The 144,179-nt window shown below is 38.5% G+C and overlaps 1 protein-coding gene across 1 annotated transcript; it reads left to right on the forward strand.

The window, feature by feature from the left end:
• The first annotated feature begins 3,621 nt into the window (after positions 1-3,621).
• On the forward strand, positions 3,622-99,477 carry LOC130913858 (leucine-rich repeat-containing protein 4C-like). Its single transcript, XM_057832762.1, has 2 exons — positions 3,622-4,525; positions 89,504-99,477. The coding sequence occupies exon 2, from the start codon at positions 89,531-89,533 to the stop codon at positions 91,421-91,423; it is 1,893 nt and encodes a 630-aa protein (XP_057688745.1). The 5' UTR covers positions 3,622-4,525; positions 89,504-89,530; the 3' UTR covers positions 91,424-99,477.
• The last annotated feature ends 44,702 nt before the right edge of the window (positions 99,478-144,179 follow it).

Raw genomic sequence — 144,179 nt, forward strand, 5'->3', positions numbered from 1 at the left:
AGCCAGGCTGGAGTTTGCCAAACCTTACCTGAGAAAACCAAAAACGTTTTGGAAGAATGTTCTCTGGTCAGATGAGAGAAAAGTAGAGCTTTTTGGGAAATGGCATCAACATAGAGTTTACAGAAAAAAAAAACTAGGCCTTCAAAGAAAAGAACACGGTCCCCACAGTCATACATGGTGGAGGTTTCCTGATGTTTTGGGGTTGAATACTGGCTCTGGCACTGGACTGCCTGACTCTGACCATGGCATTATGAAGTCCGAAAGACTTACCGTAATTTTCCGACTATAAGCCGCTACTTTTTTCTTTCATTTTGAATCCTGCGGCTTATAGTCCAGTGTGGCGTATTTGTTGATTTATTTGGGTTAGTAGGTTATACATGCCTCCTCGCATGCATTGCAGAACTACAGATGTAAATAGCGATCAAAAATTCTGTTCTGTGCTAATTATCTATTCAATTACTGTCCCAAGTGTTTCATTAATTGCTAGTTATCATATTTGGTAACACCTTACTTGTCAGCGGCATTATAAGACTGTCATATTTATGATTAGGCACTATCATGGGCATTAGTCAATGCTTATGACAGATGTCATTAAGTGTCATCCGGCAAATTATGTCACTAACTCCATTTATGTCCAGCTCGGATTTTTTACATTCATTCAAAATTGAGATCATTTGCCGGATAACACTAAATTACTTTTTCTTTTATAAGCATTCATTAATGCTCTTCACAGTGTCATATCATAATTATGACGGTCTAATGACAGTCTTATGGTGCCACTGTCAAATAAAGTTTTACCAATACCATAACTAGCAGTGAATGAAACAACTGGAACCGTAACTGAAGAAATAATTTGCATAGAACATGAATTTTGATTAATATATAGAAATGCAATGCATGCTAGGAGGCATGTTGGACCACAACAGTGTTGACAGCGGGTGGCAGCAGAGGTTGACTGTCTCCCCAATGGAGCAGTGGTGGCCAAATGCAGCTTCTTGGAGCAATTAAGCTTTGAAGCCAATTAGTTCAAAGCTTCATGGTGGTTCATTTGGTCTAATGATGGTCGTATGATTCCGCTTTCATATAAAGTGTTACAAGTTAATATCGTTGGTGTAAATATCCCATAATTCAGTGACGACAGCTGCGTCTTATAGTCAGGTGAGCCTTATAGTGCGAAAATTACGGTACATGTTTTCGACTTTACGAGTCTCGTCTGCCATTTTTTCTCCAGTCCAGTTTTTTATTTATTTATTTTTTTTAACCTGTCTTATTCAGCTGCATGACCGGGAGAATGGAATTCTTAGTGTCTGATTGGTCTGAACAGTTTTTTGTATCGCATGAGAGTATGACATACTCCCATTGTGATCATTCAACACGCCTCGTTTATTAGTAGAAAGCAGCGAACAGGAAGGAGTTATGGGGGACAGAAGAAAAGAAGGAGAGAGAGACAAAAGAAGTATAAACAGCAGCGTTTTTTTTTTGTGTGTGTAAACAACACCTTATTCTACCTCACAATATCATATATATTTTTTTTTTTACTTGTTTTATTTATGTGACTGTTCTGCCGTTTGGCTAAATGTTCATTTGATCATAACGTTGACTTTTGTTTTATGATGCATAGTGCAGGTAGTACATATCGCGCAACCAAATGCGATAGAGTGGGGAAAGAGTAGAGCTTAACAGTACAATGACGTATAATAGATGTTTTAATATACAGTGGTACCTCGATATACGATCGCTTCAACAACTGATCTTTTTGATATCCGACGTAAAATTTGACTCGCTATTTGTTTCTACATCCGACTACATGCTTGAAATACGACGTTTTTTGCCAGTGCCGCAGTTTCTTTGCTGTGCCGGAAGACGGGCGCACGGCTGATTTTCTTGTGAGAGAAATCAACACAGGATCCAAAAAGGTTAGTGCTGGTGGAGAAAAAAAAGAAAAGGTGACGCTTACCATTGAAATGAAGATGTAAATGATAGCAAAATATAAGCATGGTGTGTACATCCGTGAACTGTGTCGACAATAGGGTCGTAGAATGTCCATCTCGGCCAGCGGTCCTCCTCTGTTCGCCAGTCTTTATAAGTTAAGTTGACATTACTTATTGTGGTAACATCGCCAAAGAAATCGCCAGCTTCGTCAGGTTTCTAATCTTGCTCACCGTTACGTCAGCGTTCAGGTACAGCAAATAAGTCCGCCACATTAGAACCCGATTCGTTACATTACTACAGGTATTATTAATACTATTATTATATTATTATAATAATATATAATAATAATAATTATATATATTATTACTTTGTTTTGCTCTTTGTAATTGCTATTTGCAATAGTAACAGGAGTATTTATTAAGGATTTAGTGTAGGTTTTTGGGCTGTGGAACGAATATATGGAAATATAATGTATTCTTATGGGAAAATCCTGCTCGACATACGACTATTTCGGCTTACAAACAAGGTCCTGGAACGAATTAACTTTGTATGTAGAGGTACCACTGTAGTTATTTTGAGATCTAGAGGGTATTTAGGGGTATTTAAGGGGTTAATTCCAATTTACGCCGACATTCGGGTCACGTCGCCAGTGTAGGAACAAACTCGTTCGTAACCCGGGGATTACCTGTATATATTGTGTATATTCATTCATCTTCTGAACTGCCTATCCTCACGAGGGGGTGACAGGGGTGCTGAAGTCTATTGAGCTAACAACGGGCAGGAGACAGGGTACACCCTGAACTGGTTGCAGGGCACTTAGAGACAAACAACCAGTGACACACACACTTACACCTACGGACAGTTTGGAGTGGTCAATCAGCCTACCATGCATGTTTTGGGGATGTGGAAGGAAGCAGGAGTACCCAGAGAAAGCCTCGGTTAGGCATGGCGAGAACCTGCAAAATCCACACACGGAGGCCGGAGCCAGGGTGTACATCGCCTCCTGTATGTTGTTTGCTGGCATAGGCTCCAGCATTCCCCTGACCCTTGAAAAGACAAGTGGTGGAGAAGATGGATGGATGGATGGATGGATGGATGGATGGATGGATGGATGGATGGATGGATGGATGGATGGATGGATGGATGGATGGATGGATGGATGGATGGATGGATGGATGGATATACTAGTATATATACATACACACGCACACGCGTACATTTATTATGATGTTGTCTTCATTTAAAGTCTGCTTCTTAGGTACACTTGGCCATGTTTGCATGCGAATGTCAGAGGGATTAATTCATCACGTTAGGCAGTTCAATATTCAGTTGCAACATGTTTATTGAATTAATCCATGGATGGCTTTTGGATGAGTGGACTGGAGAGGAACGCCTGTAGGTGGCAACCATACCTCATGAACTATACGCGCGCACGCGAGTGCGCGTACATTCAAGCATATGCGCGTGGCACACAGGCTTGATGCGTTAATGCCATTGATCCCTGATAATTGACGACCGCTGTGTGATTTAAATGGGCAGATGGACGCACAGGCAAAGTGGTCCAAGTTAAAGTGGTCCCTGGGTGATGCGCACACTTACAGTCTGCTTCACCGGCTCACATGACTCCCCACGCGCGTGTACATAAGCCGTGCACGTGCTTGTTCCCCGAGTGTGCGGGAGGTGGGAGGAAGCCGGTGGCCAAAGCTGCTTCGCTTGCACCGCACGGATGCTGCTGCCGCCACTTCGTACCGGCGGAATTATTACTAATAGCTGCGCTTATACAATCGATACAACGAATTGCTTTGGGTGGTGGGGCGGCACTGTGACGGCGATTCTCCACATTCGATTGGATTGAAAATACAGTTTTGCCATATGCGGTGTAATTTTGATTGTAGTCTACGATAGCCCATTTGCCCTGTCCCACGACGTGTGATGCTTCCAGTGGGATGATTTTTTTTTTTTATTGTAATCAATGGGCGGTCCAAGGTGTTCCCTCACCGGCAATACCTCTAAGTGTTCATTTTCACATGTATCTGTTAAACCTATAAAGTGGGGGTGATTGCAGGAAACCGGCCAAAACCTTACCACAGACGTTCAGGTATACGTGGGTTTGCGCAATTTATGGTTGTCTTTTTTTCCCTCCCTCAACGGAGACACTGCCAGTGGGAGTCAATTTTGGGCTTGACTGGTTTGGGTAACAAGGGCGCCATCACAGACTTGATTCCCCCCACCATCATCAGAAACTCTGCAGGATCTCCCCCCTCTCGGTCCAGATCGGAATATCTTCAGGTCGTGGTCCCGTTTTACAGAGCTGGTACTGGTCCACATACGGGCTCGCCAGCATCCGAGGGAACGGGTGGTGTGCATCGCTGATCCACGCAACACTTTCTTCAATGTTTGGCATTTTTCGCAAGCGAGAGCATTCTGACTTGTGATCGAGTGGAAGACTCGGACTGCAGCAGCCTCACCAAAAAAAGCTTCTCTCACATGGAGATTTGCGCCTCGCCGCCACTGCAAATCTTCCAAAACGGGGACCAGGGCCCTGCTGATTTTTCCTTCAACGCTCCCAGTTTGTATTCACCCGATGAAATGCGTAAGTATTTGATTGCATTCACCCAGATTCAACCCTTGTCCGGTATGATCTGCTCGCGTAGTCTCATTCATCTCACATTGACCGGTTGCAATGCGGAAAACGGGACACTTAAATTTAATACTTGAAATATACTTTTTTAAATGCCTTGCTAGGTTCATTTTCATCCATGTGTGCTTTTTTTTTTTTTTTTTTTTTTTTTTTTTTTTTTTTTTTTGCTATCTGCCGCATCCATTTGTGCGTGCGTATGTATGCATGTGTACATGAATGTACCCCGTTTAGATGCATAGATTATGCTCGATGGAGATAAAATAGGCGAAGGGAGCTATGCAACAAATTGCTGGTTTGAGCGCTTGCTGGATGGAGGCAGTACGGATGTGTGAGACTCCCTGTTGCCAGCAGGACATCATTGCGAGAAGAGACGTACGTCATATGGTAATTCAAATTCTGTTCAGGTATTCTCAGCATACACGTTTGCAGCACAAAAAGAGCGCAGGGATTGGGCCAGCCAGGCATGCAGAAAAGGGGTTCTGGAACTGGAGTATGACATTCTGTAAAAGCTTAAGCTGAAGCGTTATTTCCTTTGAATTTACAGGCACACTACCTCCGTGAGTACAGTATTTGTCCCTTATGTATCCTGTTTTCACCATGCATGCCCTGTCCCTATGTGGTGCTGCAACTCTCTGATTTAAGACCGTCTGTGAGACAAGGTGGATGGATGTTAAAAATATCCAGTAGGAGTATGGTCAATACGTGTAAAAGAAAATGTGAATCTGAAAGGGTACAATTTATCCATTTTTGGAGTGCTAGAAAAAAAAAAGTTGAAAATGCATGTTTGTAGGTTGGTGTAAAGGGGCTGAATTAGGAATAAACTTCCTACAATAAAATGCACTACTTTGTCCTCCAGTGTACACTTCTAAATCCACAGCCGGGACATTAAATTTATGATACAACCAACAATGTGCATTTCACTTCCAGTAGGCCTACACATTTTCAATGTACTGGGAATGCTCAGTTTTCAATGGAGTTTTCATTTCGACACAGGCAGGCTTACCCTAATTAGTAAGCAAATCAGCAGGCGTCATAATCTATCACTTGCCTACACAACACTAAAGTCATAACTACAGTAATTATTTGTATGAAAAACACTTATGCACCATCAATCCAGAACCATGAAATGAAAAAACATAATTATGGCGTTAACGCCATACCTTTTTGGGGCTTGTGATGACATTCTTATGCTGCTGTTATCCCTGCTATATTGATTTTACAATAGGCTTATACTTAAATATAATTTCAGGGCCTAATATATCCAACTATATTCGCGTTCTTTCAATGATATCACCGTTGAGGGAAATTAAGATCATTAAGCCACTGAAGACACATTATCAGGGGAACCAGTGGTGTTTGTATAGTGTTAGACTACAGGTGAAGCCAGCGAGCCATTTCCATTGTGATTGTCGATGACTTCTGAATATCATTCTTTTTCGGGGTCATGAAATACAATGCTTGTCCAGCAACATTACATGGGCTGCACGTAATGTTTTACCATTTAGAACAGGCAAAGGAAAAACTGAATTCCCCAAAATTCAAATTTGAGCTGACTCATTATGCTTTAGAAATGGAGTTTGGAAAGGTCAAACATTAAGCAAGCATGTGGAACATTCTACCACTAAAACAAATTGTTCTGTTCAGAAACAAAACTAAATACAATTTCACATCTTAAACAATAAATCAGAAGGTGTGGTGCCATTTTATCTTTTTTCGTTTGTTAAACAGTAAACATGACATAAATGTACCCAATTATGAACAACATTAACCATTAGATGTTATTCAATTTATGTTAAAAGGCCTCTAAAAACATACAGCTGCATTAAGATGACTTTTTCTTCAATGGTATTAGTGTGTAGAATGTCAAGATTTTGTCATTTATAAGAATATGTTGCTCATACTTGGCTAGCAAGCAGTTCAGGGTGTACACTGCCCATAGCTACCTGGGATAGGCTGCAGCACCCCCACGACCTTTGGAAGAATAAGAGGTTCAGAAGATAAATAATTGAATGAATTTTGCCCAGACACATGCACTGCTGTGCATTTATAATCTTAAAGTCACTTTTACCTCAAATCCGTAAAGCAACACAAGGTAACTCTTCAGTTTTGGTATATTTTAGCGATGCCTGTGGACAAAAGAGGTAATGTTTTGCCTTAAGGAAGACTGCGTTTCCCATGAGGACCAGCACACACCCGCACAGTGTCGTAAAATCATGATCCCTGGTCGCTTTCAGATGGATTAAATGACATTTCTGTTTCTAGCGGCTGTGTAAAGGAGGAATAGTAATAAGGTAATGAATCCATTTGTGGCTAAACAATAGCATATGACGTTAGCAACCGTGCTGTTTAGTGTGGCTAACCGCCCTACCTTCTCGGAACTCGTTAGCTCTGACGAGTTCAGTTGGGGGGGGGGGGGGGTTGGGTCATGCAGGCCAGCGTGTGAAAGCCAGGCCAATGTTTATTCTTGAGTATCCTCTGTATTCCTGGTAGCCTCCCTTTTTTTCTTCCTTGGACAAAACTTTTTGTCTCTTTTGTTGCTCTGCCATCTTTGCTGAATTTGTGCGAAAGTGTTCGCATCGACTTCCGTCTTTATAATTAAAAAGGGAAGTGACATATGCTGTAAAGTAGTCAGCACATTTGTAGTTCTTTTGTGTGGCAGGTATCCTGCCACCCTCCTCAAAGTTAATTAGTGCAGGTAAAAGCAATAGACTCCCTCAAGATAAAAGCGATGTCATTCAACTAGTTGTCAGTCGACATATCATCACAAATATTGTGAAAATATTTTACAAAGGTTGAAAATTTACCTAGTGTTGCCTTGAATGATCGTATACCAAAAAAGTGCCCATATCATGTACAATTTTTACTGTATGATTGTTGTATTAATTATTAATATCCTCTTGTCATTAAAATGAATTCACTGAGTGAATTTTCCAAAAACGTCTTCGATCCATTACTTTTTGAATCGGATTTACAACATAACAAAACAAAAAACAACAACTTGGTCTTTTTAAGGTTACCTTTTTATATATGATGCTCTTAGTTTGTGCAGGTGTACCTATCATGGTTGGTGTGTGTAAGTGATCCATCTTGCATCTGCGTTAGGAAGTGTAGAGCTGTGGTATTCCATAAAAGCTTTCTTAGACATCTCTGCTGGCCCAAACATTTCACTGACCTGCATTTAAAATGTGACTTTTTTCCGTCCAATCAGAATTCAGTAACTGTTTCGCCACAACAATGTGAATCTGTGCAGAAGCTTTAGACTCAGATTCGAAGTCTTCTCTTTGAGATTGCCCATTTATTTCAACTGTTGTCTAACTTCTTGTGTATCCTCCAATCAGCTTCTCTGCGGCCAATCTTGTCCCACAGATATGGCTCATTTTCTAGTCACATTTTTTGTCTATATTTGGTCCTCTGTTTCCTTTTATGATTGTTGGGAAATTGTCCATGCAGATGCTACTGCCCAAGTTCCGTGCCCTGTTGTGTTTTTCACTTAAGTAAATTCTGAGCCCCAATATATATATTTGGATACTTATGTAGGTATTTTTGAATTTTAAGAAAAATTATTTTGTTAATTTTAAGAATAAAATAATTTTAACTTTACACCTGCTTTCCTTCATGGCATCCTTGCTCCCCTGCTATTAGGTCCACCTTGTCTCAATCCTCGTTCGGCAGCCCGCACTCATCACGAGATGTTGTTGAGCTTGCCGTTTTTTCTATTCATTAATTTCTTCATTTAACCAATCTGAACCAATCACATTTTAGTTTGAATGATAATGACTTTATACAAACCTCGCTAAAGGGTGTCAAGGATGTCGATATTTTCCTGTTCTGTCATTGCTTCAGAGTGAGCCGAATGAGATCTTCAAGGCCAGTGGGCATGCCAATTGATGGTGCGTTTAAAATAGGGCGACAGTCGACATAATTGACAATTAATTTCCGAGGCCAACATAAAAAAACAACAAAACATGAGTATAAATTGGGCAGCGAGTGTATCTGTTTCAACAGGGTAAATGATTTGTCCGCCACTTCTCAGAGTGGCAACAGTTACAAATGACCAACAAGTAACAAGTCATGGCGTTTGTCTGAATGATGATTATCTCTAGTGAACAAAATGCATTTTATTTGGATTTGCTGGTTTTTGTCACGTCATTAGTTTAACAATGATTGTGAACTGTTTTGCTATAGTGTAGCAATTTAGAATTGAATACTGTATTGAAAGACACAGTTGAATGCTTGGGTAGAAAGGCAAAACATTATGGCAAATAGTAGCTTGATGGGACACAGTTCTTCTTTTGCTTTCAACATTTCTGGTGACAAGCTGTCATCTTAAACTTAGACATTTATATTGAACGTAACAACAGGTTAAAGCTCTATTTATATTATCCCCAATGATCGTGTCTGTCAGCCATTGTTCCCTGCCATCATTGCCACCCACCTAAGCACAATTTTCAATCTAACATTATAGGCTGAACATTGCAAATTGTAGCTGCAGCAGAAACAGCAGCAAAAAAATGCAGCTGAACAGTCAGCTTTTCATGAAAGTCATGTATTCTTTGTTTGTACCACAGTAAATAGAATAATGATAGAGTTCGGCGAACCCAACCTTTTCCTTTTTCTTTCTTTTTTCACAACACTAAACATGGTGGGATGCTAATCACTGAGCAATTTCAAGGACCACTGGTACTGGGGGGAAAAAATAAGTGTTTCCCCTTAGCTTCTCAAATAACCTGCAAGGTAAATTATGATCCTTAATTATCGGTGCCCTGCAGCGATGGCATTCACACAAAGCAGAGCTGATGTCAATATGGCACTTTAATTTTTGGTGCAAATACTTAATACATGGTAGATATTAAATAAAAGACAGCAGCAAAAAAGACCGTTTGCATTAATGACCACAGCCTTTTTTAGATGAGATTGGAAAAAAGGATTTTGTATGAAATTGAAAATCATTTACATTCTTATTCATTTTGATACAATATATATCACCATTAAAATCAGTGAATAAAACAATTTAAACACTGTTGTGCCATGATGACAGTTCTCATTGTGTCCCATGGTATATTTAGTTCCATGGAAATTCTTTTGTACCCTTCACTTGACTGACACCTTTGAACAATGAGCTCCCTCTGATGCTGTGGAAGCTCTCTGCGGACCACTGCTTTTGCTGTAAGACGTGGCTACAAAAATGTCTGGAAAAACACACTAAAACAGCACATTTTATTTGTGTACAGACATTTGAAACAGTGGCAGGTGTGTGTGACTCCCATTTTAACATAAGTTTAAAAGTGAGTGGTTGACTCTAAACAGCCACATCACCAGCTTTTTGTGGTTGTGCACCCTAGGGCTTGAACCGATTACTGTGTGGTTCTACAGTAGATGTGACGTACAGTTTTGTTTGTGTGTGTGTGTGTGTGTGTGGGGGGGGGTCCTTTGTATGGAAGCATGATCCTTTGGCAGCAAACAGCTGTGTGCTTCTGTAGTTAGTTCGCTGTTGGCTACTTACTCAGTCATAACAACAGTGTTGTTTTTCGTCTTAGTCTTTTGGACGAAAATACTTATTAGTAAAGATGTCCCGATCGATCGGCTGATCGGGTCCAATAATGTCATTTTCAAAGTATGGGAATCAGCAAAAAAATATCAGACATGCCTATTTTTTTTTTTTTTTTTAATTAAATCGTTTTCTAATTGTATTTAACGTTACAGACAAAATGTCTTACACTCATCCAGAGTCTTTAGATTTGGCTTAAAGTAGAGCTATCAAATTTATCGCGTTAACGGTGGTAATAACATTTTAATATTTAACACAATTAACGCATGCGCTGCACTACCCACTCACGCATTGTCGCGTTCAATCTATAATGGCACCGTTTTACGTATACATAGCGGTAAAAGGCAACGTAAAATGAGTAGAGAGAATTTTGGCAGCCTTTGAAGACTTTTTTTTAATTGGGTAAAGCCTACAATCCCTTTCTCAGCAATTAGAAATATTGTGGGAAGCAACGTGTGGAAGAAAGGTAGTGGTTGATCTGTTTCTTAACATCCTATGTTATTTCCCTACGCAGAGAAGATATATCAATTGGTACCACTACTCACAATCATGGTTGCACTTCCCATCATGCATTTGGGCAGAAGTTAAATGGCTACAGTATCATTTACTGAAAGCTCAACAAATCCACTAGATGGCAATATTTAGTCACAATATACGAAGTCACATATATCCCTTAAGAATTAGAAGTCTTTCTATCCGTGGATCCCTCTCACAGAAAGAATGTTAATAATGTAAATGCCATCTTGCGGATTTATTGTCATAATAAACAAATACAGTACTTACAGTGCCTTGCAAAAGTATTCGGCCCCCTTGAACCTTGCAACCTTTCGCCACATTTCAGGCTTCAAACATAAAGATATAAAATTTTAATTTTTTGTCAAGAATCAACAACAAGTGGGACACAATCGTGAAGATGAACAAAATTTATTGGATAATTTAAACTTTTTTTAACAAATAAAAAACTGAAAAGTGGGGCGTGCAATATTATTCGGCCCCTTGCGTTAATACTTTGTAGCGCCACCTTTTGCTCCAGTTACAGCTGCAAGTCGCTTGGGGTATGTTTCTATCAGTTTTGCACATCGAGAGACTGACATTCTTGCCCATTCTTCCTTGCAAAACAGCTCGAGCTCAGTGAGGTTGGATGGAGAGTGTTTGTGAACAGCAGTCTTCAGCTCTTTCCACAGATTCTCGATTGGATTCAGGTCTGGACTTTGACTTGGCCATTCTAACACCTGGATACGTTTATTTTTGATCCATTCCATTGTAGATTTGGCTTTATGTTTTGGATCATTGTCCTGTTGGAAGATAAATCTCCGTCCCAGTCTCAGGTCTTGTGCAGATACCAACAGGTTTTCTTCCAGAATGTTCCTGTATTTGGCTGCATCCATCTTCCCATCAATTTTAACCATCTTCCCTGTCCCTGCTGAAGAAAAGCAGGCCCAAACCATGATGCTGCCACCACCATGTTTGACAGTGGGGATGGTGTGTTCAGGGTGATGAGCTCTGTTACTTTTGGCCAAAAAGTTCAATTTTGGTTTCATCAGACCAGAGCACCTTCTTCCACATGTTTGGTGTGTCTCCCAGGTGGCTTGTGGCAAACTTTAAACAAGACTTTTTATAGATATCTTTGAGAAATGGCTTTCTTCTTGCCACTCTTCCATAAAGGCCAGATTTGTGCAGTGTACGACTGATTATTGTCCTATGGACAGACTCTCCCACCTCAGCTGTAGATCTCTGCAGTTCATCCAGAGTGATCATGGGCCTCTTGGCTGCATCTCTGATCAGTTTTCTCCTTGTTTGAGAAGAAAGTTTGGAAGGACGGCTGGGTCTTGGTAGATTTGCAGTGGTCTGATGCTCCTTCCATTTCAATATGATGGCTTGCACAGTGCTCCTTGAGATGTTTAAAGCTTGGGAAATCTTTTTGTATCCAAATCCGGCTTTAAACTTCTCCACAACAGTATCTCGGACCTGCCTGGTGTGTTCCTTGGTTTTCATAATGCTCTCTGCACTTTAAACAGAACCCTGAGACTATCACAGAGCAGGTGCATTTATACGGAGACTTGATTACACACAGGTGGATTCTATTTATCATCATCGGTCATTTAGGACAACATTGGATCATTCAGAGATCCTCACTGAACTTCTGGAGTGAGTTTGCTGCACTGAAAGTAAAGGGGCCGAATAATATTGCACGCCCCACTTTTCAGTTTTTTATTTGTTAAAAAAGTTTAAATTATCCAATAAATGTTGTTCCACTTCACGATTGTGTCCCACTTGTTGTTGATTCTTGACAAAAAAATTAAATTTCATATCTTTATGTTTGAAGCCTGAAATGTGGCGAAAGGTTGCAAGATTCAAGGGGGCCGAATACTTTTGCAAGGCACTGTATGTACTGTATGTTGAATGTATATATATGTCCGAGTTTTATTCATTTTTTTTTTTTTAATCCGTTGCCAAAATGTATTGTATATGATCGGGAAAAATTATCGGGAATGATTGGAATTGAATCAGGAGCAAAAAAAAGCAATCGGATTGGGAAATATCGGGATCGGCAGGTACTCAAACTAAAACGATCGGGATCGGATCGGGAGCAAAAAAACATGATCGGAAAAACCCTACTTATTAGTCTCAGTCATATTTTAGTCATTTCAGAATTTGTTCATATTCGTTTAGTTTTAGTCAACAAAAACTCATTTTGTCTAGTTTTAGTCGACAATTCTCAAAATGTTTTCGTCTATAAACTTTAAAGTTTTAGTCTATGAATAAATACTGTACATAAATAAAAGGTTTCTAAAAATTTCGAATTAACATGACAGATACGCACATAACTGTAGAGTCTACAAGGACATCACCATTTTCATGACGATAATACACACTCAGCAGGAAAACAGCACATTATTTGCAATTGATTAAACTCACCTGGACGCCACGAACTGTATGTAAAATGTTTTCCAAGAGAAGACACCGAGTCGCCGCGCCAAATGTTAATGCGAACGCAATGCTAACGCTACAAGTTAGTTTAGTGTGTGATCATCACTCGGCACAAACCTTTAAAGGCTAAAGCAACATGGCATATCTAAGATAAGAAAACAAAACTTACCAAGCAGCACAGGCAAGCCCGTCGACAGGGGTGGGCAACCGGGTATGTTATCCCGGGCCTCAGGACCATAGCGGCCCCTGAATGACTCTTAATTTATTTTACTTTACATTCACATATTTCTCTTTTATTTAAATCGTCTGATTAAATATTTTGTTCTACTCAACTTTGTTAGATTTTGTGTTGGTTCCCTCCTAGTGTGTCCCTGTGATTGTCCATTGATTTCACCTGTTGTAATTGCTCCTAGTGTATCCTCCAACTGCATCCTCCTGTGTTACCCAGCTGTTCCTCGTTGTCTCGTTAACCCTTGTCTGCGTGTGTGTATATCCCGCGTTTGTGTGACAGAATGTGCGACAGAATGGCATTCTGTCACGGAAAACGCGGGCAGGCAGGTGGTGTGGACCTGCCGAATGGCATCCTGTCATGGAAAACGCGGGCAGGCAGGTGGTGTGGCCCCAAATGCAGGGAAACGAAAATGCAGCAGGGCAAGTGGTGGTGAACTCAAAAAACCTTTTAATAATAACTAACAAAAACACAAAGTACAACCAAAAGGAATGGGGATCAAAAAGGCAATGGCCAAACAAAACTTACTTAATCGGAGGGACTGATACACTAGGGCTTGGACAGGAGTTGACATCGACACTGACAATGACGCAACATGGAGTGAAAAGAAACTGGGAGATTATATACACACACGCAGACAAGGGGTAACGAGACAACGAGGAACAACTGGGTGACACAGGAGGATGCTGGTTGGAGGTTACACTAGGAACAGGCACAACAGGTGAAATCAATGGCCAATCACAGGGACACACTAGGAGGCAACCAAAACAAATTCAGGAAAATGAAAAAACTGGATTACATTGATGTTATAAATGACTTTGCTGTCAAAAAATCTAGGCGCATCACTGTTTGAGGGCTTGATAACCCCCAGGGATGTAGAGGGGGGCAGGCACAGGATGTAGTTATACCGTTTTGTTGCTTAGCAGGCAGGTATAGCACTCTCAGTTGTATTGTATTGTTGCCTACATGGGACAATAGAGGGAACATTTTTTGTTTATATTGTGTCACATCACATTACGGTTTGTTAAATTTAACTGTCCATCTCAAATTAAATGCTTTAAAAATTTACACTGTCATTGCTTGCAAAGCATTAAAAGTGCTCTGCGTATGTCGTCGTGACAAGCTGGTGGCAGGGGTGGGGTAAGGGGGCCTTATAATGATCTCTTGTCCCCGGGCCCCTGCAAGACTGTTGACAGCCCTGAGCACCTGACACGTTTCACAAAAGGAGCAATGGAATTGGCACACGCCAGTGTGTGGGGAAAAGGTGTGTGTGTGTGTGTGTGTGTGTGTGTGGGGGGGGGTACAGCCAGCAAATGAGTGACATGACCAAACACCGCCAAATTCATTCTAACTACACATATAATAAGAAAATATCACACACTATGAATTTATGACGGCAACTAAGGCGAATTTGTATCTAGTTCTCGTGTCGTCAGACAACAACAGGCATCCAGCGGCTTATGTTTTAGTCTCCCAAGACACGTTTTCAGCGCGTCATATTGACGCCGTCAATGAAAAAATTGTTCGTTGATTAAATATTTTCGTTATTGTCATCGTCGACAAAAACAACACTGCATAGCACCAAATGAAGGACGTTTTCCAACTTCAAGACGTTTACGCAACTGTCACAGTTTAGCAAATGCTACCATATGGTAAAGGATTTTGATTGAAGCAAATTTGAGACTTTTTAAAGCTCTATGTTGAAAATTGATTTAACCTTAAGTGCAACGTGTATATATATACTCTATTAAGGGCGGGACTTCAACGCCTTAATTTTGATTCATTAATTACAATGAGAAAGGCAAATTAAAAAAAAAAAAAAAAAAAGAATACAATCGCAGTTTGGGAGTTTACATTCCAAGCAACACTGTCACTGTTTGCACAGGTTCTGGTCTACTAATTACAAATTATGCCTCTTAACATGGAGTCAAGCTTATTTGGAAAATAAATAACAGAGGTTCAAGACGTTTATTACACTCAGGGTTGAGGTCAACTGCAACATTAAACACGCATAACAAGGAAAACTAGGCCTGCAAGCAGGACTGATCGGGCCCTCGCAATCCAGCGCAACTCGGACGTCACGCAGCTCGGACAGTGTGCAGATCAGGGTGGTGGCAGATCGTCCTCTCTAATCATCTCATTAGAACCTAACACTCGAAAGTTGCCTCTTTACATTCACACACCTAAGAGATAAAAACCCCTATTGGACAGAGTACTACAAAAAAGGAGCGAATAAAGGGTCGTCACGGCAACAGACAGAGACATGTGAACATAGACCGTAAAATAAGTATTTCAAAAGGTCTTGAAACTATAATGACCAACCTGAAAAGAACTGGACATATATTAGAAAAATGAGTGACTTTCTATTGCCACTAGTTGGCGCTGTAGGGTTGATGTAAATGACCCCTACAGGACCCTTCAGAGTATGACTCAACAAGCACGAGATGTTTGGCGCAGATATGTTGTAGAAGTTATGACTGTTCAAAACTTGTGGTGAGACGAAATGGCTTCAGTCATTTTCACTTCTCCTGTTGGACTCTTCTACTTCAACCAAACCTCAGTATTTTTCATCAGGCACCTGAACACATGTCTTACGGCTCCCCTGATGCAGGTTTCAGGTGAATATATTTTTTTTCCTTGGAGGAGGAGCCTGTTTAGTAAAAAAAGGCATTTCCTGTTCCCAATAGGGGGCGCTCGGCCTAATGGGTACTGTTTCAATGCACTCGTGTTGAGAGTGGGAACCCGCACATACATGCCAGATATGAAAAAAATTGAACGTTGTGTCAAGGAGCTATTAGTGTTTTACTGAATTTGTCATTTTGCCGAAAAAATGGCCGATTTAGGTCCCCGCCCAGGTCAGACCCGTGAATGAAAACGCACCATTTTGATAATTTTAGATCTCCTATGTCTCCTGAATAGTCTCACCAATTTTGAAGATGATCCAACTAACTCCCTCTGTGACAAGGTCTCAAATGTGCACCCTGTTAATTGATAAAAAATTCACATTCGATCAAAATACCCAATTTCCTGTTGGGTTTGGAATATGGGTCCAAGAGACTTTTTGGAGCAGTTTTGCACAAGGTATCGACTCCCCAAATTTCATTGCTCTACGTTAAAAAAACCTAATAGGAAACGCCTTTTTGAAAAATTCAAGGGGGCGCAATTGAGCCCTTTTGTTACATTTTTTTTTGTAACATCGCAAGATTATCGAAATCCATGCAAAGCCGCATGTATGTGCAAAATTTGGTGAGTTTTTGTGCATGTTCAGGCCTCCAAATGTAAACTGTACTACAAATGGATAAAAATTTCACATTCGATCCAAAATACCTGATTTTCTGTTGGATTTGGAAAATGGGTGCAAGAGACTTTTTGGAGCAGTTTTGCATAAGGTAGGGACTCCCCAAATTTCATTGCTCTATGTTGAAAAAACCCAACCCAATTTTTAAAACTCCTTTCTGTTGCCAGTAGTTGGCACTGTAGAGTTGATTCAAATGACCTCTACAAGACCCTTCAGGGTATGACTCTCAACAAGCACGGGAAGTTTGGCGCAGGTATGTTGTATATGTGCCGAGTTATGACTGTTCAAAGTTTTTTGCGAGACAAATTGTTGACGGTCATTTTCACTTTCCTGTTTGGACCCCTCCGCTTCAACGAAACCTCAATATTTTTCATCAGGCATCTGAAAACAGGTCTTAAGGCTCCCCTGATGCAGGTGTGAGGTCAACAGATTTTTTTCCCTTGGAGGAGGAACCTGTCTCGTGAAAAAAGGCATTTCCTGTTCTCACTAAGGGGCGCTAGGCCTTATGGGTAATATTTCAATGCACTCGTGTTAAGGGTGGGATACCGCACATACATGCCAGATATGAAAAAGATTGAACGTTGTGTCAAGGAACTATTAGTCATTTACTGAATTTGTCATTTTGCTGCAAAAATGGCCAAATTTGGCACCACGCACAGGTCAGACCCGTGAATGAAAACGCACCATTTTAAAAAGTTAAGATCTCATATGTCTCCTGAACAGTCTCACCAATTTTGAAGATGATCCAACTAACTCCCTCGGCGAAAAGGTCTCAAATGTGCACCCTGTAAATCGATACAAATTTCATATTCAATCCAAAATAACCGATTTCCTGTTGGGTTTGGAATATGGGTGTAAATGCTTTTTTGGAGTGGTTTTGGACAAGGTATAGACTCCCCAAATTTCATAGCTCTACGCTGACAGACCCTAATGTTATAGGCCCATTTTAAAATTTCAAGGGGGCGCCACTGAGCCATTTTGTTACGTTTTTTTGCAACGTTGCAAAATTATCGAAATTTACAATTTTCCACATGTATGTGCAAATTTTGGTGACTTTTCGTGCATGTTCAGGCCTCCAAATTGGCCATTTTCATTTGCCCTGACAAAAAAATAAAAATAAATAAATAAATAATAATAATCCTTTGCAAAACAATAGGGCCTTCGCACGCTTAGTGCTCGGGCCCTAATTACACATTCTGAGGATTAAAATAAAATATATACTTTTTTTCTGAATGTGCCTGCTAGTTTAAAGCTTACATACAATGGAATACGTCATTCAACATCTAATGAATATTAGCATCGATTTGCCTCATTTAATTCTCAAAGAATATATATTAATGGACACAAATGACACAAAATTTATTGTAATAGACAATTAATATAACAACACTCACTCGCACATGCACTTTGTACTTTGTACATTTCCAAAAACAAGTTATATAAAACATCTCCACAAGTCTAACAATACCGGTGTTTCTCTTCAAAGAGCTGCCCCCCTGTGGCCATTGTGCGCATACAATCAAGGATGTTCATTTTATAAATTAACTGCAATGTTGAAGTAATTCCTTATTTTTCACTTATTGTTTTCTTTTTTCTGGAATTACATATAGATCCTGAAAAGACCCTCAATTGTGATCCAGGTTTTTTTCCCTAAAACATTCTTCCATCGTACAATAATTCATTAAAAAAAATGTTCAGGGATATTTTCCGTTTATTTTTTTATTGTTTTGTATATAAATCTGAGTAAATCTATTTATTAGAGGTTAACAATATTCACACCTGTTGCCCGGCACGGCCAGACTGTTCTCCCTGTATTTTTCAAACACTGTGAGAATAGTCTGGGACCCAGCCCATTAACGGCCTCTCGAGCAAGAACACAATCAAACGTCCAATCAGATTCGTTTATTTGTGTGACGACTCTTCCGCGTCGGAAGTCCTCTTCACAACAACACAGGTGGCGAACAGGAGAGCTGAGAATATGTTTCAATCCAAGGTAAAATTAGTTTTAAATGACCAAAATCACATCGATACAAGTCATTGACAACAGTCTGTCTCGCGCTAGCCATGTTGAATAAACTCCGCTCTACTCGTATGTTTAATTCCGCGCGCAAGTTCCTCGTCGCTTTACTAACATAACGTCCGCCCGTCGCTGATTGGTCTGTTTGCTGTGGCTTGCTCCGCCCTGGAAATATCCGCTGAATGGTGGCCAGACTCAATGGCTGGAACAGCGGTGAGTCTGGTGTACCAGGCTATCACATCTGTGTATATTTGATTCACTCCTTCACTAAGATCTAACGAAAAACAAAACAAAAAAAAGGATTGTGATATATATTATTGTGCAATTTAAATGTTATTAATCGGGAACAATTAATTTCAAAGTCACTAGTCCAACCCTAACCCTGTGGGTTACGACGTACCCAATGTACACGATTTCGACCTTACGATGCTGAAGTCTCATCCGCCATTCTGTCTCCAGTCGTGTTTTTTTTTTCGGTCCTGTAAACAGTACCTATACTTACCATGCCTCCTCGTCGCTGCTGCCCTGCAGTTCCTGACAGCGTCAGGTCCCACCCGCTATCATATGTCCGCCCTAGAAGCGCCCTTTTCGGCTTGAGAGCGTCATGACGGGACTTTCCACTTTCTTGTTCTCATGCTGCTTCTGCTGCTGCTGCTGCTACTTCTCCCCCAGCGCCAACTCCTCTTGCGAGTCTTGCGGTTTTTTGAGTTTGGACAGCGGGCTCGCGTTAAGAGAAGCGACCTTAGTGGGCATGAGATCCCCCCTCTCTCACCTCCCTACTCTTTCCACATCACCCTTTTTTCTCAGCAAAGCGACTCACTCGCGAGCAAAGCCCAAAGATATATATATATTTTTAAAAGCCCGCATAGTCATTCAAGATAACAGCATTTAACACAACGTACCTCACAGTATCTTATTTTTTACTTGATCTTATTAATATGATGTATATTACATGTTTTTCGGCAGTTACTTTGTATTTGGAGGTACTTTAAGGGTAATTAATATACGCGGAAATTGGGGTTACATTGCCAGCCTTGGAACGGAACTCGTTCGTAACCCAGGAACTACCTGTATATATTATGTGGACACCTGCATTTTATAGTCTGGTGTCGATTATATGGGAACAAATGCTGTTTTCTAGTGAAATTTGGTGGGTGAGGCCTATAATTAGGTGGACCTTATAGTCCAGAAATTACAGCAAAAGTGTAATATTCATTCATTCACTCATCATTCATGCCGAATATTCTCACTAGATTCACAGGGATACTGGCGCTCATCTCATAGAATATATGTATAAATGTATGGACAGTATAAACATATATCATCAGATGAGCTGTTTGTGGAACACTGTGTTGCTCTTTAGCCCCTTAAGTGGATGGAATCCATAATTGAGCTGAAATATGCTTTCATACAAGAGGACTAAATTTCAACCTGTCTAAAACCCCAACATTCATTTACTAATTGCTCAGCTGCATCTCACAGTTGATGGAGGAGGTGTCAGCAATTCTCTCTCTTTTTCTCTCTCTCTTTTGTAGGCTTTGCGTTCTAACATTGTACCTTGTAACGTTGTACTTTTTTCCCCCCATCATCAGTTGATAATGTCAAGTTAGCCTTTATCCGTTTTCTGTGATTCTAGGATTGGTCATGGGAATGGTCATAATTCATACCTGCAGCTGTCTTTAGATAAAGTGTAAAGACCGGTTCGTTCCTTTCGAAAATGCATTTTAAAGTTATAAAGCACAGTGTGTGTGAAGCTCTATACTATGTGTCCGGTTGACATGAGTAAGTGGAGCGGAGAGGACGCTATTTAAGATTAGCTTTACTTGACGACTGCTCGATGATCGACAGTTCCTTGAAATCATCCTTGTGTGCCTCCAAACAATATCCTGTTTTATTAAGTCGAGATACTCCAGTGTCAATAACTTGTGTAAAAAATACTGTAAATCCAGTGTATTCAAGATTGGAGAGATTTAGATCTAATGTTATGCATTAAAATAGCATATGCCCTTTTACAGCAGAGAGGGAATCATTGAGCAAATCCTACTCTGTGCTATCCACCAGCGTATATTTTCAAATCAACTCATGACTCAAAAAGGTGGCTCTCTCTACTGTATGTTTGTTCACAAAAAGGTGTGTCTAATGTATTGACTGTGTTAATGTCATAATGACACTTTGTTACTTTGTAGCCCTCTTACTCTTGATTTTTCTTTCCCAGAATATTGCTCGTAAGGGCCTGTGATAATAAGGCTACGCTCAGGCTTTTAGGTACACTGCTGCCTGTGCCTCTTTAGCTCTGAACCACTTTCTACTAATGCTTCATGAAATATAGTGTCCCTGGGAAATTATCTGCAACTACACATTAGGCATGAAAAATCAAGTCAACTATTTAAGCATGCAGTTTTCAGAAATGTAATTTCAAGCATTTACCATACACTAATCTGAACAATGCAAAATGACAACAAATGATGTTGTGATGCCAATTACAGCATGACATGTATGCAAAGGTCAGTTGTAAACAAAGAATGAAGCAGCCCAGTTAATGTTTTATTGGCTTAATATTGTGATTCATCAATATTTTACAATTCCATCTAGTCATGTTAAGTTTTAAATACAACATAGCATTTGTAAGGTGGCCTCTACTTCGTTACATCTATCATTAGTTGACAAAAAGGTTTAAAATTTTAGAGTAGAGGTTTGGTTTAATTTTTTTTTTTAACTAGTTGCATTACGGGCAATTTCCCACTATTTGACATCTTAAATTATGCAGTAAAATATACTGATTATTTAACATGCACCAGCATAAAACCGATTAAAATACCATGAAAAACAGAAAATATGCACTGAAAATACACTTTATTCTTAGAACGCATTACTCATAGAGTTATAGTATTCTTGGAAATGAAACCTGGTTCTTGACTATTTTAAGGTGGTATACAAATCTCTTGGATATGGATTCAAAAGACAAGTTATAGCTGAAGAGGCTCCGAGCTTTGAAAGCATTCAAGCAGCTTGTTTGGATAGTGTTCACCAAGATTTTCTCCCTAGAAATGTGCCAATTGTTTGGACTGCATTCAAAATGCAAGCAGTGAAGTGTGTTTTTTATTCAGCAGGAGATGTTTGGAAAGTTTTGTCAATTATTTTCCTTCCATTCCATCATATTTCATATTAAATTTCGACGACTAAAACATGCAGTTTGCTAGCTTCCTATGCATAAAACTTGAAAATGTTTCTTCTCAGGATGCTACAATTTATAGAAAAGCTCTGTCACGTGATTTGAATTTTAACCCCTCAAGTGAGTTGTGTGTTTCATTAGCCCAGGCGAATAAAATATTTCTACATAATTAATAGCAAAAGTACAGGGGATGATTTTTTTTTTTTGTTATTGAAAAATGGTCACATACGAGAAAGCATACAAACAGCATACTGTAAAAATTAGAGCTGTCCCGATCGATGATGTAAATGTGTCGACGACCACAACATCACGTCGACAGCTAATGAAGGGTTAAGAAAGTATATGCGTGGAAAGTTAAAAATGCACCATAGTGGCCAAAACATTGATTTTTTTTTCCCCAACAAAACAAAGGAGGGTACACTGTTGTGTCCCGTCCCTTCTATGCCAAGCTTGCATACCAGGCTGCACGTCGCCGGCCGTGAATAAACACATAAAGCGCCGTCACCCATTTGTAATTTTGGAAGACGACAGGAGTCAACAAGCTGGCAGATCATAAGTCAATCTAACTAACTTACGACATTTTTTATTGAAGTTGCTAAGCCTGTCACGATATGCAATAAGTTCATTTATCGTACTGTAAATAAAAATGAGCATGGTAATTTTCACGGCTGCGTTTTATGACCGTGTGCGAGCGTACGTGCATACATTTGTGCGTGTGTGTACGCGTGCGTGTACACGTGCGTGTTGATGGCATATTAGACTCCAGTTCCTTCCACAGATTCCTACATTGAGACTAATAGGGCAAAAGACACCCTACTAAATACTTCAGCCTGCTATATAGCATTGGCAGTCTTCTCCAAAACCCAACTTGTGTTTAAAAGGTGACACTTCAAACATGAAAAATTGCTGGTTATCAGCATTTGCAAACGAAGAAAATGAAGAAAAAAAAAATATATATATATATACTGTATAGTACTGACACCACATGCAATGACGAAAAGTGCATTTTTTTGCAGAGTGTAAAGCTTACTGTTAGCGGTTTAGTGAACGTACTTCCGGTGACCATTGCAAAATAAAAGCACGTCATTTTCAACATAATAAATAATGGTTTCTGGAGTTAATCTCACATACAGTACTTCGGAATTCGGATTCTACACTAACAATAGCTTTAAAATGATACCCTTTATGAAAAATCTGATTGGCAATGAATAAATATTATAATTATTATCGGCAAGGCAAGGCAAATTTATTTATTTAGCACAATTCAACACAAGGCAATTCAAAGTGCTTTACATCACATAAAGATCATAAAAATCACATTAAATCAATAGAACGTAAAAACAAAGACTATCGAAACAGGAAATAAAATTATACATAGAATAAATAAAAACACTACTACTACTACTACTACTACTAATACTAATACTAATACTAATAATAATAATAATTGAAATCAGCAATGGAGATAAAGCACAAGAGGAATAGAAAGTAAATAGCTTTAAATAGATAGACAGTTATGGATATGCTGTGCCAAATAAAAGCGTTTTTATCCCTGATTTATAGGAGCTAACAGTTTGAGCATACTTCAGACCTTCAGGTAACTTGTTCCAGAGGTGAGGAGCATAATAACTAAATGCTGCCTCACCGTGCTTGGTTCTTGTTCTTGGAACATACAGGAGACCGGTTCCAGACGACCTTAGGGGTCTAGATGTTTCACAGGAATCTAACAAATCAAGCATGTATTTGTATATATATTTTCTATATTTATTATATATGTATTATAATACTATTATGTATAGTAGTATACTATAATCCTAATGCTATATTTTTTTAAGAATTGTTTTTAAATCATCTTGGAAAGGAAAAGTCAGTGTTCTGAATCTGTTTACATTCCATTCTTTTGCACCAGTTAATGCTATCAGCATTTGGCCACATTGTCTATATGTGATTTATTATCGCTATTTACATGTTTATTTGTACTTTAATGTAGAATTCAAGTGTTCCAAAATGGTTTTGTGAATTAATGAGTGTCAACAAAAACTAAATCGCCAGATTAGTTAAAAATATATGTATACATGTATATACGTATATTAGACTAATCGTTTGAAAAAAGTCTGCTGACTAATCGAGAGAAAAACAGTAGTTTGGGACAGCCCTAGTAGAAATATACAAAAGAATAAAAAAGGATGACCATGCTGCATTAAATTAAAAACATATTTTTCAGTTTTGAGACACCTTTTTGTGAGTAGTCTCTAGTTAATATTAAGTATTTCTCAAAATCACTCAAAAAAAAAAATTTTTTTTTTTTAATCATTACATTTTTTTTTTTTTTTTTTTGTGAATGAAGTATTTGGCCAAAAGTATGAGCAACTTTATCAAGAAATAAGATTTCCTATTTCAATCAATTCAATGAGTAAAATAAGAATGTTTTTGTTGTTGTTTTGTTTTGTGTAGTTACATACAAACAAAATACATCAACTCTCGTGCAAAACCCTACCAAATTCTGGAGGACTGTTGCAAGAAGGTCTGTACACATTATCTCCACTTTTAGTATGAGCTGTAGTACTTTAAGTCTTCTTCATAACTCAGCATACATAGTGATACGTTCGAATGAAAAGTGACCCACCTTCATGTCACCAGAAATCCCAGGTTGAACCTAAAATTACCCCACTAATCCTCAAATCCTTCTGCACGATACAAACCGCAGGCTAGGGGAAGATCTGAGAGAGGAAGAAACAAACAAACCAGAACTAAAAGGTTGCACATGACAAGAGACAAGTGGCAGGCGGGTAGATGACTGGCCAGGAAACAAAAGGGAATATGGCAGGACAAACCAAGACTTAAAAACCACACAGATAGTAAGCATTAGCAACAGGTCACGATAGAAGTTATCAAACAGAATTAACAAAGAGAGAATTATGAAAAATGTAAGGCCACTGAAAAAAAGCAACTGACTCCCAAATAAAAACACCAAATACAGTGGTACTTTGACATACGATCGCATTGACATCTGATCCCTTCGATATCTGACGTAAAATTTGAGTCCCCATTTGTCTCGACATATGTCGAGGTGCTGGAAATACGACGATTTATGACAGCGTCGCAATTTTCTTGTTTTCCCGCATGACGGATGCACGGTGGATTTTTCAACATGGGTCCAAAGAAGTTAAAAAGAAATTAAGAAGGAAATGATAATTTGATAATATAAAAAATATGAGCGTGGTGTGCGTGTAAGTGAACTGGCTAGACAACACTTTTCAATGGTCCCCCTACCCCCGCCCACAACAACAACATGAAAAGCGAAAGTAAAAACACTCTACCGCACCTCTCTCTCGTCAGTCACATGGTGTATTCAGGAACAGCATGCAAAACACAGCTGCCACATTAGAACCTGATTCGTTACATTCATTTGTTTTTATTATTACTTGTATCATATTATTCAAATTCCATTTTATATTTATAATGCATTTGTTTTGCTATGTGTAATTGCTATTAGTAATTTATATCTGCGGTATGTATGAGGTATTTAGTGTAGGTTTTTGGGCTGTGGAACGTATTAATCGAATTATAATGTATTTTTATTGGAAAATCCCGCTCGACATACAATCATTTCAATTTATAAACCAAGTCCTGGAACGAGTTCAATTCGTATGAAGAGGTACCACTGTATATACAGTGGGGAGAAGAAGTATTTGATACACTAAACCCATTGGCAGTGTATCAAATACTTTTTCTCCCCACTGTAGTATAACCCATATAGAAATTAATCAGGCTGACCCTGGTAATACACCACCGTGCCGTCTACAGTGCGACAACGTTGCCGGCGCGTCTACGCACCACTGATGCTCGCCCCAAATTTCCATAGGACGCGTTTCACAAGCAGAGCGTCTGTTGAGCGGCTCGATCGGTTCACGTGAGGATTGCAAGATCACGCGAGAGTAGCGGGTATTTAAAGATAATAATACAACAACCATTTGCCTTTCAGACCCCGCGTATTGGTCAGCTTTTTTTCTGAAAGAAAGAAGAAAAAAGAAGTCCTGTGCTAAAGAGAAAAACAATCCCACTGACAAAGATTTTAACATGTATTTTACAAATGAAATGCCTCAATGAATCTTTTTTTTTTTTTCTTATGAACGGTTTTCAAAAGCTTTATTGGTGGATTTTTCTCAAGTTAAAGCGCCACGCAGAAGTGATTAAATTTAATTACTTATTATTTTGAAAAATCGACCGGATCCACCGTATAATTACACCAGTGACTTCCTGTCAGCCCATTCCTACCTAGTAGTTTTGACGCAGGAGGGTCGTGTCTCGCATCAAATAATAAACTGTGCCGTTCTTTTCGAGTGCGACGTGTTGAACCGCTTCTAGGACGCATCTAAAACGCGGCTGCACTGTGCCTGGTGTGCAATGGCTCATTGACTCTAACGGCCGCGTTTTACTGCGTTGACGCGGCGGCAATGTTGTCGTGCCGTAGACGTGCCTGGTGTATTACCAGAGTAAGAAGTGTTGGGGTTACTCTTTAACCAGCTGTTTTACGGGCCAACCATATAAACCTCCTCAGGCAAAAACTACACATTGGTATACAGTCCAAGTACAAACACAAATGAAAGTGCCTGTTATGTACTTCCTTAATCTAAGTACACTACATGTAAGGCCGAGACTTACAGTGGATACAGTATCTGGAACAACACTTCTTTATTCAGTGTGCTTCTCATCATAAGTGCCCCCGACACATCACAGTGATTCCTTTTATACTGCAATACCACACCCACAGGAAGTGCACACTATGGCAACAGCAGTGTGACATAAATATATTACAGTGTACCCCCCCCCCCCCAAAAAAAAAAAAAAAAAAAAAAAACTATGGAATGAAATAAGCCACAACTCTTTCACGATAGTTTCACTTCAAACTTCACAATCAAGACCAACCTACATCAAAGTCACCCTGTTTATTTTCATTTGATGTGTCAAATTTGAACCCGGTTGAGGTGAAAGCGAGTCATTGGAAGGGCTTTTCCTCAAAGCCCCAGCAAATCTCATTGTCTGCTTATCAGTCTCAAGTTTACTCTGCCTTACTGAGATATTCCCTGAGAGAATTTGGGATAATAGCTGAAGTGATGACTGTCATGATGAGACTTTTTTTTTTACTCTCTCAATATTCCATGGCACTCTTCCTTCTCACTTGCTAGTATTGCAGTTCTCACATAACCATTACACGTTCTATTTTCGAGAAAGTTCATTTGAACAAATCAAACAATGTGCTACTGTATTCGCCTTGCATGCCCTGCAACATGGCCATTCATGTTGCAACTTATTACAATGAAAAGAGTAACAAAATCAGTGTTAGAATTTGTGTTCACTGAGATATTATGGTTGTTTGAGACTGTAGCTGCTGGAGTGCAGACTGTTGTTTTATTTGGCAGAAATGGAACTTGAGTAACTGGCCCCCAGTCAAACACTACTGAACCAAAAAGAGAATCTTCTATGGTTGACAAGATTCCCTCAATAGTGTGAGCCTCTGCATTGCCTCTCCTACATTTCACTCCTTTTATGACAACATCTTTTTTTTTTCCAACTAGTGTTTTCTGTGACGGAACAAGGCTGTTAGAACATATTGTTCCCTTGTTGCCATGTACTAATACATTATTGGTGAACCTCGTTGCAATGTGCCACGAGAGGATATTGTCACTCAATTTCAGGGAAAAACACAAATAAGTCATCCTGTGAACTCCTCCGTTTTATCTTGTATCATCAATAATAGAAAACATTTTTTTTCCCTTTTACAGTGAATGTGTTAGGCGATATTATGTATGTTATGCTGATAGTGTTTGTAAGGAGCGACTTTTTTTTTTTATTTTACTCACTGGGGTTTTTGTTGTAGGTATATCATTTTGTCCAGAGGCGTAGCAAGGGTCCCTGGGGGCCCCAGGCAACAAGCAACATGGGGCCCTTTGAGCGTGTGCAAGTAAGGGGGACAGTTGGACTTGGAGCAATAGCATATTTAATAAAAGTATAATAACGCCTCAGTCTCATAGAGTGCTTTTTAGGACACTCAGAGTGGCCGGCTTCTACTACATTAAGACATAAAACTACAGTAACATAGTACACTCACTGCTTTCTTGCTTCCTTTTCTCCTCTTCTGCTTTTTTTTTTTTTTTCTCTTTTCATTTCCAGACGGATAACTTCTCTTTATTTTGCCAATTAAAAAAAGGCCCGATCGCCACCCACTCTCGATCTGAGTCACGTGACACACATACATATTTGCGCAGTAAAATGAACACGAAGGTCGGGGGGGTTCGAGTGCGCGCTGCGTGCGGTCATCTTGGCCATAAAAGTGGCGAAAACTAAGCACTTTACACTCATGGATGTACAACATCATTTTAAGATGCTAAACTAACACCTTCCCTCTTAAAGCAAATATGCAATGCGAATATAATGTAAAGAACGGTCTCCTCGACGCAGCAAGAACGAGTGAGATCAACCAGCCGACGTAACAGGAAAAACACGAAACAGTCGCGCTGATAACGGCTCTAACTTATCATAAGAACTTTATGGCATGAAGAGGAAATACTTACATTCATTCATGGACGCACAGATTAATCCTCAGGTGGGGTGGCCGTCCTCTGCTCAAAATGCGCACCTTACACTTACGCCTATTCTCGTTCTCAGAATATGCAGCGCTTGTGACGTAGGACAATAACAGGACTGGTTGCTATGGGAACGTACGCAGCGGCATACTGCATACCCAAGGAACCTTGCTGAAAGGAGTATTAAAATTGCTAATAAAATCGTTTAGGATTATTTTAGATTCATATATGTTATATTTTTCTTATAGAGTATTCAACGGGGATTACGATAGACCCATTAATAGACTTTCTTGGAAAAATCACCATTTCTTTAAGTAGTCACATGAATAATGAGCTGGCCTGTGAAAACGTATGCAAAATAGTACACTGAGGTATATTCAGAAAGCTCATGTAGAAGCACTTCTAGATCAAACCTTCAGGGTAGCTTAGCTTACTGGCCATGGGTCAATATTCCACCTTTAAAGTCTCCTAAATAACTATTAGCTTGATAAGTAACCCAGTCTTGCTTCTAGTGCTGTGTCATCAGTAGGTACATGGGAATGCAGTATTAAAAGTATTTTGTAACACCATTTACAATCAGACATTGTTAAAACTGAATGAACTTGCATAAAAACATGGATGCTAATTGGGACTGATACCAGAATTGAAAATCTGCCAAATGATTCCATAGTGTTGAATCACTCCCAATACTTGTAGCTACGACAGTGCGGTGAAGCTGAGTATGCTAAATCTTTGTGTGCCAAATCTGTTGGCCCTCTTGGGGCCCCTGCTGGCTGGGGGCCCTAGGCAAATGCCTGCGTATGCCTAATGGGACGCGACGCCTCTGATTTTGTCATTTTAAACTCAATGATGCAGTTTATCATTTAATGTTAAGAACATTAAAAGTCAATACTTTTTATCCCCAATCAGCACAATTTCAAAATTGAAGTGAACAGCATGTGCTTTGAAATACGGATTAGTGTTTGGATTAATAACTGCTGACACTCTCCAAACATAGCAGTATTGCTATTTTAAGGAAGACGGTGGAGTCAAAGTGGCTTGCACGACAGCATTTAAAGAAATGAGCATGAATCTTCTTTTTTTTTTTTTCTTATAATATTTGCGTGGGCTGTTGTTTGTGCAGGCTAGAATATAATCAGTCCAGGATTTATCTCTGAATACCTTGAAATCAACTAACGGTATTCCAATTTTTGGTGTTCACAATGATATGCATGACTAAACACTAACATTGCTCTATTACGGCAACCTAATGCTTAGGATGTCAGCCCCACAGTTCTGAGGTTTGGGTTCTGAATGTTGGTTCCTCTCATGTGTAGAGTTGATATGCTATTTTTGTGTTTGCATAGGTTTTCTCTACAGTGGCATTCTCAAATGTGAATTATTCTAAACGATCCATAGCCATGATGAATTTGTATTTTTATCTACCCCATGTGACTGTGACCAATATAGGTGTACCCCACTCCAGCTCACCCACGCGCTAATGAGGACAAATGCTATAGAAAATGAAATCATGTAAAGTTGTAAAACATTATATCTCATGCTAGATTTTTCTCAATTTTTTCCCCCCTCGTTACATATACATTACATCAGATTTCTTATGCCTTCCAAATGGCAGCCGTAAATCCTCCAGTCTTAATTATTTCTCGCACTGCCTACATTCGTTACACTCAGTAAACATTGTGCATTTCACCCTAATGGCTCCATGGATACACTGCTTAAGTTGAATTTTGAAAGCCCATCTAAATAACACCTGCTGTTTGGACTTTAATTATCCAAGCAGGGAATAAGGATGCAAACTGAGGGGGAGTCCCTGATCTTTATGTCATTTACACCTTGGTAATGAAAAGGATCATCATTACTGTCCTGTTAAGAACAGTAACTCTGCTTGACTAACCTACTTTGGTTACCACTTGCAGTGTAGTCTTTCATCTTCTCACCAATAGGCAATGTCCGCTGACTGAACTCATGAATTACTGTTCAAAATACACTTGGGGTACAAACACATTGTTGCTGAAGTCTATAGTTCATAATACTATGCCATAATGTTAATTAGAGTAGCATCTCAGTCACTACCATGAATGGTTATGCTCCCTTTGCACTTTGTTTTAAAAACTGTATTAGTAGTCTTGGCGTCTTCAGATTCTGCAAATTAGCAATTTGAAGTGTATTATTGTTCAATGCTAGGTACTACAATCCTTTTAATACATTTCTATAGGCAGAGCTTTTGAGCCAACAGTGCTGATTTTAAAATTAACATTAGTATTTGCATGTACCTATGCGAGAATGAGGGAGAAATGCCCCCACCCAAAAACAAAAAACAAAACAACATCAATCAACTTCAGCAAATAAATAAATAAATAAAGAAGCAATACCAGAAGGTGGGCCATGATGAAGCTTACATCACACGTTTTGTGACACTCATCTAGTGATTATTTGTTCACTATGTTGTTAATCATATTCTCGCTATGCAAAGAGATGCTTCTGGTTATAGTACAAGTATATCATATTGGAACAAAGCCTTCAATGTTAGCACTTCAGCTCCAGGCCAGTGTTGCTGTTGCATCCTGTTTGTCTTGTAATTTGCCAATTAGATTTTTGTTTTCTGTTCTGAGAAAGAGAGAGAATTAAGGTTGTCACACAGAAGGCTGTGTTTTTTAATTAATAAATATGGCGGTGGAAGATTCAGAAAGAAAAAAAAAAGAGTAAAGCAGGCGAGGGAGACTACCCTAGATATACTAAAATAACCGCTGTGACAAAAGTTGTCAGATTCACACATTTTTTATGGCCAATTGGTTCCAACACCAACATTCTGCTCTGCCGATCTGTGATTGGCTAAATAAAGCAGAGAAAATGTTGCAGCAGAGCACAGCTGATGACGGACTGTGTGTGTCGACTCTTGATTACGGCGAGAGCCTGGCGTTCCATCTATTTCATATTCATGAACCAAATGGTGCACGTTGTAATATTCATGAACAAATTAGACGTTCAAAACACCAGTGTGAGTAGGTCTATATGCAGAATATGGTGGGTTACAAGTAGTTTCTTGAAACCCAATTTTCCTGGCTAAATAGCCATCTATTTTATATATTGCTTGTAATCATCCATTTTGCAGGTGAGCTGGAGTATATCCCAGCTGATTTTATGTACAAGACAGGGCTTGGCTGAAAATGTGTCTTTAAACGTAAACCTTTTCATTTAATCTTATTTATTCTGACTGCCGTCTGTTTTGTAATGAGCTACTGAGGCCAAACACATATGATCTTATTTACAGTAACATTCAGGGCTTTATATAAGTGACTGGCTTATATCTGGTGCCTCAGGCAGTATAGATTTGTACTTACTTGTAGGTGGGTTTGATCGCATTTAAGCAATTTCATGGATGGGCCCATCCATGCAGCTCTGTCACTGTTGGAGTGTTTACAGCCAACTTAAGTCGCTGCCAATCAAAGTGTCTCCTCTCATTCCCTTTAAATGTGTTACTCTCATAGTCTCGCATTGAGACATTTGTGTGGAAGACGACAATGCATAATAGCAGTGATTTGTGTGTGAGTGGAGCATTTTCATTACTTTAGCCATTGTGTGGCCATAGAAAATGTTAACAAGTACACAATATTGCCCGGTGGCTTTTGTCATTAGAATTCAGAATCCACCTGTCTGTGTCCTAATCAAACTCACAATCTTTCAGCCACCAATTGTTTATACTCCACTTTGGGCAGTCTAATAACACACTGCAACAATCTGCCAAAACAGCAAGCTTTGCGCTTTAGTATTTCTGCCCAGCAGAAAATGTGCCTTCTAGAGGCCCGATATTACATTCAGACCAAATACCTAAAGTTGCGTGATACTATTAGAGGACATTGAGGGGATCCTTAGACACAATATCGGTTGGCTGTCCTGAGACGATTGCACTTAAATTTAAATATTTTCAACTACAGTTAAAGGGCAAATCAGCAGATGTTCACGTGTAACTTCACACCGAACAAGTAATTTACAGAGTCAAGCCTTTATGGACAAACTGCAAGTAACTGTATCCCAAAAATTGTTCAATTCACATTTGGCCTTAACGTATAGCCAAGCTACAGCTTTCCTCAACTAGGAAAGGATAGGATACACTGGATTAGATGCCAGTCATTCACAGTGCATATAGAGACAACCTTCTCACTTGTATTCACACTGTCACTGGGTGTGAAATGACCCCACCACAATATACTGTGTGTGATTCTGGTTTATTTTAAGGTTTTCAGGTTTCTTTTGTATGCATTCGCCCCTTTTCCAGTGAAAGAAACTCTTCCCTTTTTAAAATGAATTTTTAGCATTTGTATACATGACAAACTTGCTTTGACTCGTGTATCTTAGCTATATGAAGGCACTGTGTGGGTTGCTGGGTAAATGCAGTATGTAAACTGATTTGATTGAATGAATTACATTTGTACTTCACATTGGTGTTATATTTAGTTCTAGGAAACTCTTAATGAAATAGCCATCCACTAAGAGTGTAAAAGTCTAAGCCCCTTTCACACATGCCGAAAACTCCCCATCCTTTCATATTTCATAGTGTTTTTGAGATTTTCATTGTCCATTTTCTTGAGAGTTTGTGCAAGGCCATTTCAGCTGAACATGGATAAAAACATGTTGTGTAGTCCATCTGTGGTCCTTGTCAATGAAGACATGATGGTTGCACCTGGTTTTCTATAGCACCTTAGAAACAGTTAGCCCATTTTTGTAGAGCTGCAAAAATATAAAAAATACTCTTCTTTAAAATAATCTTTTTACTTATTTGTTGTAATGTACTTGTCGTGCAACAGGAGTTGACTGGTTTTCCTAGAAGCATGTTTTTCATTCATCTTTAAAAGCTGCCAGGGGAGACAAAAAACAAAAATGTGTCCAATCCAGCTGAGTCCTGTTTTTAAAGCACTCCTTAGATCTCACCAGATAACATATTTACCTTTTGAGTGCTGCAAGAAGGTCCCATGAGCCACAAACAGTATACATGTATGCCTCTGCGTTGTGATCATACATGATTTTTGCCGATGTCAACATGTATATTCGAGGTCAACAGAGACAGGATGAAATATGAAAATACAAAATGAATTACACTAGTAAAGGCAAATTATAGTCACAATTAATCAACAATGAAATTAATATTCATCTCATTTACATTCAGAAAAGCTTGTCTACAGTACTTGACAGAATGCAGTGCACTTGGTCAATCACTATAATGGCGTGGATTTATAGACCATTTCACCCATAAGATGATAAAAGTGTTTTATACTCTTGTGGTCCTCATCGGTTAATCCCTTATTCAAATAGATCACAGTTCCTCTTGACTAAAATATGACACCATTGATGTGTATTTCTTTGAAAAGGAACAAAATGATTGTGTCTCCCCTGAGTGATGTAAAACTCCAAGGAAACACAAGTACAATATTATACCAAAAAATGTAATTAAAAAAAAAACAAAAACAAAATGACATTATTATCAAATTAATGTAGCCAATAGTGAGTGTTCATGTAGCCATTTTGGCATTTAATGTTGTACTGCAGTAGTTTGCGTTTCACAGAGGCAATCAATTCTAGCATGCCTGCCTGGCTGCAGCTAAGACTTGCTCAGGCTAATCAATACGGGTTAGCTTGAGATCAGTAATTTGCAAGGTTTTTCATTGAATGATGACAGTTCTTTGCACCAACCCTTTTTTTGAATACTCAAGGAGATAGTACCTTTTCATGTAGGCACCGTCTAACTGTTTGCATTACTATAACACACTTAATATAATCAATCAGGGAATAGTATCATTTCTCGTATTTACTGTTTGACTGTTTTTATTACTCTAACACACCCAATATGAAATAAATAGCACTTATATTATAATTTAAGGAAAACAAGCAGAATGTAGGGCATAAGAGATAACACCTTCTTATCACGGAAGCCCGGCGCGTGAGTCATACAACTGACTGAGCAAGATTGATGCACCAACTCTCACAATCAGTTCTCCCAGACAGTCCAGAAAAAATGGCGGGACGCTCTGTCCCAACACAAGCAACACCGGAGAACACTCGATATCCAACTGATAACACGACTGACAATACTCCAAGAGCCATTTCGACGCTGAGATGGCAAAATCCACAACTCTCATTGCCCGGACAACAGTAACTCCCGAATCCTCCTGTCCAATCCACAAACAAACAATAATCCTAAACACACCCTTCTTCCTGCCCACAGCCCACCCCGCGAGAGCTTCCAAAAGACTGAATGTTTAACTAATCGTGGTCATTTTTTTCGGGAACCTTTTGTTGACGTGTGATAGAGTGACCTTGCCTCCTCGCCAGAGTCTGTGTCTGTTTCGCCTTTCTGTTTGATCACTGTCAACCCGAATAAATTATCAACTTGTTCTGGGTGAGCCTTCTTTAAACCTTTAAAATGGAGTCAGTACAAAGGGTTAAGATTAAGGTGAATGCGCGGCGTTTGGCCTTCCGGACGGATTTTCGGGGTCTCGCTGGCCCGAGTCGTTCGGCTGGCGCGAATCCGGCAGCCTAGCTAGAACGTCAGATTCCTTCAATACCAAAATTAAGATAAGCAAAAAACTTGTTATAAACGGGAAATTATTCGAGTGGTAGCTCTAGCCCAGTCATGAACTGACTATTGTTTTGAGTGCATTTATGTTAAATAATATCTTTTACAGACATAATTATAATCAGTAGTAAATATGCTGCACCGTACATATTATACAGTAAAATGCTTTTTTCCCCCTACTTTTATACACATACTGTAGGTGAGTCTTCGGCGTAGCTTTCATAAAATGGTTTTGTGAATTCTCAGAAGTAATAACAATGTCAATTTATAACAGATTGTTTCTTTCTCTTGAAACATGAACTAAACAAACACATATTCATTCACAAGAGTGCTGCTATTAAATTTTGGGTTTCTTAAGCATCCCCATAAAATCTAATGAAAAGAAAAAAATTGAAAAGACCATGACTGCAAAATATATATATTTCCTTCAAAATCGTGCATCAAACATAGTGTTGAATGAGAGTGAAGTATATGTACATATATATATATATATTAGGGCTGTCAAAATTATCGCGTTAACGGGCGATAATTAATTTTTTTAATTAATCACGTTAAATTATTTGACGCAATTAATGCACATGTCCCGCTCAGACAGTACTCTGCCTTTTGGTAAGTTTTACAGCAAGGCTTTTTGTGCTGTCTAACAGCGAACTCTTGTGGTCGCTTTGCAACATGGTTTATTGTTTTCTTGCCAGTTCAATATGGCTGCACGACGTCTCGGGCTAACGGCTACGTTGTAATGTTGTGCTTATATGGTCCTTGGACAAGATTTGTCCGTAAGTATGGTTGTTGTAAAGAATGTACATATTATGTTAGTAAGCGAAATATTATATTTTATGTATGAGACGCTTTTTGTTTATGTGTAGAGAACCTGTATAGCGTGCTAAGCTAACGTTGTTGCTAATGCAATGCTTGTGTACTTTTTTTTGTAGTTTTACGACGGTCTAAAGAGGACAGTGGTTTGAGGCCATTTTATTAATAAATCAGATGAAAAAGGAAGAAGTCTGATTATTAAGGCGTCGTTCACTAGCTGTTTAGCTTTGGAAAAAGTAGACGCTTCGGCGTAAGGACAGCATAGACAGATTTAAATGACAGTAGAGTGAAATGCCCACTACAGTCCTTATGTACCGTATGTTGAATGTATATATCCATCTTGTGTCTTATCTTTCCATTCCAACAATTTATTTTACAGAATATATATATATTAACTAACCCTACAACCGACAGTGTGAGTTTCATTTTTATGTCACTTACGTGCTTCTCTGATTGGATCTTTCAGATTCAGTCTGTGCTTGTTAGCCACACGTCTTGCGTAGATTTGGAAATCCAACCCAAACCACAGATAACCAGACTGACTTGCCCTGTACCTTGTACATGTCAATAGTCAGACTGGTTTACTAGGCTAGAGATGAGCAGGCATGTTCTGAAATGTGTATGTAAGCCCATGAACTCATGGAAAAGGCTTTATGAAAATGGTGGCCCAAACTTGCAAGACTGTGTCATTATGCACAGAAAAATGAGTTCTTTCCCAACATTATTTAATAATAATAAAACAGATTACTGCTTGCAAATTCACACAGGGACAAAGATTATTCAGACACCACATAGTGACAAAAAATGTTTTTTATTTAACACGCCACAGACAAGAGTAATGTTGACAAGCCTGGCAAGAATGAATAAAATTGATCACTAAGTATATTAAAGAAATCTTAAAGTAGAACCTGCCTTCTACCTGCAGGACTGTTTGGGCATATCCGCAGAAGCTGGTATTCATCTGTCAATTAAATATGTACCAATTCCCTTTGGCTTTGCGCTCTCCTGGCTCCTTCTGAGCAATGCTCACGGGCACCATTGCCCCTGGATGATTTATTACCTCCAGCTCTTTAGATTGGCATGGCTTATGACCAACTCGCAAAGACTGGTGCAGCGCGACTGTACGTTTTACTATGCATCTTTACACATGGCCCAAATAACACAAAACACCTGCCAATAGCGTGATGGCTAACTGCATGCTGTAGCAGAGAAATGCCCCAAAATATTGTGAAAGAGGAAATGGAAATCCCACCTAATAGCCACTTTTGGTATGAAGGTGCTTGGTCCTTCTATAGTGGGGGAGGGCCTATCCAAGCCAGCGGCCTGGTTGCATCATTTGGCCTTTTTTCATCTCCAACCCAAATTTCCAGACAAGAAGTGCAATAATAGTTTAAATGGACAGATAACATCTTTATCTTGTGCCTCACAACTGAAAGAATCTTTTTTAGTTAATTGAAAAACACAGAATTTCATTTTTCTGATGTGTAATAATAAAAATAAAAATAGAAGTAAAATTGTTAATAAAATTATTTTGTTATTATTATTATTATATGTTATTACTGTTCATAATTTTAAATTTTATTATTAAAATCATTTAGTGTCGCATGTCATGCCAATCTACTGAGAATTTACTTAGTGAGGGCAGACATTTAATGAATGCCAGTACTTTTTTTTTGTCAATCAAATGTGAGTATCCCAGAATTTCCATGACGTCAGAAATACCCATCTCCCCATGTATTTTGTGTTCACATCAATCAGTGTCTATTTGCGTGGGTAGAACTGGCGTTGAAGTCATAAGCAGCGTCATTGTTTTGTGTTTAAACATTATTTTATCCATTACTGAAATTTAACCGACATCAAATATTTTTTTATCCTCTCACTTTGAAGAAAGGCTCTCATTTCATGTCAGACAGTAAACAACAAATGTATGTCTTCTTATGCAACAAATCTATGTCTTCTTATTTATTGTCAGCAAACATCTGGCTTGTATATTGAGCTTCAGTGAGCAGCATAGTACGAGAGTCATTCAATATATAAAGTGTTTGTTTCAGTATAAAGACTTCTAATGCAGATTGAAGTTTACTTTTTTTCTGATCTACTTCTTTTTCACAGGGTTTTTTTTTTTTTTTGCAGATGAAATAAGAGTTTTGGCGATTAACAAAGATGGCTGACCAAGAAGCATGCTCCAGGATTGAACAGCCGTTAGTTATCAAGTTTTTGGTTAACATTCTTACACTGAGGTAGTATTGAAACTTGTGCACAGATGGGAAAAGTGTAAAACCTTGCTGTGAGATGACACTGAAAAAAGTAAGCTATCTGTAAATCCTTAAACTGGAAAATTCACCTTATTTATTGAACGACCCTCATATGTGACTCTGAAAAAGAACATGAGAAAAGGAGCAAAGCAGGCTCAAAATGTCTCTCACATTGCTTGGATTGCCAAAATGGTCCATTCTAGGTCATTGTTTGCATTAATATACAGCGTTTCAGAAGCGGCGGAGCTGGGACACTGCTACTGTGCCACACGTACACCCCCATTTAATCTGCCTTTGATGTGCCCTTTCTCCCCTTTCATCACATACCTTTCATACTGTTTATTTATTGCACAAGGCAGTGCCAATCTGAGCATAAGGTGAGTTTCATGTATAGTACTTGGAAAAACTGTGACTTTACAGGTTTTATATTTCCTTTTGTTATATTTTTTTCCCCACGAAATGTTAGGTTCTCTTACGTTTTTACCAATTTTGGCTATAGAACATAAAACTATACCTGGGTGACCAACCGTTAACGTCGACTATATCAAGTAGGGAACGTCATTTTGAAGGTTTAATCAAATAAATCATCTGATATAAAGGCTCATCCCACCAAGAGGTGGAGAGAACTCTGAGGAAGGCAGGACATTTGGCTGAAGATGCTAGCAAGGTAAATGACCTTCACTCGTATGAGAATAAATAACGTTGTCTAAAGCACAGCTAATCTAAAAGCGAGTGTATAAAAAGAAGACAAACTGCACATGGTAAAACGTAAAGTATGATAGGTTTCTTGAAGCAAATACCAAGAAACTCATATTTACTCAGACATGTGGGACAATGCTTTCTATCAGATGTCTATAACATGAAATCGACAGGGATGCTGGCACAACCCATTAGCCAGACGCTATATGTCCGGCTTTTAAAGAACATTCCGTTCCGTTTATGACAGAACTCAGCCCCACGGTTGTCACAACTGGTCTGTGATTGGCCGAAAGTGGGTTCAGTTAAAATGTCTGATATCATTGGTTCAATAAAATGTAAATAAAGCTTGTGACTATATGACGATGTCATTTCCTCGTTGAGATTTTACAACAACACTGAAGGGACGATAGAGCAGAATTTCCTCACCGCAAGCAGTCGAGACTCGTACCACGGTTTCTGCACGCTTTGCCGGTGTGATATGGACATGAGCAGCAGGGGCAAAGCAGCCGTAGAACATCACGCGGAGAGCGCAAAACACAACAGAATGAGGCGAGCAGCCGGTGCGTCAACATTGAAAACATTTTTTTTTGAGAACCCTCATCGCCTCTGGATAATAAAATAACTGCAGCTGAACTTTGTAAAGTTGTTCCTCTTATCAAGGGTTCACTTCTTTGGGTTCACTTCTTTGGGCAGTTCAACACTTACATTGTAAGATTTGGTCTGGGGCATGTTGCAATTTGAAAGCGAGATACTGTAAACTAAATAAATTGTCAAAAGAAATTTACCTCTAATTGGTATTTCCTTCATATTTAGTTAGACAAATTAGATCTATAAACCGTGCAAAACTTTATTGCTGATCAAATTACACAAGTCTTATGTATTTTTTTTAATATGTCCTCCATTTTGACCTTATGAAAATGGTCACCCTAGTTGGGAAACACAGCTTCACTGTACTACTTCTCAAGCATGCTTTGCAGCATTCCTAGTAAATGGTTACGATATAGGCACCAAATTGATACGAAATAAATTTGTCCTACTGCTGTTTTTTGAGTGTGTGCGCTAATTTACATCAAGCAAGGTTGATACAATATGTATGTATAATTGTCTAATTGCATTGAAGTTGCCTGTGCTACTACTGGTGGCCACAATTAACACTTGTAATACACAATTTAATTGATTCTATACTATACTTATGACTAAAATATCATTGTTTGAGAATAATACTGCAGTTTAGTACAATTTTTCAGAACACAACTTAAAGTGTCTTGTTTGGCAACCAGTCCACGGTATACCGTTCTCCCCATAGGGGTTAGCTGTATGCAAAGTGAATGATTGGATGAATTAATTTAATGTGCCATTCTTTCAAATAAAGCTAACCTGCAGCTATAATCTGAAAATTAAATTTTAAGTAAAAAACCATGTAGATTTAATTCACATCTGACAATGTCATAGTTGCTGTAGATTCTTTTTTGTAATTAACTCCTGACCTGAAGGTCTGATATAATTTTTCATATAGCAGTTTGGTATAGAGTCATGTGATATTCACACATTTAAGTAACCATTTTAACAACCTTTAATGAGTCCCTTGAAGGGTAGTTAAATATGAACATTTATTCTATATCGAACATGGAATTTAATGAATTTGGAGGGCTGCACACTGACTAGTACACCAAGGAAGATATGGGCCTCAATTGATAGAAACTCATCTCTGCTCAGGAAGTTAGCCTGCGGATCCCCAGTGACCACTCACCACTTTTCTTACACTAATCCATAATGGGCCTTGACTGGACCAATATTTACTTAACCAATTATTTGTAATTCAAGCTACCGCTGCAATTGGGGAGAGGTTATTGACCTTGTGATGTGATTGAGTGTTGTAATTTGAAATAAACAAACATTTGTAATGCCACTGTCAATCATAAGTAATCTATACAATGGATAAAATATAATATATCATGAGATTGTATCCAAGGTTCTCAACTCTCAAGCACTGAATGTGTTTCTCTCACATTTTAGGCCATACTCAAACCCGATGCCGTACTTTACATTTATCACACCCCAGAAAATATAACTCAGCCATTGTGATAATGTAAAATAAAATTAGTCACCAGCTTCAAAATCGTTTCATTTACATTTGCTGCACTTTTATTGTAATGTGGTCCACCTCATAGATATTACAAATATATATGTCTAAAGGCGGAGTCTCTGGTGGGCTCTATTGTAACAGACGTAAGGTGAGTGATTTTCTCCACTAAAATACTCTAAACTCACTGAATTCTTGGCACGGCGATTCATTAAAAATATCATTTAATATGGCCCAGAAAGGAGGCTTCAGTTCAGCCTACATTCTCTTGCACTTCTCAACTTCGACACTAGATAGAGTTAGTCACTTGAACAGTGCATCTACATTAGCTCAGGGGTCAAAACTTTACATAGTGAAATCATGGTAGGAAATTAAATAGAATTTCATCAAATTAAATTTTATGATTAAAACAAGTCGTTTGAAAACCGGTTGAAAATTGAGCAATCTATAGCTATTTCAAGAACACATACATACATTTGACTGTAATATTATGTTGATCGAATGGCCCCAACGTAAAATGGCCGACAAGCGACGACACATGGCTTCATGGCGTTCGTAAACTGCAAAAATTATAAAATCTCTGCATGTCTCATTTCCAAACCGTTAAAGATTAAAATACATTCACAACATAATGATAACATGCTAATGTTATATAACCTCCTGGTAGTTTGTTAATTTTTGTCTGTGTCTTTTTTATTTATTTATTTATTTATTTTTATAAATACATTTAAAAAAAAAAAAAAACGTATTTCCGTCCCGCTGCTGAAAAAAAAACCCCTAGAGGAAACACTGCACACGTGCATCCCTACACATGCATGCATGCACGCACGCACCCATAGTTTCATTCTAAACCATTTTCATGAGTTGAGAAGTACGTGACACTGCAATATCATAATTAGAATTACAGTTGAACTGAATTGGCATTGTATGAGTTGCTTATCCTGTTTTATTCCGCATAATCCGGATTATGCCCAAGAAATACTCCCATATCATCTTTCATTTCACATTGAATAATACACTCTTCCTTTGTTTGAATATAGACTGTATTTCCTACCAATGTGATGGCCTAGAGTGCACACTAGGCAAGAAGGTGGTTATACTCCATTAATATTTATTCACTGAATATAAATTTATGGTTGAAGGTAATTAAGTATGAGCAGTCTGTATAGCAGAGTCGGAAAAAACATTTTAAGTGTATATAAATAGAACCAAATCAGAAACCTTATTGAGATCTTGCAAATTGCTTAATATACTGAGGTAGATTTTGCTGACTGATGCAAGGTGTTGTGCTTTCAGCTTTCCATCCAGTGCCAAGGCCAATCCTAAATTTATATACGATGTATGCAATTTGCAGCCATTGTAAGGACATGTCAGCCTCTGTTAAAATCTACGAATCAGCATACTGTAGCATTTTCTCTCCTCTCATATAGGCCCTTCATTTGGATTGGCTGAGTACATTCACAGTTTTTCTTAACTCAATCTGAATCTGTAAGGCTGTAAATTCTGTTAGTGCTGTTTTGATAACGGTTTGGGTTTGTGAAATGAATGAATGAATAATTGCCTGCGTGGGTTATGTCTGGGCACTCCAGTTTCCTCCAACATGCTAAAAACATGCATTGCTGGTCAGTTGAACAATCTAAAATGTTTCTAGGTGTGAATGTCATTTTAGAATGCTGTTTTTCTATGCGGGCCTTGTGATTGGCTTGGATAGGCTCCAACACCACCACAGCACTCATAGAGTATATTTATACTATATTATTGGACGATCCTCTGGATCATTTGCACTGTTTACATTGTTCATTACATTTGCACTACCAGTATCCTTCGATGTATAAATGGCTTGCCGTACTTACTGTATGTCTTACAGTGCTGGCCGAAAGTATTGGCACCCCTGCAATTCTGTCAGATAATGCTCAATTTCTCCCAGAAAATGATTGCAATTACAAATGCTTTGGTAGTAATATATCACTTATTTTGCTTGCAATGAAAAAAACACAAAAGAGAATGAAATAAAAAATTAAATCATTATCATTTTACACAAAACTCAAATAATGGGTCAGACAAAAGTATTGGCACCCTCAGCCTAATACTTGGTAGCACAACCTTTAGACAAAATTACTGTGAACAACCGCTTCCGGTATCCATCAATGAGATTCTTAAAAAGCTCTCCTGAAATTTTAGACCATTCTTCTTTGGCCAACTGCTCCAGGTCTCTGAGATTTGAAGGGTGCCTTCTCCAAACTGCCATTTTCAGATCTCTCCACAGGTGTTCTATGAAATTCAGATGTGGACTCATTGCTGGCCACTTTAGAAGCCTCCATGCTTTCTCTCAAATAATTTTCTAGTGTTTTTTGAAGTGTGTTTTGGGTCATTGTCCTGCTGGAAGACCCATGACCTCTGAGGGAGACCCAGTTTTCTCACACTGGGCCCTACATTATGCTGCAAAATTTGTTGGTCGTCTTCAGACCTCATAATGCCATGCACATGCTCAAGCAGTCCAGTGCCAGAGGTAGCAAAGCAACCCCAAACCATCAGGGAACCGCCGCCATGTTTGACTGTGGGGACCGTGTCTTTTTGTTTGAAGGCCTCATTTTTTTTCTTGTAAACTCTATGTTGATGCCTTTTCCCAAAAAGCTCTACTTTTGTCTCATCTGACCAGAGAACAATCTTCCAAAACGTTTTTGTCTTTCCCAGGTAAGGTTTGGCAAACTCCAGCCTGGCTTTTTTATGTCTCTGGGTCAGAAGTGGGGTCTTCCTGGGTATCATACCATAGAATCCCTTTTCATTCAGACGCCGACGGATAGTACAGGTTGACACTGTTGACTGCAGGACAGCTTGAACTTGTTTGGATGTTAGTCGAGGTTCTTTATCCACCATCCGCGCAATCTTTCGTTGAAATCTCTCATCAATTTTTCTTTTCCGTCCACATCTAGGGAGGTTAGCCACAGTGCCATGGGCTTTACACTTATTGATGGCACTGCGCACGGTAGACACAGGAACATTCAGGTCTTTGGAGATGGATTTCTAGCCTCGAGATTGCCCATGCTTCATCAAAGTTTTGCTTTTCAAGTCCTCAGACAGTTCTTTGGTCTTCTTTCTTTTCTCCATTCTCAATGTGGTACACACAAGGACACAGGACAGAGGTTGAGTCAACTATAATCAATTTTAACTGGCAGTGTTATTTAGTTATTGCCACCACCTGTTCTGTGCCACAGGTAAGTAACAGGTGCTGTTAACTACACAAAATATAGAAGCATCACATGATTTTTCAAAGGGTGCCAATACTTTTGTCCAGCCCATTTTTGGAGTTTTGTGCAAAATGATAAGGATTTTTTTTTTTCCATTCCCTTTTGTGTTTTATCATTGCAAGCAAAATAAATGAAGATATTACTACAAAAGTATTTGTAATTGCAATAATTTCCTGGGAGAAATTGAGCATTATTTGACAGGATTGCAGGGGTGCCAATACTTACGGCCAGCGCTGTATATCCTAAATGTACCTTTTGTATTAGTGGCCTGTTTTGTCATGTTAAGAGTGGCTCTCACAACCAGAGACAAATTCCATGTTTTTCCAGCATACTTGGCCAAGGAAGAAGATTCGATTATTAACTTTCAGACTGTAAACCGCTATTTTTTTGTCTTTGTTTAAATACTGCAGCTTTTATAATGCAGCGGCTTTTATATGGATTTTTTTTTTTTTTTTTGACAAATGAGCATAAAAATAACGTTGTCCATTCCTTTTTTTTATTTCTACCAGTTTAGCTGTCTGGTCATGAAATAATCACAAAAAATAATTCATTTAATACAAAGCAAACACCTTGGCTGTATCACTCAGTGATAGAGTCGTTGTCTCCCACTGCAAAGGTTGTAGGTTTGATCCCATGGCATGGTTACCAAGAGACCACCCCAAAAATTCCTCCTACCATGTTGAGCAAGGTATTCAACCCTGTTTTCCTGCTAGTGCATCATCAATAGATGAATAGATGAATGAAGTGGCAGTGTCTACGTACTTTGAGTGCCTCCAAGGTGCAAAAGCGGTTATACAAGTGAATCCCATTTACTTGTACACTCACAATACACTTTTGAGCTCAGTATTTGCCATTAGGAACATGATGTTTCCCAATACTCACTGTGGGGCCAATAAGAATTTAGTCAACCACTAATTGTGCAAGTTCTCCCACTTGAAAATATTAGAGAGGCCTGTAATTGTCAACATGGGTAAACCCTAACTATGAGAGACAGAAGGTGGGAAAAAAACAGATAATCACATTGTTTTATTTTAAAGAATTTATTTGCAAATCATGGTGGAAAATAAGTATTTGGTCAGTACCAAAAGTTAATCTCAATACTTTGTTATGTACCCTTTGTTGGCAATAACGGAGGCCAAATGTTTTCTGTAACTCTTCACAAGCTTTTCACACACTGTTGCTGGTATTTTGGCTCATTCCTCCATGGAGATCTCCTCTAGAGCAGTGATGTTTTGGAGCTGCAACACGGACTTTCAGCTCCCTCCACAGATTTTTTTGAGATCTGGAGACTGGCTAGGCCACTGCAAGACCTTGAAATGCTTCTTACGAAGCCACTCCTTTGTTGCCCTGGCTGTGTGTTTGGGATCATTGTCATGCTGAAAGACCCAGCCACGTATCATCTTTAATGCCCAAGCTGATAGAAAGAGATTTTCCCCTTAAAATCTCTCGATACATGGCCCCATTCATTCTTTCGTTTACCTATTAGTCGTCCTGGTCCCTTTGCAGAAAAACAGCCCCAAAGCATGATGTTTCCACCCCCATGCTTCACAGTGGGTATGGTGTTCTTCAGATGCAATTCAGTATTTTTTCTCCTCCAAACACGAGAACCTGTGTTTCTACCAAAAAGTTCTATTTTGGTTTCATCTGACCATAACACATCCTCCCACTACTCTTCTGGATCATCCAAATGCTCTCTAGTGAACCGCAGACGGGCCTGGACTTGTACTGACTTCAGCAGGGGGACACGTCTGGCAGTGCAGGATTTGAGACCATGGCGGCGCATTGTGTTACTGATAGTAGCCTTTGTTACTGTGGTCCCAGCTCTCTGTAGGTCATTCACTAGGTCCGTCCGTGTGGTTCTGGGATTTTTGCTCACCGTTCTTGTTATCATTTTGACTCCACGGGGTGAGATCTTGCATGGACCCCCAGATCAAGGGAGATTATCAGTGGTCTTGTATGTCTTCCATTTTCTAATAATTGGTCCCACAGTTGATTTCTTTACACCAAGCGTTTTACCTATTGCAGATTCAGTCTTCCCAGCCTGGTGCAGGTCTACAATTTTGTCTCTGGTGTCCTTCGACATCGCTTTGGTTTTGGCCATAGTGGAGTTTGGAGTGTGACTGTTGTGGACAGGTGTCTTTTATACCGATAATGAGTTAAAACAGGTGCCATTAATACAGGTAACGAGTGGAGCCTCGTTAGACCTCGTTAGAAGTTAGACCTCTTTGACATCCAGAAATCTTGCTTGTTTGTAGCTGACCAAATACTTATTTTCCACTCTAATTTGGAAATAAATTCTTTGAAAATAAAACAATATGAGTTTCTGTTTTTTTTCTCCCACATTCTGTCTCTCATGGTTGAGGTTTATCCGTGTTGACATTTACAGGCCTCTCTAATCTTTTCAAGTAGGAAAACTTGCAAAATTGGTGGTTGACTAAATACTTATTTGCCCCACTGTACATGTAATTGTGAGACAATTCTTACACCATATTCCACAGCAAGGATTTAAAACGGATTTGCTCTGACAGAATAAATGAATTATCACTTTTCCATGCCCAGTGAAATGCAAACCAATTATATGTACTGTATATGTGAATGTATATGAACCCCTCTCAGTGTCTGAAATAAAGCTCTCATTTTCACCAGTGGAGATTCTATCTTGATATAAGGTGACTCTTTGCTCAAGTAGTATTTTTCATTAGATAATGTCTTCAGAGACTGCATCCTTAGAGAACCTTCAAAGACACATTCCTTTTTGCTACTAGGTTACCAGTAGTCCCCTCATCTCATTGACATCACAACAAATAGGAAATCCAATGCAACAAAGAGAACTGCATTCAAGTGAAATACATTATGAAACGTCTGCACCTTATCCCTTGTGTCTTGGCTCTGCGATTAACAAAAGGTGTTGGGCATTTGCAAGGCACCAGAGATTGATGTGAACCAATGCAGATACCAGCATGTTAGTGTGTTGCAGCCGTTTAGAGGATTGCTCGTGTAATACCATCTGTATTCAGGGGATGAGCATCTACTTTTACAGCAAGGCAGAGAGGAGAGACAGCAAGAGCGAGAGAGAGACTTCAGCCAACATCTGTCGCTTCCCCTTTATCGTCCTTTCAGTCATCTGCCAGTCACTTCCACCCATTTAGCATTATGCCACAAACCTGGCAGTGTTAATTTAAAGAAACAATTAATTCTTACAAGAAATCTGTAAGATAAAATAATTTGTTCACACCTGGCAACAGCGCTATCAATTGCTGGCGTTCTGGAAAAAAAAAGGATCTAACAAAAAAAAAAAAAAAAAAAGGGTTGAGCTGTGTAATATAGTAATATAGCCATTCATAAATCATGCAATGTATTAGGTTTCATTTTGTCTAGTTGCATTCATTGTTCAGCACTGTAGAAACCATGTTGTCAAACCCAGAGCTACTTAAAAAAAAAAGCTTAAAAATTAAGCATTTCGTATTAAAATATCTAAAAGAGTCAACTTCCTAACTAGTACGTGTGGATTAGAGTTTGTGAATGAAAAGTCTATAGGGTAGCAAATTAAAAAAAAAAAAGTCTATTCCGGTATATATGTTCCAGTTGTGGTTAAACGTGTAAATGTGAGTGCAATATTTTAAAGATGGGCTACTTTAGTTTTAAGTGGTGGCATCTTTCCTCAGGAAGGGTTGCCGTTTGTATTAGGTGCTTCTGGATAGTGACTCAAAGGCACCTGGACACAGTTATATGGTCCAACATAACATGAGGAAATGCGAAGTACAGTGGCCTTGGCTTAAACCATCACGACTTTCCATCCACAACTTTTCCGCTTGTCCTCATTCGTGGTTTCATGCGGCCTACTGGAGAATGATTTCCAACTAACTGTAGCACACACATAGATTAAAAAAATGAATAAAAATAACACAAACAAAAACACTCAACTTAAAATTCAAATATATGGTTAGGACTGAACATTTTTAGAAAGAAATCAAGCCAATTTTTCTAACAGAAATTATTTGATTCCATTCAAGATTTTCTAACAATCAATGTTTATTGCAAAAGTATCTAGTTACACTCTGATTTAAAAAAACCAAACAAAAAAACAAAAACAAAAACCAAACAAAAAAAAAGCAGGTTGGAAAATGACCACCGATAAAATTCGTTGGAATAAATTTTAAGCGATCCAATTTTAAGCATGATCAGGCCGGTATAGGTGCCAAAAATGCAATATAATTTAAACTAGTTTCCAACAACCTTTTTTAAGCCAAGCCACATACAGTATAATATTTTATATTGAAAAGCTGTTAACAAATATTGCAAAATTTGAATACACGGTTATCTAGCTTAAAAACATTCACAGCATCCGTCACAATGTGTCATTGAAAATATTAATTAAAAAATATTTTGTTTTTGTTGTGAATAATATTTTTTAAACTAAACACCAGTGTGTAGGAATAGGTTTTAAAGCATGTTTTAGACATTTCTAGTTGCGTTGGTTCCATTTTTTCACTGGTGGTTTACTTCCCACTCAGTACCAGTGTGAAAGTGAGTGTAAATAAATTGTGTATATGTGCCCAGAAGTGTTGTTTTCTTCAACAATGACGATAACCAAAATATTTCGTCAACGAACACATTTTTTGATGACGACGATGACACAATAATGAGCTGAAAACGTGTGGTGAGAGACTAAAACATAACGAGTTGAAAATGCACAATAGTTTCCGTCACATGTTCACAACGTGTATAGTTAGCGTAGTTTAGTCATGTGTAGTCATTTTATGTGTAGTGTAGCCTGCATGTAGCAGTGTTTGGTTGTGTCACTTGTGACGTGCTGCACCTCCCCTTTTCCAACTCACCAGTGTGCCATCTCCAGTCTCCATGAAGGCTTGCACACACGGTAAGATTTGTTTTCTTGGCCAAAGAGAATATGCAATGTTGCTTTAGCCTTTAAAAGTCTTTGCTGAGTGATCATCACACAATAAATGTAACTCGTAGCATTGGCATAGCATTAAAATTAGCATTAGGCTAATGCTAATGGCTAGTGTCCTCTAAATTCTCGGACAAGTTAATGTTACATACAGTTTGTGGTGGTTTGTGGTGTCCAGGTGGCTGAAATTGATTTAAAATAATGTACTGCTTTCCTGCTGAGTGTGTATAAAAGTTGGCGTTGTTGACGCTTCAATATGGGTCAATGTTCATTTGACATAGTTGGAAACCTTCCTTTATTGATTTATTTTTGGAGTCAATTCTTTTTAAATTTTAAAGACGAAAACATTTTTAGTAAACATCAACTAAAACAGGACAAAATTAGTCTTGAGTTTTAATCAACAAAAACTAGACAAACATATTTTGAGATGACTAAAATATGAGTAAGACTTAAGAGTGTTATCATCCAAAAGACTAAGACGAAACTTAAAAAGGCTGCCAAAAACAACACTGGTGCCCAGTGGTTAGGTGTTAATCCAGTGTGTAGTCTGCTTTCCGCCTGACGTAAATTGGGATAGGCTCCAGCTCCCTACAATCCTAAATAGGGTAAGGACTATTGAAAATGAATAGATGGAAGGTTAACACATACAACATGTCAGGAAAATTAGGATGATGTAATATGATGATATTGCCGAATGGAATATGTGTGTCCTCAATGTGTATGTCGAGCATTGACTCAGGCACAAGGCTTGTGAAACAAGAGGGCCATATATATCTACATAAAAACATTTTTTAAATTATGTACGGAACCAGTTTGGCAAAAGGAAAGCATTGTATGCGGAAGATAGTGTTGTAAACCACCTCCTCTATTTGGAGATGTTCTTCCCATTGAGTCTTCACCAGCAGAGTTGGCCCATCTGTGTCATGCCATGTACCTGATGAGAGGTTGCTAGGTTCCCTCAGTAAACAATAAGCAATCTTTTTTTGATCACCGTACTTGAACACATACACCAGATTGCTTTTCTTGATATGTGTCTGGTTTTTAGGATGTTTTTTTCAGGGCGAGCTTTGAAGTTTACCAGAATTTTGTTGGTAATCAGAAATGTAATGCACTTTTCACAAATGACGAGCTCGGGTAACCACAAGTTTGGATATCTTCCCCCAAGTACTTTTGTTTGTTTTTTTCTGGTTTCCTCTGTAAAATGGTTGGAACAATATCAGCTCTTTTCTAGGGTATTTATAACATCCAGTGTGTGTTCTAGGAAGTGGTGTGGGTTAAAAAGTATTGGTCAGCGTGTATAGATTTTTGTATACCCCAACATGAAGGTTCCTGTCATCTCTAAAGTGTACATTACAGTTCAAAAAGGCATTTCATTGAGCCTATTTTCATAGACTGTGCCCATGTGCTTTGGTGTAGAAGTGTATGTTTGTGTCAGCACTAAGAAAAAAGTTCAAAGCCCTCATTTCCATCCCCTTCACAAACAGGTTTGCTATAATATAGGCTGTAGCACAACCATATTTGTTTGTAAAGTCTACCAAGACTTAAAATTATATGATGTTTAGGCCAAGTTCCAGGAAAGATCTTTCTTGGAGGTAGTGATCAAGCAGCAACAGTTGCCTCATAGTTTACGCATCCGGCGTAAGAATGCATGTGAAAAGGAAGTAACATCAAATGAAAGCATAATTTCATTTTTCTCTCTGATCTTATCAACAAAGTCCAGTGAGTTTTGGAGTTGCCAGGGTGTATTGCCAAGAAGGGCTGCCACGATGTTCGTCAAATATTTAGCAATGTTGTACTGTAACTCAGAGTTGATGCTGCTGACTGAAAGTCAAGTTGTGATTAATTCAATGCGCTTAGAATGAAATGGCCAGGATGAATGAGAATATCCTTAGGCAAGTCAATCTTAGCACTGCACACAGTGCATATTATCCCACTTTTGATGTGGTCTGACTTCTTCCGCTGCTGATTTGTTTATGAGCTGCATATTAATCAGGGTTCAAGTGATTAAATATATGATCTGGGTTTTATATTGATTAACCATGTTACCATGCTGAAACCTACCCTATTTTGAAAGGAAAATGAAGTGGTCATCAGTCAATCTCAGAAAACATTAGAATACCGTATTTTTCGGACTACAAGTTGCACCTGAGTATAAGTCGCACCAGCTATAAAATGCCAAACGAAGAGAAAAAAAACATATACAAGTCGCACCAGAGTATAAATCGCATTTTTGGGGGAAATTTACTGATAAAATCCAACACATAGAACAGACATGTCATCTTGAAAGGCAAATGAAAAAATACAATAGAGAACAACATGCTGAATAAGCATAAGGTTTCCGATAAGCATTTGCTTTTCCTGTCTCCCTTGTCTGTCTGTCTTCGTCTTTCCTTCGGGTAAACAAATTCCACACTCTGAAACTGTTAATGATTTTAATGATGATGATGACAATGACAATAAATTCAATTCAATTCAATTCAATAAGTGTACAGTGTACAGTGCATGAACAACGAAATGCGAATATACTGTCCTCACCAGGACGCTACGGCTCGGTCCTGGCTATTCAGCGGGCTAAACTCCCAAATGACGATGCTGGACATCCGTATAATTTGCTGAATCAATTTCGTCCTCGATACCAAACAGGTTCGCATCGACATAAATAAATGATAATTAGGTGCTTTTACAGCAATGACATGACACAAACGGTTAGCATGCATTTGCTAGCATTAGCGCATCGTTCAAACAACCACACAACTGACTCTAAGTGTCTGATCGCGGGTGGAAAACACATAAGAACAACAGAAAAGATGATACACACAGGCGTTGCCTCTGTAGAGATATTTTACAAGCATAAACAATGAACGTACTGCAGGTTCGCAGCCGTGTTTCTCTCTTGCTAACTCGCCCACTCACTCAGAGCTACGTAGCTGTCGGTCTTCTTCTGGCGTGTAAGCGCTCTTCTTCACGTAAACAAGTGCAAGTGGGCCCCCACGTGGGTGTGAAAGCGCCACAAACTAAAAGCATGCATTTCAATATAAAAAAGTCAATAATACAATTGAACACACATTGCCAAAGGCAGAATGCGAACGTGGCCATAGCTATTAAGTTATTCAGATAACTATAGCATAAAAAACATGCTAACAAGTTTACCAAACCATCAGTGTCACTCCAAAACAACAAAATAACATGTAAAATGATATCATAATGTGTAAATAATTTCACACAAAAGTCGCTCCTGAGTATAAGTCGCACCCCCAGCCAAACTATGAAAAAAACTGCGACTTATAGTCCGAAAAATCCGGTAATGCTTTTATAAATACCAAATACACTACAGTTTTGTATCAAATCAACATGGATAACTAACATCACAGGCAATTAGGGGTGTGACAAAATATGGAAATGGTGACATATCGTTTTGAAAAGGTGTCTTTTTTTTTTTTTTTTTTTTTTAAGGGAAACAACAAGTCTCTGCCAAAATCTTCCACCATAATATTGTCTTAGTTAACTCTAAGGCTGCCATTGATGGTGCTTGACGCTCAATCCATTTGGACTGGGAACTTTTGTTCATTCAGAACCAGAGCATTCACAGTCATTTGGTCCGATTTTCGAGGCATTTACAGGTCACTTGCTGTTTATTTTAGGGCATTTACAAGTCATTTCCTGTTGAGTTTGAGTCAATGCCTATTCATTTGGGTGATTCCCAGGCAGGGGTCGCATTAACCGAATATTTTCCGTCATTGACCGGTTTTTTAAAACGGTGACGGAAAAAACTGAAGTCCATCTGTCATTTTGACAGGTTGCAATTCACACCCCAGACCACGGGGTGGCGAGTGAGCATATTAATTAGCTATTGTCTCTCTTGATGCATGACGTCGTTGGCCTTACTTGAAAAAATATCAAGGCAACTGAGTGTTTGCCTGGCACAGCCAAACTGTTCTCCCTTTAATTTTCAAACACTGAGAGAAAAGTCTGGGACACAGCCTCTCGAGTAGGTACAAAAGCAATCGACAAATCAGATTTGTTTATTTGCGTGACGTGTTCTTCACGAGCAACGTCACTCTTGCGCGCCGAAAGTCGTCTCTACAACAACACGGATGGCGAACGGAAGAGCCGAGAATATGTTCCAATCCGCGGTAAATTCAGTTTTTAATGAGCTAAAACACATCGACACGAGTCATTGACAACAGTTTGTCTCGCGCTAGCCATGTTGAATAAACTCCGTTCTCCTCGTATGTTTACTTCCGCGCGCAAGTCCCTCGTCCTGCCCTCGTCGCTTTGCTAACGGCACGTCTGCCCGTTGTTAATTGGTGCACTCCGCTGTCTGTTTGCCTCTTGTTAAGCTTGTTCGGACAGAATATTTATTAAAAATGAATGAAAACTAAATTCTATTGAATATGTCATTATCATCATTTTAAAAATGTAAGTGACGGGTAAAAATAGATTATGACCGGATTTTTATGACACTGTCAGTCAAAATGACAGACAACGAAACAGTCTAGCGCAACCTCTGTTCCCAGGTCACTTCCTGTTCTGTAACTCAACTCAAAATAAACAGGAAGTGACCCATAAAATACCCCCAAATCAACGGGAATTAACTGAAAATCAACGGGAAAATTATCTTTAATGGCCCAAAATTACCTTGGCTGGAACTGACGGCCATCGACGTTCAATCTGTTTGAAGTGGGAGGGATGGCAGCGAATTAACGAATGTTCATTCGATGCCACCCTCCCAGTTCAAATGGATTGGACGTCTACTAGTGATAAACTCATTCCAATTCACAGCAGAAGCTTGTTTTTCTGTTTATTAGGTGTTTGTAGAATATCCTAGAATGATTTTCTGACCAATGTATCGTTAATCGTATCGTGAGATTTGTATCGCAAATCGTATCGTATCGTGAGGTAACAAGAGGTTCCCACTCCGACAGGCAATATTGATTTGTCCAGTCAACCTTTTCCACCAGACTAATTCTCAGCAAAGAAGTTTTTTTGTGAGATAAATTAGGTCAACAAAAAACGCTTTGTATTGCTTGTGGTGCAAAACAAAGGAGTTTACATTGTTTATTATACTTTTTAATTACCCTATGCACCCACCATTCACTTTATTAGTACACCTGTCCAACTGCCCGTTACGCACACAAACCTCCAATCAGCCAATCATATGGCAGCATTCAATGCATTTAGGCACGTACACATGGCTGCTTTTCAAACCGAGCATAAAAATGGGTAGGAAAGGTGATTTCAGTGACTTTGGCATTGTTTTTGAGTATTTCAGAAACAGCTGATCTACTGGGATTCTCACGCACAACCATCTCTAGTAGAGAATGGGCCAAAAAAGAGAAAACATCTAATGAGTGACAGTTCTGTGGGCAAAATACCTTACTGATGCGAGAGGTCAGAGAAGAATGGCCAAATTGGTCCGAACTGATAGCAAGGGACAAGTAACAAAAAATAACTACTCGTTATAACTGAGGTATGCAGAAGAGCATCTCTGAATGCACAGCATGTCAAACCTTGAGGCAGACAAACAATAGCAGCAGAAGATCGCACTGGGTGGCACTCATGTCAGCTAAAAACAGGAAAATGAAGCTAAAATTCGTAAAGGCTCACCAATATTGGACAGTAGAAGATTGGAAAAATGTTGCCTGGTCTGATGAGTCTTGATTTTTGCTACAAAAGTCAGATGTTATGGCCAGAATTTGGCTTTAACAACATGAGCGCATGGATCCATCCTGCCTTGAATTGATTGTTCAGGCTGGTGGTGATGGTGTAATGCCGTGGGGCATATCTTCCTAGCGCATTTAAGCTCTTCAGTACCAACTGAGCATTTTTGCAATTAGGACTGCAATAAAGATTATAATCGATAAATAAAACGATTAATTCCAAGAATATTCGATGAATTTGTTAGATAGCCGTTTTTTGTAATTAGTTCCACAATTTAACTTGAAGTTATTTTATGCACGTTCTAAGTATCAATGAAGACCAAATAAATAACTACATCTTTCAAATATAATATTTTATGACAGCTTCTTGATTGAACTATACCGCTTTACTGTTTCAAGTACATAAAACCTGTTAAAGTGTTGAATTAAATAAATAGTTCTGAGTATAAAGCATAATAAGTAATGTACTAATTTCTAAGTACAAAAATCAGACACTTTGTCTAATTTGCCTGTTCATTCAAAAAAAAAAAAAAAGTTCTGCTGATTGACATTTGTTTCCCTGTGACAAAGTGCTGATATAAATTGTGTCAATGACACATTTAAACACATTTTAAAGAAACTCAACCACAACAACAGCGACAACAAAATTTAAACCAAGGATGTGAACTATTTTAAAACTGTTTCAAACCTGACTAAATAAAAAACCTTGATGGTACAAATTTAACATTAGAAGACATTTTTTTACTTAAAATGTGCTTATCTCTCAAGCAACAGTGAAAGAGGGCCGGAACAGTCTGGTACGCCGTTCAGGCCCGGAACGGTGCTTTGATCCCGAAAATATTACGGCAACTGTCACACCCTATGTTAAAAAAACCTGCTAGGCTGCCACACCTACAGCTCCAAGAAGAAAACAATCTACTAACATCAGACGTAATCAGTGTTGTTAATAACGGCGTTACAATATAACGGCGTTACTAACGGCGTTATTTTTTTCAGCAATGAGTAATCTAATTAATTACTTTTCTCATCTTGGCAACGCCGTTACCGTTACTGAGGCGGGAAAGGCGTGCGTTACTATGCGTTACTAAGTTGGTTGAATAAAAAAAGTCTGAGAGAAACGGACTCACGGGGACGAGAGCAGAGCAGCAGTGGGGAAAACGCCGTTGCAACCGCGATGCTAGGTGGCTCTAATAATACCTGACTGTAGCCATAGCCGACAAACTACGCCCACATGACACGGTAGATATCATATTATAGAACTAGATGCAAAAACTGACACAGCTGCATTGCCAACATGTTTTAAGGACTACATGCGTTAGTAAACAGCCGCCATCTTAAAGCAGTAGACCTCTCAGGAGGGCCCTGATGTAGAGATCCTTCCTAGCAAACCTAAGTAACTTTTCTTTTTCTTTTTTTTAAATCTAAAATGCTTCTAAATCGGCAAAATCTTAACTTAAATCTATCTTTAAATGATGAAACAGTTTTAAAACTTACACATGTTTAAAGTAGACAGAAGGGAACTAATGCAATAACGGGAGCAATTTTAACAACTTTAATGGTTGATTCACAACTTTAAATGACTTCCACACATAGCAAAGGTTACTAGCTAGTTATCGCAATACCCTTGTGTCTAGTTAAGTGGAGGGTAAAGAATTGGGCTAGGGCCAATTGTCCCCCAAATCCTTTAAACTTCACATTGTGTGACCTGTTTTTTTTTTTTTTTTGTTTTTTGTTTTTTTTTTTGTTTCTTGTTTTTTTTTTTTTTTGAGAAAAAAAAAAAAATCACTAGTTACTGTGCCAAGTAACTAATTACTCTTACATTCAGGTAACTGAGTTACTAACGCAATTACTTTTTGGGAGAAGTAATTTGTAACTGTAATTAATTACTATTTTAAAGTAAAATTAACAACACTGGACATAATATACACAAATATTAACAAGTCAGATAAAGTGCTTATGTAGCATATTATGCTTCCATCAATATTTATTTTTCATTTATTCCACAGAGTTCTGCCCAGCGGCTCCGTCTCAGTGTACCTGAGTCTGACGAGTCGCGTCGATGTCCGCATTTGCGCAGAAAAGTGCCCTGTATGATCAGCATGGATAGTTAGCACTGATTGATTCAAATGCACATTTTTTAATGGGGAAAAAAAAACAACAAACCAGAGAGGTAACGAAAAACATATTGAATTAATATATTTCATTTTATTATTATTTTTTTTTTTAATTTTATTTTATTTATTTGCTCGGATGGGGAGCTTCAGAACATGTTAATGTGCACACTTGGACTTATTTTTGTTCATTTATGAATAGATTACTTATTTACAGTGTTACCTCTACATACTAAATAATACCTGTAATTATGTAACAAATCAGGTTCTAATGTGGCGAATGTGTTTTGCATGGTGTACCTGAACGCACCGCGTGGCTGATGTGCCAGAGTGAGAGAGGACTTTTTACTTTCATGTTTCATGTTCAGCTGCGGCGGACGGTAGGCATGTTGTGTTGCACAAGTTCTGAAATAAATGATTAAAAACCTGACGAAGCTGGCGATTTTTAAAGTCATAATAATTGTCACCTTAACTTATAAAGACTGGCGAACGGAGGTCGGAGGAGGACCATCGAAATCGTTCACATTCTACGGCCGTATTGTCGAGCCAGTTCACAGACGCGCAAACCACGGTCATATTTTTCTATCATTTACATCTTTATTTCAATGTTAAGCCTAACCTTATTCCTTTTACACCATCTGTACGAACATTGATTTCTCTTACAAGAAAATCTGCAATGCGTAAGTCTTACAGGAAAACAAAGAAACTGCGGCCCTGTCATAAATAGTCGTATTTCTAGCATGTCATCGGATGTAGAAACAAATGTCGAGTCAAATTTTAAGTCGGATGTTGAAAAGATCGTGTGTCGAAGCAATCATATGTCGAAGTACCACTGTATTTCCTTATACTTAACAAAAGTCAATGTTTGTGTTGTGTTGTATATTCCATTTCAATGTGCATAATTTAATTTCATTTGCACTTATTTTTGTTGATTACTCATATCTTTATCATTTAAAAATATATCAACAAATACATTATCTTCAATTTTAATGTATATCCTATGTTCTTAATTAATGTTCAAAAGTAGTTAAAATTGAGGTCTCGCATTTAGATGTGAGAAAAAGAGGTGTTTTCTGGTGTTTTTGTTCACTGTTATGTTGCACATCCATGAAAAAATACAATTTTGAAAGAAAATCCGTTTCACCTGTATGCCTTTTTACAGTATGTGTAATGCAGTAGCCTAATGCAAGTGTAAAACTTGCTGTTTTTTATTTTGTGTTATAGTTACTTTGCCAAAAGCAGTTTTCTTTGCACTTCGGTGGTTGTAGTAAAAAAAAAGAAAAAAGAAAAAATACACACAAAAAAAAATGTGGCTCCGCCGCAACCTTTATGTCACGGAGTTCTGGCAAAATATTCTAGCTATTTTCACCCCTGCTCTCAAGTCATATGTGTCTTTGCAGAAGGAGTGAAATTACATTCCTCTCCAAAATAAGTTGTCACATGAACAATGTTGATGGTTTTCTGGATAACATGGGTGGCACTACTTCCTGGCACAACTCATCCCCAGTATCCTATGGCTAGGGGGAAGCCAGAGCCTATGCAGCTGACTTTGTGTACTTGCTAGCAGTGAATCATTCCTAAAACCAACTTAGTCTTCAATTGACCTAGCAATCATGTTTTGGGAATGTATGAAGTCTGGCTAGCCACAGAAAACCTGATGATTTGCTGTCTTGGATTTGTACTCAGTAAAGAAAACAACCAAAAATAGACATCTCCCATGGTCTGTGTGGCAGCTTCCGTTGATCATTTTGGAAGCTCTTTGCCATGGCAAGCATGTCCCCCGCATATGCGCCTGATGTCTTTCAGCAGTAACCTATCAACACAAGATAAATCACTGTGTATTTCACAGCATACAAATGCGATCACTTTGCTGTGTGGGCGAAAATTCCAGCGGTAGTCGACCAATGCACCTGTAAAGACAAAAATGCTCACTCTGAGTAGATCAAATTTGTAGGTGAAGCTTTTATATTAGTTAAATATGAATACAAAAAATTGCTTATCCTCCATAACAGGTTTTGAGCTAAATTTAGGATTTGACAACTTTACTGTTGTCTTATAAGTGTACATCATAATAAAGAGACAATCTTTTATGCGTTATTCACAGGTCCTGATGCACATTTGCATTTTCCATTTAAGATGTCAGGCCTTGTATTCACTGCATTAAGAGATGTGCAAGGTTCATCATAAAAATGCACAAACATAATTCACAGAATCCAAAAGCCCTCTTAAATATTGTACATAGAAAAACCTGTCTATGATAGCTCTTTCCATTTTAGAGAAAGCCCTGATTTTAATTACTATACATGGTGAATTAGCTAATGAATAATGAATGGATTCCTCACACTAAGTGCTCTGACTGCAAATGCACTTGCACTTCTTCCACTCCGCAACCCCTTCACACACTCCTAATGTCGCGTTCTGATGTTGCTACCCCCCACACCCCACCCCTGACAAACACCCGCCCCAAGCCTGATACTCACGCGCACACGCACACACGTGGACACCTACACACACATGCACACATTGCAGGCCATCTTTGCTTTTCTCGCTCAGATTTGATTAGATTTTTCTCAGTGAGGAATTATTTAGTGATGACAGTAGAGGATTAGACAGAGACAGAGCAAGACTCCAAGGATAGGAAAGGACAGATAGTAGTTCCCAAGGGAATGAGAAGGAAGGAGAATGGTGCTTCGAGGAAAGTGAGTGGGGGGGGAGAATAAAGGATTAAGGTGCTGTTGGAGCTGTAGACACAAGTCACAAAGGAAAGGATTCTGTGTGCATAACTTCAAATTCCATTAAAACAGATAAGAATTGTCACCCTTGAACAAATATCGGAACATATATGTCATTGTGATACAGCTAGAAGGCATAAAAGGGTTTAAACACACTAAGCAAAGAAATTCTCCATGGAGTATGTGTCCTTCCCTTAGCTCCATCTTTTTATCACCCCCCCACCCCCTTCACAACCTCTGTAGTTTTTCTCTGTTTTTCAAAGACAGTCATGACAAGTAAACTTGAGACTTTTAAGTGCCTGTAGGTGAAAATGTGTTTGTCTGTCGATATGTGTTAGCACTGACTGCCGACCCAACTGGGCAGCCTCACACGTACATACAAGGTGGCTGAAGCTTATAATAAACTACACAACAGTATCATAATACAAGACACTGCAGAGTTCCACCTCGGGCTAACTGAGATTAAATTAAATTGAAACAGTGTCAGACATGAAAAGATCACCAATGGTAGCGGTATCTTGGGATTATGTTTAACGGTGAGTAAAATATATGTAGCACAATGTTTATTGTAGATGGATAGTGTCAAAGTTCAATGCCAGTGTTCATTATCCTCGAGAGTGCAATGGTGTCCACACACCACTGTTGTTATACTGATAATGCTATACTACTGTACAGTAAAGACAGTGTACAATGGCTCTCAGTTGATTGCAGACCCACTGTACACCTTCAACGCATACAACAAAAATGTTGTCATTAATATTCTATACCAGTGGTTCTTAACCTTGCTAAAGGTACCAAACCCAATGAATTTCACACGTGCATGAACCGAACAATTTGGAATTGGAATTTTTTTTTTTTTTTTTTCTTTTTAATTCAAAATTGATTATCTAAGCTCGTAAGCTAAAACCCAAGTGAATTTCCATTCCAATTACTCCTCATTTAGACAGCATGTTTTAAACAGGTTATAATGTATGTTTTTATCTTTATGCCTACAGCATCATCAGACCACGAAACCCAGACTGCCCCAATGCACATATTTTAGAATTTTTCATTGAAATTTGGAGGAATAGGCTTTAAAATAAACATGAATATTCTCACAAATCAACAGTGTGAATTTACAACAAATAATTTTGGCTTTTGATATGCTTTTCACATTGGAAAATGAAATTAAACACGATTAATTTCACACTGTTCCTATTTTCGTTTTCATGTCGAGATTCTCCTTCTATCCTTGCCTCACATACTATTTTCATGGCATAAAATGTGACGAAAATGTTGTTGTTTTTTATGTTAACGCAGTGCACGTTACCCGTAGGTCTGTTGTACTTCCTCATACCAAGTGAGAGTCGACCCTCCAATGAACAAACCCGTTTATCCTTCCATCAGATAAAGCAGTGGTCCCCAACCTTTTTTGCACCATGGACCGGTGTAATGTGGGCCTATATTTCATGGACTGGCAATGTGTGGCAGAAAATTACAGTAAATATAAAATAACACGGAGGGGCTACAACGAACATTATGTGTATGTAAAATGTAGGTCACCATACGCTGAATCAACCTTTTTTAACAGCGGCCTCTCCTAAAACTTAACAGCAAATATCCTTGGTCGTAGGCATAATGAGTTCTTCTCCAATCGTGAAAGGTTTCTTGGCTTTAGCAATATGGTTCGCCACGAGGTATGATGCTCTCAGTGCATTCTTGCCTCGTTTTCTATCTTTTAGCCACATATTTTGCAGAATGGACTTGGTTGTAGGCTCCTCTTCTACCTCAGCAGGTGGCATTCTCCCCGTAAAAAAGCTGTCCAAAAACGTCGCCACCCGCAGCACATAGCCAACAGTAGCAAATGTTACTGTTTACACTGACTGATGTTGGGTTGCTAAAGGTGTGCAAACACCCCAGTAATGGCGGCCAACAACAAGATGGCGATGTACACAGATCTCTACTCCTCTACGACTATGAGTCAATAGAGTAGACAGCCATATTGATTTGTCAAGAGGCACAGGCCAGATTGCGGTTGTTAACAAATGATTTGTTATTTCTCTGCGGCCCGGTAGCAGATGTGCCATGAACCAGTACCAGTCCCCGGCCCGGTGGATGGGATCACTGAGATAGAGGACTAGAGGTTGACAGAATTGGAATAAAACCTGTGAATTGAGGAATAACCAGCCCAAAACCTGGTCCAAAACGCAACTTTGCCTGGATTTAGTCAGCATCCAAAAATAGGGCCCTGCTTGTCTTAACTTTCACTAAACCCCTTACTGACTCACCGAACTCCTGGGGTTTGATCGAACCCAGATTAGGAACCACTGTTCTATATATTGAAAATGAGAAGTAACAGGCACAATGCTAACAATGAATCATAACTTCGGGATTCACTAACATTAGAAGTCCTGATATAATGGCTTTGTTCTAGGTAATTACTTACTTACATCAGACATCTGTTACATAATACACAATTGATAAATGATACATAAATCCAAATTGCAACAGGCAACGTGGTTAGAATCTAAATAAGTTATATACAGTGAATACAGTATGTAGGCAAGTTTTCTGATTTAAAATAGGAACAGGTGAATGAGCAAAAAATGCATGAAAAGCAGCAACGAGGAAGTAACTAAACTAAGCAGTTAATTATTTTAGGCATGTTGACAACAATCACGAGACATTTTATTTGGGAGGAATAAGAATGAACGAAGTCCTCACTTGGATTCATGGCTAAACAGATATTAGAAAGAAAGTTGATTTTGAAGATGGAAATTGTCTGTAGTGAGAAAGTTGAAAAGCTGCAGTCACTAATTTTAGCGCGCAATAATGCTTGCACAAACAAGTCCTTCGATTCATTAACAATATGGCAAACCTCGTAATATGAGAGGTGTCCAAGCTGGGACACTGTATGGACCAATAAAGAATGTGATTCAGGAAAAGCAGGTGAATTTAAAAATTCGATATTATTTAATATTGTTTCTTTAGACTTCGCTTTACAGTACTGGAGTATGAAAATGCTTTGCACTTTGCACAAACAGTTGATACAATTCATATACACAATATGGCAGGCCTAAAATGAGAGGTGTCCAGGCTGTGTCTCTGTACGGACCATTAAAAAAATATGATTTAGGAAAAGCCAGTAGGCTATAAAAATTAAATATTATTGTAATGTACCCTGCTACATACTGTTTCTTTGGAATGCAGGTTACTGTAGTGCAAAAAGTTCTTCAATGCAATAGTTTCACTTATAACGACTTTTGAAAAGGTTCAACTGCATTTTTTGCATGAATATAACATTATCAGACAGCAAAACATCAGCTAGAAAACAAGAAAGAAATACATTACAATGACGCATTAAGGACAGACTGACAGGGATGCATTTTGGCATACCACCAGCCTTTAACAGCTTATTAGCATGCCAGCTGAGACTTCTCACCATGAAGGAATAATGAAAGAGAAAACATGATGGACTGCCTACCGTAGGCTGTCAATGCTGGCTACAGACAATCAATCATCCATCGGCAGCAACTAAACTCCCATATAACAACTAACAAGTATGCGCAGTGTCTGCTGTCATAGATAAGAAAATAGTTCAGCTATAAAACAAACAGTGTAACCTCCCCGCCTCCATTGTTATCGCCATAAATGCGATCGTACAAAAGTTAAGAATGCATGTAATGTTCGTAGGGCAAAAGTACTGCAATAACAACAGAAAATGCAGGTGTAGCAAATGACCTTGTAGAGGCAGAACAATAATCTAGCTCATGGTGATGATTTGTGAGCCTCTCGGTAGCTCCGAGCCTTTTTCAGACATTGTGTATGCAGCTTACATCCATCTTTTGCAAAATAGTTTACTGCCACTTGAACAATTGCATTTCCCCTGCTTTGACTTTAAGATGCTCTACCACCAAGCGCCGCACATCCGCCGCCAGAAGATCAAAGCAGCTTAACGAAGAGAAAAGAATAGCGTACTATGTTGAGGTGGGGGGAGAAAACTCAAACAGCGGTAGTGAGAAGACGGCCATTCTCTCCGTTATTGAGTCCAATATATTTGATGGTGGTTATTTTTAAACAGACCTTAATCCTCTGCTCCTCCTTCATTGTGAGTTAGATAATTATAGTAATCTGGTCGCAGAGAATTTAATTTTCCCAGCGATAAATCGTCGCAGTGGGATGGACTTGTTGGCTTATGTAAAGAATGTTCAGTGTCCTCGAAATGTAAGTGCTCAGGAAGAGCTCAGTGTTACAAAATTGTTCAATATCTACCTTTGTACTTAAAGTGGCTAATAAGCACAAGTGTCACAAGGAAACCCTACAATATGATGTCAGGGGTATACTTCAGATGAAATAGGTACCATTGTATTGAACTTTTTGCTCTGAGCAGAAGATAAACTGAATATGCAAAAGGGATTTACAGTATTTAGGATTCATATCAATAATCGTGTCTGGACTGATATTATCTCAGATCAATATTTTCCTTAAAGTTATTCCTTTAATCAGGATGGTATTTTCAGTAAATTCATTATGTAATTTTCTTGCCTTGCCCTTCAGCAACACCATCATTCCCTGCTGACTCTTGGCCAGGATGGCTAGGAGTGAAGATGCCCCTCTGCGGCCTCCCTTTTGAGAGCAAATGTAAAGAGAATTCCTCCTCAGGGATCAATAAAGAGACCACATCCTAACCACCTTATTGAGCTGGCTGCAGAATTAAAGGAAACAAAAAAAACGTTAGCTTCCCTTCACTCTTTCGGTCAAAGTGTATGATTCTCCATGGAAAATTGTGAAGTACAATTGGAGCAACTGATTGGAAAACATTTAATCGAAATCTTGCTCTTTTTTATTCAAGTGAATCTAGAATACCTTTTCTGATTAGTGTATGTTATACTAAACTACCAGTAGTTAAGTGGACATATGGGTTGGACCCCATCCATCTGCTAATTCTCTACATACAGTACTTTATCCTGATCAGGATAGCAATTACCTGGAGTCTGTCCCAGCTGACTTCAGGCAAAAGGCATACTAAAACTTGGACTGGTTGCTTGTCAATTACGTAAAGAGAATGAAATCTATTTGTACTTCCATTTACTTGGTGATGGAGTGCAAACTCCAAAGAGGATAGGCAAAGGAAGTGAACTGTGTTCAGGATCTTGACTAATAGCCTGATGTGTGAAGGTTATTCTGAGTCTTGTGAAGTGGGCCCAGAGGCTTGGGTACCAACTCCCTGAGAGATGACTTAAGTGGTAGTGTAAGGACCAGGATGTTTCACATGCAATACTGGTGGGTTTCACAAGGAGCTCTGGTGGGTTTGTGGGCCTTAAGACTGCTAAGGAAGGTAGAAAGGTACTGACGATTGGGCTCCTTGCATTAATTGCGTGCATTACAAAAGCTGAAAGCAATGCAACAGAGTGATACAACCTAGGATGTCTTTCGCAATGGTGCCTGGCCAAAAGGAGCACATTATGATTGGAGCAACATTTGATCTCCATAATTTCAAAGGATATCCTGAAAATACTCTTCTCAAGTCCTATTCTAATAAGGGGTTGGCAACACTTGACTCCAGAGAACATACATTGTAAAGTAAAACAGTCCTTTTTAATTCAAACTGAAAACTGGCTGCACACCCTAAAGGAAATAAAACTAAAGAATACATAAACATGCATTTTTTTATTTATTTTGTTTTCTATTTTTTCCAATGGGAGATTTGAATATTTTAAGTTGCCAACACCTTCCCTTAATCTATATGTAATCTATCAGGGGAGAATTTCTACTTTTCAATGGGAGATTTTAATATTTTAAGTTGCCAACCTCTGCCCTTAACCTATATGTAATCTATCAGGGGAGAACGGCACCTGTGGTTGCTAGAGAGCAGTCACAGTTGCTTGTGTGTGCAATTTTGTTTTAATACGTACTATTGAAACTGCTGACCTTTGTTAAGACCTTTAAATTAAATACTACCATATATGTGAAGAAAATTACACTGGCATATATCTTGTAAGTCCTCATGTGAATAAACATATTACCGTCAGAATTGTCCAGACACAGTTGAGATTGCATAGCAGCACCTTCCTTCAAAAACATTCACCTACATTATACTCTAACTACTTTTCCACCTTGGCTTTTGTCTCACAAGAAGCATTATTTTACATATTCACGTTTGAAGCTGTAGCCCCACGAAAGAAAAAAACAAGTGAAACTAATTTTTGTGCACATTAGACAACCTGGTGGATACACTGGAATGTGAGTTTCACAGTCTAGTTGATCAAGACTAGGGACATCTCAATGTAAATGTAGAGAAGCATTTAAGTATGATCGTTAGATATTATCAAACATTACAAATATATGGGCAAGTTGCACATTCAGTAGGAAGCAATTAATGTTCAATAAAACCTGTAATCATTTATATGTGACACCAAATACATGTTAAGACGAAACACTAAAATGTGAAGAACTAACATGTTGACAGAAACCACAAATTGCTTTCTTTTTAACAAATACTGTTTTTTTTTGGGTCAATTCTCCAACATATTAGATGGTGTCCAAGCAGACAGTTTGATTGCAAGAATTTGAGCTAACGTGTTTTAGTTCATCACTATTATGTTTCATCTGGTTTGATTAGTGTAATTTTATGTACCAAAATTCACAAAATTAAAAAAAAAAAAAAAAAAATTGCTATATTTACGCCACACCTGACTGTAAGCTGTGGGTGTCCATGTCTTAGTATGGGATATTGATATTATATTTTGTTAAACAAAACTATTTGATCAATCCAAAATACCTTTATTGACCAAATAAACAGGTATCAAAACATCGAGTTGCGTTCTCCTTAATCATCTGCCTGTTAACCGGGGAGCCATACACAAGTCCCACTTGTGTCCTCTGAGGCAGTCTGAAACCTTAAAAAGAAACACCTAACTTTGAAAAAAAAAAGGTCAATACATTTACACACACAGAAAAAAATACACTAAATTCACTTTACCATGTCCTCCAAGCTTGAATCAGACATATTCCTATTTAAAATTCCCGCCAGAGCATCTGATATACTCAGTGCTAATGGTTCTTAGCACTAGGGTGAACACCTGTCCGGTTTTAGGAGGGAAACTCAGCCCTATCAGTGACATGTCTGGCGTCTGGCACAACACATTAGCTGGACGCAATTTGCCCGGCTTTTAAAGAAAAAGGGGCGCGGTTCAATTTATGTGACCTAACACAGCCCCACGTTTGTCACAACTGGTCTGTGATGGACCGAAAGTGGCTTCAGTTAAAAATGCCTTATATCGTTGGTTCAATAAAATGTAAACAAAGCTTCAAATGAGGCTATCTGACAACATAATTTCCTCGCCGAGAATTCACAACAGAGTTAGCCAACATGCCAAAACGGCGGACATCTTTTAACAGTGAATGGATGAAAGAGCACGATTTCCTCGCCAAAAGTTGCCGAGACTCGTTTCACGGTTTCTGAACGCTTTGCCGGTGTGCAAAACTTTATTGTTGATGAAAATACTCCCCAAGTCTGATTTTTTTTTTTCTTTTTTCCTAATATGTCCTCCATTTTGAACTCATGGAAGTGGTCACCCTATCAGCAATAGCCATAGTATGACAGCTTTGTTGTAGAGCATTGTGGCAATTCATCATTCCGTCCTCTTTAAATCAAAACAAAGTAAAAACACCCATGGGAAGCTTGAAACTGTTCTTCTGTAATGGGACCGAGCACCGGATGGAGCCTTCCTTGCCAATAAAGTCCTTTGATTGCTAGTTGAAAACAGCTAATGAGAACTAGCACAGCTTCCTTTTGTCATCATAAAACAGTGGATATCCATCCTTCTACAAGCTTTCTTTTGTCGAGGCATGGAGTCATATTTATCTATGAAATCCCCAGGTTTTGATGAAGTCTGACGAAGCTTCTGGCAAACTTTGTTGGCGCCAATGTAACAGCCGAGAGCCCTGTCATGGCAAAATTTGGATATACACTTCATTCTTTTCAAACGTGTCTAAACATCCATTGTTAGAATTAAATGGAATTAAGTGGAAGAAAGTGTTTTCTCATGACAAGTCAGCATGTACCTGAAAGTACGTACTGTAGTTTTCTCACAAACTAAGCCTATGGAGCTATCAAAACCCAAGGGTGTGTTTGGAGAATAGAAAACAAACACGAGCGGATACCCACAGGAAAAATGCTGTCATAATGTAAGACTCACCCCAGTCGTTAGACTTTGAACCCTAAGTGGCGATGCCAGGCCGTGGAGCGAAATGAAATGAAAATGTCATTTTTTAAATTTTTAACAAGTAAATATATGCCCTCACCACCACCCCAAAAAAGAAAAGAGATCCATAAATAAACGACTGCATTTTAATAGCAGGAAGGTACAAAGAGAGACAAAATAGCAGCGGTTTAAAGTCTGAAAAATACTATAAATGTAAACACTGTCACCACAAAAAAAAACAAAAAAAAAAACAACAAAAACAACAAAAAACTGTATTAATTAGTTACATAAGTACATGGGTTGACAGATGCAAAAATTGTTATGAATGTTTGGTCGGCACCGTGAAAGGCCAGCATGTTTGCCTCACAGTATTAAAGGTTTCTTGTGTCGAGTTTGCATGTGTTCTTTATGCCTCCAAAAAAAGATTACCATGAAATGAAGACACTGATCTTCCCTGTCGATCACAATTTACAGAATGATTTTTTAAGTTACTATTATGTATTTTGTGTTACTCAAAGCATTGTCGGGTGTGCTTAAGGTACCACTGAATACTCCAGGTGTGTCAGCAACAAAAAGACAAGTGCAAAGACTGAAGCACGTGCTATGTGGTGACATCTTTTGTCAGTATTCTCTCACCCCAATGTGCACACCAAAGCCCCAGAGAGCACCCACTTCCATTCAGTCAATTTGCAAACTAGAATAGCTTGACAAGAATAGCTGTGACTGAGCACTGCGAGCCCTCAGCAGTTCGAGGGTAGAGGCAAACTGCCAGCACCAGCCATTGAAGCTTCATGGTGATTGTGACACTGTTTAAGGCAGAAAATTAAAAATACTGTACCAGGCATCACCAATGCATTGCTTCTCAAAGAATATACAAACACAATTTATACATGAATGAGAAAAAAGTAAATCGGCTCACATTTATGGTGTTATGTTAGTCGGAGTAGTAGTTGTAGTACTTGTAGTAACAATAGTAGTCGTAGCAGCAGCTGCAGCATTTAAACGCAAGGAACCATTTTTCGCAGCTTAAAAATGTCACTTTTTTATATTTAGATGTCAATGTTTCCGTATCATAAGACTAAGTGACAAGAAAAGAGCAAATGAAAAAATGCAGTTCAGTTGTCAATACGGCTTCCGAGTTCAGTGATCTAACATTGTAAAATGACATTGACAACATCTTGATCCCAATGACAAGTATGTTTTGTAGTCTGTGGTAGAACCTTATTAGAATAATAATTGTAGTCAACTAAATTAAAAAAAAACCTTGGCTTATTGCAATATTGATTTGCTGGCAATTATTACATTGTAATCTATAAAGATTTCATTTTGTGGTCATAAAAGATTATTCAGTATATGGCAGAAAACACTCAGGTGACTTGAAGTTCTGCCAGACTCCCAATTTGGCCAAATTTCAAAATTGTCCGATATGCATGTGTGATACATCAGTGGAAAGCTTAAAATCTCAATTTTCTGGGGATAGAAAAATTTTGAACAGAAGAGCATTTAAAAAAATATATATATATTTTTTAAACAGCAAATCCCTAACTTGAGGCGAGAGCACGCGAGAGCAGAATTAAAGACGCCACGATTTTAATGAGATATTATCGCGTATTTACCGTGTTTCGATCCAAAAACTTCATGTAGCATGTATCACTGAGTGTCAAGACACAGCTGTGAATGTCCACAGCCAGATTTTTGGGGGATTTTATGGGTGAAACATGGTGATATAACAAGGGTCGCGATGCAGAAATCGCAGACAACAAGGAGTGGTTGAGATTTTCTTTTTCATATAGTTACCCTTTTAAACGTCATTTTTCAGTTTTTCTTTGTTTGGATCGATTATTTATCATCTAACATTTCGGGGAAAACGCGAAAAAAAAAAAGAATTAAGCGATAGTTATGAGGTAAAAATCTGTGACTTTTTTACAGACGCCAGATTTTTCATTGTGACGTAATTTGTTTAAGTATAGTTAAGTTTAAGTATAGTTTAAGTTTAAAATATGCGAGTGAATAATTTTTTTAAAGTCGTTTTCTTTTTTTAAACTAAATATTAGACATCAATTAATCATTCCAAGCTAAAAATGACAGACATTTCGAATAATAAATATAATTGCTTACATTCTTTTTATGGCTAGGTTGAAACAAAAGCGGTTGTGCGACGTCTGTAAATGGGGGTTTTCAGGGTAAAACGGACAAATTAAAAATAGTTCGGGGGCCATGAATCTGCTATGGCAGCATATACACATATTGTTTTATCGAACACAACAGTTGTTTTGGCTTAAAATACAGCAGTTTCTTTTAAAGAGGAGTGCAAGAGCAGAAACTGCTTTTTCAGTCTTGTCTGTGTTTTCCGCCATATGCATTCAAATCATGGGTCATTACAGTAAATGTGGCACTGCAATTGGCTGACGTCCATTTTAGGGTGTACTGCGCCTCGCCCAAAGCATGGACTTCATAAGGTAATTGACTGGACACGGGGCGCGGGGCCGATAAATAGAGGACCTGCATTGTTGGCGAGGCCGTCAAAGCTGACCGGTGGAATCACGGACAAAGAGTTTTTTTTATTGAAAATTATTGTGAATAAATGCTTAAATCCCTGAATTCTTTATCGATATGGACGTAAAACAGTCTCAATTCTTTGTTAAAAGAGCAAAGTACCGGGCAGTTAGCATTTATTTTACGTAAATATGTCGAATGTGCGGCTCGTCTTTCAGTTCACTGTGACGCTGCCTTACCACAACAAAGAGCTTTTTACGTTGAAATGCTCGTGAATAAATGCTTAAATCCCTGAATTCTTAATAGATATGGACATAAAACAGTCTTAATTCTTAATAGATATGGACATAAAACAGTCTTAATTCTTGGTTAAAAGCAAAAACAAACGTGAGAAAAAGGTAGCATTTATTTTACGTAAATTTTGCGAACAATGATGCCAGTGTCTTCGGGCAAATTTCTCCGTTTTTTTCACAAGGTTTCAAAATGCATGCATGGTATGAAACATATATAATAATTACCTTGAATCCTCGAGCAAATCACTCCTGAGATAATCCTTCCTGTTTGTATGTGGTACAGCTTTCATACTTTTTGAACCGAAATCCACCGTTAGTTCGCTGCGTGCGTGTGTTTGTGAATAGCTCCTCTTGATGTGGGCGGCCCCCTGCTTGAAGGAGTTGCAGAGTGCATGGCCGAGCTGACCCGTTAATAATGATGATGTCTATGCTCAAAGTTTGCTGGAATAGTGTTTAGTAGAACTATACAGTATAACCTTCATTAGGATAAGCGGTGCAGAGATTAGATGAATGGTCTATAAAGTGTGCGAATATAGACAAAAATTATGATAGTTATAATTAAAAACAACAACAACAAAACATTAAAATAGTTTTGAAATATGAGGAGGAAATAATGCCTTGGTCAAATATATATAAGGTAATTCTCATTTTAAATTAAATACATTTTCTCAACTGGACCTCAGTCAGTTAAATGGGTAAAAGAGTAATCTAGATAACATTTTTAGAATGATAACTCCTCTGACAGGCCTGCACATCAACCTAGGCAAGCATGCTGTTGGTTCATACAAATGTTGGTGCATCAAAGTAAGAGAGGAATGTACACTATATGTTTATATTCAATCAAAACAGCAAGTAGTTGCAGTAAGCCTGTATTTTCTTGTTTGTGTGACCACTCGCAAAGACTTTTCTCCACTCCATGATGCCTTCCACCTACACGCAAAGAGGTGGGCTAAAAAGTGACATGAATACTAAGTGTACCCTCATCTTCAAGTGTATGGGCACCCTGCCTTTTAATTCCTCTGTAGAGAGCATCAACACCTTGGCAGAGAGCATACCAACATGGAAGGCCCTGGACAATTATTTAGCCCATGCAATTATCATAATGGAAGCAGCACAAGGGAATATCTAATGAGGAATTGAATTATCACTTGATGGGTGCCACTAAACTATTCAATTACATTCACTCTTAACTGTATTAGATAAATATACTACCCCATCCCCCACATCCATCAAATAATGTTATATTTTGTGATTAAGAGGAAATACCAGATATTCTGGGTTCTGACTTTTGGGGGGCTTGTAAGGCTATTGTGGTTTTCTTCATCCATCTACATTTTAGTTTGACCTGGAGGATATCCTAAAATTAGATGTTTGAGATATAAAAAGATAAAAATAACAAAAACTACTACTGCTAATGATAATAATTATGACAATAACAAAAATAATAATCGTAATCATAATACTTGAAATGTCTAAATTAACACTTTTTAAACTCTTTAGTCCTAATACTTTTAAACTCTCAAAGTCAAATTTTCAGGAACATTTTTTATTGTAACAGTATAATATCAGTTAAACTCATAATACAAATATGCATATTTCATAGAGGAAAGGAATAATGAACTTATTTTTGCTGATCTTCAGTTCTTTAAAAGAAGAAATACATTGTTCATGGGGTATTTTTTCATTTGAGTAATGGATAATACTTTTGTAGTCTCCAATACCCTCATGATTTTTGTTATTTTTTGGTCCAGTCCAAGATTTTACGAATAATAATGACTTCTTTGTTGCTTTGCTGAGCAAGTCTGAACCAATACACGGCAATGCTGAGACACTTAAGTGATGTAAAATTAAAAGACTACAGTACATAATAAATGGAAGTTACTGTAACTGTAACATTAGATTTCAGGTATCTAAGGCTACATTTACACAACAATAATCTTGCGCAATAACACAATAGTGGCGTTTTGCCATTATTCTAATTCTGGTGTTTTCAGATTTTTGAGTTTTCAGCCCCCCGAAACGTCATCGCCAAGTAAACGATAGGGCTCTCTGGTAGAGTTTTTGCATTGTCATCCGCGTTGCTGTTGTCGCATAAACGGCCCCTTAGTTTTTCTTGGGTCATTTTCACTAAAGTAATGAGCATATTTATATTTTATTCGTTTTTGGGGGGAACAGAGGGGGTATTTACACATTAGTATTCAATGTAAAATATTTATTTTGAATGTGGAAATGAATGCGAAAATGTGGAGGCAATAAAATGTGAAGATCGAAGCAAATATTGTATTTTTTTTGTTTTTTTGTTTTTTACATCGTGTCAGGACTGTACATGGGACAAGACTCAGATGCAATCAGTTACTGGTTAAATGAGTCTTTATTTTAAAAGGCCTCCGTCGGGGTAAAAATGAACAAAGGATCTCAAACAAAAATTCACTCCACCATGGAGCACAAAAACACCATCAAAAACAAAGAAGCAAACAACTCAAAAAGCCTTACAGAATTCTTCTAGACTTGATTCAAGTGGTGGTGTTGGTTGTGGACAATAGCAAGCTCGGGTGATCCGTCAGCGGACGATGACACTCTGGCACTACACAAAGTGAACACTGACTATATATACACACAGAAAGTAATTGGAAACAGGTGGAACCAATTGGTGATTAGGGAGGACAAAAGGAAGGGCAAGTGCTCTGAAACTAGGAGGGAAATACCTACAAAATAAAACAGGAAATAATCAGCATTGTTAATAATAGTGTTAGAGTATAACGACGTTAATAACAGCGTTATTTTTGTTAGTAGTGAGTAATCCAAATAATTACTTTTTCCATGTTTGCAACACCGTTACTGAGGATTTGAAGACGTGTGTTACTACAATTTGGTTAAATGACGAGGGATGTCTGAGAGACGCGGAGAGAGCAGAGCGGGAGAGGGGAGGAGGGAAGGGGGTTTCGACGCTGCTGCAAACGCAATCCTAGGTGACTCGGAGCGTTAGCATAGTATTCACGTTCTCGCTCGCATTAGCATTTAGTGTGGCGAGCATCATCTTAAACTCTCAACTTTTTTTTTTTTTTTTTTTTACATACAGTTCATGGCATTCAGCTGGGTACAATTAATTGAAAATAATGGACTGTTTTCCTGTTCAGTATGCATTACCATCACCAAGTGGGCGTTGTCCTTGTAGATGCTACAAATATTTTTGTTTTTTATTACCAAATATGGTCGCGTGCCCTAAACTTTTCTTGAATGACGTATCCATAAACCTTGTGTGATTTTTTTTTTTTTTTGTCAAAACAACTACATCAAAGATAGAAGAGGGGAGAGATTCAGAGCCTCACCTGCATATCGAAAAATATATCTATATTTATTAGGGGTGTGACGGTACACATAAGTCACGGTTTAGTACATACCTCGTTGTGGTGGTCAGGCTTTTGCTGCGGGTTCAGTACAACAGGGAAAACAAAAAAGCTTTTTTTCTCATAGCATTTGAAAGTTTGTATACCATATTACTTTTAGAGGTGAAATTTAGACGTTTCAATTGGATTAGTTAATATAAACATACAGTGGGGCAAATAAGTATTTAGTCAACCACCATTTGTGCAAGTTCTCCCACTTGAAAAGATTTGAGAGGCCTGTAATTGTCAACATGGGTAAACCTCAACCATGAGAGACAGAATGTGTGAAAAAAAAACAGAAAATCACATTGTTTGAATTGTAAAGAATTTATTTCCAAATTAGAGTGGAAAATAAGTATTCGGTCACCTACAAACAAGCAAGATTTCTGGCTGTCAAAGAGGTCTAACTTCTTCTAACGAGGTCTAACGAGGCTCCACTTGTTACCTGTATTAATGGCACCTGCTTTTAACTCATTATCGGTATAAAAGACACCTGTTGACAATCTCAGTCAGTCACACTCCAAACTTCACTATGGCCAAGACCAAAGAGCTGTCGAAGGACACCAGAGACAAAATTGTACACCTGCACCAGGCTGGGAAGACTGAATCTGCAATAGGTAAAATGCCTGGTGTAAAGAAATCAACTGTGGAAGCAATTATTAGAAAACAGAAGACATACAAGACCACTTGCCACGTTTACATGGAGCCAAATATTCCAATTACAATCGGAATATTTGTTCAAACCGAATAAATGTGTTGCATATAAACACCTCATTCGGAATGAACAGGCCCAAACCGAATGGAATTTCATTCCGATTCACAGGGGTGGAATATTCCTTTTCCCAAACCGATTAGAAGTAAAATTATATCATGTAAACAGGGAAGCGGAATGGTGTCTGGTTGCGTTCTTTCTGCGCATGCTCCGTACTGACGTGGTGACGTCACTCGGTGACGTAAGTAATGTCACTTGCAACATGGCTTCCAAGCACACGCACAGCGCACCCACACAACTTTTTATCATTCTGAAGTTTTGTTTCCACTCGAAAAGTTAAAACAGCAGCTGATCTGACGATCGAGCTCCATGTTTTGCAACGTGACGCTTTGTTTTGATTAATCTGCGCATGTCAGACGGCAGTTGTCAAACGTCCTTTCGGAATAAAGGCAGTCACATGTAAACGCTGGATCGGAATAGATGAAGTGACATGTAAACAGCTGATGTGAAATTTCCATTCGGAATGATTTGAATCGGTATGAATAAAAGTCAGCATGTAAACGTGGCTACTTTGCACCTATTCTCCCAAACTGAGAGCCACTCAGTCATTAATCTGGTTATTTTTATCTTAAACTGTGTTATTCTGCACAACGTGATTACAGGACTTCCTCAACTAATATCACAGGCGTACATCGTCTTTATACCTCTTCCAAAAAACTGAGCAGCATATTAGAGAAGCACTTTAAGACAGACTTTTCTGACTTACTAGATATTCTTCTTAACACAGTGGCTACATAAAATGTTATCAATATGCTCTTAAACAATTAGCAAGTCGAGATAGAATATGTGTGTATTATTGTTTTAATGTTAGTATGGACATTTCCAGTTATTCAAGCAGATAACAGCGTGTGTTTGAGATAGAAATGTGTGCATTTCTGATATTAAGTAATTTGCATCTTAGGGCAGATGTACCCAAAGAACCCAAGTTACTGGTGCACTTGTGCTGCATTTTTTTTTCTTGTCAAACAGCAGACACCCACACACCAGTCAGATGTTAGAGATTCACGCAGGAAAGTTGAGCTCAATTTCACTAACAGACCATTTGAGTCAGTTTACTCTCCATTATAAACAAACTGAATTTGGAGGAAAAAAATAACGTTAAGACAATACTATGGGTTAGGCTAATGTAAATTTGAAATCTGCCGAGCCTCACCAATTTTAGGTATGTTCTCTATTAGTAAATAACCAATATATTGTTTAGGTCTTGATCGAGCTTGTACAATGTTTGTTTTTGATGAAAAGATATAAAATAAAGCAACCCATTGGCATGGATATGACTGATCAGGGTACAAGGCCAAGTGCCCATTTGACAGCCTCTCGGTCACCAATTTCAAATTTTTAATCTGCTCGTTAGGTCTCCTCATACTTCCTCATACCAAGTGAGGGGCGTGTTGATGGTCCAGTTAGCAAACCAGAGAACATTCGCCATGGACAAGTCTGCTAGTCTTATGCCAGCTCATAAGGGAAATGTAATTAAGCCTGGTTATTATTAATGTTAAAGAATATGTGGCAATCACACTGTGAAGATGCAAATACTAATTCCAAATCGCATACTTGCGCCTATCCACAAAATTTCCATTACCTGGCCTAAAACTCCTCTTCACTTGGCACAGACTACTACTGGTCTAAATTTGGATGGCATACCAAAATAGGGAGCCATCCAGTGAGAGCCTTTTCTTTTCAGACACTTTAGGAGCATAGACAGTTAACACACTTATTTATTTCATTCTAGGAAAAAAGGCATAATAAATCCATTATGAAAGTACTCTGGACAAAGTTACTTTATTGTTGATGTAATATAGTATGATATTTTTGTTTGGTTGCTTTTTTTTTTTTTTTTTTTTTTTGTCTCTTTGACCATAATTCCAGATGGCAGTTTGATGGCTCACAGTTTAGCACCTATTTTAATTTAACTGCCTCTATCAATTGGAGGAAAGAATGAGATCTCGACTTATGATCATTTTCGATAATATCATCATACCATCTGGGATGTATTTTATTCGAATTTTTGTATTTGCCCTACGGAGAGGCAGAGGTTAAACTCAGGTCAGGGCCTCAACTGTAACACCTCATTGGGCATCGTTTACCATGACAAGACATCTGTTCCCTTTTCTCAAACCTAAAACATGCTTGTTCACTTGATGTCATTTATCAGAACGATTGCACAATTCTATCGTATAAATTAGCAGAGGCATTTTTCCCAGACCCCTGTGTTCATGCACTTGATAAACTGTTTGGGATCTATGACATTGGCCCTATTCTGAGTTTAAAGTATGCCATTGTTTCACTGGAAAAAATAAACCTATTACTTGGTACAATTGAGGCCATCGGGCATTCATCATATTGACACTTTAAAGCTAAAGCTCCTGGTCTGGCATATTGCACATAAATACCAAAAGTGTTTCAGTATAACGTGTTGAATATTGCATAAACTGTGTGAAGGGGAAAAAAAAGGAGAAATATATCTGCATCAGTATAGCACACTGTCAAAAATCCCCAAAAGAACTTGTACTGGTAGAGTGTAAATTGTGGGCATAAAATGTACATATTACTAACTACATCACCTAGTTCATACTGTTAGCACAGTTTGCTAGAGACAGAAGTTATAATTCATTAGATGAACATGACTTTACACATTTCCCAAATTAAATTCTAAACAAATCATGCATATATAATGTGCTTCCATAAAAAAAAAAACAATAAAAAAATAAATAAATAAAAAATAAAAAATATATGTGTATATATATATTTTTTTTTTTTTTTTTTTTTTTAACTAAGGAAAAACAAAACTTATAGGTGCAGCATTTCATTAATTTGCTGTATTCTGTCTTGCATTCAAACAACATGCTCTTGCCTAAGATAATCAATGAATACAATTTCTTAGAAACTCCTTCCACTGCTGTGTTTTGGTGGCCAGTACAGTACACACTCGCAAATGGACATCATTGCAGACTAATATGATGCCGTGCAGGTTGACGTGGATGAAACAAAAAACTTTTTCTGTCAAAAACAAAAATGGCAAACTATGTTGAAAACAGATCTCCAACTACACACTAGTCAAACACTAGTCAAATCAATCACTATCAAATCAGGCAGGTTAAGCTGGGTCTCTAGGCTGTCTGTTTAAATTGTTTAAGGTTTTTAGGGTTGCAATTCATAAACATGGCAACTGAGTCTGATTAAATCAAGTAATGTGATAAGTCTATTTTTATATACACTGCTCAAAAAAATAAAGGGAACACTAATGTAACACATTGTAGATATAAATGATTGAAATATTTTTATTAATACTTTGTTCGTTCCATAGTTGAATGTGCTGACAACAAAATCACACAAAAATTATCAATGAAAATGGAGGTCTGGATTTGGAGTTATACTCAAAATGAAAATGGAAAAACACACTACAGGCTGATTCACCTTTCATGTAAACAAGTCAAAATGAGGCACAGTGGTGTGTGTGGCCTCCAAGTGCCTGGATGACCTCCCTTCAACGCCAGGGCATGCTGCTAATGAGATGACGGAGGGTGTCCTTGGGAATCTCCTCCCAGATCTGGACCACGGCATCACTGAGCTCCTGGACAGTCTGTGGAGCAACCTGGCTATACCAGATGGACCTAAACACAATGTCCCAGAAGTGGATTTAGGTCAGGCGAACGTGGGGGCTAGTCAATGTTATCATTTCCTTCTTCCTTCAGGAACTGTTGCATACTACAGCCACATGAAGTTGGGCATTGTCGTGGACCAGGAGGAACCCAGGTCCCTCTGCACAAGCATAGCTTATGACAATGAGTCCAAGGATTTCATCCCGATACCTAATAGCAGTCAGGGTGCCATCATCTAACCTGTAGAGGTCTGTGTGTCCTTCCAAGGATATGCCTCCCCTCACCATCACTGGCCCACCACCATACCAGTCATGCTGACTGATGTTGCAGGCAGCATAACGTTCTCCATGGGATCTCTGCACTCATTCACGTTTGTCGTATATGTGCTCAGGTTTAACCTGCTTTCATCGGTGACGAGCACAGAGCCAGTGGCATAGTTGCAAATCCTGGTGCTCTATGGCAAATGCCTCTTAAGCTCCCTGGTGATTGGCAGTGAGCACAGGGCTCTCTAAAGGATGTCAGGCCCTCAGACTATCCTCATGGAGCCCATTTCTGATTGTTTGGTCAGAAACATTCACACCAGTGGCCTTCTGGAGGTCATTTTGTAGGGCTCTGGCAGTGGTCATCCTATTCCTCCTTGAACAAAGGAGTGGATACTGATCCTGCTGAGGGTTTAGGGATCTTCTACGGCCCTGTCCAGCTCTCCTGGAATAACTACCTGTCTCCTGGAATCTCCTACAGGACGGCAGGTTGGTCCTCAGGCTGTCCAGGAAATCGGTGATATGCTGGTCGAGTTTCGGGTGGAAATCCCTCAGGAGAACATCCGCCACCTCATCAGGAGCATGCCCAGGGGTTGCAGGGAGGTCATCCAAGCATGCAGAGGCCAAACACACTACTAAGCTTTATTTTGACTTGTTTAAAGGACATTGCATCAAAGTTGGATCAGCCTGAAGTGTGTTTTCCACTTTCATTTTGAGTATAAATCTAAATCCGGACCACCATGGGATGATACATTTCATTTTCATGGATAATTTTTGTCTGACTTTGTTGTCAGCACGTTCAACTATGGAAAGAACAAAGTATTTGATAAAAATATTTCATTCATTCAGAACTACAACGTGTTATGTTAGTGCTCCCTTTATTTTTTGAGAAGTATATATTAAAAACCAGATTAATTCAAACAGCTTTCCATTTTGGTAATCAAACACACCCTCTTTTTGGTGGGGGTGAGGGCTATGGGCTGTAACAATAAATATTTTCGCTCAAGATTCAGACCCATTTAATGTAATGATTCTATGATGGGTTAAATAAACAAGGTTAAATTCATTGAGCTTAACGGCAGGTCTCTTAAGTGGTGTCAGCCTAAAAGTTTAGTCAGATTTCATTTGACTTCACTGATTTCACACTGATTTGCAAATGACTCTGACCAAAGGTATTTTCACTAACTACACGGCATATTTAGTTGGTCCTAAATAATTAGTTCTTAAATGCACCTCAAATTCAGCTAATTTACTGAAGAAATCTGTTTTTAAAAAGTACATTCTGGTGAACCTTTGCTTTTATAAACTTTTACACAATTTTTTTTTTGCTTAATATATTGAAATGTGAATGATGTGAATAAGCAAAGAGGTAAACTTTGTAATTGAATGCATCATGGGGATATAACGGGGAGGTTTTGGTCAAAATGGTGTGTGGGTCCCGGTGGGGATGGCGACGGCCCCCTTGCCAGAGCTGCAGGAGTAGGGATGGGTTGCACTGGCTCACCCACCCCAATCGCCCTGGGAGGAGCTGTGGCCCTGGGGCAGAATTTCCACTTGTCTTCAGAGAATGTCGGTGCCAGGATTAGTAATCAGGTTGCATAGAATAGGATGTCAACATATCAACATGTACAGGTAATTGACATATTACTGGGTTCTACACCTCACATTGCTGATTTGTATAGGTTCCACCTCACCTCATCACATCTCTTTTTGACTCACCCCCCCCCCCCCCCCCATTCTCCTTGGCCCCCATATAATGTCCACAGGAAATACAATTAGCTATGGATAACACCACTATATTCATAGGTAGTGTATGCGTTTAATGTATTTCTTGTTGCCGTTTGTTCTCCTTGTCTGTCTCGATCTCTCTTCTATTTTCCTTTCTGTCCCCCCATAACCCCTTCCTGCTTATTGCTTTCTCCTACAAAAATGACAAAAAAGAGAGAGCGAGATAGGTTCGGATAGTTTTAGTCCTTTTTAAACCGGTTCCATGGAGAACAGGGGTATCCAAACTGGTCCTCAAGGGGCACTGTGGGTCCTGGTTTTTGTTTCTACCTATTGAGCACAGACAGTTTAACCATTGAGGTTTCTGCTAAAACAAGCCGCACCGAACTGCAATAAACTGATTACACTTGTGAGGCACCAGATTGGTAAAATGGTGTAGTCCTGTTTTGATGGAATGAAATCCTGCGCCCACTGCTGTCCTATGTGGAATAGTTTGGAGACCACTGATGTAGAAGGAGGAGAAAAGGCAAAAGCCCTTTATTGCTTCTACATAAAGCACACACAAATGGGATGAATCAATCAGTCGATTGATCAATCATTTTTATATCACAAGTACAGCAGTGAAAGAGTGGGGAAAAACACCGATTGGATTTGAATGGGTGGAATTAGGCAGGCTGTATGAGGTGGTTTCAGCGGAAGTCTGTGGCACGTTACGCATTAACAAATGATAAATTATCACTTGGTGGTTAACTAGTTCACTTGCTAACACCCCTTCTTCCACCTGCGTCCCTCTCTTGGCAGACTGGCTTCTCCTAACCACTGTACAATACCAAGGAACAAAGTATAAGGTTCCCGAAGAATTTTAAAGTGGTAATTTAACACAAAGCTTTAGCAAAACTAAAAAGTACCGCTTACTCTCTTTAGCTTAGTATAAATACTTACCAAATGCAAACAGGTCAAATTGAACTGACAAAAGGATTTCTTGAACCTGCTCCCACTTTGATCTAAATTAGCCTTTTTTGTTTTTGGATTTGGTTTGGTTTGGTCTTGAGTTAACAACAAGTTTGTATGGCTTGTTATGCAAACATTCACCTTAGAATGATGTTTGTTCAAATTATATTCAAATCAACAAAATCATTAAGAGTGAAGACATGTCAATAACAATTTTCTACAGCAGTTATAATCCTAGCACAGCATTATCCCAAGCAAAGAGAGTATTTTTAGTATTCTTTTCAACCACTTTTTGCAAAATTACAGTATTGTTGCAGGAAAATGGATAAAAGCTCAGTTAGCATAGTAGTACATCATTGGCAGATGTATAAAGAGATGTAAGAATGGCGTAACCATTCATCATCTTCTTTGTCTTTTGCTTCTATACGTTGGTTTTTGCTTCCTGGGAAAGTTACTCAACTCTGGTGTATCACACATTATAGCATTTTTAGGGGCGTCGCGTCCCATTAGGCAAACCAGGCAATCGCCTAGTGCCCCAAGCCAGCATGGGCCCTCAGAGGGCCAACAGATCTAGCACACGCAGCTTTACTGCACTGTCGCAGCGACAAGTGTAGGGAGTGTTTCAATACCATAGAATCATTTGGCAGATTATCTAACAATTCTGTCATCAATCCCAATCAGCACTAACCATGTCACGTAGACAGGGCCGGCCCAGGCCATTTGGGGGGGCTATAAGCAAAATAATGCCAAGGGGCCCATATTTTTCGCCCACCATTTCGTCACAGTGTACTGCGAAAAAACCCATACAGTACATGCAATCCAACTCATCCTAACACATTTTGTATATTAATCAGATTTTGTTGCATTTCAAACTTCTCACCCCAACTAAGTAGATTCATCATAGGCTGATACATGGCATACTACTTGATAATAATGTCCGATATAAATGAAATGACTATTTCTATGCTCTCCAGTCCAAATGCATATCAGGCCGATAGTTCGTTTTACTACAATCAGCGGAAGCCATACATTTGCCGTTGCCGACACATACCTGTCAACCCGATGCCGTTGGCGATCTTACAAATAGTGACGTATGCCCTTACAAATTGGTGACTAATCTTACGTTGTATATTGCGTGCAATATGAAACAAAAATAAAACTCAATTTTTAAAATAATATGGATTTATTGGTAATATTGGCACATATAACCTGGTGCAATCAAAGAACAATATCTTCGGCTACATCATGATTACTGAAATTTAACAGTGACTTTTGTTATAATTGTATGTAGCACTTTTGGCATTTTCTATCATGTTTTTTTGATGGTGGCACTTCAGCTCGCAATTCAGTTTGATTTGAAGGTAGTTCGTTAGAGTGTCCAATTATAAATTAAAAAGGTCAATTGATAAAATTAACTTACCGATGCAATCTTTGAGCCGGGGAACATTTCTTATGCTAATTCTGAGAAGTGATCAGCAATAGTTGCAGGCAAATTGTGGCATTTTATTCTGGCGACAAATTGCCAGAATAAAATCTCAGCTTTCGTCATTTTTCATTCTGCAGACTTCATCTTTAAGACCAGTGTTGTTAATCTTACTTTTAAAAAGTAATTGATTAGTTACAAATTACTTCTCCCAAAAAGTAACTGAGTTAGTAACTCAGTTACTTGAATGTAAGAGTAATTAGTTACCTGGCAAAGTAACTGGTGTTACCTTTCATATTTTTTTTAATTTAAAAAACAAAAAACAAAAAAAAAAACATTTGCTATGTTTGGAAATCGTTTAATGTTGTGAATCAACCGTTAAAGTTGTTAAAACTGCCACCGTTTTTGCATTAGTTCCCTTCTGTCTACTTTTGACATGTTAAAGTTTTAAAACTGTTTCATCATTTAAAGATAGATTCAAGTCAAGATTTTGCTGATTTAGGAGTATTTTAGATAAAAAGTTACTTACGTTCGCTAGGAAGGTTCACTACAACAGAGCCTTTCTACTGCTTCAAAATGGCGGCTGTTTATCAACGCCGCCGTCTGTCATTTCGCATGTACTTCTATAAGCGTGTGATATCTATGCGTAGATTGTACCCTGTTGGCTACAGCCAGGAAATATTGGAGCCACCTAGCCTAGCATCGCGTTTGCTACAGCGTCACAAGACTCTTCTCTCTCAGTGTCTCTGACTTTTCTCATGTCATTCAACCAACGTAGTAATGCATCGTCTCGTTGCCGAAACAGTGACAAAATCGGAACGGAGAAAAAAAACGTAATGCACGAAAAACGTACAGATTTTGAACGTACAGTGTCCACATTTAAAAATCAGTGCTCACTTGTACAAATTACGCCGAAACTGTACACTTTCACAGGTATGCTGACAGGTGACTTGCTCGACTTTACTTGATTCCCTCCGGGGCCTTCGCCCTGGGATCATGGCAATTACCAATCCGACATATTGACAAGTTCAGCTGACAACAACGTTCAAGTCGGAGTGTCTTGCACAACAACAACATCAACAACATGCTCTATTACCTTGATACAGTTGTTTCTTTTCTTCTCCGATTTTCTTCTTTCGTTTCTCTGCTCCAGAAGGATAAATTCTCTTTGACATATTCGTGGATCTATGTTCCAACCAAGTTTGAGCACCAATCGCAAAGCAGGTTCAACGTCACTCCCAAGGTTGCCAGATTGTAATGACAAGAAAATGGATGTTTGCATAGATAAACGGGGATGCGCGCCACATTATTCACGATGCTCTATTAACAACGTATAAAATGAGGTTGCCAGATTTGGGCCCCCTAGTGGTCAGAGGCTCTAAGCAGCTGGTTAGTCTGCATATAGGCTGGGCCGGCCTTGCACGTAGATTATACATGTTTAGAAAAGTCCAACCAGCTTTTAACACCACGATTGTTGACGCACCAAGTTCTCTCTGGAAAGTTCCTGCTGAGTTGTTTTACTCTGATTTTCACAGCTCACCTCATTATTCGTGTGACTACTTAAAGAAATGGTCTTTTTTCCCCAAAAGTCTATTAATGGGTGTATTGTATTCCTCGTTGAATACTCTATAAGAAAAATATAACATATATGCATCTAAAATAAGCCTAAATGGTAAATGGTGTTATACTTATATAGCGCTTTTCCACCTTTCAAGGCGCTCATCCTAAATGATTTTATTTGCAATTTTAATACTCCTTTTAGCAAGGTTCCTTGGGTATGCGTACGTTTCCATAGCAACTAGTCCTTTTATTGTCCTACGTCACAAGTGCTGCATATTCCGGGAGCGAGAATAGGCATAAGGTGCGCATTTCCAGCAGAGGACGGCCACCTGTTAAAATGTGTGCATCCATGAACGAATGTAAGTACATCCATATGAGTCAGTGTAAAGTGCTTAGTTTTCGCCACTTTTATGGCCAAGATGACCACAGGTGCATGCAGCGCACACTCGCACCCTCCCCACCTTTGTGTTCATTATACTGCGCGAGTATGTACGTGTGTCACGTGACTCAGAAGGGCCCCATGTTTCTTGTTGCCTGGGGCCAACGGGGACCGTTGCTATGCCTCCGAGCATTATACATAGGTTACTAATCAAATTCAAATCAAATTTATTTATATAGCCCTTTACAAAAACCGAAAGGCACCAAAGTGCTTTACAACAAAGCATGGCTGAAGATAAATAAAAGGCAGGAAAATATTATACAATGACATTAAAAAAAAACAAAAACAAACAAAGACAGTGCATCGCTATAAAAGTACAACAAATAAAAACAATAAAACCGATAAAATTCCCCAAAATTAAAAACCCTTAAGCAAATGACTTAAAAAGACCTAGATCGTACTGGTGCGGATTTCAGGTGGAAGACTGCTCCACAGCCTAGGGGCAGCACCCGCAAAAGATCGAAGATTCCTGCCAGAGTTACGGGAGGTTAAAATTTCCAAAAAATAAGATGGAGCCTGGCCATTAATAGAATTGAAAACAAACAGTAAAAGCTTGAAATCAATTCTCAAATGGACTGGAAGCCAGTGGAGTGATGATCGCACGGAGGTAATGTGCTCACGTCTAGGTGTACCTGTTAAAAATCGAGCAGCAGCATTTTGAACAAGTTGCATTGAAGATTATACGTTGAGCTTATAAAAGCGTTAATTGCTTTTTCAAGGTCATGACGACTAAGAAAAGGCTTCACTTTGGCTAAGAGACGGAGCTGGAAAACACTTGCTCTTACAACAGAACTAATCTGTGTTTCAAAGTCAATCCTGCTATCGAATATCACTCCGAGATTTTTAACGTGTGTCTTAAAAATGTCAGCCAGAGCGACAGAGTTGGGCTCAAGGGCATTCATCACAGAAGGTGTGCCAAAAGTAATAAATTCAGTTTTGCTCTCGTTAAGATGTAAGACGTTTTGTGCAAGTCACTGCTTCACATCAAATATGCACTCCATCAATTTAGCGAGAGCAGTTTGTTTGTTGGGTCTCAAGGGCAGATAAAACTGCAGGTCATCAGCATAAAAATGAAAAATGATATTAATGTTTTTTTATAACTGATCCTAAAGGAAGGAGATAAAGCGCAAAAAGAACAGGCCCTAATATAGAGCCTTGTGGTACCCCACAAGACAGAGAAGTTTGTGAGGAAGAAAATTCCCCAATCATTACAAATAATGTTCTATGTTTCAGATACAATTTAAACCATTTTAGAATATCACCACGGATACCTAGAGCATGTTCTAAACGAGATACAAGGACTGTATGGTCGACTGTATCGAATGCTGCTGTGAGGTCTAGTAAAACAAGGATAGATGGGTTTCCATTGTCCACAGAAAGGGCAATGTCGTTATTTACTTTTAACAGTGCCGACTCAGTGCTGTGTCTGGACCTGAAGCCTGATTGGTTGGAGGTTACTAATGTGAATTTATTTCCAGTTAGGAGAAAACAATACATTACCACAGCACATAAACTATGAAGTGTAAAAACATTTCCTGGTGCCTAATTATTAATTCTCCCTTCATTCTTTAGATTTTTGTCAACCGTGAATAGGGTAATTATCACAACAACACTTTTATATTAGAATTATTCTGATCTATAAATCTTAGTAACATCCAGCCAAATGCTAAGGTACACTGCATACAAACTAAAGAGTAAATGCCTGGATTTAATTGAAATGTATGCGAACTGATTTCAGAAGTTCATTATGGACTATCATGAATATTGCGAGGATACAGGATTAAAACAATGTCATTATTGTATTCCCATGAATGAAAATTGATTGTTCTCTTAAAAAATGTTAAGCTTTTGGTTTGTTTACTGTTTTGGTTTCTTGAAGTTTGTGCCCTGGAGTGTCTTGTCCGTGTCATTGCCCATTGATTTCACCTGTTCTGCCTGCTGCTTGTGTGTCAACCAATCGGCTGTATCTCGTGTCACCCACCTGTCCCTCCTTGTCTCGTTACCCCATTTCTGTATTTAATATCCCTCTGTGCAGTGCGTTTTTTGTTGTTTTTTTTTACGTCTTTTCCCTCAATGTCCAAGACCGTGCCTTCTGTCTTCCTGTGCCCTCGTCCTGCCTAGTTTCTCATTCTTATAGTAAGTTGCTTTAGAGCAATGGCGGATGCTAGTCTTTCAATAAGGAGAAGAACCTCGAAGTGTGTCCGTCTGTGAGGGCTTTGTGATGGTGAAGGAGCTCAGCGGCAGACCCTGCTCGGTAGGGAAAGAAACTAGAGTGACAGAAAGCAAGTCTCCAAACTCAAGCGGCTACAATTTATATATATTTAAAAAAAACAACAACAACAATTATAAAAAATATCAGAAATAGGAGTTAAATTTATTTTGCTAGTTTTTTTTAACAAAGAAAGTGTCACTAAGATTGACTAACAATGTCTCTGGTGTTCTGCAATTTCTTGCTACGCGGTGAGACATGCTACACAATGCTCAGTGCGCTTGCCCAAGCATCCGTACGGATGGATGCGCACTTCGTTTAAAAGAGGCTAGCCCTATTTATGTTTTTGTTGAGTTTTTTTTTTATTACCTTTTCATTGCCTCAAAAAATACTTATTACATGTATTTCCTTCTTCTTGTGGTAGCTTTAAAGCAATGTTGATCTGTTGACCACATTAGTCACATAGCGTATTTAAACTGTCTTTATTTTATTTAACTACATTTAAGTATTTTATTAAGGCATGATTTACCACGTTCTGCCTATGCATCCAAACCAAACAAGTTGAAAGCGCATGGTAGTACTTTGGGTGTCAAATTAGCCTGTTTTATGAGTTTTGCCAATGTAGGACACGTTGGCAGACACCGGTTATACTCAGAATATTGAATTGAAAAATGCCTCCCATGGATATTATTACGACAGGATCATGTATTCGCTCATTTCGTTGTCAATCAAAAATGGATTCAGCCTCAGACAGCTCATCCAATTGTCATGCAGAGAAGCAGAGAGCTTCTGGGCCAGCCAATCCCTGTCCACTGCACATAGACCCCAAGAGACGCACAGCGTCCAATGGGCAGGATAAACCGAGCATTTAGCCAATTACTCGTCTCGTTTCGCTGTAGTGGAACAATGCACTCTCAACTCTGGAGAAGCACAGCCTCCACAACATTTAAAGGAGTGTGAAGCTGCGCGAATAAATGAAAAGCATTCCGCATCGTAAACAGTGATAAGAAGCTAATTCTGACAAAATGTGAGTATGTTGTAGCGCATATTTAGTCAATGACATGTACAAAAAACGGTATTCATGTGATTACTTATTTTTTGACATTTTGGCGGTCTTAAAACAATCGCCACTGCTTTAGACGCAGTCTTTTGTTCACCACCCGCTTGCACTTTGCTTTTCTGGACTTTTGTTTGTTTAAACCTTTTCCAACACCCGTCTGCCTTGCCTTAGTTTTCCTGCGTTTGGGTCCATCTCTTATTAGTTCATTGCATGCTCGCACCACAATCCCTGTCAAAAAATAATACACATTATACATATGAAAAAGGTGTATAAACTGTATGCTACCTGGTAACAAAGTACAATAATGACTCAATTCACTTTTGTCGTTAACATTGCAGCAAAATGGAACCGAAGACATTTTGTTCTGCAAATCATTCCCGCTGTGTGTTTACTACATTCACCATTTGTTGAATTTAGATGGTAGTGCAGGCTGTTTGTGATTCCAGGCAGATAAAATGAGACTTTGCCAGTGGGAGGCCTTATTCCATCTCGTTCTCCAATAGAGGCTTGTCCCCCTGCAACCTTCAAAAGCTGTGGTAGAACGACAGCCTGGCTGAGAAGGAAGCTAGCCACACGTGCACTCTCTTATATTGATTAATCCAGTCAGTCTTACAAGGGAACAATTCCACGTGAGTTCCCAATTTTTCCAGTTCAAAAAAAAATCTGTCATGCATAGAGTAGGTCTTGCCTAAGATTTGGCAAAATGAGGTTATCAACAGTCAAGTGGGATTTGAAGTTATAAAGATATAATGGCAAAACTAAAAGCAGGAACTTGTTTATACTCATGTAGATTTTTCATAGGCCAGAGCATAATATTGGTTAACAACACATAATTAATTCTGAATGAACTAGGCGCAGGCTGAGCCCTGAAAGCAAACAAATTCCTAAACAAATACATCCTTGATTGATTAATCCAATGTCAAGTAATATTATTCTGTGAGGAAGAGGGAGAACCCAAAATTCACTCTTTGGTTGTTGGTGTCATGATGAATCGGACTGTAATTAAATGTAAATAGGGTATTGCTCATGCGATGCCAAATGCCAGACAAATGCCAGGAAGCTCGCAGATCTTATCATACAATAAATGTGTTAAAGAGTGCTTTTTCTTCTTGAATGATAAGGGACAAAATGAAGCCAATTTTAATAAAACAATCAAACATTGTGGTATGATTGATGTTTTGCACTTATAATTAAATTTAATGTTATATTGAAATCTTAAGAGAGAATTATCCATCATTATGATACAACGTAGTGCATTGCAAACCTAAAACTAAGCATTATTAGTTTTGCACTGTCATTAAATATGCAGCTCCTTTATTGGATCTTTAAGAGTATTTAAGAGTGTCCATCGAAGTTATTATTAGGTTTTTTTTTTTTTTTAATTCCATAATTAACTGATAATTTTCTGAATCTATGTTTATGACACTTTGGGGAATGGCATTGTCATTATGTAGAATAGAACACAATCATGAGTCATGCTAGTTGGTGCAAAAAAAAAGAAGTGTTTTACTTAAACAGGTGCAACATGCACATTGTCCTGTATTCTAAATAAAAGGGAAATGAAGTTCTATTTGCCATTTATGTGTTCACAGTCTTCCACATGAGCGCAAAGCCAAATTGCAGCGCAACTTTGTATTGCTTCCAAATTGATGCTGATTTGTGCTTGTCAGTAAGTATTTTTTTCCTTTTCTTTTGTGTGTTGCAGAGAACGCAATCAGCAGATGAACTATGAATGCTGAACAAAATGATCTCCTCCCTCCAGCGCCAGACAATGAGAAGTCGTAGGCTAAAGGGGGCGCTGTCCAACCCCCTCTTTGTGCTGCTCTTGGCCCTTCAAATTTTGGTGGTCGCCGGGCTAGTTCGTGCACAGACGTGTCCTTCTGTATGCTCGTGCAGTAACCAGTTCAGCAAGGTCATATGCACCCGTCGCAGTTTACGAGATGTGCCAGATGGTATATCAACCAACACCCGTTACTTAAACCTCCAGGACAACCTAATACAGGTGATCAAGGTGGACAGTTTCAAACATCTGCGGCATCTGGAAATTCTCCAGCTGAGCAAGAATCACATCCGCAGCATTGAAATAGGCGCCTTCAATGGACTCGCAAGTCTGAACACTTTAGAGCTCTTTGATAATCGACTCACGACAATCCCTAATGGAGCATTCGAGTATTTGTCCAAGTTAAAGGAATTATGGCTTCGGAATAACCCCATTGAAAGTATACCATCCTATGCCTTCAACCGAGTCCCGTCGCTTCGAAGGTTAGACCTAGGTGAGCTTAAGCGGCTCTCCTACATTTCAGATGGCGCGTTCAAGGACTTGAGCAATCTGCGCTATTTGAATTTGGGAATGTGCAACCTCAAGGAGATCCCGAACATCTTACCACTGGTTAGATTAGAAGAGTTGGAAATGTCTGGAAATCAGCTGTCCGTTGTCAAGCCGAGCTCATTTACAGGATTAGTCAACCTCCAGAAGCTATGGATGATGCATGCCCAAATCCAAGCAATTGAGAGGAATTCCTTTGATGACTTGCAGTCGCTAGTGGAGCTTAACCTTGCTCACAACAACCTTACCTTTCTTCCGCATGACCTTTTCACACCACTGCATCGTATGGAACGGGTCCACCTTCATCACAACCCTTGGAATTGCAACTGTGATATCTTGTGGCTCAGTTGGTGGCTGAAAGAGTCTGTACCCGCGAATACAAGTTGCTGTGCCCGCTGCCATACTCCGACACTCTTCAAAGGTCGCTACATTGGAGAATTGGACCACAGCTACTTCCAGTGTGATGTTCCTGTCATTGTGGAGCCACCCTCTGACTTAAATGTGACAGAAGGCATGGGTGCAGAGCTGAAATGTCGTACCAGCTCCTTGACATCTATCAGCTGGCTCACACCAAATGGCTCACTGGTGACACACGGGGCTTATAAGGTGAGGCTGGCTGTACTCAATGATGGGACACTTAACTTTACCAGCGTCACGATGCAAGACACTGGAACGTATACCTGTATGGTCAGCAACACAGCGGGCAACATCTCCGCCTCAGCAGTGCTCAATGTCACGTCTGTGGAAAACAGTGGCGTGACCTATTTTACAACAGTCACGGTGGAGACCATCGAGAGCCCAAGTGATGACAGCCACACTCCGCTCCCCCCATTTGGTTGGGTGTCATCCTCGACGACAAAAACAACTCCCGTTTCAACGAGGACCACAGAGAGGACTTTTACAATTCCAGTTCTGGATCTGGATGGAGAAGGAGCCCTCAATGGTCTGGATGAGGTGATGAAAACCACCAAGATTATCATTGGCTGCTTTGTGGCCATTACACTCATGGCTGCGGTTCTACTTGTTATTTTCTACAAAATGAGGAAGCAACATAACCAGCAGGATCCTGATGGTCCAGCTTCCTCTATGGAAGTCATTACCGTTGAAGAAGAGCTCGCAGGTGTTGCCGCTATTGACAGACACCTATCGCTGCCCCCACTGGAGCACTACAACCACTACAACACCTACAAGAGCTCTTATCACCCTTCTATGCTCAGTACCATACACAGCTCTACTACACAGGAACATTTACTGATTCAAGCCTGCTCAAAAGACAATGTACAAGAGACCCAAATCTGAGCCTGCATTTCACATAATATTCAACATGAGCGGTTTTAGGAATACAACAGACACCACAAAGAAGATACAATACTGCAATATGACATCAACACAGTTAATGTCGACAACAGTGCTAAATCAACATTTGGCAAGGGACCACAAATGATACTTTATTAAGTGTCTTTACAAAAACAAAGATTATTTATTTAAAAGGTATGTCCAGTGACTAAATGACAAAAACTAATTGTAATAGCTTTTTAGCTTGTTTTCCATTCTCTTTTTTTCTTGCTCGCTCCCTCTGTAATATTGCACAAGGAAAAGAATGGTTTGCTACATGTGAATACGGAATATAGATCTTACACGGTCATTTAATTTTATATTTGGTCTCAGCTGTTATCTTTTTATGAGGGGCATTGTTTTAGTGTTCATAATCATTAATTTGCTTGTTCAGTATACAATACGTGTCCACATTGAGGCAGCTGTCTATAACATTCCTAGTATAAGATGAGTTAATTTTCATAATCAGGCTGTTCTAGCTGTCATTCAAGAGAATCTTTTGATGGAAAAGCTCTTGATGATATCAGATGGAAGCCTGCGCGTCTGAGAACGAAAGCAGTCAAATTAGTATGTGCATTCCCCCCGTGGCTTCTTAAAGAGCCATATATCAGTCTTTGTAAGTAAGAAGAGTAACTCCTCCATCCACCCATTTTTTTCACACTTCAAATCTTAACTATTTTTTCACATTCGTTTCTCATGTCTATCAAGATGTCTACCCTCTCCATCCCCATCCCTATTTCTCAGTGTCCTCATACTTGTCCTTCTTTGATTGTCTCTGCTGCTTAATTCAGGGACATTCCCCACCCCTTGCCATGTCTCATTTGTCTCGCTTTAGCCGTCGGCATGTGCCGCACGACGGCAGAATATTGCTTGAGAAAATGAAGGGGAGCATAAGGCTGCCGTCAGTACCCTCCCTTTTAACCCAGTTATGATGTATGTCCATGCAGTGTCGCGTTACCTCGCCATCACCCTGGGGTCACACGAGCTCATGTGCTGATAGTCCATCTGTTGGTACAGATAAAGAGGCAAATGAGGCAGCTTTGTAATGTAGTGTGACCCTGTCGGACCAATGCAGACAGGGCTAACAGACTCAGCGAAGCAGCAAGGGACCTGGCACAAAAAAAGGGGAGATGGGTTACGTCTCATTAAACTGCATCAGCAGATCATTTGCAGACCAATACTGGAAAACTGATAACCAAACAGACTTTTTCACCATCCTTATGCCGATTATCAGGGGTCAAAGACTTTGATATGGAAGCAAACCCGACTCTGTGTCATTGTTTTTCTTGGGGTGCGGTGAGGCATCCACTTTGATGCTGCATCATTTATAGTCCATCAGAACATTGCCTCTGTAGTCTGGTTGCCTTTTTTTTCTTTCAGAAAGGTAAAAAAGGATATAAGTAGGTGTGTGGAGAGAGGATAGATCCACAACAGTCATGAGGGGTCTTCAAACAGATATACGAAAGATATGAAGGGAGAGGAATAAAAAATAGATAAGGCTTAAGGAGGCAAAACTAGCCATCAGACAGTCACCATGGAAACGGTGACCTTGTGCAGAAAGTAAGATGTAGTAGATATGCCTTTCACTCGTCTGTGCTGGTCGTCTGTTCAACAAGCTTATTATGATTTCCCAGTGAAGATTGCACAGATGTCAGTGATTTTTTTTCTTAAGCTGAAGTAATGTAATGGTCATTTACAGATGGAATAATAGAATTCGGGCAACATATGACATCATCATTGCAGAGCACCCTGCAGCCTCATGTTTTAAATGAAATAAATTGCTCCATGATTTCAAAATGTGCCCACTTTATATTTCCAATGCGCCATCCTTCATTTATTTCAAATTCAGCAAGGACTACAAATATAGCTTATAGGTGGAATATAATAAAGGCTCATCACTCACAAACTCATCTGCGTCTGATCAGTTAGTCACCCCCGCTTTTTTATCATTAGTTCCCAATAACACATTTGATGGAAGCAAAATATACATTAGGAGACCAATGTGTGGGTGCAGGCTGGAGAAATGGATTAGAAATGTCTGCCTTTCTGCCAGTGTTATGAATGATGTGGCCATCAATAATAACATTAACTGTGTGAACCATTCTTTTCCTTTTCCACTGTTTTCTGTTTCGGTGCTCAGTTTCTTTTTACCGCTTTTGGTGACTTATTGATTCGTGGTTAATGCTGGCTATAATTAAAAAAAAAAAAAAAAGTTGGGTTTTTACATAAGAATATATTTGAAAATGAGGGTTGAGGTTTTTTGTTTTTATTTCCAGATGAAATGGAATTTCTTCGTGTATTGGTAGTAGTATGTACATGAGCAAACTGTCCCAATGTGTGACGATGTTTAGGGACAAAAGTCAAACTGATCTGTAGATTGTTGGAAATGAAATACCAGCAGAGTGAGCTTGATTTTGTGCAAAGCCCAAGCCAAGGTGATACAATTGTTATGAGTTATTCTGCCAACTGTGTATGTATGGGGAGGGTTACTGTATGTAGGAATATTCTCTCTCATTTTTTGAGAGGACCATCAAATGGTAACATTTCTACAAAAAAATATTTTCAAAAACATATTGCAAAAAAAAATTATTAAGCTCATAATTTTACATGTGCTTCAATTGTTTAAAAAATGCAGAAGAAAAACAAGAAAAAAAAAACAGCAAGAGACTGTGCTTGTAATGAGTTCAGTTAATTTCTCTGCGGATGAAGTTCACTAATTGATACCTGAGATTGTAGTTCATACTGTAAATGAATATGAATAAAATGCATTTTTCCCAATAGCTTTCACTGAGCATTTCATGATGTTGTCAGTATTTTGTTCTGTTTATTCCATTTTCCAAGGAACACATGGGTATAAATACTTTAAGCATGCAGACTCCATAATTTAAAGGAATACACTTTGAAGAGACGTACCATATCTTTTGTAATTATATCAAGTCGATCATTCTTGGCGAGGCATAGATAGTTTTTTTTTTTTACTGTGACATATTGGTAGGCATTCTTTTATTTTCTATGAATCTTTATTTCTTTGTTTAAGTCTATCTTGCACATTGCAGTTGGATGCAGAACAGAAATCAGGGTTCAGAATTTGCTGTAAATAACCTTGAAGACCATTTATAGATTAAATATTTATACAGCTAGCGTTTTTAATGCACTTGAAGGACACTTTTTTACAATTATGTGAACAAGAGTGGAAACTACCAAGAAAGAAGCCAAGCACCAAGGTTAGTGAGTGTCGGTTCATATTGGCGAAATGACCAACTATGGTTAACTTAAGAAGATGGTTGTTTTAAAATCATGGCCTGTTTTACACTGACACATCATCTCACTCAAGATTTTAATTGCCGGTATTATGGGACCTAAACCTCAGCAGATTAGAACTTAATCAATTAACAAAATATGCAGCTCCGTTTGGAATATTAAGCCTTAAAATAAGCTTAACAAATGGTATTTAAGCATCCTATCAGATGGCTCTGATGTCATCAGTACGCTGGAACAGTGCCTACAAGGGGGATAACTATAATTATACGCTGATCTATTTTCATGCGTTATAGAGTAGTTCTCTTTTCATTTCTGATATTGTCATCCCTCATCATACACACAATTTTCATTTCAACTGCTATTCTTTGTTTCAGCGGTTCTTATAATGTTTTCTCTGATATGGTGCCATTTCAATCATCTCACTGATGGATTCAGCCTGCATAAATACTGACTTAGCTTCGAACAGGTTCCAAAGGATGCCATTATATAGTATATTTAACTGAGCTGTACCATATTAAAATAGCTGAAGTAATGCAGCAAAACAGAAAACAAAAATAAGAAAAATAATTGAGCTTCGTTAACTAATGCCAGCGTTCCCTTTAAGAAAATCTCTGGTCAAGGGAGTTTCGTTCTAAGAGGAGCTTGCCAGGTTGAATGGATCATCGGCAAGCTGTGAAGCAGATGGTTTGCCACGTGACAGTTGTTGTCCATAATCAAGGTTTTAATAACACCTGTTACACATGAAAGGTGGATAGAGAGATTGGCACATGTTCAAGCTAGAAATGTGGCAAGGAATTATAAAATATCAAACCTTGGGGTAATGATCCAAATTTTCTAAGAAGGTTTCAACCATACCAAATGGAAGCATGGGAGCCTTTTTTCCTTGTCATGAGAAGCTGCTCAGTGCAACAGATAGCGTGCACATTAAATGGCAGCGCAGAGGAAATGAATGACAACTAGACCATCATGCTTTATGTCTCATCCTGGCAAGTCCTTTTTGCTTCAAGTCTTTATTAAAATAAAACTTCAATTTGTGGCCAGAGAGGATTTTATAAATGATAGTTTTGATAATCCATTGGACCCACACTGGATATGCACCGTACCCGACCGTGAGTGACAAAATCTGTGACCATTAAACACCTGTTATTGCTTCAAAGAACGTCCCCGTGCCCAATTACTTAAGAAGGGAGTAAATCATGAGCAAAATTCTTCCTTTTGATTCCCAAACACATGAAAACAAGAACAATTAAAAAATACTTGTAAAGTAATGAGGGAAACAAATCTGTAGATAGGCAAATTACTCCTGAACCTCAAATATGTGGCATTCAAATACTAAATTTAAAAAAAATAAGTGGTTGATTTCGGGAGTAACTGTAATGTTGATTTAATTATTCACAATCTTATTTTTTTCTTGTGGTGCATCAGTAGTTCTTATTTTTTCTGTTACATCCCCAAGAAAAGGAAACCAACCGCCCCCCCCAAAAAAAAACCAAAAAAAAAAAAAATCAAGTCAACCATGTTTCTCAGGGTCTCTTTGCACTTTTCCAATTTAAAAAAACAAAAAAAAGGCATTATTTCTCATGATGTGTTTACAAGACTTGCCCTAACTAAAATGTACTTGGGCTGCATTTCAATCGTGGTTTAAATGAGCCCTCGCTCACTTGCCCTAGCCACCGCCCCCCGGGGGAATCTCCGCCGCCATCGTTAGGGCCGTTCCAATTCCCAAAACAGCGAAGTGAACTTGGTGAGATGAACCCTCAGAGGGCTCAGTGATTGAGTGAAAAACGATGGTCACTCCGGAGCTTCCTGTCTCCCACAATGAATTGCAATGGTGGATGGAAAATATGTCCATGCGGTGGTGATAATGAACCTCAAACACCGTTGGCTGCTGTATATATACCACCAAAGAAGAAGAAAATGAATTAAATGCTGCCAGCACTGTATTTTAATGTTATACCAAACTGCCTTTCGAATTGTAAAATTCATCATTGTTGTTAAAAAATAAAAGAATTAGACTGTATGTGGCAGTTATAGCAGAACGTATGGAATCACAATAGTGCCAAAATTAAAAAAAAAAAAAAAAAAAAAAAAAAACATGAATAAGTAAATATAAAGAGAAATAAATGAATAAATAATAATACAGTAACATTTTTATTGACTTTCACTTTTGCCATAAAAAAGGGGAAAAAAAGATTTATTTTTTAATGATGTTGCTATTTCGCTTATCTTTTCTATTTTGCTTTTAACGAGAGGAATGGTCTGCCAATCAAATGGCATTGGGAGGGACTGAAACTAAACTTCAAATAGGTCAAATGCATTTAGACAACAATTTTGTCTACAAATTATACCGTATCGACAAATAAATAAAGAATTACCCAAATGAAATTTGATACAAAACAAATAATTTAATAATTCCCAGGTACCGACGTATTGCCATCAAGCGCGGAATACGTCTCCGGCTTTTTGACATGAGTCGCCGCGCATTTTGTGCGATGTTGAATAATGGTGCCACCAGGGGGTGGCCACGCCTGGCCACGGGTCCCCCCCATGAATTTGTTGGCCACCCCAAGTGCCAGTATAATGTTAGATTGTAGTAGCTGCGGAACTCAAAATGTTGACTGGAAAATTATGAGCTATGCACATTAACACAATTTAATAGTGTACAAAATACAATATAACACAATCAACAAAAGTATATCAGTAGGTGTGTCCTTAAGTCAATCTGACAGTTTTCTACTGGCCTGTTTATCACTACAACATAGTAAAACCCTGAAATTAAGGCTTTTATTTTTTTGGCGTGCCACCTCAAGGTTTTAAGTGGCCCCATATGGCCACCCCTATGAAGAATTTCTGGAGGCGCCACTGATTTGGAATTGGCAGTATAGCGCTACTCCAAAACCTTGTGGTTGTTTCATGATTTTCTTGCCTGTGAGTGAACGAGGGCAGTTGTGTTCCATTTACGTCTTTCACTCCCCCTCCGCCCACTTTCCCTACGCCCTCTAAGTGGCCTCCGTGTGACGTCATAGCAAGTGCTTAGGGCAAGCTTAGGGCAACTCAAACCGTGATTGGAACGCAGCATTGGTCTTTGTAAAACATCCATCCATCCATCCATCCATCATTAATCTGGGGTCGGGTCGCGGGGACAGCAACTTTAGCAAGGAAGCCCATACTTCCCTCTCCCCTGCCACTTCAATCAGCTCCTCCGGCTGCAGTCCAAGAAGTTCCCAAGCCAGCCGTGAGACATTGTCTCTCCAGCGTGTCCTGGTCGTCGCCAGGGCCTCTCTCGGTGGGACACCACCTCTCCTGGGAAGTGTCCAGGAGGCATCCAGACTAGATGCCCGAGCCACCTCAGCTGGGTCCTCTCAACGTGGAGGAGTAGCAACCTTGAGTCCCACCCGGATGACCGAGCTTCTCACCCTTTCTCTAAGGTAGAGCCCGGACATCCTGTGGAGGAAACTCATTTAGGCCGCTTTTATCCGGGCCACACGCTCGTGACCACAGGTAACGATAGAAACGTAGATCGACTGATAAATCGATAGCTTCGCCTTTAGGCTCAGCTCCTTCTTCACCATAATGGACCGGGACATAGTCCGCATCATTGCAAACGCTGCACTGATCTCACACTCCCTGCTACCCACTAGGGATAGGAATCAAAATCCGATTCCAATTCGGAACCGGTTCCGAGTGTTTCAAGGCCTCGACATCACAATGAAAAAGCTTTAACGATCCCTTTAACGATTCCTAAAGACGCGTATTGCGTCGTGACGTGTCTTGTTTTCCAGACGCATCAAACTAGCATGGCGCCAAGAACAACTCGCTCCAAAGTTTGACTACACTTCACCATGAAAGAGTGTGAAAATGAAAGGTTACGACGGGTAAGCACGAGCATTGCAGCCATAAACATAACAATGACAGCACGTAGGTTCAAACGCTCGAAAGTGTGTCTTCACTTCACGAGGAAAAATTACAACAAAGCGACTTGCAGTCATTGCAAGGTGGAGATAACTGCATCGGGAGGGAATACGACTGGGCTGTCCTCACAGAGAGGCTAAGGCTCAGTCCTGGCTATACAGCTAGCTAAACTCCCAAATGACGATGCAGAAGACGTTGGTATAATTTGCTGACTTTATTCAACCATCACTTGAAGAGTGAAACTAAGAATAGAAACGAAACAAATCAATTTCATCCCCAATAACAAACAGGTTTGCATCAACGTAAATCAGCGATGATTAGCTGCTAATAAAAGTAATAACAAATGGTTAGCATTCGTTCGCTAGCATTAGCACATCGTTCAAACCACTACACAACTGGATTTAAGTGTCCGATTGTGAGTGGAAACAGAACAACAACAACACAAAAGATGATACATACAGGCATTGCCTCTGTAGATATTAACATTAACAAAGAACGTAGGCTCGTAGAAGTGTTTCCCTCTCTCACTAACTCGCTCACTCGCTTGGATGCGGCATTTCTTCTTCGGGTGTAAGCGCGCTCTTCTTCACGTGAGCGCGTTCTTCTTCGCGTGAGGAAGCGCAAGGGCGCCCCCACTTGAGCGTGTAAGCGCCACAAAAACTAAAAGGCATGCATTTCAATGTAATGGTAAATAATACACGTTAACTCAGCAGTCCCCAAACTGCAGCCCGCGGCCCAAATACGGCCCGCCTCCACATTTGGTCCGGCCATTTTGAATTTTTTTTTTTTTTCTCAATCGTGTTATTTATTTCCTGGCCTTTTCCTTGAAGAATTCAGAGAGGGTTATTTGGTTATTATCTATTTAATTAATAGTGTTTTTATTATTAATTATTATTATTATTATTATATTATATTATTATTATTATTTTATTTACTTTCATTCCGTGAAGAATCCAGAAAGGGTTATTTGATTGTGGCTTTCTGAAAAACAAAATTTTTTTACATTTATGCACTTCTGCAATCGTCACACTTTTTCTGTTACAAACTGACCCCGGCCCTTCATCAGAGAAGGGAAAAGTTATGTGGCCCTCACAGGAAAAAGTTTGGGGACCCCTGCTTTAACACATATTGCCAAAGGCAGAACAACAACCTATCTGCCAATATATAACAATATTTTTTATTTCTATTAGATAAATGTTTCAGTAAAATGTTACACATTCAACTTATTGCCACAGTTAACATTGAGGCTTTGGGCCTCTTTTGATCTCGTTGTGAGTTTGTAAGGTTGTGACTTCTGATTAAACAAACTCGATGCCAATCAAAACGTTTGTTCTTCTTTTTCCCCAAATTAGAATCGATAAGGGAATCGATAAAGAATCGAATCGTTAAGCAATATCGATAATGGAATCGGAATCGTAAAAATCCTATCAATTCCCATCCCTACTACCCACACTTGTGAACAACACCCCAAGATATTTGAACTCCTCCACTTGGCGCAAGATCTCATTCCTGACCCAAAAAGGGCACGTCACCCTTTTCGGGTCAGGAATGAACATTTCCGCTCTCGGATTTGGTGGTGCTAAACTTCATCCCAACCGCTTCAAACTCGGCTGCAGACAGCTCCAGTGAGAGTTGGAGATCACAGCTTGATGAAACCAACAGCAGTACATCACCTGCAAAAAGCAGAGATGCAATGCTGAGGCTACTAAACAGGAACCCCTCAAGCCTCCGCCTGCACCGAGAAATTGTGTCCTTAAAAGTTATGAACAGAATCGTTGACAAAGGGCAACCTTGGCAGCGTCCAACCCTCACTGGGAACGAATCCGACTTACAATGCAGACCGAACTCTGGCACCGATCGTACAGGGACCGAACAGCCCTTACCAGGGGCTCGGTACCCCGTACTCCCGAAGCAACCCCCACAGGACTCCCAGAGGGACACGGTCAACGCCTTTTCAAAATGCACAAAACAAATGTAGACCGGTTGAGCAAACTCCCATGCACCCTCGAGGACCCTCCCGAGGGTGTTGAGCTGGTCCACTGTTCTACGACGAGGACAAATACAAATACACATTGCTCCTACTGAATCCGAGATTCGACTTCCTGACAGACCCTCCTATCCTCCTATAATAGACTTTACCAGGGAGGCTGAGGAGTGTGATCCTCTATAAATGGAACACACCTTCCCGTCCCCTTCTTAAAAAGGGGGACAACCACCCCGGTCTGCCAATACAGAGGCACTTTCCCCGAAGTCCAAGCGTTGTCGTAGAGGCGTGTCTGCCAGGACAGCCCCACAACATTCAGCGCCTTTAGGAACTCCAGGCGGATCTTCTCCACCCTTGGGGCCTTGCCACTGAGATGCTTTCTTTGTAAAACATCGTCAGCAAATTAGCAGCAATATAGATGTATTTGAGATGTACGTGTCCTCTTACACAGTCTAAAATGTTTTTTCATATCGTCTATTGAAGGTTCTTTCACTGAATTTCATTTCTGCCACTCTGTGCACACATGCTCGTTGCATAAAAACCCTACACACAGAGCTAATATTGCACACTCTGACAATGATAGTGTCGCTGCCATTTACATTAGTAGATGTGAAATGACACTTTATTCTAGTACGGCAACAAAAAAGCATTTTCCCTCGGGTTACACGCTTTCCCCTGGGTTAGATAAATGTATATTAATGCATTGAGTTATATAGGATTTTTTTCCCCCACTGGCGCAGACTCTGTACTAACACCCACATTGGCTTAATTACTTGGGAGTTAGTGGAGTCCAATTCTGACAATTTCACAGTCACCATCTTAATTCTTAATGAATTCCCATCTTCACTTAACCACATCATGTTTTCAACTGAGGTGGTTAGGAAAAACACAGGCTTAATGTTTTTGACTATTCAAGCATAGTGTGCTGGTGGCACAAATCATGCATGTCTTTCATGTTGGTCGCATTTAGGTGTGGCACATCTTGTCCATAAATGATTCGATGAAGGGAAAACATTTGTTTTTCATACAGCATGCTTTCCATGCTCTTAAATGTTATGTTTTTCAAGGCTTTTTTAAATGGGGGTCATGTCTTATCAAATTATAAAAGCTAGCTGCAAGTTATGTTAAATTAAACGTTTTATTTTTCATTGCAGTGATGACTAAGAGGTCAGATTTTGTATAAGTTGTTTTTTTTTGTTTCAGATAGTATGATGCAAGATAGTACAATGCACTTAGTATTCAATTTTCTGTGTGTTTTACCCCATAAATGACATTGTAATTTATAATGTAGTGCGTCTAATGAATGAATTATGGTTTTTAATGCGTTTTTTTTTTTTTTGTTTTTGTTTTATAACTGTTTTATATTGCTCCAGTAAAGCGCTCAAGACAAACATTCATCAAACCTAATAAATACGGTATGTAATTCATAATTTCTGCCTGGTAAAACTATTGTTCCATTTCACGTGTGTAAATAGAGAACGTTAATTCAAGACTATTTATTATTGAGCCACAATTTTCCTTTTTTATTAAGTGAAGCTGTTGTTGAAAAAGATTCACATTTACCATTTCCTATTTCATAGCTTTTTTCTATTTCTATTTCATTTGATATTAAACAAAATCTCAAATTACTTACTAATATGAATAGGTTTGTTTTATTCACTAAGAAGCTTTTTACTCTAGTTCAGTGGTTCTTAACCTTGCTGAAGGTACCGAACCCCACAAGTTATACATGTGGATTCACCGAACCCTTCGGAATTAAATAAGCAAGCCATTTTTTTCAAAATTCCAAACCAATATATCTAAGCTAGCTAGCTAATAATTTAGCAATTTCACTTCAAAATTTTTCTCATTTTTATGCATGATTTAATTAATAGGTCAAAATTTGAAACCACGCTGCCCATTGGTCTGTTGTATTCCCTCATACCAAGAGTCAACCTTCCACTGAGCAAACCAGTTCCTCCTCCCATCAGATCGAGGACTAGCAGTTAAAATAAATGGATTAAGCCTGTAAATTGGAAGCAAACCAGTCCAATACCTGGTCTAAAAAGCCACTTATCCTAGATTTAACCAGCGTACGAAAATAGGGCTCTGTGTTTCTTTACCTTCGCCGAATCCCTTAGACTTGGTTCGATCGAACCCAGGTTAAGAACCACTGCTCTAGTCATTGTTTTTGAAGGACAACCTTTTACTTTTGGTGATATTATGTCAAAGTTACAGTATTCTTACATGAGTACAAGTTTGGCTACTCTGCCCACATCTGCTTGTGGATAATTTTGAGTCTCCAATTAACCTAAAATGTATTGTATATTGTCAGAATAAAAATTCAAGAGAACCCCTGCAAGGACTGGGAGAACATACAGACTCTACACAGGAAGGCCATGGCTCTGAATCCCAGAACTGTAGGGCAGATGTGCCGACATAATGAATACACAATGTGGATGTCAAATTTTGATTTGATTTGAAGTGTTGAAGCCAAGCGCTCACCACTTTCAGTCATCCACCAACCTTAACTGCTGCTGAGCGCAGTATTGCAGTCTTTAAAGCTCAAGGGCAGAAAACACTTCACACTAAACAAATACAAGAGCCCAATATAGAGGTACTTACATAACATAGTGTATAGACACACTATGTTGCCTTGACATCAACAGTGGCGGTGGATGCTGCCTGAAAGAAGTACATACGTATTTTAGCACTTGATCAATATGTACAATTTGGACTGTATGGGCACAGCAGATCCAGAAAGCTACTCATACAGTACTAGGTGCTTACGTTCAACATGCTGGTGTCAGCCGACATTGCACTTAGGCAAGGGAAGAACATTTGCTTTAAAGCCTTTGTGATGAAAGAGGTGGCTAAAGGAGAAACACTAGCAGTTCTGGTCGTGTCAGCTAACACGCCAAGTAATCGTTCATTCATCTTCTGAACCACTTATCCTCACAAGGGGATGGGGGTGCTGGAGCCCATCCCAGCAAACAATGGGCAGGATACACCTTGAACTTGTTGCCAGCCATTCGCAGGGCACATAGAGACAAACAACCAATCAAGCACACAATCACACCTACAGATATTTTGGAGTGTTAAAACAGCCTACCATGTATGTTTTTGTGAAGTGGGAGGAAGCTGGGGACAATTTCAGAACTGTGAGGAAGATTTGCTGCCACCTTGACGCCAACACGATAAGTATATTAAGCATAATTTAAACTACGTTATTAGCAAGACGATCTTTAATGACCTAACTCCAATATGTTTGTTTACAATGGTTTGACGTGACGTGCGATTTGTACTTTCACAGTCAACTGTCTTGTGTCCAAATCTCGCACCGGCTGTTCTGTGTAGGCTTGGTGTGTTCTCTCTTCTACCTTGATAGAGCAAAGTATAAAAATGGATATTAATCTGTGTTGAAAAAAGTGTAAAGCAGACCAGTGCTATCCTGCAGATCCACAGTTTGCCCTGCCATGCACAGCTTGCAGGTGCATAGCTCTGCTGCGGCGATAGCTGCTGTGAGCTCAGATGCACCAGAAGCGATTTTTGCTAAACAGGTGGCTACCTGCGGTGGCAGTCATGCTTGGCGGTGGTAGCAGTCTCCTCTGGCCTTTCCCTTCTTTGATGATCTGGCAGGCACTGAACTGCAACAGCAGTGACTGGCCTATCTCATTTAAAGGCTTCAGTTTAGCAAGCGATGATCACCAGATAATCTTCATTGTTTGTGTCATCATGACAGCAATGCCGGAATGAATTATCGATCAGCACCACTGCACTGGCATGCATGATGAATGCAAGAATGCTCAGTAGAAATAGAGGCTTAGAGCGAAAGTGATTGAAACTTTGAAACTGTGAGCAGGTCTAATTCCATTTCGTTTCCCCCCTTTATTTTAGTACAATATGTAAATATTTCTAGGCTCCAGCAACTCTGACAAGGATGAGTGGTGTTGAAAATGGATGAATGTAAGTATTCTATTAAAAAAGAAAAAGAAAAAAAAAACATAATATTACCTTGGTAGCATAGGAAAGAAGCATTTGATGCACAAGTGGAAATTTCAATTCATTCATAGTGCACTGCCTTAACATTGAACAACACATTATATTTCAGCATAGAGGAATGTGTATTGAATAGCATCTGGCATCTCAGAACTGTGTGTGGAAGAGTTTTGAAAAGTAAAATATATAAACAGTTAATCAAATTAATAATTATTCAAATAGCACATCCGTATTCAACACAATCTTAGATTGAGAAAAAAAAAAAAAAAAAAAAATATATATATATATATATATATATATATATATATATATATATATATATATATATATATATATATATATATATATATATATATTACATATACATATATATATATATTACATATACATATATATATATCTGGTAAAATACTAGGGTCTGTAGTTGCCAGAAGTATGTAATAATTTAATTTAATAATTTAATGTTGTTTTACATCAAATAACTATAAAACCTTAAAAAAAAAAAGTACATATGCATAACCCATCTAATGGCATAGCACTCCCTTTCATTGTTTTCCCCCCTCTCAAACTGGAGTTTGAACCCATGCTGTCACTGCAGCAGTCAGGTGTGCTGACTATTGAGCCAAAAGCACAGTCTAGCTTCAGCTGCCAGTACACTCTTTTAAGCTCTCAGGGAGCCATGTTTTCCTAACCTTCTACAATAAACACACTGCACTTGCTACAACTGGTCTACAGTAGTTCAGTAGTGAGTGCATTTAACTGCCAAGATGACAGATGACAGGTTCAAATCCTGACTAAAAAGGGACTTGTTAGTAAAAATGCAACATTATGTCACCACCATCATGACTGGTTGTCTATCAATTACAGTATGAAATGTAACAATATTATTTTTTTACTTACCCTCATATTCGGTAATGAGAAAAATGCAAACATATCGCTTTTGTGTGTGTGTGTGGGGGGGGGGGGGAGTCCCTTTTTTCTTTTTTATACAGTAAAATTCTAACAACCACAGCTGCCAGTAGTAAGATATATTCAATTACCCAATGAGTCAGATTCACATTATATTTGTAAGCCAAATGTCTTCTAATTAGACTGCATGAACTTAGCAAAGTTTTGTGCTTCCGTGCAACATTGGATTTGTTTTTGATGGACAGTTTGCGATACAAGGGGAGCAAATGGCACTGAGAGCCTTGCCAGGATGCCATCCACCACATTGCAGACATGTAGAAGCTGCAGCCGACGTGTAGGGTAATATGAAAGATATTAACCGAATCATGCAGGTTCCTCATCAATACTGACAGGGTGTTGTGTAGAATCCAAAGGAACAGCAAGTATTTGGCCTTGTTGAATTTAAGTGCCTCAGTGTTCAAAGTTATGTGGTCTGCCCATACATCATTAGCTTTCATCTCTGCGCAAGAGCAACCCTTATTTTTGGCAGTTTCAAGGCCACATGCTAATTTGTAGATGCCTGTGGCTTGAGAACTGCTATTGTTGGTGGAGGAGTCCTGCAGCAGAGGGGCGTCCGGTTTCTTGGAGGTCTACATGCGGCACTTTATCCAATTGGATGGATTCTTACATTTTATAGAGCAAAATATGTCATCATATGTATGTTTATTTTTGATATATATTACTTGATAATATTTATCATTGTTACATATTTGCTCTTCTTTAGTTAATATTTTAATGTCAATTGTGCATCTTTGAGGACCTTGGGGAGCATGCGAAACAAATAAAGATGGAAACAGGCCAGTTTTTTTTTGTTTTTTTTAAGAGTTTTTTTTTTTTTTTTTTTAGCAATTTGCCTGTGACAACAAAAAATAATGGAAGTCAAAATGGAAAAAGTGCATTTTTTTTCTTCTACTTATACCTCAATACCTTCTAATGAAATTATTTGTCTTTATGTTTATGACTGGCTTTGTCTTTATGTTTATGGCTGGCTTCAAGGCAGCCCACAGTCCGAAAGACAAGATCCAGCCAGCTGCTTTGGTAGGATTCCTCAAGTTGCCTTCGAATTGCTTCATCCCCCCCCAAACGTACTTTTAGCTCTAACAGCAAACTGTCTCGCCACTGCACACCTCCATTTTTGCAGTCATCCCACTATTTCATGGTGTCATGATGTCATCGCCACGTGAATTTTGATTTCAGGTCACTGAACTATTTAGGCCGTAGACTAGTTGCACTCCAAAAAATATGAGCCGTGTCAGATTTAAAAATGCATACAAAATTGGCTTTCAAAACATTCGATTCCATGCGACTAAATTCTATACATGATTTGTGTTTGATGAACTTTTGGTTGATGAAGTGATATTGGAACACCAGCACACAATTCTAAATTTAGTTCTGCCTCAATATCGATTAGATCGAGAATGAAACATCAAAACTATGTTTACTTCAGATGAAAGGAGAAAGTATGGATTTACACGTCCGAAACATGCCAGTTTGTGGTGTCAAAGATGAAATTTGTCTTTAAAACACACTTCAGACATTCCCTCTTTGCAGTATCAACTAAGAATTTTCAACACAAAATGCTTAATAGACCTTAAAAGACCTCTGATTTGACATGACTCCATACTCTCTGTATGAATTACAAAAGAAGAAGACAAATAAACAATAAAATGACAAGGACTGGCTACTGTGTCATAAAATGTGTAATATTCTTTGCATTTCCATCGATATAGCTGTTTTCCTCTGGGAAAATATGATTAAATAAATAGAAGGGGAAATGTAATCTTTAAGATCAGCTCCAAACTTTTTGGAACCTGCACAAAAGGTAATGTAGCATGGAATGGTAATATGATGCATTTCTTTAATTTTAAGTAGTTCCACAGCAGGTGGGATGATGAACGTTGGATTAAGGAAGAGATTAAATAAAGCCTCATTGGAAATTGTTCAGTGAAAACTAGGATTCATCTTTGCAGTGGTGCTGGGCTGTGAAAAAGAAATTGGCATAGACAGCCTCTTAGCTTAATCTGCTGTTGCTCCTCATGTCAACTGATATCTGACGCAAAACCAAGAAACAACCTTTGTCATAAGGTCGGTGGAGAAATATTTTAAAGACACAACTACTGTACAGAACATTGTTTTCATGTGAATGATCATATTCAGCTTCAGAAATGAACTGTTGCCTAGCAACACCCACGTTAAGGAGAGGAAGATAGACAAGTAGTGGGAGAACAGCTGTTGGACAGATTTTTTTCATATACTAAGTACAAGGAATCCATAGAATATGAGGCAAACATTTATAACTAGAAGTATTTTTTTACGTTGCCATCAAATGTTTTGTTTTGTTTCAGAAAACGGTAAGATATACATTGAATAGCATAAAAAGCAGTCTGACAATATGTGGTGCATTAGTCAGTAGTCCTGAGGGCAATTTCACCATGTTTGCATGTGCTCAGGGTAGCACCAGATTCTAATAGCAACTATAATCATGATCAGTGGTTGGCTGGCCATCTTGCATAACATTCACAACATAATGGATCATTTTAATAAAAATATCTCCCATTTCTACATTGAAAAAAAAAAGCTCTTCAAAAATGAGTATCAAAAAGCTTACCCTGGCTAATTTTATCTAATTTTATTTGATTTCTATCTAATTTTATCTATGCTTCTGTCTATTTTTGCTTTTACTTTTTTGTTCTTAGTTTTTTTATTTATTATTATTATTTATTTTTTTTTTTTTTTACATGGTAATGTGCACTTTGAGATTTGTTTTTCAAATGTAAAGTGCGCTATAAATAAAATGTATTATTATTATTAAAATATATATATATATATATATACATATATATATATATATATAAGTTTTGTTTAAAATAAGTAAAATAAAATCTGCTAATGGAATAAATAATAAATTTCGTAAAATAATTTTACTGAAATAATACTTTTTGAGGCATTATATCTTATTTTAATTGTAATGACATGTTCTCTTTTTTTTGTTACTGTAAAGTAGACAATTATTTTTGGTAAGACTGATTTTTTTGGAGTGTAAAATATATATTTTTGTGTATGATATAAAAAATGTAAAGATTAATTTGTTCAATTCTTCTTTAATCTTCTTTAATTTCATCTATTGATTTTATTTTATGCTTTAAATATATATATATATATATATATATATATATATATATATATATATATATATATATATACAGTGGTACCTCTACATACGAAGTTAATCCGTTCCAGGAGCTTGTTTGTAAGTCGAAATGGTCGTATGTCGAACAGGATTTTCCCATAGGAATACATTATAATTCCATTAATTCGTTCCACAGCCCAAAAACCTGCACTAAATCCTTAAAAAATACTGCTGGTACTATTACAAATGGCAATTACATATAGCAAAACAAATAAATAATAAATAAAAATCGGATTAATAATGTAATAATAATAATAATTCCTGTAATAGTGTAACGAAACGGGTTCTAATAAGTCGGACGTTTTTTTCTGTACCTGAAGGCACCGCGGCGCTGACGTGACAAAGAGGGAGGGGAGCGGGTGAAAGTTTACTTTCGCTTTCAATGCTTTCTTGAGAACATCGTCAATTGCGGCAGACAGCAGGCGTTTTGTGTTGAATAAGTTGTGAAAGAAATGATGAAAACGTGGCGAAGCTGGCGATTTCTCTGGAGATGTTACCACAATAAGAATTGTCAGCTTAACTTATAAAGACTGGCGAACGATGGTCGGAGGAGGACCGTGGAGATGTATTGTTGAGCCATTTCACGGATGCCCACCCTACGCTCATATTTTTCTGTCATTTGCATCTTCATTTAGAAGGTAAGCGTCAACTTTTTCCTTGTTTCACCACCTGTACCAACCTTTTCTGAAACCTGTGTTGATTTGTCACACAAGAAAATCCGCCATGCATTCGTCTGCGGTGCTGCCATTGTCGTCGTATTTCGAGCATGTCGTCGGATGTAGAAACAAATGGCGAGTCAAATTTTACGTCGGATGTCGAAAAGTTCGTGTGTCGAAGCGATCGTATGTAGAGGTACCACTGTATATATATATATATATATATATATATATATATATATATATATATATATATATATATATATATATATATAAATTAGGGCTGTCAAAATTATCGCGTTAACGCGCGGTAATTAATTTTTTTAATTAATCACGTTAAAATATTTGACACAATTAACGCACATGTCCCGCTCAGACAGTATTCTGCCTTTTGGTATGTTTTACAGCAAGGTTTATTGTGCTGTCTAACAGCGAACTCTTGTGGTCGCTTTGCGACATGATTTATTGCTTTCTTGCCAGTTCAATATGGCTGCACGACGTCTCGGGCTGACGCCTACGTTGTAATGTTGTGCTTATATGATCCTTGGACAAGATTTGTCCGTAAGTATGTTTGTTGTAAAGAATGTACATATTATGTTAGTAAGCGAAATGTTATATTTTTTGTATGAGACGCTTTTTGTTTATGTTTAGTGAACCTGTATAGCATGCTAAGCTAACGTTGTTGCTAATGCAATGCTTGTGTACTGTTTTTTTTGTAGTTTTACGACGGTCTAAAGTGGACAATGTTTTGAGGCCATTTTATTAATAAATCAGATGAAAAAGGAAGAAGTCTGATTATTAAGGCGTCGTTCACTTGCTGTCTAGCTTTGGAAAAAGTAGACGCTTCGGAGTGAGGACAGCATAGACAGATTTAAATGACAGTAGAGTGAAATGCCCACTACAGTCTTTATGTACTGAATGTTGAATGTATATATCCATCTTGTGTCTTATCTTTCCATTCCAACAATTTATTTTAAAGACTATATTTATAATTTACAGAAAAATATGGCATATTTTATAGATGGTTTGAATTGTGATTAATTGCGATTAATTATGATTAATTAATTTTTAAGCTGTAATTAACTCGATTAAAAATTTTAATCGTTTGACAGCCCTAATATATATATATATATATACATACATACAGTATATATATATATATATATATATATATATATATATATATATATATATATATATATATATATATATATATATATATATATATATATATATATATATATATATATATATATATATATACAGTGGTACCTCTACATACGAAGTTAATCCGTTCCAGGAGCTTGTTTGTAAGTCGAAATGGTCGTATGTCGAACAGGATTTTCCCATAGGAATACATTATAATTCCATTAATTCGTTCCACAGCCCAAAAACCTGCACTAAATCCTTAAAAAATACTGCTGGTACTATTACAAATGGCAATTACATATAGCAAAACAAATAAATAATAAATAAAAATCGGATTAATAATGTAATAATAATAATAATTCCTGTAATAGTGTAACGAAACGGGTTCTAATAAGTCGGACGTTTTTTTCTGTACCTGAAGGCACCGCGGCGCTGACGTGACAAAGAGGGAGGGGAGCGGGTGAAAGTTTACTTTCGCTTTCAATGCTTTCTTGAGAACATCGTCAATTGCGGCAGACAGCAGGCGTTTTGTGTTGAATAAGTTGTGAAAGAAATGATGAAAACGTGGCGAAGCTGGCGATTTCTCTGGAGATGTTACCACAATAAGAATTGTCAGCTTAACTTATAAAGACTGGCGAACGATGGTCGGAGGAGGACCGTGGAGATGTATTGTTGAGCCATTTCACGGATGCCCACCCTACGCTCATATTTTTCTGTCATTTGCATCTTCATTTAGAAGGTAAGCGTCAACTTTTTCCTTGTTTCACCACCTGTACCAACCTTTTCTGAAACCTGTGTTGATTTGTCACACAAGAAAATCCGCCATGCATTCGTCTGCGGTGCTGCCATTGTCGTCGTATTTCGAGCATGTCGTCGGATGTAGAAACAAATGGCGAGTCAAATTTTACGTCGGATGTCGAAAAGTTCGTGTGTCGAAGCGATCGTATGTAGAGGTACCACTGTATATATATATATATATATATATATATATATATATATATATATATATATATATATATATATATATATATATATAAATTAGGGCTGTCAAAATTATCGCGTTAACGCGCGGTAATTAATTTTTTTAATTAATCACGTTAAAATATTTGACACAATTAACGCACATGTCCCGCTCAGACAGTATTCTGCCTTTTGGTATGTTTTACAGCAAGGTTTATTGTGCTGTCTAACAGCGAACTCTTGTGGTCGCTTTGCGACATGATTTATTGCTTTCTTGCCAGTTCAATATGGCTGCACGACGTCTCGGGCTGACGCCTACGTTGTAATGTTGTGCTTATATGATCCTTGGACAAGATTTGTCCGTAAGTATGTTTGTTGTAAAGAATGTACATATTATGTTAGTAAGCGAAATGTTATATTTTTTGTATGAGACGCTTTTTGTTTATGTTTAGTGAACCTGTATAGCATGCTAAGCTAACGTTGTTGCTAATGCAATGCTTGTGTACTGTTTTTTTTGTAGTTTTACGACGGTCTAAAGTGGACAATGTTTTGAGGCCATTTTATTAATAAATCAGATGAAAAAGGAAGAAGTCTGATTATTAAGGCGTCGTTCACTTGCTGTCTAGCTTTGGAAAAAGTAGACGCTTCGGAGTGAGGACAGCATAGACAGATTTAAATGACAGTAGAGTGAAATGCCCACTACAGTCTTTATGTACTGAATGTTGAATGTATATATCCATCTTGTGTCTTATCTTTCCATTCCAACAATTTATTTTAAAGACTATATTTATAATTTACAGAAAAATATGGCATATTTTATAGATGGTTTGAATTGTGATTAATTGCGATTAATTATGATTAATTAATTTTTAAGCTGTAATTAACTCGATTAAAAATTTTAATCGTTTGACAGCCCTAATATATATATATATATATACATACATACAGTATATATATATATATATATATATATATATATATATATATATATATATATATATATATATATATATATATATATATATATATATATATATATATATATATATATATATATATATATAATATATACAGGTAGTCCCCGGGTTTAAACTAGTTTTAAACTAAACTTTTAAACTAGTTTAAAATATGCGAGTGAATAATTTTTTAAAGTCTTTTTTTTTTTTTTTTTTTTAAACTAAATATTAGACATCAATTAATGATTCCAAGCTAAAAATGACAGACATTTCGAATAATAAATACAAACACTTACCTTCTTTTTATGGCTAGGTTGAAACAAAAGCAGTTGCACGACGTCTGTAAACAGGGGTTTCCAGGGTAAAACGGACAAATTAAAAATAATTTGGGGGCTTATTGTGCCGTGAATCTGTTTTGGCAGCATATGGACATATTGTTCTATCAAACAAAACAGTTCTTTTGGCCTAAAATACAGCAGTTTATTTTAAAGAGCGGTGAAATGTAATGAGCAGGATGCCCACCTATATCTACTACCGAGGTAAATAATGAACTGAAGTCCATGCCCTGATTCTTAATAAAGGACAACTGACTATTGATGACGTGGCAAACCATATGCACATTATTCATAGTTCTGCAGGTGAAATCTTGCATAATAAGCTCAACTAAAGATGCTTTAAGGGGGCGTCGTTTCGCTACAGATCAACAAGTGAAGAAGACCGTGGCTAGCTACTCAACCTAAAAGTTTTTTTTTTTGTTTTTTTTTTTTGTTAATGCATCTGAAAGCTTGTGCAATGATGGACCAAGTGCGTTGAAAAGCAGGGTGACTATGTGGTATAAGTGTAAAAAAATATATTTATTGTGCCAGGCCTAGGGCTGGGCAGGTGAGTGGGTTTGTCGTCCAATTACAGGCCCAGCACCTGACGGGTGGAGCAACGGCAGCTGTCAGCAAACACCATCACCAGCCTACATAAGCCAGCCATAGCCCCACCACGTCGCTGGATCGTCGTCTCTTTCAGTACACTGTTAGTGTGTTCTCGTGTTTTGAATATTTCTGACTGACCTTATCTGATCATAGACCTTTCTTGCTTTTCCCTAGGATCTCGCCAGTGCCTCACGTCTCTTGTTACCTTCGCCAAGGCTCTCTACACCAAAGAACTCCACTGCTCTGGATTGAATAAACTTTTTGAATTCCTACCACAACGTCTCACGTGCCTGCTTTAGGGTTGTCTGCTCACGATCATAACATATTGACTTAACTTCGTATAAATATATGTTATAAACAATATATGGCGGAAAACACAGAAAGGCCTGAAAAAGCAGTTTCTGCTCTTGCACTCCTCTTTAAAAGAAACTGCTGTATTTTAAGCTAAAACAACTGTTGCGTTTGATAGAACAATATGTCTCTAGCTGCCATAGCAGATTCATGGCGCATTAAGCCCCCGAACTATTTTTAATTTGTCAGTTTTACCCTGAAAACCCCCGTTTACAGGCGTCCCGTAACCGCTTTTGTTTCAAACCAGCCATAAAAAGAAGGTAAGTAATTATATTTATTATTCAAAATGTCTGTCGTTTTTAGCTTAGAATCATTAATTGATGTCTCATATTTTGTTTAAAAAAAAAAAACAACTTTAAAAAAATTCTTCACTCACATTTTTTAAACTTTTAAACAAATTACATGTCACAATGAAAAAACATGGCGTCTGTAAAAAAGTCACGGATATCTACCTCATAACTATCGCTTGATTGTATTTTTTTGTTACTGTCGCATTTTCTCCGATATGTTAGATGATAAATAATCAATCCAAACAAAGAAAAATTGAAAAAAAAAACGTTTAAAAGGGTAAATATATGAAAAAGTAAATCTTGACCACTCCTTGATGTCTGCGATTTCTGCATCACGACCCTTGTTTTATTACAATGTTTCACCCATAAAATCCCCCAAAAATCCAGCTGTGGCCATTCACAGCTGTGACTTGACAGTTTTTGATCGAAACAAGGTAAGTACGCGATAATATCTCATTAAAGTCATGGCGTCTGTAGTTCTCCTTTCGCGTGCTCTCACCTCCAGATAGGGTTTTGCTGTTTAAAAAACATTTTTTTCAATAAACTGTAAGTACCACATTACCCCCATCCTCCGTCAACTTCACTGGCTTCCCGTCAAACAAAGAATCAATTACAAAATCCCCATCATCACCTTCAAAATACTCCATGCCCTGGCCCCTCCCTACCTTTGCGATCTTCACCGTCTAAACAATCCAACCCGTTCACTTCGCTCTACCACTATTCCTCCCCTCTCCGTCCCCCGTGTCCGCCTCTCCACCTTTGGTTCCAGAGCTTTTAGTCATTGCGCCCCCCAGCTCTGGAACTCCCTACCCCCTGATCTCCCCAGCGTATCTACTCAATCACTTTTCAAATCTAGACTGAAAACACACCTGTTCACTCTTTCTTACCCACCATAACCCCTAGCTGTCATATTTTTACTTCTTTTTATTGTGCTTTTAATTTTTTATCCTTTTAATACCTTTTTTATCGTAATGTGATTCCATGTCTCTTGTGATGCGTCTTTGTGTGTTTGAAAAGCGCTCTAGAAATAAAATGTATTATTATTATTATTATTATTATTATTACTGCTCTTAAGATACTAATGATAGCAACAGAGCATCAAGTAATATTCTTGTGGAGGTACCAGCAGAGCTTGGTTTGATATAAAAAAAATTACAGGTCTAAAAATAAAGGTATCAGATTGAATCGGAATCTGCAAAACATTTTTTAGGAAAAATCTGTATTGGGACTTCCTACCTTCCTACCTAACTATGTAACACAACACCGGTAAAAATCCGTCCATTTGATTTTGCCCACATGTGTGCACCACAAATTTGTATACCCTGGTCTATTTGAATGGGATGGCTCATATAAGAGTGGAAATACATCTCCAGGGATAGGCTGAGCTAGGATTTGTAGTCACCTTAAGATGCTTTTGTTCTTAATTACACCCTCTGCCCCCTCGACACCCATGGCAATGTGCTTTAAAGTGTGCTGGCATTAAGTAAAATGGAACATGCCACTGAGGATATACTGTACAGTGCTGCAAATCCATACTGATACCAAGATAATCCAATACATGGGGCAGATATAAGGAGAGTGACTACACCGGTGAGCCACAGAGAGGGAGAAGGAGGAGGAGGAGAGTGGGATCAAACCTCAGCATTCACCTCCAGAACTTGAAGTAAGCACTTTTCTTGCTTTAGATTCTGGAGTCTTGCCAAACTCTAGCTGAAGACTGTTCACCTATTAAAAGGATTACATGCATTGACATTTTGACATATGTATTCATGAATAAAATGACATCTCACTTACTTTCTTAGTGTTTTTGTTCTCCGGCATGTAAGATGCAAGCTGACACTTTACTAAGATCACCAACATACTCACATCACTACCCTTAGATCTGGGCCAAGCCTAGAAGCAAAATATTATCAGTGCAGCCATTAAAATTTCTTAAAATAGAATCCAGCTATGTTTCCATTACTGTATGGGGGTAACAGCTTGTAGCTTTAGTGCACTCATTTGATTTCCTCTGGTGGTTGAAAATTTTTAACTCTTTTTGAATGTGCAGTATTTTTTTTTTTTTTTTTTTTTGGTGCGATTTCTCTGGAATGTATTGAAATCAGCATATATTGCCCTTATGAATAGAAAAGCCAGAAAATTAGCAAAAATTTGAAATAACTAACAGGTCATTAAATTTTGGTGGACTCCTCTACCAGAATACTAGTAGATGATGATGGATGGTGGTTCACCAATTTTAATACAGTATGTTTTTCAAAGCATTAGGCAAGTGGAGGACATGTTGATTCTGCACAGTGGCACAAAAAATGTGAATTATGACATAGTTTGATCAACCGTTATCATCTAGTTGTCATTGTTTTTCATAAAAAATCTGCTTAAAGATTTCATGGATGCTGATTTTCTTTAAAACCATTGTTGATGAAAATAATGGAGTTGAAAGCATTATTAGTGAGATAATTATTTTTGCAAACATCAGGGGTCATGTCGTTGGTGTAACTAAATCTCGCATGCTGTTCCACTGCTGTTCTGAAAAAAATAAAAAATAACTAAAAACTGAAAACAAGCATGATTACATTTTCGTTCCAGCAGCCAGACTGACGGTCGGTTTTATATATTTTGGTTCTCAAAAGTCGACCAATTCTTTTTATATTGTTTATGGCCATCAATGATTTTCCAAATTCAACTTTTTATATCCTCTAGAGCTTTATAATTAAGTGTGTAGACTTATACAGACTTAAATAGCAGTAAATGAAAGCTCCCTGTCTTGCAAATTAATATAGTATACTGTACTCAATGATACAGCAGTTTAAACTCTTTCATATATATAAAATATGTTTCAGAGCTCTATGGCAAATCTACAATTAAACAGCTTGCCATATCGTCAGATTTTGTAAAACAATTGCCATCTACAGTATGTATGTTAAATACCCTACTAAAGCCCACTAAATAAATAAATAAACACTGTATGTCCTATTAGAGAGGTCCTGTTATTTGTATTTTCTTTACTTACTCTTTAAAGTCCATCATGCGCTCAAATTGTATGCCCCTGCTGGTTCTCCAACAAGAACTGAACAAGTCTATTGAGACATCTCCGCAAATAAACATGTTCGCGTCCATGTTTTACTGTCTTTGCCTGTATGCGTGATTTTTTTTTTTTTTTTTTTTTTTAATGACCAGATGTGTTTGTCAAACAGTCATTTACTGCTTTATTTACTATTGTTAGAACATCACTAGTAAATATTTAACTGCAAAGAAGTAATGCATTCTTGATACGTTTTTGTTGTTGTTGTTGCATTAAATAATACTCAGAGGTTTGTTGAAATTTATTGGATGTGGCACAGTCCTATAAAACTATCCACCAGACTCTGCAAAGTAGTTTTCAATTTTATTTATTGTGCTCGCTTTACCACACACACCATGAACTTGCGAGACACTGAAATGTAGAGATAAAACTTGTTTTACAAATAATTAATGGATTTCACCCTGAATAACTGTGGTGCACATAAATTAAAGCTGGTCCCATTACAGTTGTTTACCTAGACAGTAAAACCATGGGTGTTTCATAACTCAAGTTAACCTGACTTGAGATTAAAAGGCACATGATCACTTTAAGAAACAGTGATATCAGATGAATGAAAATTTGCGGTAAAAACTAAAAATGTATTATTTAAGGACGGTACTAATTTGGTTTATAAATACCTTTGATAATATGTACGATTGAAAGAAATTATGTTGGGTAAGTAATGTTTTTGACGGACCCAGTAAATTGTATTTTGAAACTCTCTGAAATTGCTCTTTGAAATTCGGTTTCTCTTTTTGAGATCACGATTTGTAATACACAGTACTGCATATCTGTGGTGTTATTCCACCACACTGCATTCCTCCCAACTAATCCCCAACTATGAGGATGCCCACCCAAAACCCATTCCTGTGTGGCACTACAAAAGCCGAAAGTGGCACGGAATGTTATGGCACGCAATAATTTTTGAAATAATTGCTAAATGGAAAGCACTGTTCATTGTACTTTACCTTTGCTGGGCAGTCATTTCAATGGAAATGCACACTCATCTGTCATTTTGGCAATTACCCAGATGGAAAACAATATTGTGTGTGAAGAGGAGAATTCAGATTGACCCAAACATTAGTGAGTAGCTCACCTCACTAAAGGTGAAAACTAAAAATAGAATGTTTGTGCGAGCAGAAACTCTCATGAGCGGTAGCATGGAACTGAAAGTATCCCTAATGTCAAAATATCCAGGAGAAGTCGTGGATGGAGGGTAGAGTGAATGTTTTTGTTGTTATTTTAAAGACTGTTGGAAAGATGGTGATGACCTTGACAAGGGAATCCGTTTCTGACAAAAAAAAAATATTGTTGTGGACATTCTCAAAATGTTTTTAAATATTGATTTCGTATTGGATATACGCTGGTGCAATCCAAGTGTATTTAGTGTAAGGACATTTACAGCAATATTCAAACAAACATAACGCGCTCATTTGTGATCATTGTGTCTGCTTGAGTTGCTTAATTGTTGATATCCCATGCTCATGCCTTCCAGGGTGATATCACGTTGACATTCTACACTATAATTTGGTTTTCAACAAAGTCACTGTGTCCAATATGAACAGTAGGTATTCAAATATTCAACAGTTATTGTCACGCAAAAATCGAACTGGCAAGTGCTCAAAGATGATATCCGTACATACTATTATTTACCAACCAGTCTCAGTTTAAACAAACCATTTTTTCATTTCAGAAGATTTACTGAACAATCTTTTGGTTTGTTGCACTCATAGGCTCATTTCAGTGGGTTCAATTAATAAAAGCAAAAATTGTTATAATGGTTTGTACTACTGTACTGTCCTATTAGTTAAAGTAAATAAGTAGTCTTCAAATTACAGGTTGTTAGGGTATTTTCAGACTATGAGGTGTACTGGATTATAAAGTGCTCTATCAGTAAACAATTTTATTGTCAAGCATAATGCACACTCGATTATAAGGTGCAGTAGTGCATCAATGTACTGCATTTATCATTTGTGGTTTATTATTTTAGATTTATACTTACTGTTTGACGTAATAATGTGTTTATTATTTGTTTCATTTTTTGATTTTGTGAGTTTGATGAATGATGAATGTGTGTCTTGAGCACTACCTGTTGATGGGCCAACAAAATATCTATGAGTTCTGGTTATGTTTGAAGTCAATAAGCACAAGATGCACTGTCAATTTTGGGGGAAAAAAAATAAATGATTTTGTCAAACATTATCACTGTAACCAACGCAATAAATTACTTATGATAAAACAAAATCTTAGAAGATGTTGCCATAAAAATTCAACTTAAATAAACTTTTTTGCAAACATTTGGACACTGCACAAAAGCCTCAGACAGAGATGGCATGACAAAGATGTGTTTTGTTTGTGTGTGTGTATATATAAGGTGAATATAGAAGAAATGTTAGCCCAGAAGTGCTCATCATTGTATCTGCAATGTTATGCGTACCATATTTTTCGGACTATAAGTCACAGTTTTTTTCATAGTTTGGCTGGGGGTGCGACTTATACTCAGGAGCGACTTAGGTGTGAAATTATTAACACATTATGATATCATTTCACATGTTGTTTTGGTGTTTTGGAGTGACACTGATGGTTTGGTAAACTTTTTAGCATGTTCGTTATGCTATAGTTATCTGAATAACTCTTAATAGCTATGGCCACGTTCGCGTTCTGCCTTTGGCAATGTGTGTTCAATTGTATCATTGACTTTTTTATATTGAAATGCATGCTTTTAGTTTGTGGCGCTTTCATGCCCAAGTGGGGGCGCACTCGCACTTGTTTATGTGAAGAAGAGCGCTCACACGTTAGAAGAAGACGGACAGCTACGCAGCGTCTGAGCGAGTGGGCAAGAGAGAAAGAGAGAGAGAGAGAGAGAGAGAGAGAGACAGAGAGAGAGAGAGAGAGAGAGAGAGAGAGAGAAACACAGCTGCGAACCTACGTTCATTGTTAATGCTTGTAAAATGTCTTTACAGAGGCAACGCCTGTGTGTATCATCTTTTCTGTTGTTGTTGTGTGTTTTCCACCCGCGATTGGACACTTAGAGCCAGTTGTGTGGTTCTTTGAACGATGTGCTAATGCTAGTGAACGTATGCTAACCGTTTGTGTCATTGCTGTAATAGCAGCTAATTATCAATTATTTACAGTACGTTGATGCTGTTTGGTATCGAGGACGAAATTGACTTGTATTATTTCTATTTTTACTCTTCAAATGATGGTGTCATAACGACGGCCAAAATAAAGTCAGCAAATTATACGGACGTCCAGCATCGTAATTTGGTCTCCTGGTGAAGACAGTATATTTGCATTTCGTTGTTCATGGATCATGTAACATTATCATACTGTACACTTATTCAGCATGTTGTTCGCTTTTGCATTTTTATTAGGGCTGTCAAATTTATTGCGTTAACGGGCGGTAATTAATTTTTTTGATTAATCACGTTGAAATATTTGACGCAATTAACGCATGGACGGAATGACCTGTTCATGATTTGCCTCAAACAGTTTACAATGATGCCGTTTTAGCACATTGAGACCGAAAAGGTAGAGAAATGTGACTGGACACAGGCGTTCATTGGACCGCGCCTTTTATTTGTTTAAGCAGCCACTACTAACAGTCATGGTTGCCCAACTTCCCATCATGCATTTGGGCTTAGCAAGAGACAATCTTTTTCTTAACACGCTTCATTGAACACAACGCAGAACATATTGTATACCATTTGCAGCCACTACTGACAGTCATGGCTGCCCAACTTCCCATCATGCATTTGGGCCGAACAGTTAAGTCGCTACAGCATCATTTAGTGAAAGCATAACAAAAATAATTTTCCTCTCAAAAAATACTGTTCACAAAAAGAAAAGCGCTCAATGCAAGGAGAACTGGCATTCCTAATCAAATTGCTATGCAAAATACACATACAGTAAATGTTAATAATGTTAATGCCATCTTGTGGATATATTGTAATAATGAACAAATACAGTACTTATGTACAGTATGTTAAATGTTTATGTCCATCTTGTGTGTTATCTTTCCATTCCAACAATAATTTACAGGAAAAATATGGCATATTCTAGAGATGGTTTGAATTGCGATTAATTATGATTGATTAATTTTTAAGCTGTGATTAACTCGATCAAAAATTTTATTCATTTGACAGCCCAAATTTTTGTATTAAATTGCCTTTCAAGATGACATAGTCTATGTGTTGGATTTTATCAGTAAATTTCCCCAAAATTGCGATTTATACTCCGGTGCGACTTATATGTTTTTTTCCTCTTCATTGGGCATTTTATGGCTGGTGCGATTTATACTCAGGTGCGACTTATAGTCCGAAAAATACGTTAAATGAGTCACTTGGAAATTTTGGGGTGGTTGTCATGATTTCTTGATTGCAGAAATCCTCCCACCTCTTTTCTCTCACATGGACATCTATGGTAACAGAAGTCTTACAATTATCTTAAATGTTCAGCGAAGTGTTGGGATAGAGCATCAAAGAGGTTCTACGGAATAGCTAAATAAAAAGCTGATGTTTCTTTTGCCAAATTATTTTAGCCCCAATGGGCTGCATTGGTATTGGAATAGTCGTCATGGAAGTGCATGTAGAAGGTCATCACCTGCAAGAAAGATGGCAGCTGTGCTGGACATGAGGGCTCGCGTAGGCATGATGAGGCATCATCATTAGAGTGCATGGCCTCAGGCCTTCACAGTCAGGCGAAATACAAGCACTGCAAACCTTTGCTTCCCTTCCCTTCCATTCACCACTGTTAATTAAGTGCCTTGAAGAGGCAGGTATCATCGTTGCCCTGTGCACTAAATGTTGTCCAGGTACACAATCACAACTGGGGTGCCAACAAAAATGGAGGCCATGATCTTTGGAAACCAGATGGAGGTGGTGCAGTGGCTGCAGACTCCTTTTGAAGAGAAGGACTGCCACCATTGTAACATTTGAGATTAAAGGGGTTGCGCTGATTTACTCGCAGAAGCCTGCTTTGAGGAGTTTCTGCAGTTCTGTGTGACGTTATCGCGTAGGTTGAGGGGCAGTCGGTAAGACGATTGGATAACGGGGGACACGGCTGAATCAATAAATGACTGATGTTAAGGACAGGACGACACCTCAAACCTGTGAAGGTGGAATTTATATTGTTCATAGTGGAGAAGCTGAGGGCACAATAATAAGTTGAAGTCGAAGAATGAATGAATGAATGAATGAAATATTTATTGTCATCATCATCGGTGTCATTGACAATCATTGACAATTACAAATGTGATATGATTTGCCTGCCCGAAGAAAGGAACCGAAGAAGAAGACAAAGGCAGACGGGAGGAAACATGCTTATCAGTTTCCCATCCCCCCAGGGTTTGGTTTCATGCCGGAACACTTGAAAGGTGAACCCTGAAACCATAGCACATAGTGAAAATGCCAGCCAATTTAAGACCATATCCAAAATGTTCCTCAGCCTTATTGTATTTGTTAAAAGGGCGGGTAAATGATCCTGCAGGCTGCATTGCCTAGCAAAAGTGTCAAGCACACGCTGTCCAGTTTCACAGTGCACCACTGGGCACACAGGTGAATGGTATTCGGGCGTGACTTCCCAGATGAGTGTAATGAGGGGTTTTGTTGGGGGCGGCGGCAGAGTGGTACACATTGGAGAAGAGGTTCATCTTGCCACTGCAGAGGAACTTTTGTTCAGTTACCTTGCTGGAACGCCACTTCCACAGCTGTAGATATCAAGAGGTAATCGGGCGAAAGTGACAGCTTCTTCTGTAGCTGGGACTCAATCGTGTGCTCTGCTAGCTGATCTCGTCTTCCAAATGGACAATCTTACAGAGGCTAGCCAAGCACGGCAGTTTGGCGCGATAGTGATGTAGCGACTTGCCAGTATGGCCCTGATGCCGGCAAAAGTAATCTGCCGCACTATAACACCCTGTGGAGCAGTGAAATGCCTGGCAGACAAAACGACACGTCTGAGTTCAAGAGTATAAAAAAAAGGACTGGCCCTTGCTGCCTAAATTTATTATAATATTATTATGGATTAACAACAGTATAGTGGGTAACTGTTAATGATTAGCTTTACCTAACAAACTGCTGCTACATATATTGTAAAGAAAGTCATACTAATTAGACCAATGGACTCACACCAACTCACAGAGAAGAACAAGGAATGAAGGGTATGGCGCAAAGTGAAACACTATCCTAATCTGCAATGTTATGTCCAATTATGTGAGTAAAACAATATTTTGCCAGCAAGTCTTCATTAAAAATTCACTTCAAAAGTCACTTTGGCACCCTCCTGCAACATGAAAAAGTAGGGTGACAGAACGTCCTCTTTTGCCTGGACATGTCCTCTTTTTACATCCTGTCTGGTGCGTCCGGATGATTTTTAAATTCATGAATTTATCGTGTTCATTATTTTTCACTAGACCATTTAGCGTGTGTTGAAATTGACTGACGCTTTGCACAGATTACGACAGTACTGTGTTGCCTGTGACGTGTACCCAGAGATCCTGCCCAGTGGTTGGTTCTGCTGTACTGATCAACAGTAAAAACAGATGTCAGAGCAGTGTTCCATCATCCCCCAAAGTGCTAAAAAATAAATAAATAAATAAATAATTTCAGTTTTTGTTAAATTTATATTCTTGTGAGGCTACGGTTTGATTTGCATTATTATTTAGAACATAATTTTAGATTATTTATTTGCACAGTAAGGAATTGAAAAGACAGCTATTATTTGTTCAAGGATGATTTGCAAATAATAAGGAATAATAATAAATAAATACTTCTTCTTCCTGCCTTCGATGGGGGCGGACGTGTTTCCTCCCTGCTGCTGCTTGCTGATACACTTGCGCATACACACACTCATACATAACCTCCCCCCGCCACCGTCCGCCACCGCCTTTTTCTTACTATCACTAATTCCCCCCATTCCTCCAGTCATGACTGTTAGTTCTCTTTTATTTCCGTACAAAAAAATCCCTGCATGTGACCTGTGCGTCGTGTCCTACCCATGCTATGTTGTATGATATATGTGGTTCTACTTGTAACTTGCTCTTTAGTTTGTGAAGAAGAGAGAGAAGTGGCAGAATAAAGTCTCCAGCGGCCCGATGCTCACTTATCGAACAGAATTTCGTTGCATCTGTTTTTATCTTGTGAGAGCTGGTGTCAATGACAAATAAATCTGAATCTAACAAAGAAGAGGCATTATCTTTTTAAATCATTTTTAAAATTCCAGTGTTTTATGTTATTATTGTTGTAATATTTTAGCAATAATAAAGACTGTTGAGCAAACTCTGAGATTTTGAATTTGTGTCTTTGGTTATGTAGGTGTTATTTTGTTATAAAACAGAATTTTCTAGGCACACTTTAAATATATTAAAGTAATAACGCATTTTTGAATGAACCTCAAGTAAAATTTAGGTATCTCGAGGCCAGGCCGAGTGTCCTCTTTTTTGGAAATCAAAATATGGTCACCCTGATATACAGCTGTATGTAACATGCAATCTTTTCAAAAGTTACTCAAATACATGCCAAAGGAGTAAGTGTAGCACATTTATTACTCTTCTGATGAACATACTGACAAAGCATATCAAATAACTTCGATAAGTACTTGAGTTTTGAAGAAGGAGACACATCTGCTGCCTAAATAGAGCGATGTTGACATTACTGTTGTTAGTACAAAGGCTGAGAGCCAGTTTGTCAATGTTTTCTGCTCATCATTAAACACCTCCAGGTCATCTGACACAGACAACATCTGTTGGGCTGGAAGAAGATTAGCTACTTGATTTTCTCTAATGTACTTATTTACCATCATTAGAGCCATCTGCAACCTATCAAATCTGACTTTAACTTGGTAGCCAAGTGTTAAGTAAATGAAATGTCAACAGCAGGGTATGATCAATATTCACATGAGCTCTGTGCTGTTGAATTGTAAACTGTGTGATCAAATGTAATGGACAATATCTCCCATGTCTGCTCTATACTTACACCCAAGACAGGCATAAATCCTTTTCCTAGCATGCTCCACTAACCAAGCCAAGAAAAAAAACTGTAGTGCTGAAAATGGCTGACTTCATTTAGTTGAGAGCTGTAATCAGTCAGGAAGTGATATAACATACATAAGTGTGAAATGTTACTACATGCTACTCACAGAAATAAGACAAGACAAGCATATTTGTTGCTATCCATATGTTATATTGGTATTAATAAAAAATATTTTTCAATAACATTCAAATTCTATGGTAGTGTAACACATCACTAGTCCACCATTTGCAGATGTAACAGGTTATTTCTTCAGAGTTTTCAGTAGTGTTGCACCGATACCATTTTTGGGGCCTGATACCGATACAGATACCTGGCTATGCAGTATCTGCCGATACCGATACCATTCCGATACCACTCTCTTTGCAAAAAAAAAAAACATAGATACATACATACATACATACACACACATATATATATACATATATACATATATACATATGTACGTATAAGGGATGCAACAATACAGTTAAGTCACAGTAAGTCATGATTCGGTACGATTTCCGATACAATTCAATACATTTAGTGTTCTGAAACAGAAAATACAACTGTTGTTATTATTTTATTTTATTTTTTTATTTGCTAACAAGCAAAAATAACAGTGCCATCATATAAACAAGCATTTTAGTGCATAATATTTATGTGCTTACTTCTTACTAAGCTGTAGAAATTTTGTATATAAGTGCTGAGAACAATCTTTACTGTTTGTAAATTGGGGCACACTGTTGATTGCTGCAGCTCTCTTAGCAGCTATATTTACCATATAAGCAAAACATCCTACTTGTGGTCCGAGTCCATCTGTAACATGTACTGAATTAACAGTATTTGCAGCATTATCTATAGTCACTGGTATGGATTGATTTAGCCTGCTTAACTTCCACTCAGTCATGGCGGTTTCTAATTCATCAATGTAATATATGGACTAGGCGTCGCTCTGGGCTCACGCAGCTAATGGCATGGGATCTAATGTAGCACATCTAGGTTTCTATTTGATGATATCTAGTGTGTGCGCGTGAGAGTTGGCATGGGATCTAACATATGACATCTAGGTTGCTATTTGATGATATCTAGTGTGCGCGCTGCGCCGCTAGAGTGTTTTCTGGCCACAGAAGTCACTTCTGGTCATTACTGCACAACACCAGCATATGACATTTGACTTTCATAAACAGAACGAGTTTGAAGTACGGCGCTCTTAATTTGCCACTCATTGTTCATTATGAAACCATGAGTTTGCTTAGTCTCCCACGGTCTTAACCTTTCTGATCCCATCGGCGCTACAACAACAGGCGTTAGCTTACGCATGCTAATCGTTTGTGAATGCCATGTTAGATGAGCAGTGTAACATCACGGACATGCGTTGTAGTTTACATCCTTAATAATGAAAACGAAGGTGTTAATTTCGTTTGGTAATTTCGAGACAAAGACATACAAATGTCGTGCATCGGGATTTGGGAAGTTAGCTCGCGTGGGGAGGACAGTACATTTGCGTCCAAGTGATGCCAGTAGATGTTATCTGCGCCCTAAATGTTGGTACTCGTCGATACCGATACCACCAATTCAGGCCGGATCGGCTCCCCCTGCCGATACTGGTATCGGTATCGGTGCAACTTTAGTTTTCAGAGTGTATTTGTGGGGATTTCTTACCATTTTTCCCAAACTGCACAATTTACGCTGTTTGAGAAAACCTTTTGTACTCACCCTAAAGGTGTTCTATCGTGTCCAATTTTGCACAAAGTTGGGCTTTTGCAGTTGTCCAAAAAACCAGCCCCTTCACTGATAAGAAAGGAACACTACATGCCTCAGCATACCAAGTTTGAGAGCCTACAACAATGTGCGAAATGTATGGGACTAACACTTCCTGTTCCAAAATGTCCCTATAAATACTTCTGTGAGGGAGTAAGGTGTAGAAGTAGATTACTAGCCTTTAGGGAGTCCTAACTTCAAACAAATAGTTCAAATTAATGATAACGTGTTGTCCAACTGTGAACTGTTGGAAGAATGGTCGTAAATTCCCTTAAACACACTCCTGAATAATCATAATAAAAAATAAATTAAAAAATTGGCAGAAACTGTTTTAACTACAAAAGGTGAAGCAATTTCCTATTACACCCTTAGGATTAAAAACGGGATGCTATAGGGAATGCTGTATATCATCGAAGGCTGCTACAACTAATAGAATAAATTGATTCAAATCGATTAATAAATTAATTGCCAAAGAATTTGAGGTAAGACTTTATAGTAACTATATGTTATAAGTAGTTATTACATCATTACTATTAATAAATGATATATTGTTGACTTGTTAATGTTTGTTAACAGTTTGCTGTGATGTATGGACAGTAAATGCCCCTCATAAATTCAGTTCATCCTGTGTGTAAACTTTCCCAAGCTCATGGGTTTGTACGATACTGTTGTTTTTTTGTTTTGTTTTGTTTTGTTTTTGTTTTGTTTTGTTTTGTTTGTTCTGCCATAGGATGGCTCAGAATTTGTGTTTCTATACATTAAACAAAATGTTCAACATGTCATCCAAGTATTTCTTTGGTAAAGTACAGCACACAGAAAGGCCTAGGGGTGGAACAATCTTGAGGTAAAAAAATTTGATATTTTAAATTTCACGCCAAATTTCTGTACCGTTAAGTTGTTCAACCTATTTGCTGTTCTTCAAAGTTTAGCACACAATTAACAACTGATCTGTAAAATGTGAGTTAATATATTAAGTATTAGTTATAAGGTTATGTACAGTATGGTATTGGGACATTATTCTAAAGTAGCACTTATTTATCATCTACTAATTAAGGAATGAGGAGTAGCTGCAACTTTAGAATGTTTCCAATAACATAAATAAACTATCAAATGATACTTAATAAGTCATTAGTTAGTAAGGTACTAATACATTGTTTATGGTATATTATTAATTTCGAGGGGGTAGGTATAAATAATTAATATAGGTTACAAGTCATTTTTACACATTAACCATCAGTTTATTTATGATATAATAACTATTCGTAAGGCATCATTTTAATTTGTTAACAAATATTTAACAAATCAACATTAAATCCTTCATTAACAGTTTGCTAATTATCTATTAACTAGTTATAATGGCTAGTTATTATAAAGTGTTACCGAATTTGATAACTGATTTATGCTGCCAGCTGTTAGCAGTCCTGTTTGGGTCCTTGTTTGTGTCTAATGTAAGGGTGCACGCGCCAGAGCTCATTGCTACACTCAGGTTGGTTTGCTGAATCAATAATATCACGAAGTGTCGAGAGTTACATTTTCTGTTGTTAAATCCAGTCTGCCTCTGTCAGAGGTGAGTCAATGAAGCCAATAGTATTGTTTGTATTCTTTGTTGATCAGACACTACTACTTAGCACTGAGCGCCATGCTAGTTAGCGGTTATGTAAATCAGTGTCTTTAGTGTCCGTTTGTATTGTGTTTTGGAAAAGCATATCAGCACTTGAGTTATTGTTAGATAGTGAAGGTATCTAATTTCTTTTAATAAATAAACCACACACATAAAACCATTCATGTAACAGTTTACACAAACTCCCACTGAAACTGTAAATTGTCATATAAAAGAGTGGGCCTTGAAATTAGATTTGGATTGTATTTATGAACAACTGTTTTACAAAGAAAACTGATTCATTACAGTCTGCTTCCTCCTGATTTAAATTTTGTTGTTCAGTTTGTTTGAATAAAATAAATGAGTCAATGACATAATTTGTATCAGCGCTTTGCCCTCAACATAAAAAAATGTAAAAATGCAGCACTTATTTTTATTTGACTCAACAGGATTTTTTGTGTATCGAGAAATTATTTTTATGTTTTATGCACAGAACCTTTATTTAAAAAAAAAAAAAAAAAAAAGTTTTATGTACTTAAAACAGTACAGTTGTAGACTACAGTTAAGTCAGGAAGCTGTAACAAAATATTACTTTTGAAGGAAATAGTAATGCATTTTGTCCTTCTTGTTACTTACAAAGTGCCTAAAATAACTTCAAGTTAAATTGTGAAGGTAACTGAGAAAAGTGACATTCATCCAATCAATCGATTAATCAATCTTCCGATTAATCGATTATAAAAATAATATCATTCAAAAAAAGTCTCATATTTCAGTATGTTGGTGTCGCTGTGTTTCAATGTTTAAAATGAGACATCTTGCAGAATTAGCAAGAACTTTTCTATAGGTAGCGCTAACATTAAGGCATGATTTATGTTCACATGAGTGAGTGGTGAAAAATGTGTCAAATTGATATACTTTTTCTTGTGTCTGCTTTGTTTGCAGAGTGATTCAGATTGTTTTGTTCACTGAAGGATGAAGGGTTTATCCATCAGAGTTGACAAATATCTCCTGCACTCGATCACAACATGAAAGAGTGAAAGCTCTCCAGGCTCTGTGAATACGGAACCCTGTGCCAGGCAGGAAACGTTGTCTTGTCAGCACTAATTAAAGTCTTCAAAAGTGCAGCTTTCCAGGAGTGCAGTGTCAATCGTTTTGAGGAGTGTTTGACAGGGTCAACTGATCTCTTATGCAGTATGTGCACTTTTTAGGCTGCAGGCTCAGAAGATATATCCAATAGTGAGAGTACTATCCTCATTCACAGGACTTGTCAGTGACCCCTTTATGTCACTTGGCATTCCCACTGAACTACCTCTATGAACCTTTTAAATACAATATCTAAAAGAAAAAGAAAAAATGTTTTGAATGAGAAAAACTTAAAATTCTTAACAGCAGCTGTTTCTATATATAGAACTGATGTGGAATCTCTTGTAGGTTACATATCAGTAACACTTCAGAACTCCAAGGTCTGATGCGTAGTTTTGTCTTTCAACAGAAATGTTATGGATGGTTCATATAGGTCAACATTATGTGGTTCCTTATGAAAATAAAAAAACAAATGAAAATCTTGGAGAAGAAACACATTTTACCTCACATGCATTTTCAGGTCACTGCCACTTTACCAGGCAGAGATTATAAGACTCTGTCCCTTGAGTCCAATGAAAAGAATTTACCAGTAATTCATTCATACCCACTTGTCTATTTGAATGGCAAAAAAAGAACAAAGGGCTGGCAGAACCATTTCTCTGAGAGCTCCCTGGAAATGGAGTAGACACACACAGTGAAAATTGCTGTTCCAGCATTATACCAAATTGTAAGACAGTGTTATGTATACACATAAATCACCCTGAAACACTGCTCTATGATTCCCAACCAGGGGTCCATGACACACCAGTGTGCTGTAAGAAATCATATTGGGTAAAGGTGGGAAACTATCAAATTCCACCAAATAAAAAAATATTTACTGATTAAAACAATAGTCTGTCAAAGGCAGAATAATTAAATGCTCTTTCATTAGATTGCAGATGGTGAAATAATATAAGCCTTTTGCCTTTAAGCAAGAGCATCAGTCATGGCTTTTGAGTATTTCAGCTTTGCGTTCAACTCAATAAACCCATATTTCACACAGAGTTCATTTGTGAGTTATCTGCGAACATCAACATTTCAGTATTTCTTTGTTGGTATTGTTGAGACCTTTTTGAGTGGTAGTATGTTGTGAGATTTATGTTACAGTAGTATGAAAAAGTATCTGAACCTTTTGGAATTTCTCACATTTCTGCATAAAATCACCATCAAATGTGATATGATCTTTGTCAAAATCACACAGATGTAAACACAGTGTCTGCTTTAACTAAACCAACCAAACATTTATAGGTTTTCGTATTTTAATGAAGATAGCATGCAAACAATGACAGAAGGGGGAAAGTAAGTAAATGAACCCTCTGCCTATGAAGACTTAAGAGCAATTGAAACCAATTTTTACCAAACAATTTAAGTCAGGTGTGTGCCCAATCACTGATAAGTGGACTGCTCTCTAAAAAAACATTGTTGTTTGTTTAATGTTCGCAAAAAGGCACTTGGACCCTCCACAGAAGTTTTGGCAAAATATTTTTTGGACTGATGAAACCAAAGTTGAATTTTTGGGAGTAACACACAACGTCGTGTGTGGAGGAAAAACGAAACAGCTCGCAAACATTACAACCTCATCCCCACCGTGAAACATTGTGGAAGGAGCATCATGATTTGGGGCTTTTTTCCTGCCACAGATTCTGGACAACTTGTAATCATTAATGGAAGAATGAATTCAAAAGTTTATCAGGATGTTTTGGAGGAAAACCTGAGGTACGTTTGCCAGACAGTTGAAGCTAAAAAGAGGATGGGTGCTGCAACAAGATAATTATCCAAAACACAGAAGTAAATCAACTTCAGAATGGTTTCAGAAGAACAAAATACACGTTCTGGACTAGCCAAGTCAAAGTCCAGACTTGAATCCCATTGAGAGAACCATAGCATTTTTGTAGAGAAGAAAGGGCCAAGATTAGTCCTGATCGATGTGCCAGACTGATCTGCAGCTACAGGAAGCGCCTGGTTGAAGTTATTGCTGCCAAAGGGGGGCCACAAAGTATGAAATGTGATGGGTCACTTACTTATTTTCCCCCCTTCTGTCATTGTTTGTATGGTATCCTCATTAAAATATGAAAACCTATACATTTTGGGTGGTTTTAATTAAAGGAGACACTGTTTTTTCATCTGTGTGATTTTGACACAGTCAGATCACACTACATGGTGATTTTATGCCGAAATGTGAGAAATTCCGAAAGGTTCAGATACTTTCTCATACCACTGTAGGTATATTTTGTGTCTTGACTCAATAAAGGCAGAGAAACACTGAAACTGCAAAGACAGAAACTATTGTAGTTCTAAATATACAATATTGGGGTTTTGTGTGTAGGGAAAAGGAGGGTTGTACCCCTGCTGACCCCAGTGCATCCAGCGGCTGTCAACTTAAGCTTCACGATCCTAACAGTGCTGGCCAAAATATTCGAAAGATTTTATAAACAAAGTGAAATTTCGTATTATTTTGGAAAACAAAATTTCAAAACTGGTACAGTATCTGATCTGATTGCCTTTATATTTGATGGTCTACTTAGTGCAGTAGGCCATGGAGACCACCAGGTTTTTATACATATTTTTGTCATTTTCTATCTTAATGACTGCTTTTAGCCCATCTAAATTAGCTAATGTAAATTAAAAAAAAAAAAAAAAAATCAAAATAATTAAAATGTTGCTTTTATTATTATTATTATTATTTATAAAATAGTTTTATAATTTTGTCCAGTACTGTACATTATGTAAGAATTATAACTCATTGTTTCTCTCTGACTGACTCACGGTTCACGGCAAATAACATTGTTTACCGACAAAATATCTCTCCCCTCTGCTGCTACTGTACAACCCAGTTTTTGGGCTTACTGTTATATTTAAGTGGGTCAGAAAAGTTTGGGAACTCAAGTTACCAAAGGCTTAAAGCGACACAGAGGCGAATAGGAAGGCAAACAGCTTACTCCCCTATCTTGCTTCACTCTCTCCCACACTGGATTAAAGGGAGATAGAAAAGTTAGTCATGGAAATGAAATGATTTATTTAAGACAGGTCGCTCTTGCAGGAGTGAGCCCAGTCCCTGGGGACACCTTGTTTTCAGTACATTGCTCTCTCTCTCTCTCTCTCTCTCTCTCTCTCTCTCTCTCTCTCTCTCTCTCTCTCTCTCTCTCTCTCTCTCTCTCTCTCTCTCTCTCTCTCTCTGATTGCCCACATATTTTACATATGTATGTCCTAAGGAAAGAGCAATAAAGATGCTGTGTGCCGTGATGAATGTGTCTGCTGTGTTAATGCTCATATCAATCAGATTTATTTATTGTCATCATGACTCATTTTTGTGAAGTGATGCACTGTTCACGTTCCATCTCTTTGAGCTTGTGTTGTTTATGTTCTTATAATTGAAATTCTATATTTTTATGGGGAAAAAGGTGTGATAGACTGCGATTGGCTGGCAACCAATCCAGGATGTACCATGGACTGAGTAAAGTCAGCCAAGAGAGGCTCAAGATCAATTTAACTTTAACATGGGCTAGCACTATAAAACATGGATGGGTTCCAGGAACCTAATGCTGTGAGATTATTGCACGATTCTCAGCATATTTTTCGAATTGACATATTGTAGCAAAAGGTAGACAAACTACACTAATATTTTTCTCATTTTTAAATGTTTTTTTAAGAATGAGGTTGTTAAAGAACCATAGGTATATATTGTTTCTGACTTTTTCAATGTTGTTCCTACTGAGTAATTGGTCAAGTCTGTGACTAAACCATCAAATTCTATTTTTTTTTAATGATAGACCATAGCAAAAAAGGAACAGATTAAAACACCTCTACATCCAAATGAACAGTATGCATTTTTTCTACCATAAACCAGTCCCCTACAGTGCGTACTAAGACACACAAAAAATGACCTTGGGTTTATTTTTAGACTTCAAAATAAGATACGAAACATAAGATGTAATATTTTAAGAGAAACTTAAATTTGTAAATATTTTGAATGCTAATTTTAACATTAAAAATAATGCACCTCACTCACTCTGTGTCCAACAGTAATTACAATGGGCATCCAGTCAATTGGCTTGACAGTGACTCACTTAATAAAGACATGTACATGACATGACAACTGTACTGTCAGTGTATCAATGATGTTACATTTTCACATCTGACATTGCAAGCATGATCAAAAAATTACTCATCAAATGATGAGCTGATCTGTGAAAAAGCTCAACGTCCACTCTCACCCTCGACGTAAACCTGGAAGTGGCTTGCATATTCTAATCTGTTTTGTCATTTCTTAAACTTTGAATCGAATCATCTTTAACGATCTTGAGCCTTAAAAGACTGAATGTTAAGCGTTGTTATTTTTCTCGGGTACCTTTTGTTGTCTTCTGATATGGTGACCTTGGAATGAGCTTGCCTCCCCGCCTGAGTGTTTCTGTTTTGCATTGCCATTTTGATCTCTGTCGACCTGAATAAATTGTCAACTTGTTTTCAGTGAGCCTTCTTTAAACCTTCCAAAATTGATCAGTACAAAGGTTAAGACTAAGGTAAAGGCGCGGAGTTTGCCCTTCTGGCCGGGTGTCCGGGGTTCCACCGGCCCGGGTTGTTGGAGCGGCGCCAGCACGGGTCTGGCGGTTCGGCCGGCGCAATTCCAGCGGTCTGGCTAGAAGATCAGATTCCTCCACAAGTGATAGTCCCGTAGACGAGTGGAGATGCCGCGTGGGTGCCGCCCCAGGGTCATGGCCCTTCTCCAGCCAATCGGGGGGGGCGAACCAGCGCGGCCCAGGAAAGGGGGCTTCGTCAACACCCCGTGATCCAGGGTGGTCCCCCGGGCAATCTGCGCCTCCATCAACAGGCCTTCAGGGATGGGATAAGTGGATGGTCCGGGACCCTAACCCGGCCCCCTAAACGGCACAGCACGTCGCAGGACCCCAACGGCCCACCAAGCCCAGGCCAAGGCAGGACCCCCCCACGAAAGCAGGCGATACACAGCCAACCCACCAGCACCCAGCCAGCTTCTTGCGCCGGAGCACAGGGTGAATACCCAGTCAGAAAAGAGAGGGGAGGGCGGAAACAGGAGAATGCCGAAAAGCCACCGCGGGGCAGCATGAGATCAGAGCCTCAACCTCCCCCACCCTCGCGGCCGTGAGCCCAGGCAGAGAGGAAGCCACGCCCCGGGAGCCACACCATTAAGAAAAAGTGTGGGACCCACTTACCACCCTATTACTGTGGCTGCCAGGTCCCTGACTGGCAACCATTACCCAACACAACGATGGGATTGGGTTGGGAGGGTAGTGCAGTGTATGCATTAAAATAGGAGAGCCCAGATTAAGGCAGTGGGACCGCCGCATGGAAATTCTACCCAGCCGCTCGTACCACCTCCCCTCGCTGGAATTCCCCCGTGGAGTATGGTGTATGAGGTGCGTTAAAAGTGGTGCGGGAATGCCGTGGCCTGCCGTGAGGAGACAACCGTGATGTCACCGCCCCAACTGGTCCCATCCGTTCCACAACCTCGATGTGTGATACATTTGTTTTACTTTTGATCAGCCGTTATATTGGCTTATTTTCTTTATCTTGTTTTGATTGAGAGCATACATGTGCATGGAAATTGGTTTGCAGTCTTTAAAGCTACTCAAAATTTATGATTTTATTTTATTATAAAGCAGAGTTCACCAAATCTGGACCTCGATGCCACCTATACTGTGTTTTCCGTTTGTCTCTCTCCCTGAATCAATGAATATGTCATCAGCAAGCTCTCCAGAAGTCTGATAATGATCCTGATTATTTGATTCATGTGTGTTGGAGGAGGAAGACATGAAAAACACGACAGTCAAAGTGACCCCGTGGTCCGTATTTGGTCAACCTTGTGTAAGGTATATATTCATATTTATACATGTTTGTAGTAGGTGTGCATACCATACACTGAATAATTTACTTTATCAGCATCTTAGTTTAAACAGAGACTGTTCAGTGTTTCCCAAATGTGTTCATTGTACAACAGCAAAGTCATGCCTTTTATTAAGCATCTTTAATCATCGTTCAGTAAATTGGTTTACTGTAATTCAAAGATATCTAGAGGGGGGTTTAGTTTTTCCATTATCAGGCAGCATATGACCTTTTAACGTATCCACCCAGGTTCTGCCTTTGGCATTGCTAGCCTGTCACCATTGTGTAATTGTGTTTGAGATGTGGACTTTCCATTCATAGATCTTAATTGCTTTATATTGCATAAAACTGAGAATGTCCTATTTTTCTCCGAGACTCTCCAAAACCTTCCTAATTTGTTTTATATGTATGCACATTGCACACAGGTGAATTATGAGGTTATGCAAGCCTGCGTTTGCATTTGAAATAGTTTGGCACGTGACCTTAATGGTGCAACAGATCTACACACAGATAATACTGCCTTGTGTGAAAAAGTATCTTTAAAAAAGATACTGGATACAAAGATGTTGCAATTCATGTAAGGGCCAAAGATGATTATCATACATACAGTAGTTGCCCTTTTTTACAAACGAATACAGAAATATTATGAAAGTCAACGGTCTTCTGAACCCGCTGTAATTTATTGTTCTATCTGGGTATTAACCCTTTAACACCTAAGCCTCTTTTGGCCGAATTTGCATGCATTTGATGCTGCCTATATATTTCAAAGAAAAAAATGTTTACAATGGCCAAGTTGGGTCCCTTTTTTCAGGACACCTTGAACTTCATGTCCAAACTGTTGTTTTCTTCACTGACCAATTATAATCCACATTTTGGACCCAAAAAGACAAAAAAAAAAACAAAATATTTTTTCAAAATTTGTAATGTTGATGTCCCATTGACAACCAAACATGCTCGACCAACCGTTTTCAAGCTTGAGGATATCTATTCAACTTGTTAGGATAAACATTCAATAGAAAAAAATAAGATTGAATAGTTATATGTTTGACAATTCAACACAAACAGCAGGTATAGTCATAGGCGTTTTTGGCCTTTACACATACTATGGTCAAAACATGTTATATACAGTGCAAAATAGTGAGAAAAAAAGATTATATATACTGTATCATCTAACACACAAAGGGTTTGGAGGGTATCTCTTTTTTGAAGTTAGGTGTTGTACCCATCACCTTATCAAAAGTATATACATACATGCAATCAAGCTTGTCGAACACACATCTACATAAAATTGAAAAGATTATAGTGAAGAAAAAATATATACAGTATAACATTGAAAAAAAGCATTTTAAAAAATACTGACAAGTAGTTTAGTTCAATTGCAATTTTTCAGGCATGCGACCCAATAAAGTTTTTTTTTTTTTTTTTTCGCACTCAATAAAGCGTCTTCTTGAACAGGTCACGGAGCTGTGTCACACACAATGTCACACAGCCAACTCTTTCGCCGTTTGCGCGCTGCTGTCACTTCTACTCGCCGAGACGGCGACTCATCCAAAGAAAACAACGACAAATACGGCTCATCTTCTTCCTTAAGTTAATGATATAATGCACTATCTTGCGCTAAATGTGGTTTTAGATTCATTCTGCACGTTTCAAAGGTGCTCGCTCAAACCAACCGGGCGTTGCTTGCTTCGCATGCCTCGCTTTCATAAGTTGGCGCCTCGCTCGGAAATTTATTAAAAATGATCACATTCGGTTCGTCCTTCGTGGCATCACAACGGCTCTCGGGATATGTAGTCTTTTGTGCTGCTTTCGGTTTTGAATAAGGACAAGAAATGATGGAAATATGGAGATGGATAAATGGTCCATGCGTTTTAATGCATATTTATGAGTGCAATAAAATTATAAAATTCAAATGACATTATCTCCCGTTTTTCTTGATCGATTGACTTCAAATGAAAACTGGTGTGGACATCAACTTCCGCACTTTCAAATGAGACCAACCAGTGGCACATGGGTAAATGGTAAATGGGTGACGTAATTACAGCGTGACGAAGCTTCAAATACGATATGCGTAAACGCGTTGCTGCCGACACGTTCGGTGTTAAAGGGTTAAACGGCTTAAAGAAAACAGACGAGTAAGACTGCAAAGAAAAGGTATTAATGTAATCAAAAATTTGGTTTTAAAGGGACTTAAAAAAAAGAAGACTGGTAAGAATACAAAGAAAAGACATTAATCGAAAATGTGGTGAAAATGAAAAATCCAGTTCGTACAGGGCATTAATCGCACATTTTCACCTGTGTGCATTCTCCTAGCCAGTTTTTATAAATATCTTCTAAATCTAAGAATTTGTAGCATGCTTTGAATCTGAAATTAAAGTCCCTTTCAGACTTATGTACCGCTAAATTCCCATTTAAGGTGACCAGGGATACCCGTGTTATGGCTTTCAGACATGGGAGGACGTAACGGGAATTAGCCTTGTTGGACACTTTCAGATTTTCAAACCCTAACGCTCTCTATGCGGAAAGGCGGGGGGGGCGGAATTTTATAACCCAGAGATTACATCATTTATGGTTGGCATCAACAACAAAGTAAAGCACTCTCCTTTTTGCCATGTTGATAATATCGATGTTTGTTTACCGCTTTTTCGTCTTACTGCGAAGAAAGAGGAATTGAATTGACGATCGGCCCACCTTATTTACCTCATCAGCCTTCGTGCCGTGAACCAGGAATTAAACGGCTGCTTTCACACATGCTGCGTCCCGGGCAATGTCCGTGTCATCTCCGTGTCAGTCGACCAGGGAAATTGCTTTCAGACATAAGGGCTACCCGTTTAAATCCCGGGATTTAATTGGAGTGTAGCGTATGTTAGGAAGGGGCTTAAGTTCCATAGCAATGAAATGTAGCACATTTTGTATGTGAAATGAAGGACGTCAACATATCCATACTTGAATGTGACTCACATAATACTGGGTTCAACACCTCACTTTGCGGATTTCTGTATGCTCCACCCCGCCTAATAGACGTCTTCTTTGACTCACGTCACTTTCTCTTTCTCCTTGGTTATCAGGCCCCCCACATGGTGTCCACGGGTAAATATAATTAGCTAACAACAGTACAACTATGTTCATAGATAGCATAAGCATGTAAAAATGTATTTGTTGTTGTTTTTGTTTGTTCATCCCCTCTTCTGTCTTCTTCCTTCCTTTCTGTCCCCCATAACCCCTCCCTGTTCACTGTTTTCTCCTAATAAATAAAATATAATTAACAATCACAATGGGAGTATCAAACTCCCATGTGATACATTGAAACTGTTCAGGCCATAAGCACACACAGATTTCCATTATCCGTATCTGAGCAGCTGAACAGGACAGGTTTAAAAAAAAAAATTTTTTTAATTAGAAAAGAAAAAATAACTACCATAGTAGATGTGCCATTGCCAGTAAGATGCATACACACTGCTCGATTTGAAGGAGCATTCGTTTATTTTATTTTTATTCTGTATTTTTTTTAAAATGATAAATGTCATTTAGGTAGAATGCTGCATAGGAATTTTGGTGAGTTGTTTGTCACCAGTACCAACTAGCTACGAGCAAGTGTCTTGAATGTACCTGTATTTCACAACCAATACCGATAATGATCCGAAATTCATCACACCATTGTGTCAGTATGATTACTAGGCCAAGAGGTGTTGAAATATTAAGTGGCTTTTTCAAAGAAGCGTAAATCACAGCAGAATTATGGAGGTCCTCACAGTCATCTGTGCCTATAGTCTTCACCCATTAACAACAGCTTTCTGTAACGGAAACATGAGTCCGTCATGTGTGCACTGCCACCCAGCAGTCAAGTGTGACAAAATGTATAATATGATGTCAAACTTTCACAGACCTAAAATATCTTCTGAAGATCAGAGGAGGAAAGTTGCTGAATTCAAAGCGATAATACGCATAGTTTGCACACCTGTCCAGATTTGACAGAGTACGCCTACATTTCAGGTTGCTCACCTAAATTGCAAACTTGGCTTGTGGGTGTGTAAATGACACATTTGACTTCACCAGAAAATGCCCGCAGCAGCAAAAGTGTGCAGCTGCACGCCTTTTCTGACTTAGGCAATGGCCCAAAAACAAAAGTTAGAGCACCCGTCCACAATGTGTCTAATACTTTGTAATTTAGTATTCAATTGAATATTATTGTTTCCCACCTTAATAATGTTTATGTGTAGGTGTGTGGTTGATGAGTGTATTCTATGTGTGTGAAAAGTGACAAATCTTGCTGGTGGCAAGTGATGTCATCTGCCGTTAATTATTGTTAATTCCATGAGCGACTCTGTGACAAGATGTAATCAAACATGGCTAATGTCAAGTTTGTGTACTCTGTCTGCTGATGCTGTGCAACGTGCAGGGCACATCAGCACTAATGCATACTCCTGTTTATGATTTGATTCATTCTAATCAGAATGATAAATTGTCTCTTGTGAAATTATTGCATGTTCTAACAGGGATCGTATTCGCCTAATCTTGTAAGACGGTTGAATTCACAAGTATACTTCAAACTGCGCCGTGTGTGATTTGCAAATCAACGTCCTTTCAGGAGGTACGAATGAAAGCTCCTGGCATGGTTTAGATGTGGTAAAAATTAGAAAGGACTTGATGCTGCAAAAGCATCAGAAGTTATCAACATAGTTTTATTAAATGCATAACAAAAAATACTGATCAATAAAAAAGGATGATCTCAACACACACATAAACACTTCAGCGTGGCTACTTGTCAAGTTAGCAATATGTAGGTTGCTCTTCTTCATAGTTGTCCATAATGGATGTGACAGATCCTCCAAGTGTCAGCCTGTTCTTCTGTTGGTGCTTCCTAGAGGAATTCTACATAACTCCCCTCTCATTTTATTTATATATATATATTTTTTTTTATTTTTTTTTTAAAGAAAGGGGGGGTCACTTTTTTTCTTTTTTGAGTAAAAGTCCATAACGTGGCAGTCTGTAACAGAAATAACATCTCTAGACAATTTCCACCAAAATGCTATCTACAGTGCATATTCAGTACTTTTTTTCTGTTCACTCATTAAAACTGTGTCAATACAACAACAATTACCTCAAAATCAGATGGTTAATGTAACCAAAAGGAAAAAATTATGTTGAAGTTAATTAAAAAAAACGAAAAGATTGGGAGTTTTGACGATGCAATTACAATAAAAAAAATGTAAATCATTAAACAAATAACTTTCCTTTTTATGTCAGATTTAACATGGCAAATATGGCACGTTGGCAGCCATTTAAAAGGAGGCACGGCTGCTAATATTTGTACAAAGCAGTAACTGAAGTCCTAAAGCTATCATTGAATAATCAATAGAGACTTTCTTTATTTGGCTTGCTTCTTCCTAGATATTGTTGTGGCAGCACAATCAGTTTGCAAATTGAAGTCCCACCAAACACGTTGCTGTTTAAATGGATCTTTTTCTCTTCATATTTGCTCCTCATTTTGCATCAAAATGCAAGGGAATATTGTATCACAACAACCTTGAGCTTGTCTTCTAAGTTTTTCCCATTAAGGAGGTAGTTCATCTGAAAGATATTCAGGTTTTGAAATATCCACTGCTCAATGAAATCATTTTATTATGATGTCAATTCAAGATGGTGTCATGTCACAAACCAATTAGCTCTATGTCTGAAATGTTACCAAAACAACACATGTCCACTTTAGGACATTTATTTTATGTTTCAAGTGGAATGAAATCGAACGGCCGAAACATCAAAGCTTCTTTAATCATAGCTTCTCAAAGGAAGCTCCTCCAAGCCCGATCATAGCACCTCGAAATGCAATTTGAAGAATGGCGTGTCCCTTGATATGATGGCATTAGAACAACTTCTGGGTTGTGCTCAAAGCGTTGAACAACAAGGAGTTACAAACGCTGCAATTCATAGACATGAAATCAAACCATTGTTTTGATATGCTCTTTGTTGGCACCTACTGTATGTTTGACTGTTTGTTGAACTACACAAAAACAAGCGAGTTTGACAAACTACGTGATCAAAACACAATGCATTATGGATAGAATCGGCAGCAAGCCAAGAAAAGCGCATCGCTCATTGTTGAGTGCACACTCTATGTTTGTACAAACTCGTAACCAGCTTATAGTAACAACAACTAAGTAACTGACAAAGGCAAGGAGAAATGAATGAGAATCTGAAGGACAGAAAAACACACAAAATGTCTAGACTGAAAGAAATTAATGTTATTAAGAGTCGAATCTGTGGGTCGGATTCCCAAATCCTTCCAAACGGATCCAAGCACATTTTAACGTTTGTCATCATATAGCTATTTTTCTGAATTATTTTGTACTTTTTTTTGTTTAATTGATGTTCAAATGTTAAAAAATATCTTGATCACAATAAAGACATTGGGTCTTAATGCACGAATCCGATTTTTGCGTGTTTTTCCGACTGGAGTGAGGCATTAGCTTGACGGTCTGAACTTGACAAGTCGCATAGAAGAGGACCATTTCAAATCCAATCTGGGTCACTTTGGTACATGGTTCAATTCCGGTATGGGCAACATTTTTCCAGAATGTGTCTGGCAGTCGGAACTGCCAAGTCTCCCAAATCGGAATTCATCCAGCAATGACGTCAGCAAAGAGCGAAAGTGGCAGGCAGGACGGCAGCGATGTAGCTGTGCATTAGCTTCGAGCTTGACCTCTGCTTTTAAGCAAGAAGTGGGCTAGTCCACAGTTATGAAAACACAAAATAAAGAAAAGGATAAGCCTGACAGTTTTCGATTTTCTTTCTGTGCGCCGAATGAGCAATATTTTATTTTTGCTTACAAGGCCGAGTCGGGGCAAACTGACGCACCCACGTCATTTCACGTACACACGTCAAGGCTTATGTGTATGCGTTCTATCAGTCCATATAAACTTTGAATATAAAACCATACGGGCATTATTAATGTCTGTTATTTGTGTCCTCTTTTTGGAAATCAAAATATGATCACCCTGGAATGACATACAGCTAGCATGTGTAATTTGTTTTGATGCTTCTGCGCATGTGGGTCACTTTGCTGAGCGCATCTCAAACTGCGAATTAGTGCGCATGCGTGAAACTTGAACGGGCTCAATGGACAAAGGCAGTCTGAACGGGCATGCCCAGAAAAAAACAGATATGACAAAAAATCAGATTTGTGCTTTAAGACCTGCGGTATGAACCTAGCCTTAGGTTTGCTAGGAAGGTTCTCTACAACAGAGCCTTCCAGAGGAGTCTACTGCTTTAAGATGGCGGCTGTTTACTAACGCCGGCAAGTCTATCATTTCGCATCTAGTTCTATCTACATGTGATATCTACCGTAGCATCATGTGGGAGTAGTTTGTAGGCTATCAGCTACAGTCGCGTATTATTGGTGCCACCTAGCATCACTTTTGGAACGGCATCCCCACTCCTGCTCAGCTCTCTCGTCTCCGTGAGTCAGTGTCTCTTAGACTTCTCTTGTGTCATTCAACCAGCGTAGTAACGCATAGTAACACACGCCTTTACATCCTCGGTAACGGTAACGGCATTGCCAAGATGAGAAAAATGATTAATAAGATTACTCACTACTGAAAAAAATAACGCAGTTAGTAACGCCGTTATACTCTAACGCCGTTATTAACAACACTGATTATGAAACTCAAAGAGTTGTCAGTCGACCTTAAAAAAAAGTTCACCTTTACCCCATGAGTACCCACCCACCACCCGTTTGAGGTCATTATTGTTACCTGTGCACCCCACACATAATCCAACAGCTACCATGGGCAAAACCAGAGATCTTTCGAAAGACACCAGAGAAAAAAATTGTTGAGCTTCACAAAGCTGGAAAAGGCTATGGTACAAAAAAATTGTTGAGCTCCACAAAGCTGGAAAAGGCTATGGGACAACTAGAAAGCAGCTTGGTGAGAATAATTCAACAGTTGCAGCAATTGTTAACCTACCTCGGATTGGGGCTCCATGGAAAATCTCTCCTTGTGGGGCATCACTCATGATGAGAATAGTAAGGGCATAGCCTAGGACTACACGGCAGAAGCTGGTCAATGACCTGAAGACAGCTGGATGCACAGTTTGAAAGGCTACTGTCAGTAGAACATGACGGTGCGATGGTTTAAAATCATGCTTTGCTGAGAAGGTTCCCCTGTTGAAGCCAGTACATGGCCCATCTGAAGTTTACCAGAGACCATCTAAATGACTCAGGGCGGTCATGCGAGGAAGTCTTGTGGTCAGATGAGACCAAAGTAGAAATTTGCTCGTTGTTTGTGGAGGAAAAAGAAGGACGAGTACAATCCCAAGAACACCATCCCCACTGTGAAGTGTTGGGGTGCAAACCTCCTGCTTTTGGGCTGCTTTTCAGCAAAGGGGACAGGAGGCCTGTACTGTATAAAGCAGAGGACGAATAGTGAATTTTATCATCAGATTTTAGCCACAACCTCCTTCCCTCAGTCAGAGACTTGAAGATAAGTCGTGGCTAGGCTTGCCACCCGTCCCTTGAAACACAGAATCGTTCCATAATTGGCAATTAAAAGTTGCGTTCCGTATTGGTTCGATACGGAACGTTTATTCCGTATTTCACAATTGTCCCATGGGGCGACCCCGCGCAACCCGCGGCTCCGGCGGCGGGGATGGGTTTGCCGGCGGTGCACCCAGCCTATGCACGTCTGTCACACACAAACACATACCTGCTCTCATGAGTGAACACTGAGCCAACAATAATGAAAAAAAGGGCAGGA

Source organism: Corythoichthys intestinalis, chromosome 1, assembly GCF_030265065.1.
Source record: "Corythoichthys intestinalis isolate RoL2023-P3 chromosome 1, ASM3026506v1, whole genome shotgun sequence".
In the NCBI taxonomy this organism is placed as follows: Eukaryota; Metazoa; Chordata; class Actinopteri; order Syngnathiformes; family Syngnathidae; genus Corythoichthys; species Corythoichthys intestinalis.

What these genes read in the sequence shown, in the direction of transcription:
- LOC130913858 (XM_057832762.1), top strand. Translation starts at nt 89,531, where the DNA reads ATGCTGAACAAAATGATCTCCTCCCTCCAGCGCCAGACAATGAGAAGT.